This window comes from Phalacrocorax aristotelis, unplaced genomic scaffold, assembly GCF_949628215.1.
Source record: "Phalacrocorax aristotelis unplaced genomic scaffold, bGulAri2.1 scaffold_145, whole genome shotgun sequence".
Classification (NCBI taxonomy): domain Eukaryota; kingdom Metazoa; phylum Chordata; class Aves; order Suliformes; family Phalacrocoracidae; genus Phalacrocorax; species Phalacrocorax aristotelis.
In genome coordinates, this window is record NW_027441256.1 from 1 (window position 1) to 135,613 (window position 135,613).

The 135,613-nt window shown below is 58.6% G+C and overlaps 1 long non-coding RNA gene across 1 annotated transcript; it reads left to right on the forward strand.

Annotated features, from left to right (window-relative positions):
• The first annotated feature begins 55,335 nt into the window (after window positions 1-55,335).
• On the forward strand, window positions 55,336-104,056 carry LOC142051202 (uncharacterized). Its single transcript, XR_012658353.1, has 5 exons — window positions 55,336-55,395; window positions 98,351-98,542; window positions 98,801-98,910; window positions 103,475-103,666; window positions 103,925-104,056. It is a non-coding gene; the product is annotated as an uncharacterized LOC142051202 (long non-coding RNA).
• Window positions 104,057-135,613: the final 31,557 nt, after the last annotated feature.

The following is a 135,613-nucleotide window of genomic DNA, read 5'->3' on the forward strand; positions in this document are numbered from 1 at the left end:
AGGCCGGATCTGGCCCGGTTTTTCCGCGGCACGCCGTTTCGGAGGCCGGATCCGGCCCGGTTTTGCCGCGGCACGCCGTTTCCGGCCCGTTTTTTCCGCGGCACGCCGTTTCGGAGGCCGGATCTGGCCCGGTTTTTCCGCGGCACGCCGTTTCGGAGGCCGGATCCGGCCCGGTTTTTCCGCCGCACGCCGTTTCGGAGGCCGTTTCCGGCCCGGTTTTTCCGCGGCACGCCGTTTCGGAGGCCCGGATCCGGCCCGGTTTTTCTGCGGCACGCCGTTTCCAGCCCGGTTTTTCCGCGGCACGCCATTTCGGAGGCCGGATCCGGCCCGGTTTTTCCACGGCACGCCGTTTCCAGCCCGGTTTTTCCACGGCACGCCGTTTCGGAGGCCGGATCCGGCCCGGTTTTTCCGCGGCACGCCGTTTCGGAGGCCGGATCCGGCCCGGTTTTTTCCGCGGCACGCCGTTTCCGGCCCGGTTTTTCCGCGGCACGCCGTTTCGGAGGCCGGATCCGGCCCGGTTTTTCCGCGGCACGCCGTTTCGGAGGCCGGATCCGGCCCGGTTTTTCCGCGGCACGCCGTTTCGGAGGCCGGATCCGGCCCGGTTTTTCCGCGGCACGCCGTTCCGGCCCGGTTTTTCCGCGGCACGCCGTTTCGGAGGCCGGATCCGGCCCGGTTTTTCCGCGGCACGCCATTTCGGAGGCCGGATCCGGCCCGGTTTTTCCGCGGCACGCCGTTTCCGGCCCGGTTTTTCCGCGGCACGCCGTTTCGGAGGCCGGATCTGGCCCGGTTTTTCCGCGGCACGCCGTTTCCGGCCCGGTTTTTCCGCGGCACGCCGTTTCGGAGGCCGGATCCGGCCCGGTTTTTCCGCGGCACGCCATTTCGGAGGCCGGATCCGGCCCGGTTTTTCCGCGGCACGCCGTTTCTGGCCCGGTTTTTTCCGCGGCACGCCGTTTCCGGCCCGGTTTTTCCGCGGCACGGCATTCCGGAGGCCGGATCTGGCCTGGTTTTTCCGCGGCACGCCGTTTCCGGCCCGGTTTTTCCGCGGCACGCCATTTCGGAGGCCGGATCCGGCCCGGTTTTTCCGCGGCATGCCGTTTCCGGCTTGGTTTTTCCGCGGCACACCGTTTCGGAGGCCGGATCTGGCCCGGTTTTTCCGCGGCACGCCGTTTCGGAGGCCGGATCTGGCCCGGTTTTTCCGCGGCACGCCGTTTCGGAGGCCGGATCCGGCCCGGTTTTTCCGCGGCACGCCGTTTCCGGCCCGGGTTTTTCCGCGGCACGCCGTTTCGGAGGCCGGATCCGGCCCGGTTTTTCCGCGGCACGCCATTTCGGAGGCCGGATCCGGCCCGGTTTTTCCGCGGCACGCCGTTTCCGGCCCGGTTTTTCCGCGGCACGCCGTTTCGGAGGCCGGATCCGGCCCGGTTTTTCCGCGGCACGCCGTTTCCGGCGCGGTTTTTCCGCGGCACGCCGTTTCGGAGGCCGGATCCGGCCTGGTTTTTCCGCGGCACGCCGTTTCGGAGGCCGGATCTGGCCCGGTTTTTCCGCGGCACGCCGTTTCCGGCCCGGTTTTTCTGCGGCACGGCGTTTCGGAGGCCGGATCCGGCCCGGTTTTTCCGCAGCACGCCATTTCGGAGGCCGGATCCGGCCCGGTTTTTCCGCAGCACGCCGGATCCGGCCCGGTTTTTCCGCGGCACGCCGTTTCGGAGGCCGGATCCGGCCCGGTTTTGCCGCGGCACGCCGTTTCCGGCCCGTTTTTTTCCGCGGCACGCCGTTTCGGAGGCCGGATCTGGCCCGGTTTTTCCGCGGCACGCCATTTCGGAGCCCGGATCCGGCCCGGTTTTTCCGCCGCACGCCGTTTCGGAGGCCGTTTCCGGCCCGGTTTTTCCGCGGCACGCCGTTTCGGAGGCCGGATCCGGCCCGGTTTTTCCGCGGCACGCCGTTTCCGGCCCGGTTTTTTCCGCGGCACACCGTTTCCAGCCCGGTTTTTTCCGCGGCACGCCGTTTCGGAGGCCGGATCCGGCCCGGTTTTTCTGCGGCACGCCGTTTCCAGCCCGGTTTTTCCGCGGCACGCCATTTCGGAGGCCGGATCCGGCCCGGTTTTTTCCACGGCACGCCGTTTCCAGCCCGGTTTTTCCACGGCACAGCCGTTTCGGAGGCCGGATCCGGCCCGGTTTTTCCGCGGCACGCCGTTTCGGAGGCCGGATCCGGCCCGGTTTTTCCGCGGCACGCCGTTTCCGGCCCGGTTTTTTCCGCGGCACGCCGTTTCGGAGGCCGGATCCGGCCCGGTTTTTCCGCGGCACGCCGTTTCCGGCCCGGTTTTTCCGCGGCACGCCGTTTCGGAGGCCGGATCCGGCCCGGTTTTTCCGCGGCACGCCGTTTCGGAGGCCGGATCCGGCCTGGTTTTTCCGCGGCACGCCGTTTCCGGCCCGGTTTTTTCCGCGGCACGCCGTTTCGGAGGCCGGATCCGGCCTGGTTTTTTCCGCGGCACGCCGTTTCCGGCCCGGTTTTTCCGCGGCACAGCCGTTTCGGAGGCCGGATCCGGCCCGGTTTTTCCGCAGCACGCCATTTCGGAGGCCGGATCCGGCCCGGTTTTTCCGCAGCACGCCGGATCCGGCCCGGTTTTTCCCGCGGCACGCCGTTTCGGAGGCCGGATCCGGCCCAGTTTTGCCGCGGCACGCCGTACCCGGCCCGTTTTTTTTCCGCGGCACGCCGTTTCGGAGGCCGGATCTGGCCCGGTTTTTCCGCGGCACGCCGTTTCGGAGCCCGGATCCGGCCCGGTTTTTCCGCCGCACGCCGTTTCGGAGGCCGTTTCCGGCCCGGTTTTTCCGCGGCACGCCGTTTCGGAGGCCGGATCCGGCCCGGTTTTTCCGCGGCACGCCGTTTCCGGCCCGGTTTTTCCGCGGCACACCGTTTCCAGCCCGGTTTTTCCGCGGCACGCCGTTTCGGAGGCCGGATCCGGCCCGGTTTTTCTGCGGCACGCCGTTTCCAGCCCGGTATTTCCGCGGCACGCCATTTCGGAGGCCGGATCCGGCCCGGTTTTTTCCACAGCACGCCGTTTCCAGCCCGGTTTTTCCACGGCACGCCGTTTCGGAGGCCGGATCCGGCCCGGTTTTTCCGCGGCACGCCGTTTCGGAGGCCGGATCCGGCCCGGTTTTTCCGCGGCACGCCGTTTCCGGCCCGGTTTTTCCGCGGCACGCCGTTTCGGAGTCCGGATCCGGCCCGGTTTTTCCGCGGCACGCCGTTTCGGAGGCCGGATCCGGCCCGGTTTTTCCGCGGCACGCCGTTTCGGAGGCCGGATCCGGCCCGGTTTTTCCGCGGCACGCCGTTTTCCGGCCCGGTTTTTCCGCGGCACGCCGTTTCGGAGGCCGGATCCGGCCCGGTTTTTCCGCGGCACGCCGTTTTCCGGCCCGGTTTTTCCGCGGCACGCCGTTTCGGAGGCCGGATCCGGCCCGGTTTTTCCGCGGCACGCCGTTTCCGGCCCCGGTTTTTCCGCGGCACACCCGTTTCGGAGGCCGGATCTGGCCCGGTTTTTCCGCGGCACGCCATTTCGGAGGCCGGATCCGGCCCGGTTTTGCCGCGGCACGCCGTTTCGGAGGCCGGATCCGGCCCCGGTTTTTCCGCGGCACGCCGTTTCCGGCCCGGTTTTTCCGCGGCACGCCGTTTCGGAGGCCGGATCCGGCCTGGTTTTTTCCGCGGCACGCCGTTTCGGAGGCCGGATCCAGCCCGATTTTTCCGCGGCACGCCGTTTCTGGCCCGGTTTTTCCGCGGCACGCCATTTCGGAGGCGGATCTGGCCCGGTTTTTCCGCGGCACGCCGTTTCGGAGGCCGGATCCGGCCCGGTTTTTCCGCGGCACGCCGTTTCGGAGGCCGGATCCGGCCCAGTTTTTCCGCGGCACGCCGTTTCGGAGGCCGGATCCGGCCCGGTTTTTCCGCGGCACGCCGTTTCCGGCCCGGTTTTTCCGCGGCACGCCGTTTCGGAGGCCGGATCTGGCCCGGTTTTTTCCGCGGCACGCCATTTCGGAGCCCGGATCCGGCCCGGTTTTTCCGCCGCACGCCGTTTCGGAGGCCGTTCCGGCCCCGGTTTTTCCGCGGCACGCCGTTTCGGAGGCCGGATCCGGCCCGGTTTTTCCGCGGCACGCCGTTTCCGGCCCGGTTTTTCCGCGGCACACCGTTTCCAGCCCGGTTTTTCCGCGGCACGCCGTTTCGGAGGCCGGATCCGGCCCGGTTTTTCTGCGGCACGCCGTTTTCCAGCCCGGTTTTTCCGCGGCACGCCATTTCGGAGGCCGGATCCGGCCCGGTTTTTCCACGGCACGCCGTTTCCAGCCCGGTTTTTCCACGGCACGCCGTTTCGGAGGCCGGATCCGGCCCGGTTTTTCCGCGGCACGCCGTTTCGGAGGCCGGATCCGGCCCGGTTTTTCCGCGGCACGCCGTTTCGGCCCGGTTTTTCCGCGGCACGCCGTTTCGGAGGCCGGATCCGGCCCGGTTTTTTCCGCGGCACGCCGTTTCCGGCCCGGTTTTTCCGCGGCACGCCGTTTCGGAGGCCGGATCCGGCCCGGTTTTTCCGCGGCACGCCGTTTCGGAGGCCGGATCCGGCCTGGTTTTTCCGCGGCACGCCGTTTCCGGCCCGGTTTTTCCGCGGCACGCCGTTTCGGAGGCCGGATCCGGCCTGGTTTTTTCCGCGGCACGCCGTTTCCGGCCCGGTTTTTTCCGCGGCACGCCGTTTCGGAGGCCGGATCCGGCCCGGTTTTTTCCGCAGCACGCCATTTCGGAGGCCGGATCCGGCCCGGTTTTTCCGCAGCACGCCGGATCCGGCCCGGTTTTTTCCGCGGCACGCCGTTTCGGAGGCCGGATCCGGCCCAGTTTTGCCGCGGCACGCCGTACCCGGCCCGTTTTTTCCGCGGCACGCCGTTTCGGAGGCCGGATCTGGCCCGGTTTTTCCGCGGCACGCCGTTTCGGAGCCCGGATCCGGCCCGGTTTTTCCGCCGCACGCCGTTTCGGAGGCCGTTTCCGGCCCGGTTTTTCCGCGGCACGCCGTTTCGGAGGCCGGATCCGGCCCGGTTTTTCCGCGGCACGCCGTTTCCGGCCCGGTTTTTCCGCGGCCACACCGTTTCCAGCCCGGTTTTTCCGCGGCACGACCGTTTCGGAGGCCGGATCCGGCCCGGTTTTTCTGCGGCACGCCGTTTCCAGCCCGGTATTTCCGCGGCACGCCATTTCGGAGGCCGGATCCGGCCCGGTTTTTCCACAGCACGCCGTTTCCAGCCCGGTTTTTCCACGGCACGCCGTTTCGGAGGCCGGATCCGGCCCGGTTTTTCCGCGGCACGCCGTTTCGGAGGCCGGATCCGGCCGGTTTTTCCGCGGCACGCCGTTTCCGGCCCGGTTTTTTCCGCGGCACGCCGTTTCGGAGTCCGGATCCGGCCCGGTTTTTCCGCGGCACGCCGTTTCGGAGGCCGGATCCGGCCCGGTTTTTCCGCGGCACGCCGTTTCGGAGGCCGGATCCGGCCCGGTTTTTCCGCGGCACGCCGTTTCCGGCCCGGTTTTTCCGCGGCACGCCGTTTCGGAGGCCGGATCCGGCCCGGTTTTTCCGCGGCACGCCGTTTCCGGCCCGGTTTTTCCGCGGCACGCCGTTTCGGAGGCCGGATCCGGCCCGGTTTTTCCGCGGCACGCCGTTTCCGGCCCGGTTTTTCCGCGGCACACCGTTTCGGAGGCCGGATCTGGCCCGGTTTTTCCGCGGCACGCCATTTCGGAGGCCGGATCCGGCCCGGTTTTGCCGCGGCACGCCGTTTCGGAGGCCGGATCCGGCCCGGTTTTTCCGCGGCACGCCGTTTCCGGCCCGGTTTTTCCGCGGCACGCCGTTTCGGAGGCCGGATCCGGCCTGGTTTTTCCGCGGCACGCCGTTTCGGAGGCCGGATCCAGCCCGATTTTTCCGCGGCACGCCGTTTCTGGCCCGGTTTTTCCGCGGCACGCCATTTCGGAGGCCGGATCTGGCCCGGTTTTTCCGCGGCACGCCGTTTCGGAGGCCGGATCCGGCCCGGTTTTTCCGCGGCACGCCGTTTCGGAGGCCGGATCCGGCCCAGTTTTTCCGCGGCACGCCGTTTCGGAGGCCGGATCCGGCCCGGTTTTTCCGCGGCACGCCGTTTCCGGCCCGGTTTTTCCGCGGCACGCCGTTTTGGAGGCCGGATCCGGCCCGGTTTTTCCGCGGCACGCCGTTTCCGGCCCGGTTTTTCCGCGGCACGCCGTTTCGGAGGCCGGATCCGGCCCGGTTTTTCCGCGGCACGCCGTTTCCGGCCCGGTTTTTCCGTGGCACGCCGTTTCGGAGGCCGGATCCGGCCCGTTTTTTTCCGTGGCACGCCGTTTCGGAGGCCGGATCCGGCCCGGTTTTTCCGCGGCACGCCATTTCCGGCCCGGTTTTTTCCGCGGCACGCCGTTTCGGAGGCCGGATCCGGCCCGGTTTTTCCGCGGCACGCTGTTTCTGGCCCGGTTTTTCCGCGGCACGCCGTTTCCGGCCCGGTTTTTCCGCGGCACGGCATTCCGGAGGCCGGATCTGGCCTGGTTTTTCCGCGGCACGCCGTTTCCGGCCCGGTTTTTCCGCGGCACGCCATTTCGGAGGCCGGATCCGGCCCGGTTTTTCCGCGGCATGCCGTTTCCGGCCCGGTTTTTCCGCGGCACACCGTTTCGGAGGCCGGATCTGGCCCGGTTTTTCCGCGGCACGCCGTTTCGGAGGCCGGATCCGGCCCGGTTTTTCCGCGGCACGCCGTTTCGGAGGCCGGATCCGGCCCGGTTTTTCCGCGGCACGCCGTTTCCGGCCCGGTTTTTCCGCGGCACGCCGTTTCGGAGGCCGGATCCGGCCCGGTTTTTCCGCGGCACGCCATTTCGGAGGCCGGATCCGGCCCGGTTTTTCCGCGGCACGCCGTTTCCGGCCCGGTTTTTCCGCGGCACGCCGTTTCGGAGGCCGGATCTGGCCCGGTTTTTCCGCGGCACGCCGTTTCCGGCCCGGTTTTTCCGCGGCACGCCGTTTCGGAGGCCGGATCCGGCCCGGTTTTTCCGCGGCACGCCGTTTCGGAGGCCGGATCCGGCCCGGTTTTTCCGCGGCACGCCGTTTCTGGCCCGGTTTTTCCGCGGCACGCCGTTTCCGGCCCGGTTTTTCCGCGGCACGGCATTCCGGAGGCCGGATCTGGCCTGGTTTTTCCGCGGCACGCCGTTTCCGGCCCGGTTTTTCCGCGGCACGCCATTTCGGAGGCCGGATCCGGCCCGGTTTTTCCGCGGCATGCCGTTTCCGGCTTGGTTTTTCCGCGGCACACCGTTTCGGAGGCCGGATCTGGCCCGGTTTTTCCGCGGCACGCCGTTTCGGAGGCCGGATCTGGCCCGGTTTTTCCGCGGCACGCCGTTTCGGAGGCCGGATCCGGCCCGGTTTTTTCCGCGGCACGCCGTTTCCGGCCCGGTTTTTCCGCGGCACGCCGTTTCGGAGGCCGGATCCGGCCCGGTTTTTCCGCGGCACGCCATTTCGGAGGCCGGATCCGGCCCGGTTTTTCCGCGGCACGCCGTTTCCGGCCCGGTTTTTTCCGCGGCACGCCGTTTCGGAGGCCGGATCCGGCCCGGTTTTTCCGCGGCACGCCGTTTCCGGCGCGGTTTTTTCCGCGGCACGCCGTTTCGGAGGCCGGATCCGGCCTGGTTTTTCCGCGGCACGCCGTTTCGGAGGCCGGATCTGGCCCGGTTTTTCCGCGGCACGCCGTTTCCGGCCCGGTTTTTTCCGCGGCACACCGTTTCGGAGGCCGGATCTGGCCCGGTTTTTCCGCGGCACGCCGTTTCCAGCCCGGTTTTTCCGCAGCACGCCATTTCGGAGGCCGGATCTGGCCCGGTTTTTCCGCGGCACGCCGTTTCGGAGGCCGGATCCGGCCCGGTTTTGCCGCGGCACGCCGTTTCCGGCCCGTTTTTTTCCGCGGCACGCCGTTTCGGAGGCCGGATCTGGCCCGGTTTTTCCGCGGCACGCCGTTTCGGAGGCCGGATCCGGCCCGGTTTTTCCGCCGCACGCCGTTTCGGAGGCCGTTTCCGGCCCGGTTTTTCCGCGGCACGCCGTTTCGGAGGCCGGATCCGGCCCGGTTTTTCTGCGGCACGCCGTTTCCAGCCCGGTTTTTCCGCGGCACGCCATTTCGGAGGCCGGATCCGGCCCGGTTTTTCCACGGCACGCCGTTTCCAGCCCGGTTTTTCCACGGCACGCCGTTTCGGAGGCCGGATCCGGCCCGGTTTTTCCGCGGCACGCCGTTTCGGAGGCCGGATCCGGCCCGGTTTTTCCGCGGCACGCCGTTTCCGGCCCGGTTTTTCCGCGGCACGCCGTTTCGGAGGCCGGATCCGGCCCGGTTTTTCCGCGGCACGCCGTTTCGGAGGCCGGATCCGGCCCGGTTTTTCCGCGGCACGCCGTTTCTGGCCCGGTTTTTCCGCGGCACGCCGTTTCCGGCCCGGTTTTTCCGCGGCACGGCATTCCGGAGGCCGGATCTGGCCTGGTTTTTCCGCGGCACGCCGTTTCCGGCCCGGTTTTTCCGCGGCACGCCATTTCGGAGGCCGGATCCGGCCCGGTTTTTCCGCGGCATGCCGTTTCCGGCTTGGTTTTTCCGCGGCACACCGTTTCGGAGGCCGGATCTGGCCCGGTTTTTCCGCGGCACGCCGTTTCGGAGGCCGGATCTGGCCCGGTTTTTCCGCGGCACGCCGTTTCGGAGGCCGGATCCGGCCCGGTTTTTCCGCGGCACGCCGTTTCCGGCCCGGTTTTTCCGCGGCACGCCGTTTCGGAGGCCGGATCCGGCCCGGTTTTTCCGCGGCACGCCATTTCGGAGGCCGGATCCGGCCCGGTTTTTCCGCGGCACGCCGTTTCCGGCCCGGTTTTTTCCGCGGCACGCCGTTTCGGAGGCCGGATCCGGCCCGGTTTTTCCGCGGCACGCCGTTTCCGGCGCGGTTTTTCCGCGGCACGCCGTTTCGGAGGCCGGATCCGGCCTGGTTTTTCCGCGGCACGCCGTTTCGGAGGCCGGATCTGGCCCGGTTTTTCCGCGGCACGCCGTTTCCGGCCCGGTTTTTCTGCGGCACGGCGTTTCGGAGGCCGGATCTGGCCCGGTTTTTCCGCGGCACGCCGTTTCCAGCCCGGTTTTTCCGCAGCACGCCATTTCGGAGGCCGGATCTGGCCCGGTTTTTCCGCGGCACGCCGTTTCGGAGGCCGGATCCGGCCCGGTTTTGCCGCGGCACGCCGTTTCCGGCCCGTTTTTTCCGCGGCACGCCGTTTCGGAGGCCGGATCTGGCCCGGTTTTTCCGCGGCACGCCGTTTCGGAGGCCGGATCCGGCCCGGTTTTTCCGCCGCACGCCGTTTCGGAGGCCGTTTCCGGCCCGGTTTTTCCGCGGCACGCCGTTTCGGAGGCCGGATCCGGCCCGGTTTTTCTGCGGCACGCCGTTTCCAGCCCGGTTTTTCCGCGGCACGCCATTTCGGAGGCCGGATCCGGCCCGGTTTTTCCACGGCACGCCGTTTCCAGCCCGGTTTTTCCACGGCACGCCGTTTCGGAGGCCGGATCCGGCCCGGTTTTTCCGCGGCACGCCGTTTCGGAGGCCGGATCCGGCCCGGTTTTTCCGCGGCACGCCGTTTCCGGCCCGGTTTTTTCCGCGGCACGCCGTTTCGGAGGCCGGATCCGGCCCGGTTTTTCCGCGGCACGCCGTTTCGGAGGCCGGATCCGGCCCGGTTTTTCCGCGGCACGCCGTTTCCGGCCCGGTTTTTCCGCGGCACGCCATTTCGGAGGCCGGATCCGGCCCGGTTTTTCCACAGCACGCCGTTTCCGGCCCGGTTTTTCCGCGGCACGCCGTTTCGGAGGCCGGATCCGGCCCGGTTTTTCCGCGGCACGCCGTTTCCGGCCCGGTTTTTTCCGCGGCACGCCGTTTCGGAGGCCGGATCCGGCCCGGTTTTTCCGCGGCACGCCGTTTCCGGCCCGGTTTTTTCCGCGGCACGCCGTTTCGGAGGCCGGATCCGGCCCGGTTTTTCCGCGGCACGCCGTTTCCGGCCCGGTTTTTTCCGCGGCACGCCGTTTCGGAGGCCGGATCCGGCCCGGTTTTTCCGCGGCACGCCGTTTCGGAGGCCGGATCCGGCCCGGTTTTTTCCGCGGCACGCCGTTTCCGGCCCGGTTTTTTCCGCGGCACGCCGTTTCGGAGGCCGGATCCGGCCTGGTTTTTCCGCGGCACGCCGTTTCGGAGGCCGGATCCAGCCCGGTTTTTCCGCGGCACGCCGTTTCCGGCCCGGTTTTTCCGCGGCACCGCCATTTCGGAGGCCGGATCTGGCCCGGTTTTTCCGCGGCACGCCGTTTCCGGCCCGGTTTTTCCGCGGCACGGCATTCCGGAGGCCGGATCTGGCCTGGTTTTTCCGCGGCACGCCGTTTCCGGCCCGGTTTTTCCGCGGCACGCCGTTTCGGAGGCCGGATCCGGCCCGGTTTTTCCGCGGCACGCCGTTTCCGGCCCGGTTTTTCCGCGGCACACCGTTTCGGAGGCCGGATCCGGCCCGGTTTTTCCGCGGCACGCCGTTTCGGAGGCCGGATCCGGCCCGGTTTTTCCGCGGCACGCCGTTTCTGGCCCGGTTTTTTCCGCGGCACGCCGTTTCGGAGGCCGGATCCGGCCCGGTTTTTCCGCGGCACGCCATTTCGGAGGCCGGATCCGGCCCGGTTTTTCCGCGGCACGCCGTTTCCGGCCCGGTTTTTCCGCGGCACGCCGTTTCGGAGGCCGGATCCGGCCCGGTTTTTCCGCGGCACGCCGTTTCCGGCCCGGTTTTTCCGCGGCACGCCGTTTCGGAGGCCGGATCCGGCCCGGTTTTTCCGCGGCACGCCGTTTCGGAGGCCGGATCCGGCCCGGTTTTTCCGCGGCACGCCATTTCCGGCCCGGTTTTTCCGCGGCACACCGTTTCGGAGGCCGGATCTGGCCCGGTTTTTCCGCGGCACGCCGTTTCGGAGGCCGTTTCCGGCCCGGTTTTTCCGCGGCACGCCGTTTCGGAGGCCGGATCCGGCCCGGTTTTTCCGCGGCACGCCGTTTCCGGCCCGGTTTTTCCGTGGCACGCCGTTTCGGAGGCCGGATCCGGCCCGGTTTTTCCGCGGCACGCCGTTTCCGGCCCGGTTTTTTCCGTGGCACGACCGTTTCGGAGGCCGGATCCGGCCCAGTTTTTCCGTGGCACGCCGTTTCGGAGGCCGGATCCGGCCTGGTTTTTCCGCGGCACGCCATTTCCGGCACGGTTTTTCCGCGGCACGCCGTTTCGGAGGCCGGATCCGGCCCGGTTTTTCCGCGGCACGCCGTTTCCAGCCCGGTTTTTCCGCGGCACGCCATTTCGGAGGCCGGATCCGGCCCGGTTTTTCCGCGGCACGCCGTTTCCGGCCCGGTTTTTCCGCGGCACGCCGTTTCGGAGGCCGGATCTGGCCCGGTTTTTCCGCGGCACGCCGTTTCCGGCCCGGTTTTTTCCGCGGCACGCCGTTTCGGAGGCCGGATCCGGCCCGGTTTTTCCGCGGCACGCCGTTTCGGAGGCCGGATCCGGCCCGGGTTTTTCCGCGGCACGCCGTTTCGGAGGCCGGATCCGGCCCGGTTTTTCCGCGGCACGCCGTTTCCGGCCCGGTTTTTTCCGCGGCACGCCGTTTCGGAGGCCGGATCCGGCCCGGTTTTTCCGCGGCACGCCATTTCCGGCCCGGTTTTTTCCGCGGCACACCGTTTCGGAGGCCGGATCTGGCCCGGTTTTTCCGCGGCACGCCGTTTCGGAGGCCGTTTCCGGCCCGGTTTTTCCGCGGCACGCCGTTTCGGAGGCCGGATCCGGCCCGGTTTTTCCGCGGCACGCCGTTTCCGGCCCGGTTTTTTCCGCGGCACGCCATTTCGGAGGCCGGATCCGGCCCGGTTTTTCCACGGCACGCCGTTTCCAGCCCGGTTTTTCCGCGGCACGCCCGTTTCGGAGGCCGGATCCGGCCCGGTTTTTTCCGCGGCACGCCGTTTCCGGCCCGGTTTTTTCCGCGGCACGCCGTTTCGGAGGCCGGATCCGGCCTGGTTTTTCCGCGGCACGCCGTTTCGGAGGCCGGATCCAGCCCGGTTTTTCCGCGGCACGCCGTTTCCGGCCCGGTTTTTCCGCGGCACGCCATTTCGGAGGCCGGATCTGGCCCGGTTTTTTCCGCGGCACGCCATTTCGGAGGCCGGATCTTGCCCGGTTTTTCCGCGGCACGCCGTTTCGGAGGCCGTTTCCGGCCCGGTTTTTCCGCGGCACGCCGTTTCGGAGGCCGGATCCGGCCCGGTTTTTCTGCGGCACGCCGTTTCCAGCCCGGTTTTTCCGCGGCACGCCATTTCGGAGGCCGGATCCGGCCCGGTTTTTCCACGGCACGCCGTTTCCGGCCCGGTTTTTCCACGGCACGCCGTTTCGGAGGCCGGATCCGGCCCGGTTTTTCCGCGGCACGCCGTTTCGGAGGCCGGATCAGGCCCGGTTTTTCCGCGGCACGCCGTTTCCGGCCCGGTTTTTCCGCGGCACGCCGTTTCGGAGGCCGGATCCGGCCCGGTTTTTCCGCGGCACGCCGTTTCGGAGGCCGGATCCGGCCCGGTTTTTCCGCGGCACGCCGTTTCCGGCCCGGTTTTTTCCGCGGCACGCCATTTCGGAGGCCGGATCCGGCCCGGTTTTTCCACAGCACGCCGTTTCCGGCCCGGTTTTTCCGCGGCACGCCGTTTCGGAGGCCGGATCCGGCCCGGTTTTTCCGCGGCACGCCGTTTCCGGCCCGGTTTTTCCGCGGCACGCCATTTCGGAGGCCGGATCCGGCCCGGTTTTTCCGCGGCACGCCCGTTTCCGGCCCGGTTTTTTCCGCGGCACGCCGTTTCGGAGGCCGGATCCGGCCCGGTTTTTCCGCGGCACGCCCGTTTCCGGCCCGGTTTTTCCGCGGCACGCCGTTTCGGAGGCCGGATCCGGCCCGGTTTTTTCCGCGGCACGCCGTTTCGGAGGCCGGATCCGGCCCGGTTTTTCCGCGGCACGCCGTTTCCGGCCCGTTTTTTTCCGCGGCACGCCGTTTCGGAGGCCGGATCTGGCCTGGTTTTTCCGCGGCACGCCGTTTCGGAGGCCGGATCCAGCCCGGTTTTTCCGCGGCACGCCGTTTCCGGCCCGGTTTTTCCGCGGCACGCCATTTCGGAGGCCGGATCTGGCCCGGTTTTTCCGCGGCACGCCGTTTCCGGCCCGGTTTTTCCGCGGCACGGCATTCCGGAGGCCGGATCTGGCCTGGTTTTTCCGCGGCACGCCGTTTCCGGCCCGGTTTTTTCCGCGGCACGCCGTTTCGGAGGCCGGATCCGGCCCGGTTTTTCCGCGGCACGCCGTTTCCGGCCCGGTTTTTCCGCGGCACACACCGTTTCGGAGGCCGGATCCGGCCCGGTTTTTCCGCGGCACGCCGTTTCGGAGGCCGGATCCGGCCCGGTTTTTCCGCGGCGGCACGCCGTTTCTGGCCCGGTTTTTCCGCGGCACGCCGTTTCGGAGGCCGGATCCGGCCCGGTTTTTCCGCGGCACGCCATTTCGGAGGCCGGATCCGGCCCGGTTTTTCCGCGGCACGCCGTTTCCGGCCCGGTTTTTCCGCGGCACGCCGTTTCGGAGGCCGGATCCGGCCCGGTTTTTCCGCGGCACGCCGTTTCCGGCCCGGTTTTTCCGCGGCACGCCGTTTCGGAGGCCGGATCCGGCCCGGTTTTTCCGCGGCACGCCGTTTCGGAGGCCGGATCCGGCCCGGTTTTTCCGCGGCACGCCATTTCCGGCCCGGTTTTTCCGCGGCACACCGTTTCGGAGGCCGGATCTGGCCCGGTTTTTCCGCGGCACGCCGTTTCGGAGGCCGTTTCCGGCCCGGTTTTTCCGCGGCACGCCGTTTCGGAGGCCGGATCCGGCCCGGTTTTTCCGCGGCACGCCGTTTCCGGCCCAGTTTTTCCGTGGCACGCCGTTTCGGAGGCCGGATCCGGCCCGGTTTTTCCGCGGCACGCCGTTTCCGCCCGGTTTTTCCGTGGCACGCCGTTCGGAGGCCGGATCCGGCCCAGTTTTTCCGTGGCACGCCGTTTCGGAGGCCGGATCCGGCCTGGTTCCGCGGCACGCCATTTCCGGCACGGTTTTTCCGCGGCACGCCGTTTCGGAGGCCGGATCCGGCCCGGTTTTTCCGCGGCACGCCGTTTCCAGCCCGTTTTTCCGCGGCACGCCATTTCGGAGGCCGGATCCGGCCCGGTTTTTCCGCGGCACGCCGTTTCCGGCCCGGTTTTTCCGCGGCACGCCGTTTCGGAGGGCCGGATCCGGCCCGGTTTTTCCGCGGCACGCCGTTTCCAGCCCGTTTTTTCCGCGGCATCGACCGTATTCGGAGGCCGGATCCGGCCCGGTTTTTCCGCGGCACGCCGTTTCCGGCCCGGTTTTTTTCCGCGGCACGCCGTTTCGGAGGCCGGATCCGGCCCGGTTTTTCCGCGGCACGCCGTTTTCGCAGGCCGGAGCCGGCCCGGTTTTTACGCGGCACGCCGTTTCCGGCCCGGTTTTTCCGCGGCACGCCGTTTCGGAGGCCGGATCCGGCCCGGTTTTTACGCGGCACGCCGTTTCCGGCCCGGTTTTTCCGCGGCACGCCGTTTCGGAGGCCGGATCCGGCCCGGTTTTTCCGCGGCACGCCGTTTCCGGCCCGGTTTTTCCGCGGCACGCCGTTTCGGAGGCCGGATCCGGCCCGGTTTTTCCGCGGCACGCCGTTTCGGAGGCCGATCCAGCCCGGTTTTTCCGCGGCACGCCGTTTCGGAGGCCGGATCCGGCCCAGTTTTTCCCGCGGCACGCCATTTCGGAGGCCGGATCCGGCCCGGTTTTTTCCCCGGCACGCCATTTCGGAGGCCGGATCCGGTCCGGTTTTTCCACCGCACGCCGTTTCGGAGGCCGGATCCGGCCCGGTTTTTCCGCGGCACGCCGTTTCGGAGGCCGGATCCGGCCCGGTTTTTTCCGCGGCACGCCGTTTCGGAGGCCGGATCCGGCCCGGTTTTACCGCCGCACGCCGTTTCGGAGGCCGGATCCGGCCCTGTTTTTCCGCGGCACGCCGTTTCGGAGGCCGGATCAGGCCCGGTTTTTCCGCGGCACGCCGTTTTGGAGGCCGGATCCGGCCCCGTTTTTCCATGGCACGCCGTTTCGGAGGCCGGATCCGGCCCCGTTTTTTCCGCGGCACGCCGTTTTGGACGCCGGATCCTGCCCGGTTTTTCTGCCGCACGCCATTTCGGAGGCCGGATCCGGCCCCGTTTTTTCCGCGGCACGCCGTTTTGGACGCCGGATCCGGCCCCGTTTTTCCGCGGCACGCCGTTTCGGAGGCCGGATCCGGCCCCGTTTTTCCATGGCACGCCCTTTCGGAGGCCGGATCCGGCCCGGTTTTTCCGCGGCACGCCGTTTCGGAGGCCGGATCCGGCCCGGTTTTTCCGCGGCACGCCGTTTCGGAGGCCGGATCCGGCCCGGTTTTTCCACGGCACGCCGTTTCCAGCCCGGTTTTTCCACGGCACGCCGTTTCGGAGGCCGGATCCGGCCCGGTTTTTCCGCGGCACGCCGTTTCCGGCCCGGTTTTTCCGCGGCACGCCGTTTCGGAGGCCGGATCCGGCCCGGTTTTTCCGCGGCACGCCGTTTCGCAGGCCGGATCCGGCCCCGCCGTTTCCGGCCAGGTTTTTTCCGCGGCACGCCGTTCGGAGGCCGGATCCGGCCCGGTTTTTCCGCGGCACGCCGTTTCCGGCCCGGTTTTTTCCGCGGCACGCCGTTTCGGAGGCCGGATCCGGCCCGGTTTTTTCCGCGGCACGCCGTTTCGGAGGCCGATCCGGCCCGGTTTTTCCGCGGCACGCCGTTTCCGGCCCGGTTTTTCCGCGGCACGCCATTTCGGAGGCCGGATCCGGCCCGGTTTTTCCACAGCACGCCGTTTCCGGCCCGGTTTTTCCGCGGCACGCCGTTTCGGAGGCCGGATCCGGCCCGGTTTTTCCGCGGCACGCCGTTTCCGCCCGGTTTTTCCGCGCACGCCGTTTCGGAGGCCGGATCCGGCCCGGTTTTTCCGCGGCACGCCGTTTCCGGCCCGGTTTTTCCGCGGCACGCCGTTTCGGAGGCCGGATCCGGCCCGGTTTTTCCGCGGCACGCCGTTTCCGGCCCGGTTTTTTCCGCGGCACGCCGTTTCGGAGGCCGGATCCGGCCCGGTTTTTCCGCGGCACGCCGTTTCGGAGGCCGGATCCGGCCCGGTTTTTCCGCGGCACGCCGTTTCCGGCCCGGTTTTTCCGCGGCACGCCGTTTCGGAGGCCGGATCCGGCCTGGTTTTTCCGCGGCACGCCGTTTCGGAGGCCGGATCCAGCCCGGTTTTTCGCGGCACGCCGTTTCCGGCCCGGTTTTTCCGCGGCACGCCATTTCGGAGGCCGGATCTGGCCCGGTTTTTCGCGGCACGCCGTTTCCGGCCCGGTTTTTCCGCGGCACGGCATTCCGGAGGCCGGATCTGGCCTGGTTTTTCCGCGGCACGCCGTTTCCGGCCCGGTTTTTCCGCGGCACGCCGTTTCGGAGGCCGGATCCGGCCCGGTTTTTCCTCCGCGGCACGCCGTTTCCGGCCCGGTTTTTTCCGCGGCACTACCGTTTCGGAGGCCGGATCCGGCCCGGTTTTTCCGCGGCACGCCGTTTCGGAGGCCGGATCCGGCCCGGTTTTTCCGCGGCACCGCCGTTTCTGGCCCGGTTTTTCCGCGGCACGCCGTTTCGGAGGCCGGATCCGGCCCGGTTTTTCCGCGGCACGCCATTTCGGAGGCCGGATCCGGCCCGGTTTTTTCCGCGGCACGCCGTTTCCGGCCCGGTTTTTTCCGCGGCACGCCGTTTCGGAGGCGGATCCGGCCCGGTTTTTCCGCGGCACGCCGTTTCTCCGGCCCGGTTTTTCCGCGGCACGCCGTTTCGGAGGCCGGATCCGGCCTGGTTTTTTCCGCGGCACGCCGTTTCGGAGGCCGGATCTGGCCCGGTTTTTCCGCGGCACGCCGTTTCCGGCCCGGTTTTTCCGCGGCACGCCATTTCGGAGGCCGGATCTGGCCCGGTTTTTCCGCGGCACGCCGTTTCGGAGGCCGGATCTGGTCCGGTTTTTCCGCGGCACGCCGTTTCGGAGGCCGGATCCGGCCCGGTTTTTCCGCGGCACGCCGTTTCGGAGGCCGGATCCGGCCCGGTTTTTCCGCGGCACGCCGTTTCCGGCCCGGTTTTTCCGCGGCACGCCGTTTCGGAGGCCGGATCCGGCCCGGTTTTTCCGCGGCACGCCGTTTCCGGCCCGGTTTTTCCGTGGCACGCCGTTTCGGAGGCCGGATCCGGCCCGGTTTTTCCGCGGCACGCCGTTTCCGGCCCGGTTTTTCCGTGGCACGCCGTTTCGGAGGCCGGATCCGGCCCAGGTTTTTCCGTGGCACGCCGTTTCGGAGGCCGGATCCGGCCTGGTTTTTCCGCGGCACGCCATTTCCGGCACGGTTTTTTCCGCGGCACGCCGTTTCGGAGGCCGGATCCGGCCCGGTTTTTCCGCGGCACGCCGTTTCCAGCCCGTGTTTTTCCGCGGCACGCCATTTCGGAGGCCGGATCCGGCCCGGTTTTTTCCGCGGCACGCCGTTTCCGGCCCGGGTTTTTCCGCGGCACGCCGTTTCGGAGGCCGGATCTGGCCCGGTTTTTCTGCGGCACGCCGTTTCCGGCCCGGTTTTTTCCGCGGCACGCCGTTTCGGAGGCCGGATCCGGCCCGGTTTTTCCGCGGCACGCCGTTTCGGAGGCCGGATCCGGCCCGGTTTTTCCGCGGCACGCCGTTTCGGAGGCCGGATCCGGCCCGGTTTTTCCGCGGCACGCCGTTTCCGGCCCGGTTTTTCCGCGGCACGCCGTTTCGGAGGCCGGATCCGGCCTGGTTTTTCCGCGGCACGCCATTTCCGGCCCGGTTTTTTCCGCGGCACACCGTTTCGGAGGCCGGATCTGGCCCGGTTTTTCCGCGGCACGCCGTTTCGGAGGCCGTTTCCGGCCCGGTTTTTCCGCGGCACGCCGTTTCGGAGGCCGGATCCGGCCCGGTTTTTTCCGCGGCACGCCGTTTCCGGCCCGGTTTTTCCGTGGCACGCCGTTTCGGAGGCCGGATCCGGCCCGGTTTTTCCGCGGCACGCCGTTTCCGGCCCGGTTTTTTCCGTGGCACGCCGTTTCGGAGGCCGGATCCGGCCCAGTTTTTCCGTGGCACGCCGTTTCGGAGGCCGGATCCGGCCTGGTTTTTCCGCGGCACGCCATTTCCGGCACGGTTTTTCCGCGGCACGCCGTTTCGGAGGCCGGATCCGGCCCGGTTTTTCCGCGGCACGCCGTTTCCAGCCCGGTTTTTTCCGCGGCACGCCATTTCGGAGGCCGGATCCGGCCCGGTTTTTCCGCGGCACGCCGTTTCCGGCCCGGTTTTTTCCGCGGCACGCCGTTTCGGAGGCCGGATCTGGCCCGGTTTTTCCGCGGCACGCCGTTTCCGGCCCGGTTTTTCCGCGGCACGCCGTTTCGGAGGCCGGATCCGGCCCGGTTTTTCCGCGGCACGCCGTTTCGGAGGCCGGATCCGGCCCGGTTTTTCCGCGGCACGCCGTTTCGGAGGCCGGATCCGGCCCGGTTTTTCCGCGGCACGCCGTTTCCGGCCCGGTTTTTTCCGTGGCACGCCGTTTCGGAGGCCGGATCCGGCCCGGTTTTTCCGCGGCACGCCATTTCCGGCCCGGTTTTTCCGCGGCACACCGTTTCGGAGGCCGGATCTGGCCCGGTTTTTCCGCGGCACGCCGTTTCGGAGGCCGTTTCCGGCCCGGTTTTTCCGCGGCACGCCGTTTCGGAGGCCGGATCCGGCCCGGTTTTTCCGCGGCACGCCTTTTCCGGCCCGGTTTTTTCCGCGGCACGCCATTTCGGAGGCCGGATCCGGCCCGGTTTTTCCACGGCACGCCGTTTCCAGCCCGGTTTTTCCGCGGCACGCCGTTTCGGAGGCCGGATCCGGCCCGGTTTTTCCGCGGCACGCCGTTTCCGGCCCGGTTTTTCCGCGGCACGCCGTTTCGGAGGCCGGATCCGGCCTGGTTTTTCCGCGGCACGCCGTTTCGGAGGCCGGATCCAGCCCGGTTTTTCCGCGGCACGCCGTTTCCGGCCCGGTTTTTCCGCGGCACGCCATTTCGGAGGCCGGATCTGGCCCGGTTTTTCCGCGGCACGCCATTTCGGAGGCCGGATCTTGCCCGGTTTTTCCGCGGCACGCCGTTTCGGAGGCCGTTTCCGGCCCGGTTTTTTCCGCGGCACGCCGTTTCGGAGGCCGGATCCGGCCCGGTTTTTCTGCGGCACGCCGTTTCCAGCCCGGTTTTTCCGCGGCACGCCATTTCGGAGGCCGGATCCGGCCCGGTTTTTCCACGGCACGCCGTTTCCAGCCCGGTTTTTCCACGGCACGCCGTTTCGGAGGCCGGATCCGGCCCGGTTTTTCCGCGGCACGCCGTTTCGGAGGCCGGATCCGGCCCGGTTTTTCCGCGGCACGCCGTTTCCGGCCCGGTTTTTCCGCGGCACGCCGTTTCGGAGGCCGGATCCGGCCCGGTTTTTCCGCGGCACGCCGTTTCGGAGGCCGGATCCGGCCCGGTTTTTCCGCGGCACGCCGTTTCCGGCCCGGTTTTTCCGCGGCACGCCATTTCGGAGGCCGGATCCGGCCCGGTTTTTCCACAGCACGCCGTTTCCGGCCCGGTTTTTCCGCGGCACGCCGTTTCGGAGGCCGGATCTGGCCCGGTTTTTCCGCGGCACGCCGTTTCCGGCCCGGTTTTTCCGCGGCACGCCATTTCGGAGGCCGGATCCGGCCCGGTTTTTTCCGCGGCACGCCGTTTCCAGCCCGGTTTTTCCGCGGCACGCCGTTTCGGAGGCCGGATCCGGCCCGGTTTTTCCGCGGCACGCCGTTTCCGGCCCGGTTTTTCCGCGGCACGCCGTTTCGGAGGCCGGATCCGGCCCGGTTTTTCCGCGGCACGCCGTTTCGGAGGCCGGATCCGGCCCGGTTTTTCCGCGGCACGCCGTTTCCGGCCCGTTTTTTTCCGCGGCACGCCGTTTCGGAGGCCGGATCTGGCCTGGTTTTTCCGCGGCACGCCGTTTCGGAGGCCGGATCCAGCCCGGTTTTTCCGCGGCACGCCGTTTCCGGCCCGGTTTTTCCGCGGCACGCCATTTCGGAGGCCGGATCTGGCCCGGTTTTTCCGCGGCACGCCGTTTCCGGCCCGGTTTTTCCGCGGCACGGCATTCCGGAGGCCGGATCCGGCCCGGTTTTTCCGCGGCACGCCGTTTCCGGCCCGGTTTTTTCCGCGGCACGCCATTTCGGAGGCCGGATCCGGCCCGGTTTTTCCGCGGCACGCCGTTTCCGGCCCGGTTTTTTCCGCGGCACGCCGTTTCGGAGGCCGGATCCGGCCCGGTTTTGCCGCGGCACGCCGTTTCCGGCCCGGTTTTTTTCGCGGCACGCCGTTTCGGAGGCCGGATCCGGCCCGGTTTTTCCGCGGCACGCCGTTTCCAGCCCGTTTTTTCCGCGGCACGCCGTTTCGGAGGCCGGATCCGGCCCGGTTTTTCCGCGGCACGCCGTTTCGGAGGCCGGATCCGGCCCGGTTTTTCCGCCGCACGCCGTTTCTGGCCAGGTTTTTCCGCGGCACGCCGTTTCGGAGGCCGGATCCGGCCCGGTTTTTCCGCAGCACGCCGTTTCCGGCCCGGTTTTTCCGCGGCACGCCGTTTCGGAGGCCGGATCCGGCCCGGTTTTTCCACGGCACGCCGTTTCCAGCCCGGTTTTTCCACGGCACGCCGTTTCGGAGGCCGGATCCGGCCCGGTTTTTCCGCGGCACGCCGTTTCCGGCCCGGTTTTTCCGCGGCACGCCGTTTCGGAGGCCGGATCCGGCCCGGTTTTTCCGCGGCACGCCGTTTCGCAGGCCGGATCCGGCCCGGTTTTTACGCGGCACGCCGTTTCCGGCCCGGTTTTTCCGCGGCACGCCGTTTCGGAGGCCGGATCCGGCCCGGTTTTTCCGCGGCACGCCGTTTCCGGCCCGGTTTTTCCGCGGCACGCCGTTTCGGAGGCCGGATCCGGCCCGGTTTTTCCGCGGCACGCCGTTTCGGAGGCCGGATCCAGCCCGGTTTTTCCGCGGCACGCCGTTTCGGAGGCCGGATCCGGCCTGGTTTTTCCGCGGCACGCCATTTCGGAGGCCGGATCCGGCCCGGTTTTTCCCCGGCACGCCATTTCGGAGGCCGGATCCGGCACCGTTTTTCCGCGGCACGCCATTTCGGAGGCCGGATCCGGCACCGTTTTTCCGCCGCACGCCGTTTCGGAGGCCGGATCCGGTCCGGTTTTTCCGCGGCACGCCGTTTCGGAGGCCGGATCCGGCCCGGTTTTTCCGCCGCACGCCGTTTCGGAGGCCGGATCCAGCCCCGTTTTTCCATGGCACGCCGTTTCGGAGGCTGGATCCGGCCCGGTTTTTCCGCCGCACGCCGTTTCGGAGGCCGGATCCTGCCCCCTTTTTCCGCGGCACGCCGTTTCGGAGGCCGGATCCGGCCCGGTTTTTCCGCGGCACGCCGTTTCCGGCCCGGTTTTTTCCGCGGCACGCCGTTTCGCAGGCCGGATCCGGCCCGGTTTTGCCGCGGCACGCCGTTTCCGGCCCGGTTTTTCCGCGGCACACCGTTTCGGAGGCCGGATCCGGCCCGGTTTTTCCGCGGCACGCCGTTTCCAGCCCGTTTTTTTCCGCGGCACGCCGTTTCGGAGGCCGGATCCGGCCCGGTTTTTCCGCGGCACGCCGTTTCCGGCCCGGTTTTTTCCGCGGCACGCCGTTTCGGAGGCCGGATCCGGCCCGGTTTTTCCGCGGCACGCCGTTTCGCAGGCCGGAGCCGGCCCGGTTTTTACGCGGCACGCCGTTTCCGGCCCGGTTTTTCCGCGGCACGCCGTTTCGGAGGCCGGATCCGGCCCGGTTTTTACGCGGCACGCCGTTTCCGGCCCGGTTTTTCCGCGGCACGCCGTTTCGGAGGCCGGATCCGGCCCGGTTTTTCCGCGGCACGCCGTTTCCGGCCCGGTTTTTCCGCGGCACGCCGTTTCGGAGGCCGGATCCGGCCCGGTTTTTCCGCGGCACGCCGTTTCGGAGGCCGGATCCAGCCCGGTTTTTCCGCGGCACGCCGTTTCGGAGGCCGGATCCGGCCTGGTTTTTCCGCGGCACGCCATTTCGGAGGCCGGATCCGGCCCGGTTTTTCCCCGGCACGCCATTTCGGAGGCCGGATCCGGCACCGTTTTTCCGCGGCACGCCATTTCGGAGGCCGGATCCGGCACCGTTTTTCTGCCGCACGCCGTTTCGGAGGCCGGATCCGGCCCCGTTTTTTCGCGGCACGCCGTTTCGGAGGCCGGATCCGGCCCCGTTTTTCCATGGCACGCCGTTTCGGAGGCCGGATCCGGTCCGGTTTTTCCACCGCACGCCGTTTCGGAGGCCGGATCCGGCCCGGTTTTTCCGCGGCACGCCGTTTCGGAGGCCGGATCCGGCCCGGTTTTTCCGCGGCACGCCGTTTCGGAGGCCGGATCCGGCCCGGTTTTACCGCCGCACGCCGTTTCGGAGGCCGGATCCGGCCCTGTTTTTCCGCGGCACGCCGTTTCGGAGGCCGGATCAGGCCCGGTTTTTCCGCGGCACGCCGTTTTGGAGGCCGGATCCGGCCCCGTTTTTCCATGGCACGCCGTTTCGGAGGCCGGATCCGGCCCCGTTTTTCCGCGGCACGCCGTTTTGGACGCCGGATCCTGCCCGGTTTTTCTGCCGCACGCCATTTCGGAGGCCGGATCCGGCCCCGTTTTTCCGCGGCACGCCGTTTTGGACGCCGGATCCGGCCCCGTTTTTCCGCGGCACGCCGTTTCGGAGGCCGGATCCGGCCCCGTTTTTCCATGGCACGCCATTTCGGAGGCCGGATCCGGCCCGGTTTTTCCGCGGCACGCCGTTTCGGAGGCCGGATCCGGCCCGGTTTTTCCGCGGCACGCCGTTTCGGAGGCCGGATCCGGCCCGGTTTTTCCACGGCACGCCGTTTCCAGCCCGGTTTTTCCACGGCACGCCGTTTCGGAGGCCGGATCCGGCCCGGTTTTTCCGCGGCACGCCGTTTCCGGCCCGGTTTTTCCGCGGCACGCCGTTTCGGAGGCCGGATCCGGCCCGGTTTTTCCGCGGCACGCCGTTTCGCAGGCCGGATCCGGCCCGGTTTTTACGCGGCACGCCGTTTCCGGCCAGGTTTTTCCGCGGCACGCCGTTTCGGAGGCCGGATCCGGCCCGGTTTTTTCCGCGGCACGCCGTTTCCGGCCCGGTTTTTCCGCGGCACGCCGTTTCGGAGGCCGGATCCGGCCAGGTTTTTCCGCGGCACGCCGTTTCGGAGGCCGGATCCAGCCCGGTTTTTCCGCGGCACGCCGTTTCGGAGGCCGGATCCGGCCTGGTTTTTCCGCGGCACGCCATTTCGGAGGCCGGATCCGGCCCGGTTTTTCCCCGGCACGCCATTTCGGAGGCCGGATCCGGCCCGGTTTTTCCGCGGCACGCCATTTCGGAGGCCGGATCCGGCACCGTTTTTCCGCCGCACGCCGTTTCGGAGGCCGGATCCGGTCCGGTTTTTCCGCGGCACGCCGTTTCGGAGGCCGGATCCGGCCCGGTTTTTCCGCCGCACGCCGTTTCGGAGGCCGGATCCAGCCCCGTTTTTCCATGGCACGCCGTTTCGGAGGCTGGATCCGGCCCGGTTTTTCCGCCGCACGCCGTTTCGGAGGCCGGATCCTGCCCCCTTTTTCCGCGGCACGCCGTTTTGGAGGCCGGATCCGGCCCCGTTTTTTCGCGGCACGCCGTTTCGGAGGCCGGATCCGGCCCCGTTTTTCCGCGGCACGCCGTTTCGGAGGCCGGATGCGGTCCGGTTTTTCCACCGCACGCCGTTTCGGAGGCCGGATCCGGCCCGGTTTTTCCGCGGCACGCCGTTTCGGAGGCCGGATCCGGCCCGGTTTTTCCGCGGCACGCCGTTTCGGAGGCCGGATCCGGCCCGGTTTTTCTGCCGCACGCCGTTTTGGAGGCCGGATCCGGCCCGGTTTTTCCGCGGCACGCCGTTTCCGGCCCGGTTTTTCCGCCGCACGCCGTTTCGGAGGCCGGATCCGGCCCGGTTTTTCCGCGGCACGCCGTTTCCGGCCCGGTTTTTCCGTGGCACGCCGTTTCGGAGGCCGGATCCGGCCCAGTTTTTCCGTGGCACGCCGTTTCAGAGGCCGGATCCGGCCCGGTTTAACAGCGGCACGCCATTTCCGGCCTGGTTTTTCCGCGGCACGCCATTTCGGAGGCCGGATCCGGCCTGGTTTTTCCGCGGCACGCCGTTTCCGGCCCGGTTTTTTCCGTGGCACGCCGTTTCGGAGGCCGGATCCGGCCCAGTTTTTCCGTGGCACGCCGTTTCGGAGGCAAGATCCGGCCCGGTTTTTCTGCGGCACGCCGTTTCCGGCCCGGTTTTTCCGCGGCACGCCATTTCGGAGGCCGGATCCGGCCCGGTTTTTCCGCGGCACGCCGTTTCCGGCCCGGTTTTTCCGCGGCACGCCGTTTCGGAGGCCGGATCCGGCCCGGTTTTGCCGCGGCACGCCGTTTCCGGCCCGGTTTTTCCGCGGCACGCCGTTTCGGAGGCCGGATCCGGCCCGGTTTTTCCGCGGCACGCCATTTCGGAGGCCGGATCCGGCCCGGTTTTTCCCCGGCACGCCATTTCGGAGGCCGGATCCGGCACCGTTTTTCCGCGGCACGCCATTTCGGAGGCCGGATCCGGCACCGTTTTTCCGCCGCACGCCGTTTCGGAGGCCGGATCCGGTCCGGTTTTTCCGCGGCACGCCGTTTCGGAGGCCGGATCCGGCCCGGTTTTTCCGCCGCACGCCGTTTCGGAGGCCGGATCCAGCCCCGTTTTTCCATGGCACGCCGTTTCGGAGGCTGGATCCGGCCCGGTTTTTCCGCCGCACGCCGTTTCGGAGGCCGGATCCTGCCCCCTTTTTCCGCGGCACGCCGTTTCGGAGGCCGGATGCGGCCCCGTTTTTTCGCGGCACGCCGTTTCGGAGGCCGGATCCGGCCCCGTTTTTCCATGGCACGCCGTTTCGGAGGCCGGATCCGGGTCCGGTTTTTCCACCGCACGCCGTTTCGGAGGCCGGATCCGGCCCGGTTTTTCCGCGGCACGCCGTTTCGGAGGCCGGATCCGGCCCGGTTTTTCCGCGGCACGCCGTTTCGGAGGCCGGATCCGGCCCGGTTTTACCGCCGCACGCCGTTTCGGAGGCCGGATCCGGCCCTGTTTTTCCGCGGCACGCCGTTTCGGAGGCCGGATCAGGCCCGGTTTTTCCGCGGCACGCCGTTTTGGAGGCCGGATCCGGCCCCGTTTTTCCATGGCACGCCGTTTCGGAGGCCGGATCCGGCCCGGTTTTTCTGCCGCACGCCATTTCGGAGGCCGTATCCGGCCCCGTTTTTCCGCGGCACGCCGTTTTGGACGCCGGATCCGGCCCCGTTTTTCCGAGGCACGCCGTTTCGGAGGCCGGATCCGGCCCCGTTTTTCCATGGCACGCCATTTCGGAGGCCGGATCCGGCCCGGTTTTTCCGCGGCACGCCGTTTCGGAGGCCGGATCCAGCCCCGTTTTTCCATGGCACGCCGTTTCGGAGGCTGGATCCGGCCCGGTTTTTCCGCCGCACGCCGTTTCGGAGGCCGGATCCTGCCCCCTTTTTCCGCGGCACGCCGTTTCGGAGGCCGGATCCGGCCCCGTTTTTTCGCGGCACGCCGTTTCGGAGGCCGGATCCGGCCCCGTTTTTCCATGGCACGCCGTTTCGGAGGCCGGATCCGGTCCGGTTTTTCCACCGCACGCCGTTTCGGAGGCCGGATCCGGCCCGGTTTTTCCGCGGCACGCCGTTTCGGAGGCCGGATCCGGCCCGGTTTTTCCGCGGCACGCCGTTTCGGAGGCCGGATCCGGCCCGGTTTTACCGCCGCACGCCGTTTCGGAGGCCGGATCCGGCCCTGTTTTTCCGCGGCACGCCGTTTCGGAGGCCGGATCAGGCCCGGTTTTTCCGCGGCACGCCGTTTTGGAGGCCGGATCCGGCCCCGTTTTTCCATGGCACGCCGTTTCGGAGGCCGGATCCGGCCCGTTTTTTCTGCCGCACGCCATTTCGGAGGCCGGATCCGGCCCCGTTTTTCCGCGGCACGCCGTTTCCGGCCCGGTTTTTCCGTGGCACGCCGTTTCGGAGGCCGGATCCGGCCCAGTTTTTCCGCGGCACGCCGTTTCAGAGGCCGGATCCGGCCCCGTTTTTCCATGGCACGCCGTTTCGGAGGCCGGATCCGGCCCGGTTTTTCTGCCGCACGCCATTTCGGAGGCCGGATCCGGCCCCGTTTTTCCGCGGCACGCCGTTTTGGACGCCGGATCCGGCCCCGTTTTTCCGAGCCACGCCGTTTCGGAGGCCGGATCCGGCCCCGTTTTTCCGCGGCATGCCGTTTCCAGCCCGGTTTTTCCATGGCACGCCGTTTCGGAGGCCGGATCCGGCCCGGTTTTTCCGCGGCACACCGTTTTGGAGGCCGGATCTGGCCCGGTTTTTCCGCGGCACGCCGTTTCGGAGGCCGGATCCGGCCCGGTTTCTCCGCGGCACGCCGTTTCCGGCCCGGTTTTTCCGCGGTACGCCGTTTCGGAGGCCGGATCCGGCCCGGTTTTTCCGCGGCACGCCGTTTCCGGCCCGGTTTTTCCGCGGCACGCCGTTTCGGAGGCCGGATCCGGCCCGGTTTTTCCGCGGCACGCCGTTTCGGAGGCCGGATCCGGCCCGGTTTTTCCGCGGCACGCCGTTTCGGAGGCCGGATCCGGCCCGGTTTTTCCGCGGCATGCCGTTTCGGAGGCCGGATCCGGCCCGGTTTTTCCGCGGCACGCCGTTTCCGGCCCGGTTTTTCCGCGGCACACCGTTTCGGAGGCCGGATCCGGCCCGGTTTTTCCGCGGCACGCCGTTTCGGAGGCCGGATCCGGCCCGGTTTTTCCGCGGCACGCCATTTCGGAGGCCGGATCCGGCCCGGTTTTTCCACGGCACGCCGTTTCCAGCCCGGTTTTTCCGCGGCACGCCGTTTCGGAGGCCGGATCCGGCCCGGTTTTTCCGCGGCACGCCGTTTCGGAGGCCGGATCCGGCCTGGTTTTTCCGCGGCATGCCGTTTCGCAGGCCGGATCCAGCCCGGTTTTTCCGCGGCACGCCGTTTCCGGCCCGGTTTTTCCGCGGCACGCCGTTTCGGAGGCCGGATCCGGCCTGGTTTTTCCGCGGCACGCCGTTTCGCAGGCCGGATCCAGCCCGGTTTTTCCGCGGCACGCCGTTTCCGGCCCGGTTTTTCCGCGGCACGCCGTTTCGGAGGCCGGGTCCGGCCCGGTTTTTCCGCGGCACGCCGTTTCGCAGGCCGGATCCGGCCCAGTTTTTACGCGGCACGCCGTTTCCGGCCAGGTTTTTCCGCGGCACGCCGTTTCGGAGGCCGGATCCGGCCCGGTTTTTCCGCGGCACGCCGTTTCCGGCCCGGTTTTTTCCGCGGCACGCCGTTTCGGAGGCCGGATCCGGCCCGGTTTTTCCGCGGCACGCCGTTTCGGAGGCCGGATCCAGCCCGGTTTTTCCGCGGCACGCCGTTTCGGAGGCCGGATCCGGCCTGGTTTTTCCGCGGCACGCCATTTCGGAGGCCGGATCCGGCACCGTTTCTCCGCGGCACGCCATTTCGGAGGCCGGATCCGGCACCGTTTTTCCGCCGCACGCCGTTTCGGAGGCCGGATCCGGTCCGGTTTTTCCGCGGCACGCCGTTTCGGAGGCCGGATCCGGCCCGGTTTTTCCGCCGCACGCCGTTTCGGAGGCCGGATCCAGCCCCCTTTTTCCGCGGCACGCCGTTTCGGAGGCCGGATCCGGTCCGGTTTTTCCGCGGCACGCCGTTTCGGAGGCTGGATCCGGCCCGGTTTTTCCGCCGCACGCCGTTTCGGAGGCCGGATCCTGCCCCCTTTTTCCGCGGCACGCCGTTTCGCAGGCCGGATCCGGCCCCGTTTTTTCGCGGCACGCCGTTTCGGAGGCCGGATCCGGCCCCGTTTTTCCATGGCACGCCGTTTCGGAGGCCGGATCCGGTCCGGTTTTTCCACCGCACGCCGTTTCGGAGGCCGGATCCGGCCCGGTTTTTCCGCGGCACGCCGTTTCGGAGGCCGGATCCGGCCCGGTTTTTCCGCGGCACGCCATTTCGGAGGCCGGATCCGGCCCCGTTTTTTCGCGGCACGCCGTTTCGGAGGCCGGATCCGGCCCCGTTTTTCCATGGCACGCCGTTTCGGAGGCCGGATCCGGCCCGGTTTTTCTGCCGCACGCCATTTCGGAGGCCGGATCCGGCCCCGTTTTTCCGCGGCACGCCGTTTTGGACGCCGGATCCGGCCCCGTTTTTCCGCGGCACGCCGTTTCGGAGGCCGGATCCGGCCCCGTTTTTCCATGGCACGCCATTTCGGAGGCCGGATCCGGCCCGGTTTTTCCGCGGCACGCCGTTTCGGAGGCCGGATCCGGCCCGGTTTTTCCGCGGCACGCCGTTTCGGAGGCCGGATCCGGCCCGGTTTTTCCGCGGCACGCCGTTTCCGGCCTGGTTTTTCCGCGGCACGCCGTTTTGGAGGCCGGATCCGGCCCGGTTTTTCCGCGGCACGCCGTTTCGGAGGCCGGATCCGGCCCGGTTTTTCCGCGGCACGCCGTTTCTGGCCCGGTTTTTCCGCGGCACGCCGTTTCCGGCCCGGTTTTTCCGCGGCACGGCATTCCGGAGGCCGGATCTGGCCCGGTTTTTCCGCGGCATGCCGTTTCCAGCCCGGTTTTTCCATGGCACGCCGTTTCGGAGGCCGGATCCGGCCCGGTTTTTCCGCGGCACACCGTTTTGGAGGCCGGATCTGGCCCGGTTTTTCCGCGGCACGCCGTTTCGGAGGCCGGATCCGGCCCGGTTTTTCCGCGGCACGCCGTTTCCGGCCCGGTTTTTCCGCGGTACGCCGTTTCGGAGGCCGGATCCGGCCCGGTTTTTCCGCGGCACGCCGTTTCCGGCCCGGTTTTTCCGCGGCACGCCGTTTCGGAGGCCGGATCCGGCCCGGTTTTTCCGCGGCACGCCGTTTCGGAGGCCGGATCCGGCCTGGTTTTTCCGCGGCACGCCGTTTCGGAGGCCGGATCTGGCCCGGTTTTTCCGCGGCACGCCGTTTCCGGCCCGGTTTTTCCGCGGCACGCCATTTCGGAGGCCGGATCCGGCCTGGTTTTTCCGCGGCACGCCGTTTCGGAGGCCGGATCTGGCCCGGTTTTTCCGCGGCACGCCGTTTCCGGCCCGGTTTTTCCGCGGCACGCCATTTCGGAGGCCGGATCCGGCCCGGTTTTTCCGCGGCACGCCGTTTCCGGCCCAGTTTTTCCGCGGCACGCCGTTTCGGAGGCCGGATCGGCCCGGTTTTTCCGCGGCACGCTGTTTCCGGCCCGGTTTTTCCGCGGCACGCCATTCCGGAGGCCGGATCTGGCCCGGTTTTTCCGCGGCACGCCGTTTCGGAGGCCGGATCGGCCCGGTTTTTCCGCGGCACGCCGTTTCGGAGGCCGGATCCGGCCTGGTTTTTCCGCGGCACGCCGTTTCGGAGGCCGGATCTGGCCCGGTTTTTCCGCGGCACGCCGTTTCCGGCCCGGTTTTTCCGTGGCACGCCGTTTCCGGCCCGGTTTTTCCGCGGCACGCCGTTTTGGAGGCCGGATCTGGCCCGGTTTTTCCGCGGCACGCCGTTTCCGGCCCGGTTTTTCCGCGGCACGCCGTTTCGGAGGCCGGATCCGGCCCGGTTTTTCCGCGGCATGCCGTTTCGGAGGCCGGATCCGGCCCGGTTTTTCCGCGGCACGCCGTTTCCGGCCCGGTTTTTCCGCGGCACACCGTTTCGGAGGCCGGATCCGGCCCGGTTTTTCCGCGGCACGCCGTTTCGGAGGCCGGATCCGGCCCGGTTTTTCCGCGGCACGCCATTTCGGAGGCCGGATCCGGCCCGGTTTTTCCACGGCACGCCGTTTCCAGCCCGGTTTTTCCGCGGCACGCCGTTTCGGAGGCCGGATCCGGCCCGGTTTTTCCGCGGCACGCCGTTTCGGAGGCCGGATCCGGCCTGGTTTTTCCGCGGCACGCCGTTTCGCAGGCCGGATCCAGCCCGGTTTTTCCGCGGCACGCCGTTTCCGGCCCGGTTTTTTCCGCGGCACGCCATTTCGGAGGCCGGATCCGGCCCGGTTTTTCCGCGGCACGCCATTTCGGAGGCCGGATCTGGCCCGGTTTTTCCGCGGCACGCCGTTTCGGAGGCCGGATCCGGCCCGGTTTTTCCGCGGCACGCCGTTTCCGGCCCGGTTTTTCCGCGGCACGCCGTTTCGGAGGCCGGGTCCGGCCCGGTTTTTCCGCGGCACGCCGTTTCGCAGGCCGGATCCGGCCCAGTTTTTACGCGGCACGCCGTTTCCGGCCAGGTTTTTCCGCGGCACGCCGTTTCGGAGGCCGGATCCGGCCCGGTTTTTCCGCGGCACGCCGTTTCCGGCCCGGTTTTTCCGCGGCACGCCGTTTCGGAGGCCGGATCCGGCCCGGTTTTTTCCGCGGCACGCCGTTTCGGAGGCCGGATCCAGCCCGGTTTTTCCGCGGCACGCCGTTTCGGAGGCCGGATCCGGCCTGGTTTTTCCGCGGCACGCCATTTCGGAGGCCGGATCCGGCCCGGTTTTTCCGCGGCACGCCATTTCGGAGGCCGGATCCGGCACCGTTTTTCCGCCGCACGCCGTTTCGGAGGCCGGATCCGGCCCGGTTTTTCCGCGGCACGCCGTTTCGGAGGCCGGATCCGGCCTGGTTTTTCCGCGGCACGCCGTTTCGCAGGCCGGATCCAGCCCGGTTTTTCCGCGGCACGCCGTTTCCGGCCCGGTTTTTCCGCGGCACGCCATTTCGGAGGCCGGATCCGGCCCGGTTTTTCCGCGGCACGCCATTTCGGAGGCCGGATCTGGCCCGGTTTTTCCGCGGCACGCCATTTCGGAGGCCGGATCTGGCCCGGTTTTTCCGCGGCACGCCGTTTCGGAGGCCGGATCCGGCCCGGTTTTTCCGCGGCACGCCGTTTCCGGCCCGGTTTTTCCGCGGCACGCCGTTTCGGAGGCCGGGTCCGGCCCGGTTTTTCCGCGGCACGCCGTTTCGCAGGCCGGATCCGGCCCAGTTTTTACGCGGCACGCCGTTTCCGGCCAGGTTTTTCCGCGGCACGCCGTTTCGGAGGCCGGATCCGGCCCGGTTTTTCCGCGGCACGCCGTTTCCGGCCCGGTTTTTCCGCGGCACGCCGTTTCGGAGGCCGGATCCGGCCCGGTTTTTCCGCGGCACGCCGTTTCGGAGGCCGGATCCAGCCCGGTTTTTCCGCGGCACGCCGTTTCGGAGGCCGGATCCGGCCTGGTTTTTCCGCGGCACGCCATTTCGGAGGCCGGATCCGGCACCGTTTCTCCGCGGCACGCCATTTCGGAGGCCGGATCCGGCACCGTTTTTCCGCCGCACGCCGTTTCGGAGGCCGGATCCGGTCCGGTTTTTCCGCGGCACGCCGTTTCGGAGGCCGGATCCGGCCCGGTTTTTCCGCCGCACGCCGTTTCGGAGGCCGGATCCAGCCCCCTTTTTCCGCGGCACGCCGTTTCGGAGGCCGGATCCGGTCCGGTTTTTCCGCGGCACGCCGTTTCGGAGGCTGGATCCGGCCCGGTTTTTCCGCCGCACGCCGTTTCGGAGGCCGGATCCTGCCCCCTTTTTCCGCGGCACGCCGTTTCGGAGGCCGGATCCGGCCCCGTTTTTTCGCGGCACGCCGTTTCGGAGGCCGGATCCGGCCCCGTTTTTCCATGGCACGCCGTTTCGGAGGCCGGATCCGGTCCGGTTTTTCCACCGCACGCCGTTTCGGAGGCCGGATCCGGCCCGGTTTTTCCGCGGCACGCCGTTTCGGAGGCCGGATCCGGCCCGGTTTTTCCGCGGCACGCCATTTCGGAGGCCGGATCCGGCCCGGTTTTTTCGCGGCACGCCGTTTCGGAGGCCGGATCCGGCCCCGTTTTTCCATGGCACGCCGTTTCGGAGGCCGGATCCGGCCCGGTTTTTCTGCCGCACGCCATTTCGGAGGCCGGATCCGGCCCCGTTTTTCCGCGGCACGCCGTTTTGGACGCCGGATCCGGCCCCGTTTTTCCGCGGCACGCCGTTTCGGAGGCCGGATCCGGCCCCGTTTTTCCATGGCACGCCATTTCGTAGGCCGAATCCGGCCCGGTTTTTCCGCGGCACGCCGTTTCGGAGGCCGGATCCGGCCCGGTTTTTCCGCGGCACGCCGTTTCGGAGGCCGGATCCGGCCCGGTTTTTCCGCGGCACGCCGTTTCCGGCCTGGTTTTTCCGCGGCACGCCGTTTTGCAGGCCGGATCCGGCCCGGTTTTTCCGCGGCACGCCGTTTCGGAGGCCGGATCCGGCCCGGTTTTTCCGCGGCACGCCGTTTCTGGCCCGGTTTTTCCGCGGCACGCCGTTTCCGGCCCGGTTTTTCCGCGGCACGGCATTCCGGAGGCCGGATCTGGCCCGTTTTTTTCCGCGGCATGCCGTTTCCAGCCCGGTTTTTCCATGGCACGCCGTTTCGGAGGCCGGATCCGGCCCGGTTTTTCCGCGGCACACCGTTTTGGAGGCCGGATCTGGCCCGGTTTTTCCGCGGCACGCCGTTTCGGAGGCCGGATCCGGCCCGGTTTTTCCGCGGCACGCCGTTTCCGGCCCGGTTTTTCCGCGGTACGCCGTTTCGGAGGCCGGATCCGGCCCGGTTTTTCCGCGGCACGCCGTTTCCGGCCCGGTTTTTCCGCGGCACGCCGTTTCGGAGGCCGGATCCGGCCCGGTTTTTCCGCGGCACGCCGTTTCGGAGGCCGGATCCGGCCTGGTTTTTCCGCGGCACGCCGTTTCGGAGGCCGGATCTGGCCCGGTTTTTCCGCGGCACGCCGTTTCCGGCCCATTTTTCCGCGGCACGCCATTTCGGAGGCCGGATCCGGCCCGGTTTTTCCGCGGCACGCCGTTTCCGGCCCAGTTTTTCCGCGGCACGCCGTTTCGGAGGCCGGATCGGCCCGGTTTTTCCGCGGCACGCTGTTTCCGGCCCGGTTTTTCCGCGGCACGCCATTCCGGAGGCCGGATCTGGCCCGGTTTTTCCGCGGCACGCCGTTTCGGAGGCCGGATCGGCCCGGTTTTTCCACGGCACGCCGTTTCGGAGGCCGGATCCGGCCTGGTTTTTCAGCGGCACGCCGTTTCGGAGGCCGGATCTGGCCCGGTTTTTCCGCGGCACGCCGTTTCCGGCCCGGTTTTTCCGCGGCACGCCGTTTCCGGCCCGGTTTTTCCGCGGCACGCCGTTTTGGAGGCCGGATCTGGCCCGGTTTTTCCGCGGCACGCCGTTTCCGGCCCGGTTTTTCCGCGGCACGCCGTTTCGGAGGCCGGATCCGGCCCGGTTTTTCCGCGGCATGCCGTTTCGGAGGCCGGATCCGGCCCGGTTTTTCCGCGGCACGCCGTTTCCGGCCCGGTTTTTCCGCGGCACACCGTTTCGGAGGCCGGATCCGGCCCGGTTTTTCCGCGGCACGCCGTTTCGGAGGCCGGATCCGGCCCGGTTTTTCCGCGGCACGCCATTTCGGAGGCCGGATCCGGCCCGGTTTTTCCACGGCACGCCGTTTCCAGCCCGGTTTTTCCGCGGCACGCCGTTTCGGAGGCCGGATCCGGCCCGGTTTTTCCGCGGCACGCCGTTTCGGAGGCCGGATCCGGCCTGGTTTTTCCGCGGCACGCCGTTTCGCAGGCCGGATCCAGCCCGGTTTTTCCGCGGCACGCCGTTTCCGGCCCGGTTTTTCCGCGGCACGCCATTTCGGAGGCCGGATCCGGCCCGGTTTTTCCGCGGCACGCCATTTCGGAGGCCGGATCTGGCCCGGTTTTTCCGCGGCACGCCGTTTCGGAGGCCGGATCCGGCCCGGTTTTTCCGCGGCACGCCGTTTCCGGCCCGGTTTTTCCGCGGCACGCCGTTTCGGAGGCCGGGTCCGGCCCGGTTTTTCCGCGGCACGCCGTTTCGCAGGCCGGATCCGGCCCGGTTTTTAAGCGGCACGCCGTTTCCGGCCAGGTTTTTCCGCGGCACGCCGTTTCGGAGGCCGGATCCGGCCCGGTTTTTCCGCGGCACGCCGTTTCCGGCCCGGTTTTTCCGCGGCACGCCGTTTCGGAGGCCGGATCCGGCCCGGTTTTTCCGCGGCACGCCGTTTCGGAGGCCGGATCCAGCCCGGTTTTTCCGCGGCACGCCGTTTCGGAGGCCGGATCCGGCCTGGTTTTTCCGCGGCACGCCATTTCGGAGGCCGGATCCGGCACCGTTTTTCCGCGGCACGCCATTTCGGAGGCCGGATCCGGCCCGGTTTTCCGCCGCACGCCGTTTCGGAGGCCGCCGGTCCGGTTTTTCCGCGGCACGCCGTTTCGGAGGCCGGATCCGGCCCGGTTTTTCCGCCGCACGCCGTTTCGGAGGCCGGATCCAGCCCCCTTTTTCCGCGGCACGCCGTTTCGGAGGCCGGATCCGGTCCGGTTTTTCCGCGGCACGCCGTTTCGGAGGCTGGATCCGGCCCGGTTTTTCCGCCGCACGCCGTTTCGGAGGCCGGATCCTGCCCCCTTTTTCCGCGGCACGCCGTTTCGGAGGCCGGATCCGGCCCCGTTTTTTCGCGGCACGCCGTTTCGGAGGCCGGATCCGGCCCCGTTTTTCCATGGCACGCCGTTTCGGAGGCCGGATCCGGTCCGGTTTTTCCACCGCACGCCGTTTCGGAGGCCGGATCCGGCCCGGTTTTTCCGCGGCACGCCGTTTCGGAGGCCGGATCCGGCCCGGTTTTACCGCCGCACGCCGTTTCGGAGGCCGGATCCGGCCCTGTTTTTCCGCGGCACGCCGTTTCGGAGGCCGGATCAGGCCCGGTTTTTCCGCGGCACGCCGTTTTGGAGGCCAGATCCGGCCCGGTTTTTCCGCGGCACGCCGTTTCTGGCCCGGTTTTTCCGCGGCACGCCGTTTCCGGCCCGGTTTTTCCGCGGCACGCCGTTTTGGAGGCCGGATCCGGCCCGGTTTTTCCGCGGCACGCCGTTTCTGGCCCGGTTTTTCCGCGGCACGACCGTTTCCGGCCCGGTTTTTCCGCGGCACGCCGTTTCGGAGGCCGGATCCGGCCCGGTTTTTCCGCGGCACGCCATTTCGGAGGCCGGATCCGGCCCGGTTTTTCCACGGCACGCCGTTTCGGAGGCCGGATCTGGCCCGGTTTTTCCGCGGCACGCCGTTTCCGGCCCGGTTTTTCCGCGGCACGCCATTTCGGAGGCCGGATCTGGCCCGGTTTTTCCGCGGCACGCCGTTTCGGAGGCCGGATCCGGCCTGGTTTTTCCGCGGCACGCCGTTTCGGAGGCCGGATCCGGCCTGGTTTTTCCGCGGCACGCCGTTTCCGGCCCGGTTTTTCCGCGGCACGCCGTTTCGGAGGCCGGATCCGGCCCGGTTTTTCCGCGGCACGCCGTTTCCGGCCCGGTTTTTCCGTGGCACGCCGTTTCGGAGGCCGGATCCGGCCCGGTTTTTCCGCGGCACGCCGTTTCCGGCCCGGTTTTTCCGTGGCACGCCGTTTCGGAGGCCGGATCCGGCCCAGTTTTTCCGCGGCACGCCATTTCGGAGGCCGGATCCGGCCCGGTTTTTCCGCGGCACGCCATTTCCGGCCCAGTTTTTCCGCGGCACGCCGTTTCGGAGGCCGGATCGGCCCGGTTTTTCCGCGGCACGCTGTTTCCGGCCCGGTTTTTCCGCGGCACGCCATTCCGGAGGCCGGATCTGGCCCGGTTTTTCCGCGGCACGCCGTTTCGGAGGCCGGATCGGCCCGGTTTTTCCGCGGCACGCCGTTTCGGAGGCCGGATCCGGCCTGGTTTTTCCGCGGCACGCCGTTTCGGAGGCCGGATCTGGCCCGGTTTTTCCGTGGCACGCCGTTTCCGGCCCGGTTTTTCCGCGGCACGCCGTTTCCGGCCCGGTTTTTCCGCGGCACACCGTTTCGGAGGCCGGATCCGGCCCGGTTTTTCCGCGGCACGACCGTTTCGGAGGCCGGATCCGGCCCGGTTTTTCCGCGGCACGCCATTTCGGAGGCCGGATCCGGCCCGGTTTTTCCACGGCACGCCGTTTCCAGCCCGGTTTTTCCGCGGCACGCCGTTTCGGAGGCCGGATCCGGCCCGGTTTTTCCGCGGCACGCCGTTTCGGAGGCCGGATCCGTCCTGGTTTTTCCGCGGCACGCCGTTTCGCAGGCCGGATCCAGCCCGGTTTTTCCGCGGCACGCCGTTTCCGGCCCGGTTTTTCCGCGGCACGCCATTTCGGAGGCCGGATCCGGCCCGGTTTTTCCGCGGCACGCCATTTCGGAGGCCGGATCTGGCCCGGTTTTTCCGCGGCACGCCGTTTCGGAGGCCGGATCCGGCCCGGTTTTTCCGCGGCACGCCGTTTCCGGCCCAGTTTTTCCGCGGCACGCCGTTTCGGAGGCCGGATCGGCCCGGTTTTTCCGCGGCACGCTGTTTCCGGCCCGGTTTTTCCGCGGCACGCCATTCCGGAGGCCGGATCTGGCCCGGTTTTTCCGCGGCACGCCGTTTCGGAGGCCGGATCGGCCCGGTTTTTCCGCGGCACGCCATTTCGGAGGCCGGATCCGGCCCGGTTTTTCCGCGGCACGCCGTTTCCGGCCCGGTTTTTCCGCGGCACGCCGTTTCGGAGGCCGATCCGGCCTGGTTTTTCCGCGGCACGCCGTTTCGGAGGCCGGATCCGGCCTGGTTTTTCCGCGGCACGCCGTTTCCGGCCCTGTTTTTCCGCGGCACGCCGTTTCGGAGGCCGGATCCGGCCCGGTTTTTCCGCGGCACGCCGTTTCCGGCCCGGTTTTTCCGTGGCACGCCGTTTCGGAGGCCAGATCCGGCCCGGTTTTTCCGCGGCACGCCGTTTCCGGCCCGGTTTTTCCGTGGCACGCCGTTTCGGAGGCCGGATCCGGCCCGGTTTTTCCGTGGCACGCCGTTTCGGAGGCAAGATCCGGCCCGGTTTTTCTGCGGCACGCCGTTTCCGGCCCGGTTTTTCCGCGGCACGCCATTTCGGAGGCCGGATCCGGCCCGGTTTTTCCGCGGCACGCCGTTTCCGGCCCGGTTTTTCCGCGGCACGCCGTTTCGGAGGCCGGATCCGGCCCGGTTTTGCCGCGGCACGCCGTTTCCGGCCCGGTTTTTCCGCGGCACGCCGTTTCGGAGGCCGGATCCGGCCCGGTTTTTCCGCGGCACGCCGTTTCCAGCCCGTTTTTTTCCGCGGCACGTCGTTTCGGAGGCCGTTTCCGGCCCGGTTTTTCCGCGGCACGCCGTTTCGGAGGCCGGATCCGGCCCGGTTTTTCCGCCGCACGCTGTTTCTGGCCCGGTTTTTCCGCGGCACGCCGTTTCGGAGGCCGGATCCGGCCCGGTTTTTCCACAGCACGCCGTTTCTGGCCCGGTTTTTCCGCGGCACGCCGTTTCGGAGGCCAGATCCGGCCCGGTTTTTCCGCGGCACGCCGTTTCCGGCCCGGTTTTTCCGCGGCACGCCCGTTTCGGAGGCCGGATCCGGCCCGGTTTTTCCGCGGCACGCCGTTTCCGGCCCGGTTTTTCCGCGGCACGCCGTTTCGGAGGCCGGATCCGGCCCGGTTTTGCCGCGGCACGCCGTTTCCGGCCCGGTTTTTTCGCGGCACGCCGTTTCGGAGGCCGGATCCGGCCCGGTTTTTCCGCGGCACGCCGTTTCCAGCCCGTTTTTTCCGCGGCACGCCGTTTCGGAGGCCGGATCCGGCCCGGTTTTTCCGCGGCACGCCGTTTCGGAGGCCGGATCCGGCCCGGTTTTTCCGCCGCACGCCGTTTCTGGCCAGGTTTTTCCGCGGCACGCCGTTTCGGAGGCCGGATCCGGCCCGGTTTTTCCGCAGCACGCCGTTTCCGGCCCGGTTTTTCCGCGGCACGCCGTTTCGGAGGCCGGATCCGGCCCGGTTTTTCCACGGCACGCCGTTTCCAGCCCGGTTTTTCCACGGCACGCCGTTTCGGAGGCCGGATCCGGCCCGGTTTTTCCGCGGCACGCCGTTTCCGGCCCGGTTTTTCCGCGGCACGCCGTTTCGGAGGCCGGATCCGGCCCGGTTTTTCCGCGGCACGCCGTTTCGCAGGCCGGATCCGGCCCGGTTTTTACGCGGCACGCCGTTTCCGGCCCGGTTTTTCCGCGGCACGCCGTTTCGGAGGCCGGATCCGGCCCCGTTTTTCCGCGGCACGCCGTTTCCGGCCCGGTTTTTCCGCGGCACGCCGTTTCGGAGGCCGGATCCGGCCCGGTTTTTCCGCGGCACGCCGTTTCGGAGGCCGGATCCAGCCCGGTTTTTCCGCGGCACGCCGTTTCGGAGGCCGGATCCGGCCTGGTTTTTCCGCGGCACGCCATTTCGGAGGCCGGATCCGGCCCGGTTTTTCCCCGGCACGCCATTTCGGAGGCCGGATCCGGCCCGGTTTTTCCGCGGCACGCCATTTCGGAGGCCGGATCCGGCACCGTTTTTCCGCCGCACGCCGTTTCGGAGGCCGGATCCGGTCCGGTTTTTCCGCGGCACGCCGTTTCGGAGGCCGGATCCGGCCCGGTTTTTCCGCCGCACGCCGTTTCGGAGGCCGGATCCAGCCCCGTTTTTCCATGGCACGCCGTTTCGGAGGCTGGATCCGGCCCGGTTTTTCCGCCGCACGCCGTTTCGGAGGCCGGATCCTGCCCCCTTTTTCCGCGGCACGCCGTTTCGGAGGCCGGATCCGGCCCCGTTTTTTCGCGGCACGCCGTTTCGGAGGCCGGATCCGGCCCCGTTTTTCCATGGCACGCCGTTTCGGAGGCCGGATCCGGTCCGGTTTTTCCGCCGCACGCCGTTTCGGAGGCCGGATCCGGCCCGGTTTTTCCGCGGCACGCCGTTTCGGAGGCCGGATCCGGCCCGGTTTTTCCCCGGCACGCCATTTCGGAGGCCGGATCCGGCACCGTTTTTCCGCGGCACGCCATTTCGGAGGCCGGATCCAGCACCGTTTTTCCGCCGCACGCCGTTTCGGAGGCCGGATCCGGTCCGGTTTTTCCGCGGCACGCCGTTTCGGAGGCCGGATCCGGCCCGGTTTTTCCGCCGCACGCCGTTTCGGAGGCCGGATCCAGCCCCGTTTTTCCATGGCACGCCGTTTCGGAGGCTGGATCCGGCCCGGTTTTTCCGCCGCACGCCGTTTCGGAGGCCGGATCCTGCCCCCTTTTTCCGCGGCACGCCGTTTCGGAGGCCGGATGCGGCCCCGTTTTTTCGCGGCACGCCGTTTCGGAGGCCGGATCCGGCCCCGTTTTTCCATGGCACGCCGTTTCGGAGGCCGGATCCGGGTCCGGTTTTTCCACCGCACGCCGTTTCGGAGGCCGGATCCGGCCCGGTTTTTCCGCGGCACGCCGTTTCGGAGGCCGGATCCGGCCCGGTTTTTCCGCGGCACGCCGTTTCGGAGGCCGGATCCGGCCCGGTTTTACCGCCGCACGCCATTTCGGAGGCCGGATCCGGCCCTGTTTTTCCGCGGCACGCCGTTTCGGAGGCCGGATCAGGCCCGGTTTTTCCGCGGCACGCCGTTTTGGAGGCCGGATCCGGCCCCGTTTTTCCATGGCACGCCGTTTCGGAGGCCGGATCCGGCCCGGTTTTTCTGCCGCACGCCATTTCGGAGGTCGGATCCGGCCCCGTTTTTCCGCGGCACGCCGTTTTGGACGCCGGATCCGGCCCCGTTTTTCCGAGGCACGCCGTTTCGGAGGCCGGATCCGGCCCCGTTTTTCCATGGCACGCCATTTCGGAGGCCGGATCCGGCCCGGTTTTTCCGCGGCACGCCGTTTCGGAGGCCGGATCCAGCCCCGTTTTTCCATGGCACGCCGTTTCGGAGGCTGGATCCGGCCCGGTTTTTCCGCCGCACGCCGTTTCGGAGGCCGGATCCTGCCCCCTTTTTCCGCGGCACGCCGTTTCGGAGGCCGGATCCGGCCCCGTTTTTTCGCGGAACGCCGTTTCGGAGGCCGGATCCGGCCCCGTTTTTCCATGGCACGCCGTTTTGGAGGCCGGATCCGGTCCGGTTTTTCCACCGCACGCCGTTTCGGAGGCCGGATCCGGCCCGGTTTTTCCGCGGCACGCCGTTTCGGAGGCCGGATCCGGCCCGGTTTTTCCGCGGCACGCCGTTTCGGAGGCCGGATCCGGCCCGGTTTTTCCGCGGCACGCCGTTTCGGAGGCCGGATCGGCCCGGTTTTTCCGCGGCACGCCGTTTCGGAGGCCGGATCAGGCCCGGTTTTTCCGCGGCACGCCGTTTTGGAGGCCGGATCCGGCCCCGTTTTTCCATGGCACGCCGTTTCGGAGGCCGGATCCGGCCCGGTTTTTCTGCCGCACGCCATTTCGGAGGCCGGATCCGGCCCCGTTTTTCCGCGGCACGCCGTTTTGGAGGCCGGATCCGGCCCGGTTTTTCCGCGGCACGCCGTTTCCGGCCCGGTTTTTCCGCGGCACGCCGTTTCGGAGGCCGGATCCGGCCCGGTTTTTCCGCGGCACGCCGTTTCCGGCCCGGTTTTTTCCGTGGCACGCCGTTTCGGAGGCCGGATCCGGCCCAGTTTTTCCGCGGCACGCCGTTTCAGAGGCCGGATCCGGCCCCGTTTTTCCATGGCACGCCGTTTCGGAGGCCGGATCCGGCCCCGTTTTTCCATGGCACGCCGTTTCGGAGGCCGGATCCGGTCCGGTTTTTCCACCGCACGCCGTTTCGGAGGCCGGATCCGGCCCGGTTTTTCCGCGGCACGCCGTTTCGGAGGCCGGATCCGGCCCGGTTTTACCGCCGCACGCCGTTTCGGAGGCCGGATCCGGCCCTGTTTTTCCGCGGCACGCCGTTTCGGAGGCCGGATCAGGCCCGGTTTTTCCGCGGCACGCCGTTTTGGAGGCCGGATCCGGCCCCGTTTTTCCATGGCACGCCGTTTCGGAGGCCGGATCCGGCCCGGTTTTTCTGCCGCACGCCATTTCGGAGGCCGGATCCGGCCCCGTTTTTCCGCGGCACGCCGTTTTGGACGCCGGATCCGGCCCCGTTTTTCCGAGGCACGCCGTTTCGGAGGCCGGATCCGGCCCCGTTTTTCCATGGCACGCCATTTCGGAGGCCGGATCCGGACCGGTTTTTCCGCGGCACGCCGTTTCGGAGGCCGGATCCGGCCCGGTTTTTCCGCGGCACGCCGTTTCGGAGGCCGGATCCGGCCCGGTTTTTCCACGGCACGCCGTTTCCAGCCCGGTTTTTCCACGGCACGCCGTTTCGGAGGCCGGATCCGGCCCGGTTTTTCCGCGGCACGCCGTTTCCGGCCCGGTTTTTTCCGCGGCACGCCGTTTCGGAGGCCGGATCCGGCCCGGTTTTTCCGCGGCACGCCGTTTCGCAGGCCGGATCCGGCCCGGTTTTTACGCGGCACGCCGTTTCCGGCCAGGTTTTTCCGCGGCACGCCGTTTCGGAGGCCGGATCCGGCCCGGTTTTTCCGCGGCACGCCGTTTCCGGCCCGGTTTTTCCGCGGCACGCCGTTTCGGAGGCCGGATCCGGCCAGGTTTTTCCGCGGCACGCCGTTTCGGAGGCCGGATCCCGCCCGGTTTTTCCGCGGCACGCCGTTTCGGAGGCCGGATCCGGCCTGGTTTTTCCGCGGCACGCCATTTCGGAGGCCGGATCCGGCCCGGTTTTTCCCCGGCACGCCATTTCGGAGGCCGGATCCGGCCCGGTTTTTCCGCGGCACGCCATTTCGGAGGCCGGATCCGGCACCGTTTTTCCGCCGCACGCCGTTTCGGAGGCCGGATCCGGTCCGGTTTTTCCGCGGCACGCCGTTTCGGAGGCCGGATCCGGCCCGGTTTTTCCGCCGCACGCCGTTTCGGAGGCCGGATCCAGCCCCGTTTTTCCATGGCACGCCGTTTCGGAGGCTGGATCCGGCCCGGTTTTTCCGCCGCACGCCGTTTCGGAGGCCGGATCCTGCCCCCTTTTTCCGCGGCACGCCGTTTCGGAGGCCGGATCCGGCCCCGTTTTTTCGCGGCACGCCGTTTCGGAGGCCGGATCCGGCCCCGTTTTTCCATGGCACGCCGTTTCGGAGGCCGGATCCGGTCCGGTTTTTCCACCGCACGCCGTTTCGGAGGCCGGATCCGGCCCGGTTTTTCCGCGGCACGCCGTTTCGGAGGCCGGATCCGGCCCGGTTTTTCCGCGGCACGCCGTTTCGGAGGCCGGATCCGGCCCGGTTTTTCCCCGGCACGCCATTTCGGAGGCCGGATCCGGCACCGTTTTTCCGCGGCACGCCATTTCGGAGGCCGGATCCAGCACCGTTTTTCCGCCGCACGCCGTTTCGGAGGCCGGATCCGGTCCGGTTTTTCCGCGGCACGCCGTTTCGGAGGCCGGATCCGGCCCGGTTTTTCCGCCGCACGCCGTTTCGGAGGCCGGATCCAGCCCCGTTTTTCCATGGCACGCCGTTTCGGAGGCTGGATCCGGCCCGGTTTTTCCGCCGCACGCCGTTTCGGAGGCCGGATCCTGCCCCCTTTTTCCGCGGCACGCCGTTTCGGAGGCCGGATGCGGCCCCGTTTTTTCGCGGCACGCCGTTTCGGAGGCCGGATCCGGCCCCGTTTTTCCATGGCACGCCGTTTCGGAGGCCGGATCCGGGTCCGGTTTTTCCACCGCACGCCGTTTCGGAGGCCGGATCCGGCCCGGTTTTTCCGCGGCACGCCGTTTCGGAGGCCGGATCCGGCCCGGTTTTTCCGCGGCACGCCGTTTCGGAGGCCGGATCCGGCCCGGTTTTACCGCCGCACGCCGTTTCGGAGGCCGGATCCGGCCCTGTTTTTCCGCGGCACGCCGTTTCGGAGGCCGGATCAGGCCCGGTTTTTCCGCGGCACGCCGTTTTGGAGGCCGGATCCGGCCCCGTTTTTCCATGGCACGCCGTTTCGGAGGCCGGATCCGGCCCGGTTTTTCTGCCGCACGCCATTTCGGAGGCCGGATCCGGCCCCGTTTTTCCGCGGCACGCCGTTTTGGACGCCGGATCCGGCCCCGTTTTTCCGAGGCACGCCGTTTCGGAGGCCGGATCCGGCCCCGTTTTTCCATGGCACGCCATTTCGGAGGCCGGATCCGGCCCGGTTTTTCCGCCGCACGCCGTTTCGGAGGCCGGATCCAGCCCCGTTTTTCCATGGCACGCCGTTTCGGAGGCTGGATCCGGCCCGGTTTTTCCGCCGCACGCCGTTTCGGAGGCCGGATCCTGCCCCCTTTTTCCGCGGCACGCCGTTTCGGAGGCCGGATCCGGCCCCGTTTTTTCGCGGAACGCCGTTTCGGAGGCCGGATCCGGCCCCGTTTTTCCATGGCACGCCGTTTTGGAGGCCGGATCCGGTCCGGTTTTTCCACCGCACGCCGTTTCGGAGGCCGGATCCGGCCCGGTTTTTCCGCGGCACGCCGTTTCGGAGGCCGGATCCGGCCTGGTTTTTCCGCGGCACGCCGTTTCGGAGGCCGGATCCGGCCCGGTTTTTCCGCGGCACGCCGTTTCGGAGGCCGGATCGGCCCGGTTTTTCCGCGGCACGCCGTTTCGGAGGCCGGATCAGGCCCGGTTTTTCCGCGGCACGCCGTTTTGGAGGCCGGATCCGGCCCCGTTTTTCCATGGCACGCCGTTTCGGAGGCCGGATCCGGCCCGGTTTTTCTGCCGCACGCCATTTCGGAGGCCGGATCCGGCACCGTTTTTCCGCGGCACGCCGTTTTGGAGGCCGGATCCGGCCCGGTTTTTCCGCGGCACGCCGTTTCCGGCCCGGTTTTTCCGCGGCACGCCGTTTCGGAGGCCGGATCCGGCCCGGTTTTTCCGCGGCACGCCGTTTCCGGCCCGGTTTTTCCGTGGCACGCCGTTTCGGAGGCCGGATCCGGCCCAGTTTTTCCGCGGCACGCCGTTTCAGAGGCCGGATCCGGCCCCGTTTTTCCATGGCACGCCGTTTCGGAGGCCGGATCCGGCCCGGTTTTTCTGCCGCACGCCATTTCGGAGGCCGGATCCGGCCCCGTTTTTCCGCGGCACGCCGTTTTGGACGCCGTATCCGGCCCCGTTTTTCCGAGGCACGCCGTTTCGGAGGCCGGATCCGGCCCGTTTTTCCATGGCACGCCATTTCGGAGGCCGGATCCGGCCCGGTTTTTCCGCGGCACGCCGTTTCGGAGGCCGGATCCGGCCCGGTTTTTCCGCGGCACGCCGTTTCGGAGGCCGGATCCGGCCCGGTTTTTCCGCGGCACGCCGTTTCCGGCCCGGTTTTTCCGCGGCACGCCGTTTTGGAGGCCGGATCCGGCCCGGTTTTTCCGCGGCACGCCGTTTCGGAGGCCGGATCCGGCCCGGTTTTTCCGCGGCACGCCGTTTCTGGCCCGGTTTTTCCGCGGCACGGCATTCCGGAGGCCGGATCTGGCCCGGTTTTTCCGCGGCACGCCGTTTCGGAGGCCGGATCCGGCCCGGTTTTTCCGCGGCACGCCGTTTCTGGCCCGGTTTTCCCGCGGCACGCCGTTTCCGGCCCGGTTTTTCCGCGGCACGGCATTCCGGAGGCCGGATCTGGCCCGGTTTTTCCGCGGCATGCCGTTTCCAGCCCGGTTTTTCCATGGCACGCCGTTTTGGAGGCCGGATCCGGCCCGGTTTTTCTGCGGCACACCGTTTTGGAGGCCGGATCTGGCCCGGTTTTTCCGCGGCACGCCGTTTCGGAGGCCGGATCCGGCCCGGTTTTTCCGCGGCACGCCGTTTCCGGCCCGGTTTTTCCGCGGCACGCCGTTTCGGAGGCCGGATCCGGCCCGGTTTTTCCGCGGCACGCCGTTTCGGAGGCCGGATCCGGCCTGGTTTTTCCGCGGCACGCCGTTTCGGAGGCCGGATCTGGCCCGGTTTTTCCGCGGCACGCCGTTTCGGAGGCCGGATCCGGCCCGGTTTTTCCGCGGCACGCCGTTTCTGGCCCGGTTTTCCCGCGGCACGCCGTTTCCGGCCCGGTTTTTCCGCGGCACGGCATTCCGGAGGCCGGATCTGGCCCGGTTTTTCCGCGGCATGCCGTTTCCAGCCCGGTTTTTCCATGGCACGCCGTTTTGGAGGCCGGATCCGGCCCGGTTTTTCTGCGGCACACCGTTTTGGAGGCCGGATCTGGCCCGGTTTTTCCGCGGCACGCCGTTTCGGAGGCCGGATCCGGCCCGGTTTTTCCGCGGCACGCCGTTTCCGGCCCGGTTTTTCCGCGGTACGCCGTTTCGGAGGCCGGATCCGGCCCGGTTTTTCCGCGGCACGCCGTTTCCGGCCCGGTTTTTCCGCGGCACGCCGTTTCGGAGGCCGGATCCGGCCCGGTTTTTCCGCGGCACGCCGTTTCGGAGGCCGGATCTGGCCCGGTTTTTCCGCGGCACGCCGTTTCCGGCCCGGTTTTTCCGCGGCACGCCATTTCGGAGGCCGGATCCGGCCCGGTTTTTCCGCGGCACGCCGTTTCCGGCCCAGTTTTTCCGCGGCACGCCGTTTCGGAGGCTGGATCGGCCCGGTTTTTCCGCGGCACGCTGTTTCCGGCCCGGTTTTTCCGCGGCACGCCATTCCGGAGGCCGGATCTGGCCCGGTTTTTCCGCGGCACGCCGTTTCGGAGGCCGGATCGGCCCGGTTTTTCCGCGGCACGCCGTTTCGGAGGCCGGATCCGGCCTGGTTTTTCCGCGGCACGCCGTTTCGGAGGCCGGATCTGGCCCGGTTTTTCGCGGCACGCCGTTTCCGGCCCGGTTTTTCCGCGGCACGCCGTTTCCGGCCCGGTTTTTTCCGCGGCACGCCGTTTTGGAGGCCGGATCTGGCCCGGTTTTTCCGCGGCACGCCGTTTCCGGCCCGGTTTTTCCGCGGCACGCCGTTTCGGAGGCCGGATCCGGCCCGGTTTTTCCGCGGCATGCCGTTTCGGAGGCCGGATCCGGCCCGGTTTTTCCGCGGCACGCCGTTTCCGGCCCGGTTTTTCCGCGGCACTACCGTTTCGGAGGCCGGATCCGGCCCGGTTTTTCCGCGGCACGCCGTTTCGGAGGCCGGATCCGGCCCGGTTTTTCCACGGCACGCCATTTCGGAGGCCGGATCCGGCCCGGTTTTTCCGCGGCACGCCGTTTCCAGCCCGGTTTTTCCGCGGCACGCCGTTTCGGAGGCCTGATCCGGCCCGGTTTTTCCACGGCACGCCATTTCGGAGGCCGGATCCGGCCCGGTTTTTCCACGGCACGCCATTTCGGAGGCCGGATCCGGCCCGGTTTTTCCGCGGCACGCCGTTTCCAGCCCGGTTTTTCCGTGGCACGCCGTTTCGGAGGCCGGATCCGGCCTGGTTTTTCCGCGGCACGCCGTTTCGCAGGCCGGATCCAGCCCGGTTTTTCCGCGGCACGCCGTTTCCGGCCCGGTTTTTCCGCGGCACGCCATTTCGGAGGCCGGATCCGGCCCGGTTTTTCCGCGGCACGCCATTTCGGAGGCCGGATCTGGCCTGGTTTTTCCGCGGCACGGCATTCCGGAGGCCGGATCTGGCCCGGTTTTTCCGCGGCATGCCGTTTCCAGCCCGGTTTTTCTGCGGCACACCGTTTTGGAGGCCGGATCTGGCCCGGTTTTTCCGCGGCACGCCGTTTCGGAGGCCGGATCCGGCCCGGTTTTTCCGCGGCACGCCGTTTCCGGCCCGGTTTTTCCGCGGCACGCCGTTTCGGAGGCCGGATCCGGCCCGGTTTTTCCGCGGCACGCCGTTTCGGAGGCCGGATCCGGCCTGGTTTTTCCGCGGCACGCCGTTTCGGAGGCCGGATCTGGCCCGGTTTTTCCGCGGCACGCCGTTTCGGAGGCCGGATCCGGCCCGGTTTTTCCGCGGCACGCCGTTTCTGGCCCGGTTTTCCCGCGGCACGCCGTTTCCGGCCCGGTTTTTCCGCGGCACGGCATTCCGGAGGCCGGATCTGGCCCGGTTTTTCCGCGGCATGCCGTTTCCAGCCCGGTTTTTCCATGGCACGCCGTTTTGGAGGCCGGATCCGGCCCGGTTTTTCTGCGGCACACCGTTTTGGAGGCCGGATCTGGCCCAGTTTTTCCGCGGCACGCCGTTTCGGAGGCCGGATCCGGCCCGGTTTTTCCGCGGCACGCCGTTTCCGGCCCGGTTTTTCCGCGGTACGCCGTTTCGGAGGCCGGATCCGACCCGGTTTTTCCGCGGCACGCCGTTTCCGGCCCGGTTTTTCCGCGGCACGCCGTTTCGGAGGCCGGATCCGGCCCGGTTTTTCCGCGGCACGCCGTTTCGGAGGCCGGATCCGGCCTGGTTTTTCCGCGGCACGCCGTTTCGGAGGCCGGATCTGGCCCGGTTTTTCCGCGGCACGCCGTTTCCGGCCCGGTTTTTCCGCGGCACGCCATTTCGGAGGCCGGATCCGGCCCGGTTTTTCCGCGGCACGCCGTTTCCGGCCCAGTTTTTCCGCGGCACGCCGTTTCGGAGGCTGGATCGGCCCGGTTTTTCCGCGGCACGCTGTTTCCGGCCCGGTTTTTCCGCGGCACGCCATTCCGGAGGCCGGATCTGGCCCGGTTTTTCCGCGGCACGCCGTTTCGGAGGCCGGATCGGCCCGGTTTTTCCGCGGCACGCCGTTTCGGAGGCCGGATCCGGCCTGGTTTTTCCGCGGCACGCCGTTTCGGAGGCCGGATCTGGCCGGGTTTTTCCGCGGCACGCCGTTTCCGGCCCGGTTTTTCCGCGGCACGCCGTTTCGGAGGCCGGATCCGGCCCGGTTTTTCCGCGGCACGCCGTTTCCGGCCCGGTTTTTCCGTGGCACGCCGTTTCGGAGGCCGGATCCGGCCCAGTTTTTCCGCGGCACGCCGTTTCAGAGGCCGGATCCGGCCCCGTTTTTCCATGGCACGCCGTTTCGGAGGCCGGATCCGGCCCGGTTTTTCTGCCGCACGCCATTTCGGAGGCCGGATCCGGCCCCGTTTTTCCGCGGCACGCCGTTTTGGACGCCGTATCCGGCCCCGTTTTTCCGAGGCACGCCGTTTCGGAGGCCGGATCCGGCCCGTTTTTCCATGGCACGCCATTTCGGAGGCCGGATCCGGCCCGGTTTTTCCGCGGCACGCCGTTTCGGAGGCCGGATCCGGCCCGGTTTTTCCGCGGCACGCCGTTTCGGAGGCCGGATCCGGCCCGGTTTTTCCGCGGCACGCCGTTTCCGGCCCGGTTTTTCCGCGGCACGCCGTTTTGGAGGCCGGATCCGGCCCGGTTTTTCCGCGGCACGCCGTTTCGGAGGCCGGATCCGGCCCGGTTTTTCCGCGGCACGCCGTTTCTGGCCCGGTTTTTCCGCGGCACGGCATTCCGGAGGCCGGATCTGGCCCGGTTTTTCCGCGGCACGCCGTTTCGGAGGCCGGATCCGGCCCGGTTTTTCCGCGGCACGCCGTTTCTGGCCCGGTTTTCCCGCGGCACGCCGTTTCCGGCCCGGTTTTTTCCGCGGCACGGCATTCCGGAGGCCGGATCTGGCCCGGTTTTTCCGCGGCATGCCGTTTCCAGCCCGGTTTTTCCATGGCACGCCCGTTTTGGAGGCCGGATCCGGCCCGGTTTTTCTGCGGCACACCGTTTTGGAGGCCGGATCTGGCCCGGTTTTTCCGCGGCACGCCGTTTCGGAGGCCGGATCCGGCCCGGTTTTTCCGCGGCACGCCGTTTCCGGCCCGGTTTTTCCGCGGCACGCCGTTTCGGAGGCCGGATCCGGCCCGGTTTTTCCGCGGCACGCCGTTTCGGAGGCCGGATCCGGCCTGGTTTTTCCGCGGCACGCCGTTTCGGAGGCCGGATCTGGCCCGGTTTTTCCGCGGCACGCCGTTTCGGAGGCCGGATCCGGCCCGGTTTTTCCGCGGCACGCCGTTTCTGGCCCGGTTTTCCCGCGGCACGCCGTTTCCGGCCCGGTTTTTCCGCGGCACGGCATTCCGGAGGCCGGATCTGGCCCGGTTTTTCCGCGGCATGCCGTTTCCAGCCCGGTTTTTCCATGGCACGCCGTTTTGGAGGCCGGATCCGGCCCGGTTTTTCTGCGGCACACCGTTTTGGAGGCCGGATCTGGCCCGGTTTTTCCGCGGCACGCCGTTTCGGAGGCCGGATCCGGCCCGGTTTTTCCGCGGCACGCCGTTTCCGGCCCGGTTTTTCCGCGGTACGCCGTTTCGGAGGCCGGATCCGGCCCGGTTTTTCCGCGGCACGCCGTTTCCGGCCCGGTTTTTCCGCGGCACGCCGTTTCGGAGGCCGGATCCGGCCCGGTTTTTCCGCGGCACGCCGTTTCGGAGGCCGGATCTGGCCCGGTTTTTCCGCGGCACGCCGTTTCCGGCCCGGTTTTTCCGCGGCACGCCATTTCGGAGGCCGGATCCGGCCCGGTTTTTCCGCGGCACGCCGTTTCCGGCCCAGTTTTTCCGCGGCACGCCGTTTCGGAGGCTGGATCGGCCCGGTTTTTCCGCGGCACGCTGTTTCCGGCCCGGTTTTTCCGCGGCACGCCATTCCGGAGGCCGGATCTGGCCCGGTTTTTCCGCGGCACGCCGTTTCGGAGGCCGGATCGGCCCGGTTTTTCCGCGGCACGCCGTTTCGGAGGCCGGATCCGGCCTGGTTTTTCCGCGGCACGCCGTTTCGGAGGCCGGATCTGGCCCGGTTTTTCGCGGCACGCCGTTTCCGGCCCGGTTTTTCCGCGGCACGCCGTTTCCGGCCCGGTTTTTCCGCGGCACGCCGTTTTGGAGGCCGGATCTGGCCCGGTTTTTCCGCGGCACGCCGTTTCCGGCCCGGTTTTTCCGCGGCACGCCGTTTCGGAGGCCGGATCCGGCCCGGTTTTTCCGCGGCATGCCGTTTCGGAGGCCGGATCCGGCCCGGTTTTTCCGCGGCACGCCGTTTCCGGCCCGGTTTTTCCGCGGCACTACCGTTTCGGAGGCCGGATCCGGCCCGGTTTTTCCGCGGCACGCCGTTTCGGAGGCCGGATCCGGCCCGGTTTTTCCACGGCACGCCATTTCGGAGGCCGGATCCGGCCCGGTTTTTCCGCGGCACGCCGTTTCCAGCCCGGTTTTTCCGCGGCACGCCGTTTCGGAGGCCTGATCCGGCCCGGTTTTTCCACGGCACGCCATTTCGGAGGCCGGATCCGGCCCGGTTTTTCCACGGCACGCCATTTCGGAGGCCGGATCCGGCCCGGTTTTTCCGCGGCACGCCGTTTCCAGCCCGGTTTTTCCGTGGCACGCCGTTTCGGAGGCCGGATCCGGCCTGGTTTTTCCGCGGCACGCCGTTTCGCAGGCCGGATCCAGCCCGGTTTTTCCGCGGCACGCCGTTTCCGGCCCGGTTTTTCCGCGGCACGCCATTTCGGAGGCCGGATCCGGCCCGGTTTTTCCGCGGCACGCCATTTCGGAGGCCGGATCTGGCCTGGTTTTTCCGCGGCACGGCATTCCGGAGGCCGGATCTGGCCCGGTTTTTCCGCGGCATGCCGTTTCCAGCCCGGTTTTTCTGCGGCACACCGTTTTGGAGGCCGGATCTGGCCCGGTTTTTCCGCGGCACGCCGTTTCGGAGGCCGGATCCGGCCCGGTTTTTCCGCGGCACGCCGTTTCCGGCCCGGTTTTTCCGCGGCACGCCGTTTCGGAGGCCGGATCCGGCCCGGTTTTTCCGCGGCACGCCGTTTCGGAGGCCGGATCCGGCCTGGTTTTTCCGCGGCACGCCGTTTCGGAGGCCGGATCTGGCCCGGTTTTTCCGCGGCACGCCGTTTCGGAGGCCGGATCCGGCCCGGTTTTTCCGCGGCACGCCGTTTCTGGCCCGGTTTTCCCGCGGCACGCCGTTTCCGGCCCGGTTTTTCCGCGGCACGGCATTCCGGAGGCCGGATCTGGCCCGGTTTTTCCGCGGCATGCCGTTTCCAGCCCGGTTTTTCCATGGCACGCCGTTTTGGAGGCCGGATCCGGCCCGGTTTTTCTGCGGCACACCGTTTTGGAGGCCGGATCTGGCCCAGTTTTTCCGCGGCACGCCGTTTCGGAGGCCGGATCCGGCCCGGTTTTTCCGCGGCACGCCGTTTCCGGCCCGGTTTTTCCGCGGTACGCCGTTTCGGAGGCCGGATCCGACCCGGTTTTTCCGCGGCACGCCGTTTCCGGCCCGGTTTTTCCGCGGCACGCCGTTTCGGAGGCCGGATCCGGCCCGGTTTTTCCGCGGCACGCCGTTTCGGAGGCCGGATCCGGCCTGGTTTTTCCGCGGCACGCCGTTTCGGAGGCCGGATCTGGCCCGGTTTTTCCGCGGCACGCCGTTTCCGGCCCGGTTTTTCCGCGGCACGCCATTTCGGAGGCCGGATCCGGCCCGGTTTTTCCGCGGCACGCCGTTTCCGGCCCAGTTTTTCCGCGGCACGCCGTTTCGGAGGCTGGATCGGCCCGGTTTTTCCGCGGCACGCTGTTTCCGGCCCGGTTTTTCCGCGGCACGCCATTCCGGAGGCCGGATCTGGCCCGGTTTTTCCGCGGCACGCCGTTTCGGAGGCCGGATCGGCCCGGTTTTTCCGCGGCACGCCGTTTCGGAGGCCGGATCCGGCCTGGTTTTTCCGCGGCACGCCGTTTCGGAGGCCGGATCTGGCCGGGTTTTTCCGCGGCACGCCGTTTCCGGCCCGGTTTTTCCGCGGTACGCCGTTTCGGAGGCCGGATCCGGCCCGGTTTTTCCGCGGCACGCCGTTTCCGGCCCGGTTTTTCCGCGGCACGCCGTTTCGGAGGCCGGATCCGGCCCGGTTTTTCCGCGGCACGCCGTTTCGGAGGCCGGATCCGGCCTGGTTTTTCCGCGGCACGCCGTTTCGGAGGCCGGATCTGGCCCGGTTTTTCCGCGGCACGCCGTTTCCGGCCCGGTTTTTCCGCGGCACGCCATTTCGGAGGCCGGATCCGGCCCGGTTTTTCCGCGGCACGCCGTTTCCGGCCCAGTTTTTCCGCGGCACGCCGTTTCGGAGGCTGGATCGGCCCGGTTTTTCCGCGGCACGCTGTTTCCGGCCCGGTTTTTCCGCGGCACGCCATTCCGGAGGCCGGATCTGGCCCGGTTTTTCCGCGGCACGCCGTTTCGGAGGCCGGATCGGCCCGGTTTTTCCGCGGCACGCCGTTTCGGAGGCCGGATCCGGCCTGGTTTTTCCGCGGCACGCCGTTTCGGAGGCCGGATCTGGCCCGGTTTTTCGCGGCACGCCGTTTCCGGCCCGGTTTTTCCACGGCACGCCGTTTCCGGCCCGGTTTTTCCGCGGCACGCCGTTTTGGAGGCCGGATCTGGCCCGGTTTTTCCGCGGCACGCCGTTTCCGGCCCGGTTTTTCCGCGGCACGCCGTTTCGGAGGCCGGATCCGGCCCGGTTTTTCCGCGGCATGCCGTTTCGGAGGCCGGATCCGGCCCGGTTTTTCCGCGGCACGCCGTTTCCGGCCCGGTTTTTCCGCGGCACTACCGTTTCGGAGGCCGGATCCGGCCCGGTTTTTCCGCGGCACGCCGTTTCGGAGGCCGGATCCGGCCCGGTTTTTCCACGGCACGCCATTTCGGAGGCCGGATCCGGCCCGGTTTTTCCGCGGCACGCCGTTTCCAGCCCGGTTTTTCCGCGGCACGCCGTTTCGGAGGCCGGATCCGGCCCGGTTTTTCCGCGGCACGCCGTTTCGGAGGCCAGATCCGGCCTGGTTTTTCCGCGGCACGCCGTTTCGCAGGCCGGATCCAGCCCGGTTTTTCCGCGGCACGCCGTTTCCGGCCCGGTTTTTCCGCGGCACGCCATTTCGGAGGCCGGATCCGGCCCGGTTTTTCCGCGGCACGCCATTTCGGAGGCCGGATCTGGCCCGGTTTTTCCGCGGCACGCCGTTTCGGAGGCCGGATCCGGCCCGGTTTTTCCGCGGCACGCCGTTTCCGGCCCGGTTTTTCCGCGGCACGCCGTTTCGGAGGCCGGGTCCGGCCCGGTTTTTCCGCGGCACGCCGTTTCGCAGGCCGGATCCGGCCCGGTTTTTACGCGGCACGCCGTTTCCGGCCAGGTTTTTCCGCGGCACGCCGTTTCGGAGGCCGGATCCGGCCCGGTTTTTCCGCGGCACGCCGTTTCCCGCCCGGTTTTTCCGCGGCACGCCGTTTCGGAGGCCGGATCCGGCCCGGTTTTTCCGCGGCACGCCGTTTCGGAGGCCGGATCCAGCCCGGTTTTTCCGCGGCACGCCGTTTCGGAGGCCGGATCCGGCCTGGTTTTTCCGCGGCACGCCATTTCGGAGGCCGGATCCGGCACCGTTTCTCCGCGGCACGCCATTTCGGAGGCCGGATCCGGCACCGTTTTTCCGCCGCACGCCGTTTCGGAGGCCGGATCCGGTCCGGTTTTTCCGCGGCACGCCGTTTCGGAGGCCGGATCCGGCCCGGTTTTTCCGCCGCACGCCGTTTCGGAGGCCGGATCCAGCCCCCTTTTTCCGCGGCACGCCGTTTCGGAGGCCGGATCCGGTCCGGTTTTTCCGCGGCACGCCGTTTCGGAGGCTGGATCCGGCCCTGTTTTTCCGCCGCACGCCGTTTCGGAGGCCGGATCCTGCCCCCTTTTTCCGCGGCACGCCGTTTCGGAGGCCGGATCCGGCCCCGTTTTTTCGCGGCACGCCGTTTCGGAGGCCGGATCCGGCCCCGTTTTTCCATGGCACGCCGTTTCGGAGGCCGGATCCGGTCCGCTTTTTCCACCGCACGCCGTTTCGGAGGCCGGATCCGGCCCGGTTTTTCCACGGCACGCCGTTTCGGAGGCCGGATCTGGCCCGGTTTTTCCGCGGCACGCCGTTTCCGGCCCGGTTTTTCCGCGGCATGCCATTTCGGAGGCCGGATCTGGCCAGGTATTTCCGCGGCACGCCGTTTCGGAGGCCGGATCCGGCCTGGTTTTTCCGCGGCACGCCGTTTTGGAGGCCGGATCCGGCCTGGTTTTTCCGCGGCACGCCATTTCGGAGGCCGGATCTGGCCCGGTTTTTCCGCGGCACGCCGTTTCGGAGGCCGGATCCGGCCCGGTTTTTCCGCGGCACGCCGTTTCCGGCCCAGTTTTTCCGCGGCACGCCGTTTCGGAGGCCGGATCGGCCCGGTTTTTCCGCGGCACGCTGTTTCCGGCCCGGTTTTTCCGCGGCACGCCATTCCGGAGGCCGGATCTGGCCCAGTTTTTCCGCGGCACGCCGTTTCGGAGGCCGGATCCGGCCCGGTTTTTACGCGGCACGCCGTTTCCGGCCAGGTTTTTCCGCAGCACGCCGTTTCGGAGGCCGGATCCGGCCCGGTTTTTCCGCGGCACGCCGTTTCCGGCCCGGTTTTTCCACGGCACGCCGTTTCGGAGGCCGGATCCGGCCCGGTTTTTCCGCGGCACGCCGTTTCGGAGGCCGGATCTGGCCCAGTTTTTCCGCGGCACGCCGTTTCGGAGGCCGGATCCGGCCCGGTTTTTCCGCGGCACGCCGTTTCCGGCCCGGTTTTTCCGCGGCACGCCGTTTCGGAGGCCAGATCCGGCCCAGTTTTTCCGCGGCACGCCGTTTCGGAGGCCGGATCCGGCCCGATTTTTCCGCGGCACGCCGTTTCCGGCCCGGTTTTTCCGCGGCACGCCGTTTCGGAGGCCAGATCCGGCCCAGTTTTTCCGCGGCACGCCGTTTCCGGCCCGGTTTTTCCGCGGCACGCCATTTCGGAGGCCGGATCCGGCCCGGTTTTTCCGCGGCACGCCGTTTCCGGCCCGGTTTTTCCGCGGCACGCCGTTTCGGAGGCCGGATCCGGCCCCGTTTTTCTGCGGCACGCCGTTTCGGAGGCCGGATCCGGCCCCGTTTTTCCGCGGCACGCCATTGTGGGTGGTTGGATCCTTAACTGCTGGGCAATTGACTTCAGATTCTCTGCCAGAAGGTATTAAGTGTTGCAGCGCTTAGTGGAAAGCAACATCCAAACGACTTTAAGTCTTGCTCTTACAAAGGGTAATTCCCGCCCGAATGACATAAACTGAACACGTGATTACTGAAATTCCTGGCAGGACCCTTTGACCTCTTTTGCCGCCTACCACACGTGTCCAACGGGAACCCGTTAAATGTTTCTGCGGTGAGTAGGAGTGGCTGGCTGAACACCAATAAGTGTCGCACCGACACTGTCGTCTTAACCCAATGTGCCCGTGTTTGCTCCCACACCTAAGGGGTCTCTGCCAGAATACATCCTTTCAGTCCTTCAGCAGCACACGAGCAGACTCAGTCAGTGTATATGGCCTGCATAGCCTCCCACTAAGCAAAAGCTTCCTATTCGCGCCTAAAGCATTTCCGATAGCATTGCTGCTGAAAGCCTCATGAACCAGAATTTCTCCCACACCAAAGGGGAAAGACGAAAGGTACATCCTGGACTCTGCTATTTCTGGTAGAGCAAGCTCATGAACAAGAAAACTTGTGCTCTATTGCTGGCAGTAAACCAAAATGTCCTCTTTGGGGGTAAAAGCATTTTTCCCCAGAAGGCCTCAGAATACGGAGCTGCAGAAGAGGCAGGGAGGAGGGAAGGGGAAAGAGGCATCTGAACGGCTAAATTGTGCCAGCAGCGCTGAGAGCGAGAGCTGCGGTGAGTCCTGGGCCACTGGGGCCCCGTTGCCTCTCTTGTGCGTCCTGGGCCCTCCCTGTCTCTCCCCGGCCCCCTCTCTTTCCTTACCTGCTGCAAAATTTTTTTTTTTTGCGCTCCCCCCGCACCTTCTTTCTCCATCTCGCTCTGAGTGGCTCCCTGCCTCCCTGTCTTTTCAGTCCTCCCTCTCTCTGTCCTGTAGCCTGTGGCTACTTTTTCTTTCTCTGCCTCTCTCTGCCTGGCTCTGGCTCCGTTTTTTTGTATTCCTCCTGCTCTGTCCTGTAGCCTGTCGGTATTTTGTCTTTCTCTGGCTCTCTTGTCTGACTCCCTGTGTTACCAAAAATCGTGGTAAAATTGGAAACAACTCTGTAACACCAATTTAGTATTAAAGGGCAGGCATTCTTTATTCACGGCGCCGGATGCACGGGGGATCGCTCCTCCTAACGTGCGTACCTCACACACCTTTCCCCTAAAATTTATACCTCAAATTTTACGTACTCAGACGTAGTCGTTATTGTCCTCCTGTCTACTGATTGGTACAAACTTGCTCGTTCCTTATGTAAATTACTGCGCAGGCTCGGTTGTCCTCTTCTGAGTAGGTGGTGTTACTTGGGTCATTGGAGGTCCGTGAGTCGGTGGTCGCGATCGTCCCCCTGCCGGAATTACCCTTTGTGGTGTTCCCTCCCCGGCCCCTTCCCTCTGTCGTTGGCTGTCTCGGATCCCTGTCCCCGTGGCTTCATTCTCTCAACTCTGCCCTGTTCTTGTTGCTTTTCTTGTCTTTCTCCATCTCGCTCGCTCAGCTTTCTGCCCCTATTCTTCTTTCCTCCCTCGCTGTCGTGCTGCCTGCCCCAGGTTCTTTTTGCGTTTCCAGCCTGCTCCTCATCGTTCTTTCTTGGTCTCTGTCCTGCTCTTCCCCTCTCTGCTGCTTTTATCTCCACCTCTGACAGGCTCCCTCTCTGTGTTCTAATTCCAAGTTCTCTTTCACGTAGACCCGTGCTGTTTGTTTGTCCTCATCTCTCTCTGTCCCGCTCCTTGCTGCTATGTTTTATTGCCCAATTTCCTCCCTCTCTGTCTTGGTAGCCCATTGCTGTTGGTTTTTTCACTTGTTTCTTCGTTTGTCTCTGTCTGCCCCCAGTGCCTGATCTTTAATTCCTCCTTCCCCGTAGGCCGCTGTTCCTTTTTTCCATACTACATTGTGTTCTCTTTGGCCTCCTTTTCTTATTCATCGGTTCCCTCCTCGCTGCCCCGTGGCCCGTCCCCATTTTATTGTTGCCTCTCTCTCCCTCTCTCTGGCTTCTTGCCCCTGTTTTTAAACTTCCTGCCTCTCTTCCCTGTTGGCGGTGTGAGCTTTAGCCTTTCTCCATCTCTTTCCGCCCAGCTCTCCGTGTCTATCGTTAATTCTTCCCTCTCTGCCCTGTAGCCTGTAGCTTTTGTCCTTTCTGGCTTCCCCATGTCCCTGTTTTAGAATTGTTTCGCTCTTCTTTCTGTACGCATTGCGATTCCTTTTGCTCTCCATCTCCCTTTTGGTGTCTTTTCTTTTTCCTCTGGCTCCCTGTCCCTAATGGTTAATTCTCTCCCTGCTCATGCTCTGTACCACGTAGCCCCATGGTTTGTTTTGAGGTCTTCCCTACCCCGGCCCCTTCCCTCCGTCCTTGGCTCTCTCGGCTCCCTGTCCCCGTGGCTTCATTCTTCCCTCTCTGCCCTGTTCTTGTCGCTTTTCTTGTCTTTCTCCATCTCGCTCGGTTCAGCTTTCTGCCCCTATTCTTCTTTCCTCCCTCGCTGTTGTGCTGCCTGCCCCAGGTTCTTTGTGCGTTTCCAGCCTGCTCCTCATCGTTCTTTCTTGGTCTCTGTCCTGCTCTTCCCCTCTCTGCTGCTTTTATCTCCACCTCTGACAGGCTCCCTCTCTGTGTTCTAATTCCAAGTTCTCTTTCACGTAGACCCGTGCTGTTTGTTTGTCCTCAACTCTCTCTGTCCCGTTCCTTGCTGCTATGTTTTTTTGCCCAATTTCCTCCCTCTCTGTCTTGGTAGCCCATTGCTGTTGGTTTTTCACTTGTTTCTTCGTTTGTCTCTGTCTGCCTCCCAGTGCCTGATCTTTAATTCCTCCTTCCCCGTAGGCCGCTGTTCCTTTTTTCCATACTACATTGTGTTCTCTTTGGCCTCCTTTTCTTATTCATCGGTTCCCTCCTCGCTGCCCCGTGGCCCGTCCCCATTTTATTGTTGCCTCTCTCCCTCTCTCTGGCTTCTTGCCCCTGTTTTTAAACTTCCTGCCTCTCTTCCCTGTTGGCGGTGTGAGCTTTAGCCTTTCTCCATCTCTTTCCGCCCAGCTCTCCGTGTCTATCGTTAATTCTTCCCTCTCTGCCCTGTAGCCTGTAGCTTTTGTCCTTTCTGGCTTCCCCATGTCCCTGTTTTAGAATTGTTTCGCTCTTCTTTCTGTACGCATTGCGATTCCTTTTGCTCTCCATCTCCCTTTTGGTGTCTTTTCTTTTTCCTCTGGCTCCCTGTCCCTAATGGTTAATTCTCTCCCTGCTCATGCTCTGTACCACGTAGCCCCATGGTTTGTTTTGAGGTCTTCCCTACCCCGGCCCCTTCCCTCCGTCCTTGGCTCTCTCGGCTCCCTGTCCCCGTGGCTTCATTCTTCCCTCTCTGCCCTGTTCTTGTCGCTTTTCTTGTCTTTCTCCATCTCGCTCGGTTCAGCTTTCTGCCCCTATTCTTCTTTCCTCCCTCGCTGTTGTGCTGCCTGCCCCAGGTTCTTTGTGCGTTTCCAGCCTGCTCCTCATCGTTCTTTCTTGGTCTCTGTCCTGCTCTTCCCCTCTCTGCTGCTTTTATCTCCACCTCTGACAGGCTCCCTCTCTGTGTTCTAATTCCAAGTTCTCTTTCACGTAGAACCGTGCTGTTTGTTTGTCCTCAACTCTCTGTCCCGTTCCTTGCTGCTATGTTTTTTTGCCCAATTTCCTCCCTCTCTGTCTTGGTAGCCCATTGCTGTTGGTTTTTCACTTGTTTCTTCGTTTGTCTCTGTCTGCCTCCCAGTGCCTGATCTTTAATTCCTCCTTCCCCGTAGGCCGCTGTTCCTTTTTTCCATACTACATTGTGTTCTCTTTGGCCTCCTTTTCTTATTCATCGGTTCCCTCCTCGCTGCCCCGTGGCCCGTCCCCATTTTATTGTTGCCTCTCTCCCTCTCTCTGGCTTCTTGCCCCTGTTTTTAAACTTCCTGCCTCTCTTCCCTGTTGGCGGTGTGAGCTTTAGCCTTTCTCCATCTCTTTCCGCCCAGCTCTCCGTGTCTATCGTTAATTCTTCCCTCTCTGCCCTGTAGCCTGTAGCTTTTGTCCTTTCTGGCTTCCCCATGTCCCTGTTTTAGAATTGTTTCGCTCTTCTTTCTGTACGCATTGCGATTCCTTTTGCTCTCCATCTCCCTTTTGGTGTCTTTTCTTTTTCCTCTGGCTCCCTGTCCCTAATGGTTAATTCTCTCCCTGCTCATGCTCTGTACCACGTAGCCCCATGGTTTGTTTTGTGGTGTTCCCTACCCCGGCCCCTTCCCTCCGTCCTTGGCTCTCTCGGCTCCCTGTCCCCGTGGCTTCATTCTTCCCTCTCTGCCCTGTTCTTGTCGCTTTTCTTGTCTTTCTCCATCTCGCTCGGTTCAGCTTTCTGCCCCTATTCTTCTTTCCTCCCTCGCTGTTGTGCTGCCTGCCCCAGGTTCTTTGTGCGTTTCCAGCCTGTTCCTCATCGTTCTTTCTTGGTCTCTGTCCTGCTCTTCCCCTCTCTGCTGCTTTTATCTCCACCTCTGACAGGCTCCCTCTCTGTGTTCTAATTCCAAGTTCTCTTTCACGTAGACCCGTGCTGTTTGTTTGTCCTCAACTCTCTCTGTCCCGTTCCTTGCTGCTATGTTTTATTGCCCAATTTCCTCCCTCTCTGTCTTGGTAGCCCATTGCTGTTGGTTTTTCACTTGTTTCTTCGTTTGTCTCTGTCTGCCTCCCAGTGCCTGATCTTTAATTCCTCCTTCCCCGTAGGCCGCTGTTCCTTTTTTCCATACTACATTGTGTTCTCTTTGGCCTCCTTTTCTTATTCATCGGTTCCCTCCTCGCTGCCCCGTGACCCGTCCCCATTTTATTGTTGCCTCTCTCCCCCTCTCTCTGGCTTCTTGCCCCTGTTTTTAAACTTCCTGCCTCTCTTCCCTGTTGGCGGTGTGAGCTTTAGCCTTTCTCCATCTCTTTCCGCCCAGCTCTCCGTGTCTATCGTTAATTCTTCCCTCTCTGCCCTGTAGCCTGTAGCTTTTGTCCTTTCTGGCTTCCCCATGTCCCTGTTTTAGAATTGTTTCGCTCTTCTTTCTGTACGCATTGCGATTCCTTTTGCTCTCCATCTCCCTTTTGGTGTCTTTTCTTTTTCCTCTGGCTCCCTGTCCCTAATGGTTAATTCTCTCCCTGCTCATGCTCTGTACCACGTAGCCCCATGGTTTGTTTTGTGGTGTTCCCTACCCCGGCCCCTTCCCTCTGTCGTTGGCTCTCTCAGATCCCTGTCCCCGGGCCTTCATTCTTCCCTCCCTGCCCTGTTCTTGTCGCTTTTCTTGTCTTCCTCCATCTCGCTCGGTTCAGCTTTCTGCCCCTATTCTTCTTTCCTCCCTCGCTGTTGTGCTGCCTGCCCCAGGTTCTTTGTGCGTTTCCAGTCTGCTCCTCATCGTTCTTTCTTGGTCTCTGTCCTGCTCTTCCCCTCTCTGCTGCTTTTATCTCCACCTCTGACAGGCTCCCTCTCTGTGTTCTAATTCCAAGTTCTCTTTCACGTAGACCCGTGCTGTTTGTTTGTCCTCATCTCTCTGTCCCGCTCCTTGCTGCTATGTTTTATTGCCCAATTTCCTCCCTCTCTGTCTTGGTAGCCCATTGCTGTTGGTTTTTTCACTTGTTTCTTCGTTTGTCTCTGTCTGCCTCCCAGTGCCTGATCTTTAATTCCTCCTTCCCCGTAGGCCGCTGTTCCTTTTTTCCATACTACATTGTGTTCTCTTTGGCCTCCTTTTCTTATTCATCGGTTCCCTCCTCGCTGCCCCGTGGCCCGTCCCCATTTTATTGTTGCCTCTCTCTCCCTCTCTCTGGCTTCTTGCCCCTGTTTTTAAACTTCCTCCCTCTCTTCCCTGTTGGCCGTGTGATCTTTAGCCTTTCTCCATCTCTTTCCGCCCAGCTCTCCGTGTCTATCGTTAATTCTTCCCTCTCTGCCCTGTAGCCTGTAGCTTTTGTCCTTTCTGGCTTCCCCATGTCCCTATTTTAGAATTGTTTCGCTCTTCTTTCTGTACGCATTGCGATTCCTTTTGCTCTCCATCTCCCTTTTGGTGTCTTTTCTTTTTCCTCTGGCTCCCTGTCCCTAATGGTTAATTCTCTCCCTGCTCATGCTCTGTACCACGTAGCCCCATGGTTTGTTTTGAGGTCTACCCTACCCCGGCCCCTTCCCTCCGTCCCTGGCTCTCTCGGCTCCCTGTCCCCGTGGCTTCATTCTTCCCTCTCTGCCCTGTTCTTGTCGCTTTTCTTGTCTTTCTCCATCTCGCTCGGTTCAGCTTTCTTCCCCTATTCTTCTTTCCTCCCTCGCTGTTGTGCTGCCTGCCCCAGGTTCTTTGTGCGTTTCCAGCCTGCTCCTCATCGTTCTTTCTTGGTCTCTGTCCTGCTCTTCCCCTCTCTGCTGCTTTTATCTCCACCTCTGACAGGCTCCCTCTCTGTGTTCTAATTCCAAGTTCTCTTTCACGTAGACCCGTGCTGTTTGTTTGTCCTCAACTCTCTCTGTCCCGTTCCTTGCTGCTATGTTTTATTGCCCAATTTCCTCCCTCTCTGTCTTGGTAGCCCATTGCTGTTGGTTTTTCACTTGTTTCTTCGTTTGTCTCTGTCTGCCTCCCAGTGCCTGATCTTTAATTCCTCCTTCCCCGTAGGCCGCTGTTCCTTTTTTCCATACTACATTGTGTTCTCTTTGGCCTCCTTTTCTTATTCATCGGTTCCCTCCTCGCTGCCCCGTGGCCCGTCCCCATTTTATTGTTGCCTCTCTCCCCCTCTCTCTGGCTTCTTGCCCCTGTTTTTAAACTTCCTGCCTCTCTTCCCTGTTGGCGGTGTGAGCTTTAGCCTTTCTCCATCTCTTTCCGCCCAGCTCTCCGTGTCTATCGTTAATTCTTCCCTCTCTGCCCTGTAGCCTATAGCTTTTGTCCTTTCTGGCTTCCCCATGTCCCTGTTTTAGAATTGTTTCGCTCTTCTTTCTGTACGCATTGCGATTCCTTTTGCTCTCCATCTCCCTTTTGGTGTCTTTTCTTTTTCCTCTGGCTCCCTGTCCCTAATGGTTAATTCTCTCCCTGCTCATGCTCTGTACCACGTAGCCCCATGGTTTGTTTTGTGGTGTTCCCTACCCCGGCCCCTTCCCTCTGTCGTTGGCTCTCTCAGATCCCTGTCCCCGGGCCTTCATTCTTCCCTCCCTGCCCTGTTCTTGTCGCTTTTCTTGTCTTCCTCCATCTCGCTCGGTTCAGCTTTCTGCCCCTATTCTTCTTTCCTCCCTCGCTGTTGTGCTGCCTGCCCCAGGTTCTTTGTGCGTTTCCAGTCTGCTCCTCATCGTTCTTTCTTGGTCTCTGTCCTGCTCTTCCCCTCTCTGCTGCTTTTATCTCCACCTCTGACAGGCTCCCTCTCTGTGTTCTAATTCCAAGTTCTCTTTCACGTAGACCCGTGCTGTTTGTTTGTCCTCATCTCTCTGTCCCGCTCCTTGCTGCTATGTTTTATTGCCCAATTTCCTCCCTCTCTGTCTTGGTAGCCCATTGCTGTTGGTTTTTTCACTTGTTTCTTCGTTTGTCTCTGTCTGCCTCCCAGTGCCTGATCTTTAATTCCTCCTTCCCCGTAGGCCGCTGTTCCTTTTTTCCATACTACATTGTGTTCTCTTTGGCCTCCTTTTCTTATTCATCGGTTCCCTCCTCGCTGCCCCGTGGCCCGTCCCCATTTTATTGTTGCCTCTCTCCCTCTCTCTGGCTTCTTGCCCCTGTTTTTAAACTTCCTCCCTCTCTTCCCTGTTGGCCGTGTGATCTTTAGCCTTTCTCCATCTCTTTCCGCCCAGCTCTCCGTGTCTATCGTTAATTCTTCCCTCTCTGCCCTGTAGCCTGTAGCTTTTGTCCTTTCTGGCTTCCCCATGTCCCTATTTTAGAATTGTTTCGCTCTTCTTTCTGTACGCATTGCGATTCCTTTTGCTCTCCATCTCCCTTTTGGTGTATTTTCTTTTTCCTCTGGCTCCCTGTCCCTAATGGTTAATTCTCTCCCTGCTCATGCGCTGTACCACGTAGCCCCATGGTTTGTTTTGAGGTCTTCCCTACCCCGGCCCCTTCCCTCCGTCCTTGGCTCTCTCGGCTCCCTGTCCCCGTGGCTTCATTCTTCCCTCCCTGCCCTGTTCTTGTCGCTTTTCTTGTCTTTCTCCATCTCGCTCGGTTCAGCTTTCTGCCCCTATTCTTCTTTCCTCCCTCGCTGTTGTGCTGCCTGCCCCAGGTTCTTTGTGCGTTTCCAGCCTGCTCCTCATCGTTCTTTCTTGGTCTCTGTCCTGCTCTTCCCCTCTCTGCTGCTTTTATCTCCACCTCTGACAGGCTCCCTCTCTGTGTTCTAATTCCAAGTTCTCTTTCACGTAGACCCGTGCTGTTTGTTTGTCCTCAACTCTCTCTGTCCCGTTCCTTGCTGCTATGGTTTATTGCCCAATTTCCTCCCTCTCTGTCTTGGTAGCCCATTGCTGTTGGTTTTTCACTTGTTTCTTCGTTTGTCTCTGTCTGCCTCCCAGTGCCTGATCTTTAATTCCTCCTTCCCCGTAGGCCGCTGTTCCTTTTTTCCATACTACATTGTGTTCTCTTTGGCCTCCTTTTCTTATTCATCGGTTCCCTCCTCGCTGCCCCGTGGCCCGTCCCCATTTTATTGTTGCCTCTCTCTCCCTCTCTCTGGCTTCTTGCCCCTGTTTTTAAACTTCCTGCCTCTCTTCCCTGTTGGCGGTGTGAGCTTTAGCCTTTCTCCATCTCTTTCCGCCCAGCTCTCCGTGTCTATCGTTAATTCTTCCCTCTCTGCCCTGTAGCCTGTAGCTTTTGTCCTTTCTGGCTTCCCCATGTCCCTATTTTAGAATTGTTTCGCTCTTCTTTCTGTACGCATTGCGATTCCTTTTGCTCTCCATCTCCCTTTTGGTGTCTTTTCTTTTTCCTCTGGCTCCCTGTCCCTAATGGTTAATTCTCTCCCTGCTCATGCTCTGTACCACGTAGCCCCATGGTTTGTTTTGAGGTCTTCCCTACCCCGGCCCCTTCCCTCCGTCCTTGGCTCTCTCGGCTCCCTGTCCCCGTGGCTTCATTCTTCCCGCTCTGCCCTGTTCTTGTCGCTTTTCTTGTCTTTCTCCATCTCGCTCGGTTCAGCTTTCTGCCCCTATTCTTCTTTCCTCCCTCGCTGTTGTGCTGCCTGCCCCAGGTTCTTTGTGCGTTTCCAGCCTGCTCCTCATCGTTCTTTCTTGGTCTCTGTCCTGCTCTTCCCCTCTCTGCTGCTTTTATCTCCACCTCTGACAGGCTCCTTCTCTGTGTTCTAATTCCAAGTTCTCTTTCACGTAGACCCGTGCTGTTTGTTTGTCCTCATCTCTCTGTCCCGCTCCTTGCTGCTATGTTTTATTGCCCAATTTCCTCCCTCTCTGTCTTGGTAGCCCATTGCTGTTGGTTTTTTCACTTGTTTCTTCGTTTGTCTCTGTCTGCCTCCCAGTGCCTGATCTTTAATTCCTCCTTCCCCGTAGGCCGCTGTTCCTTTTTTCCATACTACATTGTGTTCTCTTTGGCCTCCTTTTCTTATTCATCGGTTCCCTCCTCGCTGCCCCGTGGCCCGTCCCCATTTTATTGTTGCCTCTCTCCCTCTCTCTGGCTTCTTGCCCCTGTTTTTAAACTTCCTCCCTCTCTTCCCTGTTGGCCGTGTGATCTTTAGCCTTTCTCCATCTCTTTCCGCCCAGCTCTCCGTGTCTATCGTTAATTCTTCCCTCTCTGCCCTGTAGCCTGTAGCTTTTGTCCTTTCTGGCTTCCCCATGTCCCTATTTTAGAATTGTTTCGCTCTTCTTTCTGTACGCATTGCGATTCCTTTTGCTCTCCATCTCCCTTTTGGTGTCTTTTCTTTTTCCTCTGGCTCCCTGTCCCTAATGGTTAATTCTCTCCCTGCTCATGCGCTGTACCACGTAGCCCCATGGTTTGTTTTGAGGTCTTCCCTACCCCGGCCCCTTCCCTCCGTCCTTGGCTCTCTCGGCTCCCTGTCCCCGTGGCTTCATTCTTCCCTCCCTGCCCTGTTCTTGTCGCTTTTCTTGTCTTTCTCCATCTCGCTCGGTTCAGCTTTCTGCCCCTATTCTTCTTTCCTCCCTCGCTGTTGTGCTGCCTGCCCCAGGTTCTTTGTGCGTTTCCAGCCTGCTCCTCATCGTTCTTTCTTGGTCTCTGTCCTGCTCTTCCCCTCTCTGCTGCTTTTATCTCCACCTCTGACAGGCTCCCTCTCTGTGTTCTAATTCCAAGTTCTCTTTCACGTAGACCCGTGCTGTTTGTTTGTCCTCAACTCTCTCTGTCCCGTTCCTTGCTGCTATGGTTTATTGCCCAATTTCCTCCCTCTCTGTCTTGGTAGCCCATTGCTGTTGGTTTTTCACTTGTTTCTTCGTTTGTCTCTGTCTGCCTCCCAGTGCCTGATCTTTAATTCCTCCTTCCCCGTAGGCCGCTGTTCCTTTTTTCCATACTACATTGTGTTCTCTTTGGCCTCCTTTTCTTATTCATCGGTTCCCTCCTCGCTGCCCCGTGGCCCGTCCCCATTTTATTGTTGCCTCTCTCTCCCTCTCTCTGGCTTCTTGCCCCTGTTTTTAAACTTCCTGCCTCTCTTCCCTGTTGGCGGTGTGAGCTTTAGCCTTTCTCCATCTCTTTCCGCCCAGCTCTCCGTGTCTATCGTTAATTCTTCCCTCTCTGCCCTGTAGCCTGTAGCTTTTGTCCTTTCTGGCTTCCCCATGTCCCTATTTTAGAATTGTTTCGCTCTTCTTTCTGTACGCATTGCGATTCCTTTTGCTCTCCATCTCCCTTTTGGTGTCTTTTCTTTTTCCTCTGGCTCCCTGTCCCTAATGGTTAATTCTCTCCCTGCTCATGCTCTGTACCACGTAGCCCCATGGTTTGTTTTGAGGTCTTCCCTACCCCGGCCCCTTCCCTCCGTCCTTGGCTCTCTCGGCTCCCTGTCCCCGTGGCTTCATTCTTCCCGCTCTGCCCTGTTCTTGTCGCTTTTCTTGTCTTTCTCCATCTCGCTCGGTTCAGCTTTCTGCCCCTATTCTTCTTTCCTCCCTCGCTGTTGTGCTGCCTGCCCCAGGTTCTTTGTGCGTTTCCAGCCTGCTCCTCATCGTTCTTTCTTGGTCTCTGTCCTGCTCTTCCCCTCTCTGCTGCTTTTATCTCCACCTCTGACAGGCTCCCTCTCTGTGTTCTAATTCCAAGTTCTCTTTCACGTAGACCCGTGCTGTTTGTTTTTCCTCAACTCTCTCTGTCCCGTTCCTTGCTGCTATGTTTTATTGCCCAATTTCCTCCCTCTCTGTCTTGGTAGCCCATTGCTGTTGGTTTTTCACTTGTTTCTTCGTTTGTCTCTGTCTGCCTCCCAGTGCCTGATCTTTAATTCCTCCTTCCCCGTAGGCCGCTGTTCCTTTTTTCCATACTACATTGTGTTCTCTTTGGCCTCCTTTTCTTATTCATCGGTTCCCTCCTCGCTGCCCCGTGGCCCGTCCCCATTTTATTGTTGCCTCTCTCTCCCTCTCTCTGGCTTCTTGCCCCTGTTTTTAAACTTCCTGCCTCTCTTCCCTGTTGGCGGTGTGAGCTTTAGCCTTTCTCCATCTCTTTCCGCCCAGCTCTCCGTGTCTATCGTTAATTCTTCCCTCTCTGCCCTGTAGCCTGTAGCTTTTGTCCTTTCTGGCTTCCCCATGTCCCTGTTTTAGAATTGTTTCGCTCTTCTTTCTGTACGCATTGCGATTCCTTTTGCTCTCCATCTCCCTTTTGGTGTCTTTTCTTTTTCCTCTGGCTCCCTGTCCCTAATGGTTAATTCTCTCCCTGCTCATGCTCTGTACCACGTAGCCCCATGGTTTGTTTTGTGGTGTTCCCTACCCCGGCCCCTTCCCTCTGTCGTTGGCTCTCTCAGATCCCTGTCCCCGGGCCTTCATTCTTCCCTCCCTGCCCTGTTCTTGTCGCTTTTCTTGTCTTCCTCCATCTCGCTCGGTTCAGCTTTCTGCCCCTATTCTTCTTTCCTCCCTCGCTGTTGTGCTGCCTGCCCCAGGTTCTTTGTGCGTTTCCAGTCTGCTCCTCATCGTTCTTTCTTGGTCTCTGTCCTGCTCTTCCCCTCTCTGCTGCTTTTATCTCCACCTCTGACAGGCTCCCTCTCTGTGTTCTAATTCCAAGTTCTCTTTCACGTAGACCCGTGCTGTTTGTTTGTCCTCATCTCTCTGTCCCGCTCCTTGCTGCTATGTTTTATTGCCCAATTTCCTCCCTCTCTGTCTTGGTAGCCCATTGCTGTTGGTTTTTCCACTTGTTTCTTCGTTTGTCTCTGTCTGCCTCCCAGTGCCTGATCTTTAATTCCTCCTTCCCCGTAGGCCGCTGTTCCTTTTTTCCATACTACATTGTGTTCTCTTTGGCCTCCTTTTCTTATTCATCGGTTCCCTCCTCGCTGCCCCGTGGCCCGTCCCCATTTTATTGTTGCCTCTCTCCCCCTCTCTCTGGCTTCTTGCCCCTGTTTTTAAACTTCCTGCCTCTCTTCCCTGTTGGCGGTGTGAGCTTTAGCCTTTCTCCATCTCTTTCCGCCCAGCTCTCCGTGTCTATCGTTAATTCTTCCCTCTCTGCCCTGTAGCCTATAGCTTTTGTCCTTTCTGGCTTCCCCATGTCCCTGTTTTAGAATTGTTTCGCTCTTCTTTCTGTACGCATTGCGATTCCTTTTGCTCTCCATCTCCCTTTTGGTGTCTTTTCTTTTTCCTCTGGCTCCCTGTCCCTAATGGTTAATTCTCTCCCTGCTCATGCTCTGTACCACGTAGCCCCATGGTTTGTTTTGTGGTGTTCCCTACCCCGGCCCCTTCCCTCTGTCGTTGGCTCTCTCAGATCCCTGTCCCCGGGCCTTCATTCTTCCCTCCCTGCCCTGTTCTTGTCGCTTTTCTTGTCTTCCTCCATCTCGCTCGGTTCAGCTTTCTGCCCCATTCTTCTTTCCTCCCTCGCTGTTGTGCTGCCTGCCCCAGGTTCTTTGTGCGTTTCCAGTCTGCTCCTCATCGTTCTTTCTTGGTCTCTGTCCTGCTCTTCCCCTCTCTGCTGCTTTTATCTCCACCTCTGACAGGCTCCTTCTCTGTGTTCTAATTCCAAGTTCTCTTTCACGTAGACCCGTGCTGTTTGTTTGTCCTCATCTCTCTGTCCCGCTCCTTGCTGCTATGTTTTATTGCCCAATTTCCTCCCTCTCTGTCTTGGTAGCCCATTGCTGTTGGTTTTTTCACTTGTTTCTTCGTTTGTCTCTGTCTGCCTCCCAGTGCCTGATCTTTAATTCCTCCTTCCCCGTAGGCCGCTGTTCCTTTTTTCCATACTACATTGTGTTCTCTTTGGCCTCCTTTTCTTATTCATCGGTTCCCTCCTCGCTGCCCCGTGGCCCGTCCCCATTTTATTGTTGCCTCTCTCCCCCTCTCTCTGGCTTCTTGCCCCTGTTTTTAAACTTCCTGCCTCTCTTCCCTGTTGGCGGTGTGAGCTTTAGCCTTTCTCCATCTCTTTCCGCCCAGCTCTCCGTGTCTATCGTTAATTCTTCCCTCTCTGCCCTGTAGCCTATAGCTTTTGTCCTTTCTGGCTTCCCCATGTCCCTGTTTTAGAATTGTTTCGCTCTTCTTTCTGTACGCATTGCGATTCCTTTTGCTCTCCATCTCCCTTTTGGTGTCTTTTCTTTTTCCTCTGGCTCCCTGTCCCTAATGGTTAATTCTCTCCCTGCTCATGCTCTGTACCACGTAGCCCCATGGTTTGTTTTGTGGTGTTCCCTACCCCGGCCCCTTCCCTCTGTCGTTGGCTCTCTCAGATCCCTGTCCCCGGGCCTTCATTCTTCCCTCCCTGCCCTGTTCTTGTCGCTTTTCTTGTCTTCCTCCATCTCGCTCGGTTCAGCTTTCTGCCCCTATTCTTCTTTCCTCCCTCGCTGTTGTGCTGCCTGCCCCAGGTTCTTTGTGCGTTTCCAGTCTGCTCCTCATCGTTCTTTCTTGGTCTCTGTCCTGCTCTTCCCCTCTCTGCTGCTTTTATCTCCACCTCTGACAGGCTCCCTCTCTGTGTTCTAATTCCAAGTTCTCTTTCACGTAGACCCGTGCTGTTTGTTTGTCCTCATCTCTCTGTCCCGCTCCTTGCTGCTATGTTTTATTGCCCAATTTCCTCCCTCTCTGTCTTGGTAGCCCATTGCTGTTGGTTTTTTCACTTGTTTCTTCGTTTGTCTCTGTCTGCCTCCCAGTGCCTGATCTTTAATTCCTCCTTCCCCGTAGGCCGCTGTTCCTTTTTTCCATACTACATTGTGTTCTCTTTGGCCTCCTTTTCTTATTCATCGGTTCCCTCCTCGCTGCCCCGTGGCCCGTCCCCATTTTATTGTTGCCTCTCTCTCCCTCTCTCTGGCTTCTTGCCCCTGTTTTTAAACTTCCTCCCTCTCTTCCCTGTTGGCCGTGTGATCTTTAGCCTTTCTCCATCTCTTTCCGCCCAGCTCTCCGTGTCTATCGTTAATTCTTCCCTCTCTGCCCTGTAGCCTGTAGCTTTTGTCCTTTCTGGCTTCCCCATGTCCCTATTTTAGAATTGTTTCGCTCTTCTTTCTGTACGCATTGCGATTCCTTTTGCTCTCCATCTCCCTTTTGGTGTCTTTTCTTTTTCCTCTGGCTCCCTGTCCGTAATGGTTAATTCTCTCCCTGCTCATGCTCTGTACCACGTAGCCCCATGGTTTGTTTTGAGGTCTACCCTACCCCGGCCCCTTCCCTCCGTCCCTGGCTCTCTCGGCTCCCTGTCCCCGTGGCTTCATTCTTCCCTCTCTGCCCTGTTCTTGTCGCTTTTCTTGTCTTTCTCCATCTCGCTCGGTTCAGCTTTCTTCCCCTATTCTTCTTTCCTCCCTCGCTGTTGTGCTGCCTGCCCCAGGTTCTTTGTGCGTTTCCAGCCTGCTCCTCATCGTTCTTTCTTGGTCTCTGTCCTGCTCTTCCCCTCTCTGCTGCTTTTATCTCCACCTCTGACAGGCTCCCTCTCTGTGTTCTAATTCCAAGTTCTCTTTCACGTAGACCCGTGCTGTTTGTTTGTCCTCAACTCTCTCTGTCCCGTTCCTTGCTGCTATGTTTTATTGCCCAATTTCCTCCCTCTCTGTCTTGGTAGCCCATTGCTGTTGGTTTTTCACTTGTTTCTTCGTTTGTCTCTGTCTGCCTCCCAGTGCCTGATCTTTAATTCCTCCTTCCCCGTAGGCCGCTGTTCCTTTTTTCCATACTACATTGTGTTCTCTTTGGCCTCCTTTTCTTATTCATCGGTTCCCTCCTCGCTGCCCCGTGGCCCGTCCCCATTTTATTGTTGCCTCTCTCCCCCTCTCTCTGGCTTCTTGCCCCTGTTTTTAAACTTCCTGCCTCTCTTCCCTGTTGGCGGTGTGAGCTTTAGCCTTTCTCCATCTCTTTCCGCCCAGCTCTCCGTGTCTATCGTTAATTCTTCCCTCTCTGCCCTGTAGCCTACAGCTTTTGTCCTTTCTGGCTTCCCCATGTCCCTGTTTTAGAATTGTTTCGCTCTTCTTTCTGTACGCATTGCGATTCCTTTTGCTCTCCATCTCCCTTTTGGTGTCTTTTCTTTTTCCTCTGGCTCCCTGTCCCTAATGGTTAATTCTCTCCCTGCTCATGCTCTGTACCACGTAGCCCCATGGTTTGTTTTGTGGTGTTCCCTACCCCGGCCCCTTCCCTCTGTCGTTGGCTCTCTCAGATCCCTGTCCCCGGGCCTTCATTCTTCCCTCCCTGCCCTGTTCTTGTCGCTTTTCTTGTCTTCCTCCATCTCGCTCGGTTCAGCTTTCTGCCCCTATTCTTCTTTCCTCCCTCGCTGTTGTGCTGCCTGCCCCAGGTTCTTTTTGCGTTTCCAGCCTGCTCCTCATCGTTCTTTCTTGGTCTCTGTCCTGCTCTTCCCCTCTCTGCTGCTTTTATCTCCACCTCTGACAGGCTCCCTCTCTGTGTTCTAATTCCAAGTTCTCTTTCACGTAGACCCGTGCTGTTTGTTTGTCCTCAACTCTCTCTGTCCCGTTCCTTGCTGCTATGGTTTATTGCCCAATTTCCTCCCTCTCTGTCTTGGTAGCCCATTGCTGTTGGTTTTTCACTTGTTTCTTCGTTTGTCTCTGTCTGCCTCCCAGTGCCTGATCTTTAATTCCTCCTTCCCCGTAGGCCGCTGTTCCTTTTTTCCATACTACATTGTGTTCTCTTTGGCCTCCTTTTCTTATTCATCGGTTCCCTCCTCGCTGCCCCGTGGCCCGTCCCCATTTTATTGTTGCCTCTCTCTCCCTCTCTCTGGCTTCTTGCCCCTGTTTTTAAACTTCCTGCCTCTCTTCCCTGTTGGCCGTGTGATCTTTAGCCTTTCTCCATCTCTTTCCGCCCAGCTCTCCGTGTCTATCGTTAATTCTTCCCTCTCTGCCCTGTAGCCTGTAGCTTTTGTCCTTTCTGGCTTCCCCATGTCCCTATTTTAGAATTGTTTCGCTCTTCTTTCTGTACGCATTGCGATTCCTTTTGCTCTCCATCTCCCTTTTGGTGTCTTTTCTTTTTCCTCTGGCTCCCTGTCCCTAATGGTTAATTCTCTCCCTGCTCATGCGCTGTACCACGTAGCCCCATGGTTTGTTTTGAGGTCTTCCCTACCCCGGCCCCTTCCCTCCGTCCTTGGCTCTCTCGGCTCCCTGTCCCCGTGGCTTCATTCTTCCCTCCCTGCCCTGTTCTTGTCGCTTTTCTTGTCTTTCTCCATCTCGCTCGGTTCAGCTTTCTGCCCCTATTCTTCTTTCCTCCCTCGCTGTTGTGCTGCCTGCCCCAGGTTCTTTGTGCGTTTCCAGCCTGCTCCTCATCGTTCTTTCTTGGTCTCTGTCCTGCTCTTCCCCTCTCTGCTGCTTTTATCTCCACCTCTGACAGGCTCCCTCTCTGTGTTCTAATTCCAAGTTCTCTTTCACGTAGACCCGTGCTGTTTGTTTGTCCTCAACTCTCTCTGTCCCGTTCCTTGCTGCTATGGTTTATTGCCCAATTTCCTCCCTCTCTGTCTTGGTAGCCCATTGCTGTTGGTTTTTCACTTGTTTCTTCGTTTGTCTCTGTCTGCCTCCCAGTGCCTGATCTTTAATTCCTCCTTCCCCGTAGGCCGCTGTTCCTTTTTTCCATACTACATTGTGTTCTCTTTGGCCTCCTTTTCTTATTCATCGGTTCCCTCCTCGCTGCCCCGTGGCCCGTCCCCATTTTATTGTTGCCTCTCTCTCCCTCTCTCTGGCTTCTTGCCCCTGTTTTTAAACTTCCTGCCTCTCTTCCCTGTTGGCGGTGTGAGCTTTAGCCTTTCTCCATCTCTTTCCGCCCAGCTCTCCGTGTCTATCGTTAATTCTTCCCTCTCTGCCCTGTAGCCTGTAGCTTTTGTCCTTTCTGGCTTCCCCATGTCCCTATTTTAGAATTGTTTCGCTCTTCTTTCTGTACGCATTGCGATTCCTTTTGCTCTCCATCTCCCTTTTGGTGTCTTTTCTTTTTCCTCTGGCTCCCTGTCCCTAATGGTTAATTCTCTCCCTGCTCATGCTCTGTACCACGTAGCCCCATGGTTTGTTTTGAGGTCTTCCCTACCCCGGCCCCTTCCCTCCGTCCTTGGCTCTCTCGGCTCCCTGTCCCCGTGGCTTCATTCTTCCCGCTCTGCCCTGTTCTTGTCGCTTTTCTTGTCTTTCTCCATCTCGCTCGGTTCAGCTTTCTGCCCCTATTCTTCTTTCCTCCCTCGCTGTTGTGCTGCCTGCCCCAGGTTCTTTGTGCGTTTCCAGCCTGCTCCTCATCGTTCTTTCTTGGTCTCTGTCCTGCTCTTCCCCTCTCTGCTGCTTTTATCTCCACCTCTGACAGGCTCCCTCTCTGTGTTCTAATTCCAAGTTCTCTTTCACGTAGACCCGTGCTGTTTGTTTGTCCTCAACTCTCTCTGTCCCGTTCCTTGCTGCTATGGTTTATTGCCCAATTTCCTCCCTCTCTGTCTTGGTAGCCCATTGCTGTTGGTTTTTCACTTGTTTCTTCGTTTGTCTCTGTCTGCCTCCCACTGCCTGATCTTTAATTCCTCCTTCCCCGTAGGCCGCTGTTCCTTTTTTCCATACTACATTGTGTTCTCTTTGGCCTCCTTTTCTTATTCATCGGTTCCCTCCTCGCTGCCCCGTGGCCCGTCCCCATTTTATTGTTGCCTCTCTCCCTCTCTCTGGCTTCTTGCCCCTGTTTTTAAACTTCCTGCCTCTCTTCCCTGTTGGCGGTGTGAGCTTTAGCCTTTCTCCATCTCTTTCCGCCCAGCTCTCCGTGTCTATCGTTAATTCTTCCCTCTCTGCCCTGTAGCCTGTAGCTTTTGTCCTTTCTGGCTTCCCCATGTCCCTGTTTTAGAATTGTTTCGCTCTTCTTTCTGTACGCATTGCGATTCCTTTTGCTCTCCATCTCCCTTTTGGTGTCTTTTCTTTTTCCTCTGGCTCCCTGTCCCTAATGGTTAATTCTCTCCCTGCTCATGCTCTGTACCACGTAGCCCCATGGTTTGTTTTGTGGTGTTCCCTACCCCGGCCCCTTCCCTCTGTCGTTGGCTCTCTCAGATCCCTGTCCCCGGGCCTTCATTCTTCCCTCCCTGCCCTGTTCTTGTCGCTTTTCTTGTCTTCCTCCATCTCGCTCGGTTCAGCTTTCTGCCCCTATTCTTCTTTCCTCCCTCGCTGTTGTGCTGCCTGCCCCAGGTTCTTTGTGCGTTTCCAGTCTGCTCCTCATCGTTCTTTCTTGGTCTCTGTCCTGCTCTTCCCCTCTCTGCTGCTTTTATCTCCACCTCTGACAGGCTCCTTCTCTGTGTTCTAATTCCAAGTTCTCTTTCACGTAGACCCGTGCTGTTTGTTTGTCCTCATCTCTCTGTCCCGCTCCTTGCTGCTATGTTTTATTGCCCAATTTCCTCCCTCTCTGTCTTGGTAGCCCATTGCTGTTGGTTTTTTCACTTGTTTCTTCGTTTGTCTCTGTCTGCCTCCCAGTGCCTGATCTTTAATTCCTCCTTCCCCGTAGGCCGCTGTTCCTTTTTTCCATACTACATTGTGTTCTCTTTGGCCTCCTTTTCTTATTCATCGGTTCCCTCCTCGCTGCCCCGTGGCCCGTCCCCATTTTATTGTTGCCTCTCTCCCCCTCTCTCTGGCTTCTTGCCCCTGTTTTTAAACTTCCTGCCTCTCTTCCCTGTTGGCGGTGTGAGCTTTAGCCTTTCTCCATCTCTTTCCGCCCAGCTCTCCGTGTCTATCGTTAATTCTTCCCTCTCTGCCCTGTAGCCTATAGCTTTTGTCCTTTCTGGCTTCCCCATGTCCCTGTTTTAGAATTGTTTCGCTCTTCTTTCTGTACGCATTGCGATTCCTTTTGCTCTCCATCTCCCTTTTGGTGTCTTTTCTTTTTCCTCTGGCTCCCTGTCCCTAATGGTTAATTCTCTCCCTGCTCATGCTCTGTACCACGTAGCCCCATGGTTTGTTTTGTGGTGTTCCCTACCCCGGCCCCTTCCCTCTGTCGTTGGCTCTCTCAGATCCCTGTCCCCGGGCCTTCATTCTTCCCTCCCTGCCCTGTTCTTGTCGCTTTTCTTGTCTTCCTCCATCTCGCTCGGTTCAGCTTTCTGCCCCTATTCTTCTTTCCTCCCTCGCTGTTGTGCTGCCTGCCCCAGGTTCTTTGTGCGTTTCCAGTCTGCTCCTCATCGTTCTTTCTTGGTCTCTGTCCTGCTCTTCCCCTCTCTGCTGCTTTTATCTCCACCTCTGACAGGCTCCCTCTCTGTGTTCTAATTCCAAGTTCTCTTTCACGTAGACCCGTGCTGTTTGTTTGTCCTCATCTCTCTGTCCCGCTCCTTGCTGCTATGTTTTATTGCCCAATTTCCTCCCTCTCTGTCTTGGTAGCCCATTGCTGTTGGTTTTTTCACTTGTTTCTTCGTTTGTCTCTGTCTGCCTCCCAGTGCCTGATCTTTAATTCCTCCTTCCCCGTAGGCCGCTGTTCCTTTTTTCCATACTACATTGTGTTCTCTTTGGCCTCCTTTTCTTATTCATCGGTTCCCTCCTCGCTGCCCCGTGGCCCGTCCCCATTTTATTGTTGCCTCTCTCCCCCTCTCTCTGGCTTCTTGCCCCTGTTTTTAAACTTCCTGCCTCTCTTCCCTGTTGGCGGTGTGAGCTTTAGCCTTTCTCCATCTCTTTCCGCCCAGCTCTCCGTGTCTATCGTTAATTCTTCCCTCTCTGCCCTGTAGCCTATAGCTTTTGTCCTTTCTGGCTTCCCCATGTCCCTGTTTTAGAATTGTTTCGCTCTTCTTTCTGTACGCATTGCGATTCCTTTTGCTCTCCATCTCCCTTTTGGTGTCTTTTCTTTTTCCTCTGGCTCCCTGTCCCTAATGGTTAATTCTCTCCCTGCTCATGCTCTGTACCACGTAGCCCCATGGTTTGTTTTGTGGTGTTCCCTACCCCGGCCCCTTCCCTCTGTCGTTGGCTCTCTCAGATCCCTGTCCCCGGGCCTTCATTCTTCCCTCCCTGCCCTGTTCTTGTCGCTTTTCTTGTCTTCCTCCATCTCGCTCGGTTCAGCTTTCTGCCCCTATTCTTCTTTCCTCCCTCGCTGTTGTGCTGCCTGCCCCAGGTTCTTTGTGCGTTTCCAGCCTGCTCCTCATCGTTCTTTCTTGGTCTCTGTCCTGCTCTTCCCCTCTCTGCTGCTTTTATCTCCACCTCTGACAGGCTCCCTCTCTGTGTTCTAATTCCAAGTTCTCTTTCACGTAGACCCGTGCTGTTTGTTTGTCCTCAACTCTCTCTGTCCCGTTCCTTGCTGCTATGGTTTATTGCCCAATTTCCTCCCTCTCTGTCTTGGTAGCCCATTGCTGTTGGTTTTTCACTTGTTTCTTCGTTTGTCTCTGTCTGCCTCCCAGTGCCTGATCTTTAATTCCTCCTTCCCCGTAGGCCGCTGTTCCTTTTTTCCATACTACATTGTGTTCTCTTTGGCCTCCTTTTCTTATTCATCGGTTCCCTCCTCGCTGCCCCGTGGCCCGTCCCCATTTTATTGTTGCCTCTCTCTCCCTCTCTCTGGCTTCTTGCCCCTGTTTTTAAACTTCCTGCCTCTCTTCCCTGTTGGCGGTGTGAGCTTTAGCCTTTCTCCATCTCTTTCCGCCCAGCTCTCCGTGTCTATCGTTAATTCTTCCCTCTCTGCCCTGTAGCCTGTAGCTTTTGTCCTTTCTGGCTTCCCCATGTCCCTATTTTAGAATTGTTTCGCTCTTCTTTCTGTACGCATTGCGATTCCTTTTGCTCTCCATCTCCCTTTTGGTGTCTTTTCTTTTTCCTCTGGCTCCCTGTCCCTAATGGTTAATTCTCTCCCTGCTCATGCTCTGTACCACGTAGCCCCATGGTTTGTTTTGAGGTCTTCCCTACCCCGGCCCCTTCCCTCCGTCCTTGGCTCTCTCGGCTCCCTGTCCCCGTGGCTTCATTCTTCCCGCTCTGCCCTGTTCTTGTCGCTTTTCTTGTCTTTCTCCATCTCGCTCGGTTCAGCTTTCTGCCCCTATTCTTCTTTCCTCCCTCGCTGTTGTGCTGCCTGCCCCAGGTTCTTTGTGCGTTTCCAGCCTGCTCCTCATCGTTCTTTCTTGGTCTCTGTCCTGCTCTTCCCCTCTCTGCTGCTTTTATCTCCACCTCTGACAGGCTCCCTCTCTGTGTTCTAATTCCAAGTTCTCTTTCACGTAGACCCGTGCTGTTTGTTTGTCCTCAACTCTCTCTGTCCCGTTCCTTGCTGCTATGGTTTATTGCCCAATTTCCTCCCTCTCTGTCTTGGTAGCCCATTGCTGTTGGTTTTTCACTTGTTTCTTCGTTTGTCTCTGTCTGCCTCCCACTGCCTGATCTTTAATTCCTCCTTCCCCGTAGGCCGCTGTTCCTTTTTTCCATACTACATTGTGTTCTCTTTGGCCTCCTTTTCTTATTCATCGGTTCCCTCCTCGCTGCCCCGTGGCCCGTCCCCATTTTATTGTTGCCTCTCTCTCCCTCTCTCTGGCTTCTTGCCCCTGTTTTTAAACTTCCTGCCTCTCTTCCCTGTTGGCGGTGTGAGCTTTAGCCTTTCTCCATCTCTTTCCGCCCAGCTCTCCGTGTCTATCGTTAATTCTTCCCTCTCTGCCCTGTAGCCTGTAGCTTTTGTCCTTTCTGGCTTCCCCATGTCCCTGTTTTAGAATTGTTTCGCTCTTCTTTCTGTACGCATTGCGATTCCTTTTGCTCTCCATCTCCCTTTTGGTGTCTTTTCTTTTTCCTCTGGCTCCCTGTCCCTAATGGTTAATTCTCTCCCTGCTCATGCTCTGTACCACGTAGCCCCATGGTTTGTTTTGTGGTGTTCCCTACCCCGGCCCCTTCCCTCTGTCGTTGGCTCTCTCAGATCCCTGTCCCCGGGCCTTCATTCTTCCCTCCCTGCCCTGTTCTTGTCGCTTTTCTTGTCTTCCTCCATCTCGCTCGGTTCAGCTTTCTGCCCCTATTCTTCTTTCCTCCCTCGCTGTTGTGCTGCCTGCCCCAGGTTCTTTGTGCGTTTCCAGTCTGCTCCTCATCGTTCTTTCTTGGTCTCTGTCCTGCTCTTCCCCTCTCTGCTGCTTTTATCTCCACCTCTGACAGGCTCCTTCTCTGTGTTCTAATTCCAAGTTCTCTTTCACGTAGACCCGTGCTGTTTGTTTGTCCTCATCTCTCTGTCCCGCTCCTTGCTGCTATGTTTTATTGCCCAATTTCCTCCCTCTCTGTCTTGGTAGCCCATTGCTGTTGGTTTTTTCACTTGTTTCTTCGTTTGTCTCTGTCTGCCTCCCAGTGCCTGATCTTTAATTCCTCCTTCCCCGTAGGCCGCTGTTCCTTTTTTCCATACTACATTGTGTTCTCTTTGGCCTCCTTTTCTTATTCATCGGTTCCCTCCTCGCTGCCCCGTGGCCCGTCCCCATTTTATTGTTGCCTCTCTCCCCCTCTCTCTGGCTTCTTGCCCCTGTTTTTAAACTTCCTGCCTCTCTTCCCTGTTGGCGGTGTGAGCTTTAGCCTTTCTCCATCTCTTTCCGCCCAGCTCTCCGTGTCTATCGTTAATTCTTCCCTCTCTGCCCTGTAGCCTATAGCTTTTGTCCTTTCTGGCTTCCCCATGTCCCTGTTTTAGAATTGTTTCGCTCTTCTTTCTGTACGCATTGCGATTCCTTTTGCTCTCCATCTCCCTTTTGGTGTCTTTTCTTTTTCCTCTGGCTCCCTGTCCCTAATGGTTAATTCTCTCCCTGCTCATGCTCTGTACCACGTAGCCCCATGGTTTGTTTTGTGGTGTTCCCTACCCCGGCCCCTTCCCTCTGTCGTTGGCTCTCTCAGATCCCTGTCCCCGGGCCTTCATTCTTCCCTCCCTGCCCTGTTCTTGTCGCTTTTCTTGTCTTCCTCCATCTCGCTCGGTTCAGCTTTCTGCCCCTATTCTTCTTTCCTCCCTCGCTGTTGTGCTGCCTGCCCCAGGTTCTTTGTGCGTTTCCAGTCTGCTCCTCATCGTTCTTTCTTGGTCTCTGTCCTGCTCTTCCCCTCTCTGCTGCTTTTATCTCCACCTCTGACAGGCTCCCTCTCTGTGTTCTAATTCCAAGTTCTCTTTCACGTAGACCCGTGCTGTTTGTTTGTCCTCATCTCTCTGTCCCGCTCCTTGCTGCTATGTTTTATTGCCCAATTTCCTCCCTCTCTGTCTTGGTAGCCCATTGCTGTTGGTTTTTTCACTTGTTTCTTCGTTTGTCTCTGTCTGCCTCCCAGTGCCTGATCTTTAATTCCTCCTTCCCCGTAGGCCGCTGTTCCTTTTTTCCATACTACATTGTGTTCTCTTTGGCCTCCTTTTCTTATTCATCGGTTCCCTCCTCGCTGCCCCGTGGCCCGTCCCCATTTTATTGTTGCCTCTCTCTCCCTCTCTCTGGCTTCTTGCCCCTGTTTTTAAACTTCCTCCCTCTCTTCCCTGTTGGCCGTGTGATCTTTAGCCTTTCTCCATCTCTTTCCGCCCAGCTCTCCGTGTCTATCGTTAATTCTTCCCTCTCTGCCCTGTAGCCTGTAGCTTTTGTCCTTTCTGGCTTCCCCATGTCCCTATTTTAGAATTGTTTCGCTCTTCTTTCTGTACGCATTGCGATTCCTTTTGCTCTCCATCTCCCTTTTGGTGTCTTTTCTTTTTCCTCTGGCTCCCTGTCCCTAATGGTTAATTCTCTCCCTGCTCATGCTCTGTACCACGTAGCCCCATGGTTTGTTTTGAGGTCTACCCTACCCCGGCCCCTTCCCTCCGTCCCTGGCTCTCTCGGCTCCCTGTCCCCGTGGCTTCATTCTTCCCTCTCTGCCCTGTTCTTGTCGCTTTTCTTGTCTTTCTCCATCTCGCTCGGTTCAGCTTTCTTCCCCTATTCTTCTTTCCTCCCTCGCTGTTGTGCTGCCTGCCCCAGGTTCTTTGTGCGTTTCCAGCCTGCTCCTCATCGTTCTTTCTTGGTCTCTGTCCTGCTCTTCCCCTCTCTGCTGCTTTTATCTCCACCTCTGACAGGCTCCCTCTCTGTGTTCTAATTCCAAGTTCTCTTTCACGTAGACCCGTGCTGTTTGTTTGTCCTCAACTCTCTCTGTCCCGTTCCTTGCTGCTATGTTTTATTGCCCAATTTCCTCCCTCTCTGTCTTGGTAGCCCATTGCTGTTGGTTTTTCACTTGTTTCTTCGTTTGTCTCTGTCTGCCTCCCAGTGCCTGATCTTTAATTCCTCCTTCCCCGTAGGCCGCTGTTCCTTTTTTCCATACTACATTGTGTTCTCTTTGGCCTCCTTTTCTTATTCATCGGTTCCCTCCTCGCTGCCCCGTGGCCCGTCCCCATTTTATTGTTGCCTCTCTCCCCCTCTCTCTGGCTTCTTGCCCCTGTTTTTAAACTTCCTGCCTCTCTTCCCTGTTGGCGGTGTGAGCTTTAGCCTTTCTCCATCTCTTTCCGCCCAGCTCTCCGTGTCTATCGTTAATTCTTCCCTCTCTGCCCTGTAGCCTATAGCTTTTGTCCTTTCTGGCTTCCCCATGTCCCTGTTTTAGAATTGTTTCGCTCTTCTTTCTGTACGCATTGCGATTCCTTTTGCTCTCCATCTCCCTTTTGGTGTCTTTTCTTTTTCCTCTGGCTCCCTGTCCCTAATGGTTAATTCTCTCCCTGCTCATGCTCTGTACCACGTAGCCCCATGGTTTGTTTTGTGGTGTTCCCTACCCCGGCCCCTTCCCTCTGTCGTTGGCTCTCTCAGATCCCTGTCCCCGGGCCTTCATTCTTCCCTCCCTGCCCTGTTCTTGTCGCTTTTCTTGTCTTCCTCCATCTCGCTCGGTTCAGCTTTCTGCCCCTATTCTTCTTTCCTCCCTCGCTGTTGTGCTGCCTGCCCCAGGTTCTTTGTGCGTTTCCAGCCTGCTCCTCATCGTTCTTTCTTGGTCTCTGTCCTGCTCTTCCCCTCTCTGCTGCTTTTATCTCCACCTCTGACAGGCTCCCTCTCTGTGTTCTAATTCCAAGTTCTCTTTCACGTAGACCCGTGCTGTTTGTTTGTCCTCAACTCTCTCTGTCCCGTTCCTTGCTGCTATGTTTTATTGCCCAATTTCCTCCCTCTCTGTCTTGGTAGCCCATTGCTGTTGGTTTTTCACTTGTTTCTTCGTTTGTCTCTGTCTGCCTCCCAGTGCCTGATCTTTAATTCCTCCTTCCCCGTAGGCCGCTGTTCCTTTTTTCCATACTACATTGTGTTCTCTTTGGCCTCCTTTTCTTATTCATCGGTTCCCTCCTCGCTGCCCCGTGGCCCGTCCCCATTTTATTGTTGCCTCTCTCCCCCTCTCTCTGGCTTCTTGCCCCTGTTTTTAAACTTCCTGCCTCTCTTCCCTGTTGGCGGTGTGAGCTTTAGCCTTTCTCCATCTCTTTCCGCCCAGCTCTCCGTGTCTATCGTTAATTCTTCCCTCTCTGCCCTGTAGCCTATAGCTTTTGTCCTTTCTGGCTTCCCCATGTCCCTGTTTTAGAATTGTTTCGCTCTTCTTTCTGTACGCATTGCGATTCCTTTTGCTCTCCATCTCCCTTTTGGTGTCTTTTCTTTTTCCTCTGGCTCCCTGTCCCTAATGGTTAATTCTCTCCCTGCTCATGCTCTGTACCACGTAGCCCCATGGTTTGTTTTGTGGTGTTCCCTAACCCGGCCCCTTCCCTCTGTCGTTGGCTCTCTCAGATCCCTGTCCCCGGGCCTTCATTCTTCCCTCCCTGCCCTGTTCTTGTCGCTTTTCTTGTCTTCCTCCATCTCGCTCGGTTCAGCTTTCTGCCCCTATTCTTCTTTCCTCCCTCGCTGTTGTGCTGCCTGCCCCAGGTTCTTTGTGCGTTTCCAGCCTGCTCCTCATCGTTCTTTCTTGGTCTCTGTCCTGCTCTTCCCCTCTCTGCTGCTTTTATCTCCACCTCTGACAGGCTCCCTCTCTGTGTTCTAATTCCAAGTTCTCTTTCACGTAGACCCGTGCTGTTTGTTTGTCCTCAACTCTCTCTGTCCCGTTCCTTGCTGCTATGGTTTATTGCCCAATTTCCTCCCTCTCTGTCTTGGTAGCCCATTGCTGTTGGTTTTTCACTTGTTTCTTCGTTTGTCTCTGTCTGCCTCCCAGTGCCTGATCTTTAATTCCTCCTTCCCCGTAGGCCGCTGTTCCTTTTTTCCATACTACATTGTGTTCTCTTTGGCCTCCTTTTCTTATTCATCGGTTCCCTCCTCGCTGCCCCGTGGCCCGTCCCCATTTTATTGTTGCCTCTCTCTCCCTCTCTCTGGCTTCTTGCCCCTGTTTTTAAACTTCCTGCCTCTCTTCCCTGTTGGCGGTGTGAGCTTTAGCCTTTCTCCATCTCTTTCCGCCCAGCTCTCCGTGTCTATCGTTAATTCTTCCCTCTCTGCCCTGTAGCCTGTAGCTTTTGTCCTTTCTGGCTTCCCCATGTCCCTATTTTAGAATTGTTTCGCTCTTCTTTCTGTACGCATTGCGATTCCTTTTGCTCTCCATCTCCCTTTTGGTGTCTTTTCTTTTTCCTCTGGCTCCCTGTCCCTAATGGTTAATTCTCTCCCTGCTCATGCTCTGTACCACGTAGCCCCATGGTTTGTTTTGAGGTCTTCCCTACCCCGGCCCCTTCCCTCCGTCCTTGGCTCTCTCGGCTCCCTGTCCCCGTGGCTTCATTCTTCCCGCTCTGCCCTGTTCTTGTCGCTTTTCTTGTCTTTCTCCATCTCGCTCGGTTCAGCTTTCTGCCCCTATTCTTCTTTCTTCCCTCGCTGTTGTGCTGCCTGCCCCAGGTTCTTTGTGCGTTTCCAGCCTGCTCCTCATCGTTCTTTCTTGGTCTCTGTCCTGCTCTTCCCCTCTCTGCTGCTTTTATCTCCACCTCTGACAGGCTCCCTCTCTGTGTTCTAATTCCAAGTTCTCTTTCACGTAGACCCGTGCTGTTTGTTTGTCCTCAACTCTCTCTGTCCCGTTCCTTGCTGCTATGGTTTATTGCCCAATTTCCTCCCTCTCTGTCTTGGTAGCCCATTGCTGTTGGTTTTTCACTTGTTTCTTCGTTTGTCTCTGTCTGCCTCCCACTGCCTGATCTTTAATTCCTCCTTCCCCGTAGGCCGCTGTTCCTTTTTTCCATACTACATTGTGTTCTCTTTGGCCTCCTTTTCTTATTCATCGGTTCCCTCCTCGCTGCCCCGTGGCCCGTCCCCATTTTATTGTTGCCTCTCTCTCCCTCTCTCTGGCTTCTTGCCCCTGTTTTTAAACTTCCTGCCTCTCTTCCCTGTTGGCGGTGTGAGCTTTAGCCTTTCTCCATCTCTTTCCGCCCAGCTCTCCGTGTCTATCGTTAATTCTTCCCTCTCTGCCCTGTAGCCTGTAGCTTTTGTCCTTTCTGGCTTCCCCATGTCCCTGTTTTAGAATTGTTTCGCTCTTCTTTCTGTACGCATTGCGATTCCTTTTGCTCTCCATCTCCCTTTTGGTGTCTTTTCTTTTTCCTCTGGCTCCCTGTCCCTAATGGTTAATTCTCTCCCTGCTCATGCTCTGTACCACGTAGCCCCATGGTTTGTTTTGTGGTGTTCCCTACCCCGGCCCCTTCCCTCTGTCGTTGGCTCTCTCAGATCCCTGTCCCCGGGCCTTCATTCTTCCCTCCCTGCCCTGTTCTTGTCGCTTTTCTTGTCTTCCTCCATCTCGCTCGGTTCAGCTTTCTGCCCCTATTCTTCTTTCCTCCCTCGCTGTTGTGCTGCCTGCCCCAGGTTCTTTGTGCGTTTCCAGTCTGCTCCTCATCGTTCTTTCTTGGTCTCTGTCCTGCTCTTCCCCTCTCTGCTGCTTTTATCTCCACCTCTGACAGGCTCCTTCTCTGTGTTCTAATTCCAAGTTCTCTTTCACGTAGACCCGTGCTGTTTGTTTGTCCTCATCTCTCTGTCCCGCTCCTTGCTGCTATGTTTTATTGCCCAATTTCCTCCCTCTCTGTCTTGGTAGCCCATTGCTGTTGGTTTTTTCACTTGTTTCTTCGTTTGTCTCTGTCTGCCTCCCAGTGCCTGATCTTTAATTCCTCCTTCCCCGTAGGCCGCTGTTCCTTTTTTCCATACTACATTGTGTTCTCTTTGGCCTCCTTTTCTTATTCATCGGTTCCCTCCTCGCTGCCCCGTGGCCCGTCCCCATTTTATTGTTGCCTCTCTCCCCCTCTCTCTGGCTTCTTGCCCCTGTTTTTAAACTTCCTGCCTCTCTTCCCTGTTGGCGGTGTGAGCTTTAGCCTTTCTCCATCTCTTTCCGCCCAGCTCTCCGTGTCTATCGTTAATTCTTCCCTCTCTGCCCTGTAGCCTATAGCTTTTGTCCTTTCTGGCTTCCCCATGTCCCTGTTTTAGAATTGTTTCGCTCTTCTTTCTGTACGCATTGCGATTCCTTTTGCTCTCCATCTCCCTTTTGGTGTCTTTTCTTTTTCCTCTGGCTCCCTGTCCCTAATGGTTAATTCTCTCCCTGCTCATGCTCTGTACCACGTAGCCCCATGGTTTGTTTTGTGGTGTTCCCTACCCCGGCCCCTTCCCTCTGTCGTTGGCTCTCTCAGATCCCTGTCCCCGGGCCTTCATTCTTCCCTCCCTGCCCTGTTCTTGTCGCTTTTCTTGTCTTCCTCCATCTCGCTCGGTTCAGCTTTCTGCCCCTATTCTTCTTTCCTCCCTCGCTGTTGTGCTGCCTGCCCCAGGTTCTTTGTGCGTTTCCAGTCTGCTCCTCATCGTTCTTTCTTGGTCTCTGTCCTGCTCTTCCCCTCTCTGCTGCTTTTATCTCCACCTCTGACAGGCTCCCTCTCTGTGTTCTAATTCCAAGTTCTCTTTCACGTAGACCCGTGCTGTTTGTTTGTCCTCATCTCTCTGTCCCGCTCCTTGCTGCTATGTTTTATTGCCCAATTTCCTCCCTCTCTGTCTTGGTAGCCCATTGCTGTTGGTTTTTTCACTTGTTTCTTCGTTTGTCTCTGTCTGCCTCCCAGTGCCTGATCTTTAATTCCTCCTTCCCCGTAGGCCGCTGTTCCTTTTTTCCATACTACATTGTGTTCTCTTTGGCCTCCTTTTCTTATTCATCGGTTCCCTCCTCGCTGCCCCGTGGCCCGTCCCCATTTTATTGTTGCCTCTCTCTCCCTCTCTCTGGCTTCTTGCCCCTGTTTTTAAACTTCCTCCCTCTCTTCCCTGTTGGCCGTGTGATCTTTAGCCTTTCTCCATCTCTTTCCGCCCAGCTCTCCGTGTCTATCGTTAATTCTTCCCTCTCTGCCCTGTAGCCTGTAGCTTTTGTCCTTTCTGGCTTCCCCATGTCCCTATTTTAGAATTGTTTCGCTCTTCTTTCTGTACGCATTGCGATTCCTTTTGCTCTCCATCTCCCTTTTGGTGTCTTTTCTTTTTCCTCTGGCTCCCTGTCCCTAATGGTTAATTCTCTCCCTGCTCATGCTCTGTACCACGTAGCCCCATGGTTTGTTTTGAGGTCTACCCTACCCCGGCCCCTTCCCTCCGTCCCTGGCTCTCTCGGCTCCCTGTCCCCGTGGCTTCATTCTTCCCTCTCTGCCCTGTTCTTGTCGCTTTTCTTGTCTTTCTCCATCTCGCTCGGTTCAGCTTTCTTCCCCTATTCTTCTTTCCTCCCTCGCTGTTGTGCTGCCTGCCCCAGGTTCTTTGTGCGTTTCCAGCCTGCTCCTCATCGTTCTTTCTTGGTCTCTGTCCTGCTCTTCCCCTCTCTGCTGCTTTTATCTCCACCTCTGACAGGCTCCCTCTCTGTGTTCTAATTCCAAGTTCTCTTTCACGTAGACCCGTGCTGTTTGTTTGTCCTCAACTCTCTCTGTCCCGTTCCTTGCTGCTATGTTTTATTGCCCAATTTCCTCCCTCTCTGTCTTGGTAGCCCATTGCTGTTGGTTTTTCACTTGTTTCTTCGTTTGTCTCTGTCTGCCTCCCAGTGCCTGATCTTTAATTCCTCCTTCCCCGTAGGCCGCTGTTCCTTTTTTCCATACTACATTGTGTTCTCTTTGGCCTCCTTTTCTTATTCATCGGTTCCCTCCTCGCTGCCCCGTGGCCCGTCCCCATTTTATTGTTGCCTCTCTCCCCCTCTCTCTGGCTTCTTGCCCCTGTTTTTAAACTTCCTGCCTCTCTTCCCTGTTGGCGGTGTGAGCTTTAGCCTTTCTCCATCTCTTTCCGCCCAGCTCTCCGTGTCTATCGTTAATTCTTCCCTCTCTGCCCTGTAGCCTATAGCTTTTGTCCTTTCTGGCTTCCCCATGTCCCTGTTTTAGAATTGTTTCGCTCTTCTTTCTGTACGCATTGCGATTCCTTTTGCTCTCCATCTCCCTTTTGGTGTCTTTTCTTTTTCCTCTGGCTCCCTGTCCCTAATGGTTAATTCTCTCCCTGCTCATGCTCTGTACCACGTAGCCCCATGGTTTGTTTTGTGGTGTTCCCTACCCCGGCCCCTTCCCTCTGTCGTTGGCTCTCTCAGATCCCTGTCCCCGGGCCTTCATTCTTCCCTCCCTGCCCTGTTCTTGTCGCTTTTCTTGTCTTTCTCCATCTCGCTCGGTTCAGCTTTCTTCCCCTATTCTTCTTTCCTCCCTCGCTGTTGTGCTGCCTGCCCCAGGTTCTTTGTGCGTTTCCAGCCTGCTCCTCATCGTTCTTTCTTGGTCTCTGTCCTGCTCTTCCCCTCTCTGCTGCTTTTATCTCCACCTCTGACAGGCTCCCTCTCTGTGTTCTAATTCCAAGTTCTCTTTCACGTAGACCCGTGCTGTTTGTTTGTCCTCAACTCTCTCTGTCCCGTTCCTTGCTGCTATGTTTTATTGCCCAATTTCCTCCCTCTCTGTCTTGGTAGCCCATTGCTGTTGGTTTTTCACTTGTTTCTTCGTTTGTCTCTGTCTGCCTCCCAGTGCCTGATCTTTAATTCCTCCTTCCCCGTAGGCCGCTGTTCCTTTTTTCCATACTACATTGTGTTCTCTTTGGCCTCCTTTTCTTATTCATCGGTTCCCTCCTCGCTGCCCCGTGGCCCGTCCCCATTTTATTGTTGCCTCTCTCCCCCTCTCTCTGGCTTCTTGCCCCTGTTTTTAAACTTCCTGCCTCTCTTCCCTGTTGGCGGTGTGAGCTTTAGCCTTTCTCCATCTCTTTCCGCCCAGCTCTCCGTGTCTATCGTTAATTCTTCCCTCTCTGCCCTGTAGCCTGTAGCTTTTGTCCTTTCTGGCTTCCCCATGTCCCTATTTTAGAATTGTTTCGCTCTTCTTTCTGTACGCATTGCGATTCCTTTTGCTCTCCATCTCCCTTTTGGTGTCTTTTCTTTTTCCTCTGGCTCCCTGTCCCTAATGGTTAATTCTCTCCCTGCTCATGCTCTGTACCACGTAGCCCCATGGTTTGTTTTGAGGTCTTCCCTACCCCGGCCCCTTCCCTCCGTCCTTGGCTCTCTCGGCTCCCTGTCCCCGTGGCTTCATTCTTCCCGCTCTGCCCTGTTCTTGTCGCTTTTCTTGTCTTTCTCCATCTCGCTCGGTTCAGCTTTCTGCCCCTATTCTTCTTTCCTCCCTCGCTGTTGTGCTGCCTGCCCCAGGTTCTTTGTGCGTTTCCAGCCTGCTCCTCATCGTTCTTTCTTGGTCTCTGTCCTGCTCTTCCCCTCTCTGCTGCTTTTATCTCCACCTCTGACAGGCTCCTTCTCTGTGTTCTAATTCCAAGTTCTCTTTCACGTAGACCCGTGCTGTTTGTTTGTCCTCAACTCTCTCTGTCCCGTTCCTTGCTGCTATGGTTTATTGCCCAATTTCCTCCCTCTCTGTCTTGGTAGCCCATTGCTGTTGGTTTTTCACTTGTTTCTTCGTTTGTCTCTGTCTGCCTCCCACTGCCTGATCTTTAATTCCTCCTTCCCCGTAGGCCGCTGTTCCTTTTTTCCATACTACATTGTGTTCTCTTTGGCCTCCTTTTCTTATTCATCGGTTCCCTCCTCGCTGCCCCGTGGCCCGTCCCCATTTTATTGTTGCCTCTCTCTCCCTCTCTCTGGCTTCTTGCCCCTGTTTTTAAACTTCCTCCCTCTCTTCCCTGTTGGCCGTGTGATCTTTAGCCTTTCTCCATCTCTTTCCGCCCAGCTCTCCGTGTCTATCGTTAATTCTTCCCTCTCTGCCCTGTAGCCTGTAGCTTTTGTCCTTTCTGGCTTCCCCATGTCCCTATTTTAGAATTGTTTCGCTCTTCTTTCTGTACGCATTGCGATTCCTTTTGCTCTCCATCTCCCTTTTGGTGTCTTTTCTTTTTCCTCTGGCTCCCTGTCCCTAATGGTTAATTCTCTCCCTGCTCATGCTCTGTACCACGTAGCCCCATGGTTTGTTTTGAGGTCTACCCTACCCCGGCCCCTTCCCTCCGTCCCTGGCTCTCTCGGCTCCCTGTCCCCGTGGCTTCATTCTTCCCTCTCTGCCCTGTTCTTGTCGCTTTTCTTGTCTTTCTCCATCTCGCTCGGTTCAGCTTTCTTCCCCTATTCTTCTTTCCTCCCTCGCTGTTGTGCTGCCTGCCCCAGGTTCTTTGTGCGTTTCCAGCCTGCTCCTCATCGTTCTTTCTTGGTCTCTGTCCTGCTCTTCCCCTCTCTGCTGCTTTTATCTCCACCTCTGACAGGCTCCCTCTCTGTGTTCTAATTCCAAGTTCTCTTTCACGTAGACCCGTGCTGTTTGTTTGTCCTCAACTCTCTCTGTCCCGTTCCTTGCTGCTATGTTTTATTGCCCAATTTCCTCCCTCTCTGTCTTGGTAGCCCATTGCTGTTGGTTTTTCACTTGTTTCTTCGTTTGTCTCTGTCTGCCTCCCAGTGCCTGATCTTTAATTCCTCCTTCCCCGTAGGCCGCTGTTCCTTTTTTCCATACTACATTGTGTTCTCTTTGGCCTCCTTTTCTTATTCATCGGTTCCCTCCTCGCTGCCCCGTGGCCCGTCCCCATTTTATTGTTGCCTCTCTCCCCCTCTCTCTGGCTTCTTGCCCCTGTTTTTAAACTTCCTGCCTCTCTTCCCTGTTGGCGGTGTGAGCTTTAGCCTTTCTCCATCTCTTTCCGCCCAGCTCTCCGTGTCTATCGTTAATTCTTCCCTCTCTGCCCTGTAGCCTATAGCTTTTGTCCTTTCTGGCTTCCCCATGTCCCTGTTTTAGAATTGTTTCGCTCTTCTTTCTGTACGCATTGCGATTCCTTTTGCTCTCCATCTCCCTTTTGGTGTCTTTTCTTTTTCCTCTGGCTCCCTGTCCCTAATGGTTAATTCTCTCCCTGCTCATGCTCTGTACCACGTAGCCCCATGGTTTGTTTTGAGGTCTTCCCTACCCCGGCCCCTTCCCTCCGTCCTTGGCTCTCTCGGCTCCCTGTCCCCGTGGCTTCATTCTTCCCTCTCTGCCCTGTTCTTGTCGCTTTTCTTGTCTTTCTCCATCTCGCTCGGTTCAGCTTTCTGCCCCTATTCTTCTTTCCTCCCTCGCTGTTGTGCTGCCTGCCCCAGGTTCTTTGTGCGTTTCCAGCCTGCTCCTCATCGTTCTTTCTTGGTCTCTGTCCTGCTCTTCCCCTCTCTGCTGCTTTTATCTCCACCTCTGACAGGCTCCCTCTCTGTGTTCTAATTCCAAGTTCTCTTTCACGTAGACCCGTGCTGTTTGTTTGTCCTCAACTCTCTCTGTCCAGCTCCTGGCTGCTATGTTTTATTGCCCAATTTCCTCCCTCTCTGTCTTGGTAGCCCATTGCTGTTGGTTTTCCACTTGTTTCTTCGTTTGTCTCTGTCTGCCTCCCAGTGCCTGATCTTTAATTCCTCCTTCCCCGTAGGCCGCTGTTCCTTTTTTCCATACTACATTGTGTTCTCTTTGGCCTCCTTTTCTTATTCATCGGTTCCCTCCTCGCTGCCCCGTGGCCCGTCCCCATTTTATTGTTGCCTCTCTCTCCCTCTCTCTGGCTTCTTGCCCCTGTTTTTAAACTTCCTGCCTCTCTTCCCTGTTGGCGGTGTGATCTTTAGCCTTTCTCCATCTCTTTCCGCCCAGCTCTCTGTGTGTATTCGTTAAGTCTTCCCTCTCTGCCCTGTAGCCTGTAGCTTTTGTCCTTTCTGGCTTCCCCATGTCCCTGTTTTAGAATTGTTTCGCTCTTCTTTCTGTACGCATTGCGATTCCTTTTGCTCTCCATCTCCCTTTTGATGTCTTTTCTTTTTCCTCTGGCTCCCTGTCCCTAATGGTTAATTCTCTCCCTGCTCATGCTCTGTACCACGTAGCCCCATGGTTTGTTTTGTGGTGTTTCCTACCCCGGCCCCTTCCCTCTGTCGTTGGCTCTCTCAGATCCCTGTCCCCGGGCCTTCATTCTTCCCTCCCTGCCCTGTTCTTGTCGCTTTTCTTGTCTTCCTCCATCTCGCTCGGTTCAGCTTTCTGCCCCTATTCTTCTTTCCTCCCTCGCTGTTGTGCTGCCTGCCCCAGGTTCTTTGTGCGTTTCCAGCCTGCTCCTCATCGTTCTTTCTTGGTCTCTGTCCTGCTCTTCCCCTCTCTGCTGCTTTTATCTCCACCTCTGACAGGCTCCCTCTCTGTGTTCTAATTCCAAGTTCTCTTTCACGTAGACCCGTGCTGTTTGTTTGTCCTCAACTCTCTCTGTCCCGTTCCTTGCTGCTATGTTTTATTGCCCAATTTCCTCCCTCTCTGTCTTGGTAGCCCATTGCTGTTGGTTTTTCACTTGTTTCTTCGTTTGTCTCTGTCTGCCTCCCAGTGCCTGATCTTTAATTCCTCCTTCCCCGTAGGCCGCTGTTCCTTTTTTCCATACTACATTGTGTTCTCTTTGGCCTCCTTTTCTTATTCATCGGTTCCCTCCTCGCTGCCCCGTGGCCCGTCCCCATTTTATTGTTGCCTCTCTCTCCCTCTCTCTGGCTTCTTGCCCCTGTTTTTAAACTTCCTGCCTCTCTTCCCTGTTGGCGGTGTGAGCTTTAGCCTTTCTCCATCTCTTTCCGCCCAGCTCTCCGTGTCTATCGTTAATTCTTCCCTCTCTGCCCTGTAGCATGTAGCTTTTGTCCTTTCTGGCTTCCCCATGTCCCTGTTTTAGAATTGTTTCGCTCTTCTTTCTGTACGCATTGCGATTCCTTTTGCTCTCCATCTCCCTTTTGGTGTCTTTTCTTTTTCCTCTGGCTCCCTGTCCCTAATGGTTAATTCTCTCCCTGCTCATGCTCTGTACCACGTAGCCCCATGGTTTGTTTTGTGGTGTTCCCTACCCCGGCCCCTTCCCTCTGTCGTTGGCTCTCTCGGCTCCCTGTCCCCGTGGCTTCATTCTTCCCTCCCTGCCCTGTTCTTGTCGCTTTTCTTGTCTTTCTCCATCTCGCTCGGTTCAGCTTTCTGCCCCTATTCTTCTTTCCTCCCTCGCTGTTGTGCTGCCTGCCCCAGGTTCTTTGTGCGTTTCCAGCCTGCTCCTCATCGTTCTTTCTTGGTCTCTGTCCTGCTCTTCCCCTCTCTGCTGCTTTTATCTCCACCTCTGACAGGCTCCCTCTCTGTGTTCTAATTCCAAGTTCTCTTTCACGTAGACCCGTGCTGTTTGTTTGTCCTCATCTCTCTCTGTCCCGCTCCTTGCTGCTATGTTTTATTGCCCAATTTCCTCCCTCTCTGTCTTGGTAGCCCATTGCTGTTGGTTTTTCACTTGTTTCTTCGTTTGTCTCTGTCTGCCTCCCAGTGCCTGATCTTTAATTCCTCCTTCCCCGTAGGCCGCTGTTCCTTTTTTCCATACTACATTGTGTTCTCTTTGGCCTCCTTTTCTTATTCATCGGTTCCCTCCTCGCTGCCCCGTGGCCCGTCCCCATTTTATTGTTGCCTCTCTCCCTCTCTCTGGCTTCTTGCCCCTGTTTTTAAACTTCCTCCCTCTCTTCCCTGTTGGCCGTGTGATCTTTAGCCTTTCTCCATCTCTTTCCGCCCAGCTCTCCGTGTCTATCGTTAATTCTTCCCTCTCTGCCCTGTAGCCTGTAGCTTTTGTCCTTTCTGGCTTCCCCATGTCCCTATTTTAGAATTGTTTCGCTCTTCTTTCTGTACGCATTGCGATTCCTTTTGCTCTCCATCTCCCTTTTGGTGTCTTTTCTTTTTCCTCTGGCTCCCTGTCCCTAATGGTTAATTCTCTCCCTGCTCATGCTCTGTACCACGTAGCCCCATGGTTTGTTTTGAGGTCTTCCCTACCCCGGCCCCTTCCCTCCGTCCTTGGCTCTCTCGGCTCCCTGTCCCCGTGGCTTCATTCTTCCCTCTCTGCCCTGTTCTTGTCGCTTTTCTTGTCTTTCTCCATCTCGCTCGGTTCAGCTTTCTGCCCCTATTCTTCTTTCCTCCCTCGCTGTTGTGCTGCCTGCCCCAGGTTCTTTGTGCGTTTCCAGCCTGCTCCTCATCGTTCTTTCTTGGTCTCTGTCCTGCTCTTCCCCTCTCTGCTGCTTTTATCTCCACCTCTGACAGGCTCCCTCTCTGTGTTCTAATTCCAAGTTCTCTTTCACGTAGACCCGTGCTGTTTGTTTGTCCTCAACTCTCTCTGTCCAGCTCCTGGCTGCTATGTTTTATTGCCCAATTTCCTCCCTCTCTGTCTTGGTAGCCCATTGCTGTTGGTTTTCCACTTGTTTCTTCGTTTGTCTCTGTCTGCCTCCCAGTGCCTGATCTTTAATTCCTCCTTCCCCGTAGGCCGCTGTTCCTTTTTTCCATACTACATTGTGTTCTCTTTGGCCTCCTTTTCTTATTCATCGGTTCCCTCCTCGCTGCCCCGTGGCCCGTCCCCATTTTATTGTTGCCTCTCTCTCCCTCTCTCTGGCTTCTTGCCCCTGTTTTTAAACTTCCTGCCTCTCTTCCCTGTTGGCGGTGTGATCTTTAGCCTTTCTCCATCTCTTTCCGCCCAGCTCTCTGTGTGTATTCGTTAAGTCTTCCCTCTCTGCCCTGTAGCCTGTAGCTTTTGTCCTTTCTGGCTTCCCCATGTCCCTGTTTTAGAATTGTTTCGCTCTTCTTTCTGTACGCATTGCGATTCCTTTTGCTCTCCATCTCCCTTTTGGTGTCTTTTCTTTTTCCTCTGGCTCCCTGTCCCTAATGGTTAATTCTCTCCCTGCTCATGCTCTGTACCACGTAGCCCCATGGTTTGTTTTGTGGTGTTCCCTACCCCGGCCCCTTCCCTCTGTCGTTGGCTCTCTCGGCTCCCTGTCCCCGTGGCTTCATTCTTCCCTCCCTGCCCTGTTCTTGTCGCTTTTCTTGTCTTTCTCCATCTCGCTCGGTTCAGCTTTCTGCCCCTATTCTTCTTTCCTCCCTCGCTGTTGTGCTGCCTGCCCCAGGTTCTTTGTGCGTTTCCAGCCTGCTCCTCATCGTTCTTTCTTGGTCTCTGTCCTGCTCTTCCCCTCTCTGCTGCTTTTATCTCCACCTCTGACAGGCTCCCTCTCTGTGTTCTAATTCCAAGTTCTCTTTCACGTAGACCCGTGCTGTTTGTTTGTCCTCAACTCTCTCTGTCCCGCTCCTTGCTGCTATGTTTTATTGCCCAATTTCCTCCCTCTCTGTCTTGGTAGCCCATTGCTGTTGGTTTTTTCACTTGTTTCTTCGTTTGTCTCTGTCTGCCTCCCAGTGCCTGATCTTTAATTCCTCCTTCCCCGTAGGCCGCTGTTCCTTTTTTCCATACTACATTGTGTTCTCTTTGGCCTCCTTTTCTTATTCATCGGTTCCCTCCTCGCTGCCCCGTGGCCCGTCCCCATTTTATTGTTGCCTCTCTCCCTCTCTCTGGCTTCTTGCCCCTGTTTTTAAACTTCCTGCCTCTCTTCCCTGTTGGCCGTGTGATCTTTAGCCTTTCTCCATCTCTTTCCGCCCAGCTCTCCGTGTCTATCGTTAATTCTTCCCTCTCTGCCCTGTAGCCTGTAGCTTTTGTCCTTTCTGGCTTCCCCATGTCCCTGTTTTAGAATTGTTTCGCTCTTCTTTCTGTACGCATTGCGATTCCTTTTGCTCTCCATCTCCCTTTTGGTGTCTTTTCTTTTTCCTCTGGCTCCCTGTCCCTAATGGTTAATTCTCTCCCTGCTCATGCTCTGTACCACGTAGCCCCATGGTTTGTTTTGAGGTCTTCCCTACCCCGGCCCCTTCCCTCCGTCGTTGGCTCTCTCAGATCCCTGTCCCCGGGCCTTCATTCTTCCCCCTCTGCCCTGTTCTTGTCGCTTTTCTTGTCTTCCTCATCTCGCTCGGTTCAGCTTTCTGCCCCTATTCTTCTTTCCTCCCTCGCTGTTGTGCTGCCTGCCCCAGGTTCTTTTTGCGTTTCCAGCCTGCTCCTCATCGTTCTTTCTTGGTCTCTGTCCTGCTCTTCCCCTCTCTGCTGCTTTTATCTCCACCTCTGACAGGCTCCCTCTCTGTGTTCTAATTCCAAGTTCTCTTTCACGTAGACCCGTGCTGTTTGTTTGTCCTCATCTCTCTCTCTGTCCCGCTCCTTGCTGCTATGTTTTATTGCCCAATTTCCTCCCTCTCTGTCTTGGTAGCCCATTGCTGTTGGTTTTTTCACTTGTTTCTTCGTTTGTCTCTGTCTGCCCCCCAGTGCCTGATCTTTAATTCCTCCTTCCCCGTAGGCCGCTGTTCCTTTTCTCCATACTACATTGTGTTCTGTTTGGCCTCCTTTTCTTATTCATCGGTTCCCTCCTCGCTGCCCCGTGGCCCGTCCCCATTTTATTGTTGCCTCTCTCTCCCTCTCTCTGGCTTCTTGCCCCTGTTTTTAAACTTCCTGCCTCTCTTCCCTGTTGGCGGTGTGAGCTTTAGCCTTTCTCCATCTCTTTCCGCCCAGCTCTCCGTGTCTATCGTTAATTCTTCCCTCTCTGCCCTGTAGCCTGTAGCTTTTGTCCTTTCTGGCTTCCCCATGTCCCTGTTTTAGAATTGTTTCGCTCTTCTTTCTGTACGCATTGCGATTCCTTTTGCTCTCCATCTCCCTTTTGGTGTCTTTTCTTTTTCCTCTGGCTCCCTGTCCCTAATGGTTAATTCTCTCCCTGCTCATGCTCTGTACCACGTAGCCCCATGGTTTGTTTTGAGGTCTTCCCTACCCCGGCCCCTTCCCTCCGTCCTTGGCTCTCTCGGCTCCCTGTCCCCGTGGCTTCATTCTTCCCTCTCTGCCCTGTTCTTGTCGCTTTTCTTGTCTTTCTCCATCTCGCTCGGTTCAGCTTTCTGCCCCTATTCTTCTTTCCTCCCTCGCTGTTGTGCTGCCTGCCCCAGGTTCTTTGTGCGTTTCCAGCCTGCTCCTCATCGTTCTTTCTTGGTCTCTGTCCTGCTCTTCCCCTCTCTGCTGCTTTTATCTCCACCTCTGACAGGCTCCCTCTCTGTGTTCTAATTCCAAGTTCTCTTTCACGTAGACCCGTGCTGTTTGTTTGTCCTCAACTCTCTCTGTCCAGCTCCTGGCTGCTATGTTTTATTGCCCAATTTCCTCCCTCTCTGTCTTGGTAGCCCATTGCTGTTGGTTTTTTCACTTGTTTCTTCGTTTGTCTCTGTCTGCCTCCCAGTGCCTGATCTTTAATTCCTCCTTCCCCGTAGGCCGCTGTTCCTTTTTTCCATACTACATTGTGTTCTCTTTGGCCTCCTTTTCTTATTCATCGGTTCCCTCCTCGCTGCCCCGTGGCCCGTCCCCATTTTATTGTTGCCTCTCTCCCTCTCTCTGGCTTCTTGCCCCTGTTTTTAAACTTCCTCCCTCTCTTCCCTGTTGGCCGTGTGATCTTTAGCCTTTCTCCATCTCTTTCCGCCCAGCTCTCCGTGTCTATCGTTAATTCTTCCCTCTCTGCCCTGTAGCCTGTAGCTTTTGTCCTTTCTGGCTTCCCCATGTCCCTATTTTAGAATTGTTTCGCTCTTCTTTCTGTACGCATTGCGATTCCTTTTGGTCTCCATCTCCCTTTTGGTGTCTTTTCTTTTTCCTCTGGCTCCCTGTCCCTAATGGTTAATTCTCTCCCTGCTCATGCTCTGTACCACGTAGCCCCATGGTTTGTTTTGAGGTGTTCCCTACCCCGGCCCCTTCCCTCTGTCGTTGGCTCTCTCAGATCCCGGTCCCCGGGCCTTCATTCTTCCCCCTCTGCCCTGTTCTTGTCGCTTTTCTTGTCTTCCTCCATCTCGCTCGGTTCAGCTTTCTGCCCCTATTCTTCTTTCCTCCCTCGCTGTTGTGCTGCCTGCCCCAGGTTCTTTGTGCGTTTCCAGCCTGCTCCTCATCGTTCTTTCTTGGTCTCTGTCCTGCTCTTCCCCTCTCTGCTGCTTTTATCTCCACCTCTGACAGGCTCCCTCTCTGTGTTCTAATTCCAAGTTCTCTTTCACGTAGACCCGTGCTGTTTGTTTGTCCTCATCTCTCTCTGTCCCGCTCTTTGCTGCTATGTTTTATTGCCCAATTTCCTCCCTCTCTGTCTTGGTAGCCCATTGCTGTTGGTTTTTTCACTTGTTTCTTCGTTTGTCTCTATCTGCCTCCCACTGCCTGATCTTTAATTCCTCCTTCCCCGTAGGCCGCTGTTCCTTTTTTCCATACTACATTGTGTTCTCTTTGGCCTCCTTTTCTTATTCATCGGTTCCCTCCTCGCTGCCCCGTGGCCCGTCCCCATTTTATTGTTGCCTCTCTCTCCCTCTCTCTGGCTTCTTGCCCCTGTTTTTAAACTTCCTGCCTCTCTTCCCTGTTGGCCGTGTGATCTTTAGCCTTTCTCCATCTCTTTCTGCCCAGCTCTCCGTGTCTAGTCGTTATTTCCTCCCTCTCTCTGCCCTGTAGCCTGTAGCGTTTGTCCTTTCTGGCTTCCCCATGTCCCTATTTTAGAATTGTTTCGCTCTTCTTTCTGTACGCATTGCGATTCCTTTTGCTCTCCATCTCCCTTTTGGTGTATTTTCTTTTTCCTCTGGCTCCCTGTCCCTGATAGCTAATTTTCTCCCTTCTCATGCTCTGTACCACGTAGCCCCATGGTTTGTTTTGAGGTGTTCCCTACCCCGGCCCCTTCCTTCTGTCGTTGGCTGTCTCGAAACCCTGTCGCCCCCGTGACTTCATTCTCTCCTCTTTGCCCTGTTCTTGTCGCTTTCCTTGTCTTTCTCCGTCTTGCTCGGTTCAGCTTTCTGCCCCTATTCTTCTTTCCTCCCTCGCTGTCGTGCTGCCTGCCCCCGGTTCTTTGTGCGTTTCCAGCCTGCTCCTCATCGTTCTTTCTTGGTCTCTGTCCTGCTCTTCCCTCTTTCTGCTGCCTCTCTTCCCCTCTCTGCTGCTTTTATCTCCACCTCAGTCAGGCTCCCTGTCCTTCTCTGGCCATCCTGTTCCCTGCCTCGTGCCTTCTCACTACAGGCACACACGCCCCCCCAACCCGTCCAGCCACATGCCGCTTTTCTCTTCTCTCCTCCTACTGTCCTGTGCCCTGCTCCTCACCTTTGGTGGCCTCCCTCTCTGCCCAGCAGCCCGTCGCTCCAGAAGCCAGGCGACCGACCGTCCGCTCCCTGCCAAACCAGGACAAGCGCGTGCCGTGGTTTAGCCCCAGCTGGCAACTCTGCACCAGGGAGCTGCTTGCTCGCTCCACCCTCAGTGGGCTGGGGGAGAGAGCTGGAAGGGTAAAAGTGAGAAAACTCATGGGTGTTTAATAGGTAGAGCAACAGCTGTGCGTGGAAGCAAATCAAGGAATTAATTCACACTCCTTTTCGGTGGGCAGGTGTTGAGCCTTCTCTGGGAAAGCAGGGCTCTATCATGTGTAATGGTTACTTAGGGAGTGAAATGCCGTAGCCCCTAAGGCCTCCCCCTTCTTCCCCAGCTGCATGTACTCAGCGTGATGTCAAATGGTATGGAATATCCCTTTGGTCAGTTAGCTGAGAAAGCTTTCCCAGCTGTGTCCTCTCCCAGCCTACTTGCTGGTGGGGCACTGAGAGAACCAGAAGAGGCTCTGACTGTGGAAGCAGTGCTCAGCACATCTCTACATTGTTAACGCTGTTTTGAACATAAATCCAAAACTTATCCTTTCCTAGCTACTATGGAGAAAATGCGCACTATCCTAGCCAAAACCAGCTCCGTGCGGCTCCAGCAACGGCGGCCGAGGTGGCCTGGGGGCAGGGGGAGCGTTGGGGACCCTGAGCCACGAATCGCTCCTGGGACTTGTTACATGCACGCTGCCTGCGCAAACACTTGCCCTCTCCTTTGCCCTCGGGGCTGCGTTTGCGCTCCCTTTGCGTGGGGCAGGGGGCTGTGATGGAGCCCTGGGGAGAAGGTGGTGCACTGTGGGGGTGGGGGAGGGGCCCCCCGTTGCTGCTGTGCCTCAGCTGCGGGCGGGGGCTGGATGGAGGAGCCCCAGGTGCGGGCAGTGGGGCTGCCGGTGCCGGCTCCTACCTGGAAAAGGGGTGGTGCCCTGCTCCGGGGGGCCAGTGTGAGCCGAGGGCGGGACGGGGCGGAGCTGTGGCCGAGCGTCAGCGGGCTGCGACTGAAGCGAGGGAGGAGGTGAGCGGGGGCTAGGTGGTGGACGGCTGCGTCCCGGGTAAAACCCCGAGGAGGGCTGCGGCGGGGCAGCGCCGGGTCGGAGCGGGCTGTGGGGAGAGCGAGGCTGTGCTGAGGGCTCGGTGGGGCTTCCGGGTGCATCGGCGGGAAGAACGGTGCCCCGAAGGGTCAGAGAGCGGGGAGGGCGGGCTCGCGGCGTGCCGGGAGCTGTAGTCCCTGTGGCGCGCGGCTGCCGGCCCTGTCACGTGGTTCGCCGGGGCGCGGCGGGAGGCGCGGTGTTCCGGCGCTCGGGTGCCGGGCGGCCGTGCCGCGTGCGGTACGCGAGGTGTATTTTTGGGGTTGGATTCGTGTTGATTTCTGGGGGCTTCCAGGTGCGGCCGCTCCCCGAGAAGCGGTGAGTTACCCGGGAGCTGACAGAAGGGAGGAGGAGGATGCTCTTTTCCCCTGCCCAGGGCGCAGAAGATGGCCGCCTCCCCGGCTCACCAGAGCTCCCCCTCAGCCTCCCCTGGCCCGCCTTGCCCGCGCGCCTGCCCTCCCCTCCCGCCCCGCGCGCCTGCCCCCCCCCGCGCGCCTGCTCCCCCCCGCCCGCCTGCCCCCCCCGCGCGCCTGCTCCCCCTGCCCGCCTGCCCCCCCCCCCGCGCGCCTGCTCCCCCCGCCCAGCCTGCTCCCCCCGCGCCTGCTCCCCCCGCCCACTTGCCCCCCCCCCGCCCCGCGCCTGCCCCCTCCCCCCCGCCCCGCGCGCCTGCCCCCCCCCCGCCCCGCGCACCTGCCCCCAGCTCCGGCACCTCCCCTGAAGCGTGCTGCGTAGCCCTTGGCCGCCCCCAGGCCCTGTCGTGATGGCAGCGAGCTGGCCCTCTAGCGCACGGGATTCCCCCTCGGCGCAGGGGCCCTTAGCAGTAGCGCGGGGAAGGAGCGGTGTGTCCAGAAGCCCCTGCGGAAGGAGAGGCTTTGGTCAGGGTCGATCGACGGTAATGACGGTCGCTGTTTCTTCTTTCCCTCTCCCAGAGACCTTGCTGCGGACGTGGTTGTCTGTCCTTCCCCCGGGGATGCCATTGACTGTGGCCGTCTCAGGCTTGCGTGGCTTCTCTCTGCCCGGCCTCGCCGTCCTTGCAGCGCGGGGCCGAAAAGGGATAGACAAAGCCCTTCCCAGCTGTGGACAGGAGCTGCCTCGGCTGAAGCTGGCAATGCCAACGAAAGGTAAAGAAGAAGAAATTGAAGGTGCTCTGGCTGCCACCTACCTTCCTGCCGCAGGCAAGAGAGAGCCTGTCCCTGCAGGTGAGGGAGGAAGGATCCCCCTTCATAGTCCGCAGCGGGCCAGGCCACCAACGTGCACCGCAGGGTCTGTACGCATAACCCGGAGTTCGGTACGGGCGTGTAGTGCACGAGCGAGCTAGGCTACGTGCCTAGGAAGCCTCATCTGGTAAGAGCTGTAAGACACCCATGTATTCTCTTTAGGTGGAGGTCGGCCTAGAGTCTGGAGCTGCAGAAGAGGCAGGGAGGAGGGAAGGGGAAAGAAGCATCTGAACGGCTAAATTGTGCCAGCAGCGCTGAGAGCGAGAGTTGCGGTGAGTCCTGGGCCACTGGGGCCCCGTTGCCTCTCTTGTGCGTCCTGGGCCCTCCCTGTCTCTCCCCTGGCCCCCTCTCTTTCCTTACCTGCTGCAAAATTTTTTTTTTTTGCGCTCCCCCCGCACCTTCTTTCTCCATCTCGCTCTGAGTGGCTCCCTGCCTCCCTGTCTTTTCAGTCCTCCCTCTCTCTGTCCTGTAGCCTGTGGCTACTTTTTCTTTCTCTGCCTCTCTCTGCCTGGCTCTGGCTCCGTTTTTTTGTATTCCTCCTGCTCTGTCCTGTAGCCTGTCGGTATTTTGTCTTTCTCTGGCTCTCTTGGTCTGACTCCCTGTGTTACCAAAAATCGTGGTAAAATTGGAAACAACTCTGTAACACCAATTTAGTATTAAAGAGCAGACATTCTTTATTCACGGCGCCGGATGCACGGGGGATCGCTCCTCCTAACGTGCGTACCTCACACACCTTTCCCCTACAAATTATAGCTCAAAATTTTACGTAGTCAGACGTATTCATTATTGTCCTCCTGTCTACTGATTGGTACAAACTTGCTCGTTCCTTATGTAAATTACTGCGCAGGCTCGGTTGTCCTCTTCTGAGTAGGTGGTGTTACTTGGGTCGGTGGTGGTCCGTGAGTCGGTGGTCGCGATCTTCCCCCTGCCGGAATTACCTTTTATCTTCTTGGCAGTCCTGGCTAGTTCTCTCAGTCTGCTACACGAAACCGCGTTTTGTCATCCTTTTCTGACAGAAGCACATTGCCTGTTGTTCTGTTCACATTAATGATTACCTAGGGACTAAAATGCAGATCAACAGATACACTGATTCGTACACTCCATGTTCCCATAATGTAACAATGTCTCTGGTTGATTGATTTCATCGCTTTGGTTACACCTGTTCCTGTTGTTCTGTTTCTTCTTTTTTGGCTTCCTGTGATTCTGTTTTTCTCTGCCTCTCGCTTTTCCCAGCTCCCCGTCCCTCACTTTTAATGCCCGTTATCCTTCACCAACTCACTCTTCCTTGGTTCCCATCCCCGTTTCTGAATTCCTCCTGCTTTGCCACGTAGCCCGTGACATTTTCTTAATCTCTCTGTCTGCCTCAACGCTCCCCCCGTGCTTTTTAATTCATATTCTCTGCTCTGTAGCCTGCTACTGTTCTTGCCTTTCTGAGTTCTTCTCTGTCCAACTCCCTTTCCCTATTCTTGAATTCCTGCTCTTCCTGCAACCACCGCTGTTCCCTGTGATCTCCATCCCTCTGTCCAGCTCCCTGTCCCTAGGTTTTAAATCCTGCCTCTGCCCACTGTAGCCTGTCTAGATTTTTCTCTCGGCCCCTCCCTGTCCGGCTACCTCTCTCTGTGTTCTAATTCCACGTTCTCTGTCACGTAGACCCGTGCTGTTTGTTTGTCCTCATCTCTCTCTGTCCAGCTCCTTGCTGCTATGTTTTATTGCCCAATTTCCTCCCTCTCTGTCTTGGTAGCCCGTTGCTGTAGGTTTTTTCACTTGTTTCTTCGTTTGTCTCTGTCTGCCTCCCAGTGCCTGATCTTTAATTCCTCCTTCCCCGTAGGCCGCTGTTCCTTTTTTCCATACTACATTGTGTTCTCTTTGGCCTCCTTTTCTTATTCATCGGTTCCCTCCTCGCTGCCCCGTGGCCCGTCCCCATTTTATTGTTGCCTCTCTCTCCCTCTCTCTGGCTTCTTGCCCCTGTTTTTAAACTTCCTCCCTCTCTTCCCTGTTGGCCGTGTGATCTTTAGCCTTTCTCCATCTCTTTCTGCCCAGCTCTCTGTGTCTATTCGTTAATTCTTCCCTCTCTGCCCTGTAGCGTTTGTCCTTTCTGGCTTCCCCATGTCCCTATTTTAGAATTGTTTCGCTCTTCTTTCTGTACGCATTGCGATTCCTTTTGCTCTCTATCTCCCTTTTGGTGTATTTTCTTTTTCCTCTGGTTCCCTGTCCCTAATGGTTAATTCTCTCCCTGCTCATGCTCTGTACCACGTAGCCCCATGGTTTGTTTTGTGGTGTTCCCTCCCCAGCCCCTTCCCTCTGTCGTTGGCTGTCTCGAATCCCTGTCCCCGTGGCTTCATTCTTCCCTCTCTGCCCTGTTCTTGTCGCTTTTCTTGTCTTTCTCCATCTCGCTCGCTCAGCGTTCTGCCCCTATTCTTCTTTCCTCCCTCGCTGTTGTGCTGCCTGCCCCAGGTTCTTTGTGCGTTTCCAGCCTGCTCCTCATCGTTCTTTGTTGGTCTCTGTCCTGCTCTTCCCTCTTTCTGCTGCCTCTCTTCCGCTCTCTCTGCTGCTTTTATCTCCACCTCAGTCAGGCTCCCTGTCCTTCTCTGGCCGTCCTGTTCCCTGCCTCGTGCCTTCTCACTACACGCACACACGCCCCCCAACCCGTCCAGCCGCATGCCGCTTTTCTCTTCTCTCCTCCTACTGTCCTGTGCCCTGCTCCTCACCTTTGGTGGCCTCCCTCTCTGCCCAGCAGCCCGTCGCTCCAGGAGCCAGGCGACCGACCGTCCGCTCCCTGCCAAACCAGGACAAGCGCGTGCCGTGGTTTAGCCCCAGCTGGCGACTCTGCACCAGGGAGCTGCTTGCTCGCTCCACCCTCAGTGGGCTGGGGGAGAGAGCTGGAAGGGTAAAAGTGAGAAAACTCATGGGTGTTTAATAGGTAGAGCAACAGCTGTGCGTGGAAGCAAATCAAGGAATTAATTCACACTCCTTTTCGGTGGGCAGGTGTTGAGCCTACTCTGGGAAAGCAGGGCTCTATCATGTGTAATGGTTACTTAGGGAGTGAAATGCCGTAGCCCCTAAGGCCTCCCCCTTCTTCCCCAGCTGCATGTACTCAGCATGATGTCAAATGGTATGGAATATCCCTTTGGTTAGTTAGCTGGGAAAGCTTTCCCAGCTGTGTCCTCTCCCAGCCTACTTGCTGGTGGGGCACTGAGAGAACCAGAAGAGGCTCTGACTGTGGAAGCAGTGCTCAGCACATCTCTACATTGTTAACGCTGTTTTGAACATAAATCCAAAACTTATCCTTTCCTAGCTACTATGGAGAAAATGCGCACTATCCTAGCCAAAACCAGCTCCGTGCGGCTCCAGCAACGGCGGCCGAGGTGGCCTGGGGGCAGGGGGAGCGTTGGGGACCCTGAGCCACGAATCGCTCCTGGGACTTGTTACATGCACGCTGCCTGCGCAAACACTTGCCCTCTCCTTTGCCCTCGGGGCTGCGTTTGCGCTCCCTTTGCGTGGGGCAGGGGGCTGTGATGGAGCCCTGGGGAGAAGGTGGTGCACTGTGGGGGTGGGGGAGGGGCCCCCCGTTGCTGCTGTGCCTCAGCTGCGGGCGGGGGCTGGATGGAAGAGCCCCAGGTGCGGGCAGTGGGGCTGCCGGTGCCGGCTCCTACCTGGAAAAGGGGTGGTGCCCTGCTCCGGGGGGCCAGTGTGAGCCGAGGGCGAGACGGGGCGGAGCTGTGGCCGAGCGTCAGCGGGCTGCGACTGTAGCGAGGGAGGAGGTGAGCGGGGGCTGGGTGGTGGACGGCTGCGTCCCGGGTAAAGCCCCGAGGAGGGCTGCGGCGGGGCAGCGCCGGGTCGGAGCGGGCTGTGGGGAGAGCGAGGCTGTGCTGAGGGCTCGGTGGGGCTTCCGGGTGCATCGGCGGGAAGAACGGTGCCCCGAAGGGTCAGAGAGCGGGGAGGGCGGGCTCGCGGCGTGCCGGGAGCTGTAGTCCCTGTGGCGCGTGGCTGCCGGCCCTGTCACGTGGTTCGCCGGGGCGCGGCGGGAGGCGCGGTGTTCCGGCGCTCGGGTGCCGGGCGGCCGTGCCGCGTGCGGTACGCGAGGTGTATTTTTGGGGTTGGATTCGTGTTGATTTCTGGGGGCTTCCAGGTGCGGCCGCTCCCCGAGAAGCGGTGAGTTACCCGGGAGCTGACAGAAGGGAGGAGGAGGATGCTCTTTTCCCCTGCCCAGGGCGCAGAAGATGGCCGCCTCCCCGGCTCACCAGAGCTCCCCCTCAGCCTCCCCTGGCCCGCCTTGCCCGCGCGCCTGCCCTCCCCTCCCGCCCCGCGCGCCTGCTCCCCCCGCCCGCCTGCCCCACCCCGCCCCGCGCGCCTGCTCCCCCCGCCCGCCTGCCCCCCCCCCGCCCCGCGCGCCTGCTCCCCCCGCCCGCCTGCCCCCCCCGCCCCGCGCGCCTGCTCCCCCCGCCCGCCTGCCCCCCCCCGCCCCGCGCGCCTGCTCCCCCCGCCCGCCTGCCCCCCCCGCGCCTGCTCCCCCCGCCCGCCTGCCCCCCCCCGCGCCTGCTCCCCCCGCCCGCCTGCCCCCCCGCGCGCCTGCCCCCCCCCCCCCCGCCCCGCGCGCCTGCCCCCAGCTCCGGCACCTCCCCTGAAGCGTGCTGCGTAGCCCTAGGCCGCCCCCAGGCCCTGTCGTGAAGGCAGCGAGCCGGCCCTCAAGCGCACGGGATTCCCCCTCGGCGCAGGGGCCCTTAGCAGTAGCGCGGGGAAGGAGCGGTGTGTCCAGAAGCCCCTGCAGAAGGAGAGGCTTTGGTCAGGGTCGATCGACGGTAATGACGGTCGCTGTTTCTTCTTTCCCTCTCCCAGAGACCTTGCTGCGGACGTGGTTGTCTGTCCTTCCCCCGGGGATGCCGTTGACTGTGGCCGTCTCAGGCTTGCGTGGCTTCTCTCTGCCCGGCCTCGCCGTCCTTGCAGCGCGGGGCCGAAAAGGGATAGACAAAGCCCTTCCCAGCTGTGGACAGGAGCTGCCTCGGCTGAAGCTGGCAATGCCAACGAAAGGTAAAGAAGAAGAAATTGAAGGCGCTCTGGCTGCCACCTGCCTTCCTGCCGCAGGCAAGAGAGAGCCTGTCCCTGCAGGTGAGGAAGGAAGGATCCCCCTTCATAGTCCGCAGTGGGCCAGGCCACCAACGTGCACCGCAGGGTCTGTACGCATAACCCGGAGTCCGGTACGGGCGTGTAGTGCACGAGCGAGCTAGGCTACGTGCCTAGGAAGCCTCATCTGGTAAGAGCTGTAAGACACCCATGTATTCTCTTTAGGTGGAGGTCGGCCTAGAGTCTGGAGCTGCAGAAGAGGCAGGGAGGAGGGAAGGGGAAAGAAGCATCTGAACGGCTAAATTGTGCCAGCAGCGCTGAGAGCGAGAGCTGCGGTGAGTCCTGGGCCACTGGGGCCCCGTTGCCTCTCTTGTGCGTCCTGGGCCCTCCCTGTCTCTCCCCTGGCCCCCTCTCTTTCCTTACCTGCTGCAAAATTATTTTTTTTTTGCGCTCCCCCCGCACCTTCTTTCTCCATCTCGCTCTGAGTGGCTCCCTGCCTCCCTGTCTTTTCAGTCCTCCCTCTCTCTGTCCTGTAGCCTGTGGCTACTTTTTCTTTCTCTGCCTCTCTCTGCCTGGCTCTGGCTCCGTTTTTTTTTTATTCCTCCTGCTCTGTCCTGTAGCCTGTCGGTATTTTGTCTTTCTCTGGCTCTCTTGGTCTGACTCCCTGTGTTACCAAAAATCGTGGTAAAATTGGAAACAACTCTGTAACACCAATTTAGTATTAAAGAGCAGGCATTCTTTATTCACGGCGCCGGATGCACGGGGGATTGCTCCTCCTAACGTGCGTACCTCACACACCTTTCCCCTACAAATTATAGCTCAAAATTTTACGTAGTCAGACGTATTCATTATTGTCTACTGATTGGTACAAACTTGCTCGTTCCTTATGTAAATTACTGCGCAGGCTCGGTTGTCCTCTTCTGAGTAGGTGGTGTTACTTGGGTCGGTGGTGGTCCGTGAGTCGGTGCTCGCGATCGTCCCCCTGCCGGAATTACCCTTTGTGGTGTTCCCTCCCCGGCCCCTTCCCTCTGTCGTTGGCTGTCTCGGATCCCTGTCCCCGTGGCTTCATTCTTCCCTCTCTTCCTTTTGCTCTCCATCTCCCTTTTGGTGTATTTTCTTTTTCCTCTGGCTCCCTGTCCCTAATGGTTAATTCTCTCCCTGCTCATGCTCTGTACCACGTAGCCCCATGGTTTGTTTTGAGGTCTTCCCTACCCCGGCCCGTTCCCTCTGTCGTTGGCTCTCTCGGCTCCCTGTCCCCGTGGCTTCATTCTTCCCTCTCTGCCCTGTTCTTGTCGCTTTTCTTGTCTTCCTCCATCTCGCTCGGTTCAGCTTTCTGCCCCTATTCTTCTTTCCTCACGTGCTGTTGTGCTGCCTGCCCCAGGTTCTTTTTGCGTTTCCAGCCTGCTCCTCATCGTTCTTTCTTGGTCTCTGTCCTGCTCTTCCCTCTTTCTGCTGCCTCTCTTCCCCTCTCTGCTGCTTTTATCTCCACCTCTGACAGGCTCCCTCTCTGTGTTCTAATTCCAAGTTCTCTTTCACGTAGACCCGTGCTGTTTGTTTGTCCTCATCTCTCTCTGTCCAGCTCCTTGCTGCTATGTTTTATTGCTCAATTTCCTCCCTGTCTGTCTTGGTAGCCCATTGCTGTTGGTTTTTTCACTTGTTTCTTCGTTTGTTTCTGTCTGCCTCCCAGTGCCTGATCTTTAATTCCTCCTTCCCCGTAGCCCGCTGTTCCTTTTTTCCATACTACATTGTGTTCTCTGTGGCCTCCTTTTCTTATTCATCGGTTCCCTCCTCGCTGCCCCGTGGCCCGTCCCCATTTTATTGTTGCCTCTCTCTCCCTCTCTCTGGCTTCTTGCCCCTGTTTTTAAACTTCCTGCCTCTCTTCCCTGTTGGCCGTGTGATCTTTAGCCTTTCTCCATCTCTTTCCGCCCAGCTCTCCGTGTCTAGTCGTTATTTCCTCCCTCTCTCTGCCCTGTAGCCTGTAGCGTTTGTCCTTTCTGGCTTCCCCATGTCCCTATTTTAGAATTGTTTCGCTCTTCTTTCTGTACGCATTGCGATTCCTTTTGCTCTCCATCTCCCTTTTGGTGTCTTTTCTTTTTCCTCTGGCTCCCTGTCCCTAATGGTTAATTCTCTCCCTGCTCATGCTCTGTACCACGTAGCCCCATGGTTTGTTTTGAGGTCTTCCCTACCCCGGCCCCTTCCTTCTGTCGTTGGCTGTCTCGAAACCCTGTCGTCCCCGTGGCTTCATTCTCTCCTCTTTGCCCTGTTCTTGTCGCTTTTCTTGTCTTTCTCCGTCTTGCTCGGTTCAGCTTTCTGCCCCTATTCTTCTTTCCTCCCTCGCTGTCGTGCTGCCTGCCCTAGGTTCTTTGTGCATTTCCAGCCTGCTCCTCATCGTTCTTTCTTGGTCTCTGTCCTGCTCTTCCCTCTTTCTGCTGCCTCTCTTCCCCTCTCTGCTGCTTTTATCTCCACCTCTGACAGGCTCCCTCTCTGTGTTCTAATTCCACGTTCTCTTCCACATAGACCCGTGCTGTTTGTTTGTCCTCATCTCTCTGTCCAGCTCCTTGCTGCTATGTTTAATTTCCTCACCTCGTCCCTCTCTGTCTTGGTAGCCAATTGCTGTTGGTTTTTTCACTTGTTTCTTCGTTTGTCTCTATCTGCCTCCCAGTGCCTGACCTTAATTCCTCCTTCCCCGTAGGCCGCTGTTCTTTTTTTCATACTACATTGTGTTCTCTTTGGCCTCCTTTTCTTATTCATCGGTTCCCTCCTCGCTGCCCCGTGGCCCGTCCCCATTTTATTGTTGCCTCTCTCTCCCTCTCTCTGGCTTCTTGCCCCTGTTTTTAAACTTCCTCCCTCTCTTCCCTGTTGGCCGTGTGATCTTTAGCCTTTCTCCATCTCTTTCCGCCCAGCTCTCCGTGTCTAGTCGTTAATTCCTCCCTCTCTGCCCTGTAGCCTGTAGCGTTTGTCCTTTCTGGCTTCCCCATGTCCCTATTTTAGAATTGTTTCGCTCTTCTTTCTGTACGCATTGCGATTCCTTTTGCTCTCCATCTCCCTTTTGGTGTATTTTCTTTTTCCTCTGGCTCCCTGTCCCTGATAGCTAATTTTCTCCCTTCTCATGCTCTGTACCACGTAGCCTCATGGTTTGTTTTGAGGTGTTCCCTACCCCGGCCCCTTCCCTCTGTCGTTGGCTGTCTCGAAACCCTGTCGCCCCCATGACTTCATTCTCTCCTCTTCGCCCTGTTCTTGTCGCTTTTCTTCTCTTTCTCCGTCTTGCTCGGTTCAGCTTTCTGCCCCTATTCTTCTTTCCTCCCACGCTGTCGTGCTGCCTGCCCAGGTTCTTTGTGCATTTCCAGCCTGCTCCTCATCGTTCTTTCTTGGTCTCTGTCCTGCTCTTCCCTCTTTCTGCTGCCTCTCTTCCCCTCTCTGCTGCTTTTATCTCCACCTCTGACAGGCTCCCTCTCTGTGTTCTAATTCCACGTTCTCTTCCACATAGACCCGTGCTGTTTGTTTGTCCTCATCTCTCTGTCCAGCTCCTTGCTGCTATGTTTAATTTCCTCACCTCGTCCCTCTCTGTCTTGGTAGCCCATTGCTGTTGGTTTTTTCACTTGTTTCTTCGTTTGTCTCTGTCTGCCTCCCAGTGCCTGATCTTTAATTCCTCCTTCCCCGTAGGCCGCTGTTCCTTTTTTCCATACTACATTGTGTTCTCTTTGGCCTCCTTTTCTTATTCATCGGTTCCCTCCTCGCTGCCCCGTGGCCCGTCCCCATTTTATTGTTGCCTCTCTCTCCCTCTCTCTGGCTTCTTGCCCCTGTTTTTAAACTTCCTGCCTCTCTTCCCTGTTGGCCGTGTGATCTTTAGCCTTTCTCCATCTCTTTCTGCCCAGCTCTCCGTGTCTAGTCGTTATTTCCTCCCTCTCTGCCCTGTAGCCTGTAGCGTTTGTCCTTTCTGGCTTCCCCATGTCCCTATTTTAGAATTGTTTCGCTCTTCTTTCTGTACGCATTGCGATTCCTTTTGCTCTCCATCTCCCTTTTGGTGTATTTTCTTTTTCCTCTGGCTCCCTGTCCCTGATAGCTAATTTTCTCCCTTCTCATGCTCTGTACCACGTAGCCCCATGGTTTGTTTTGAGGTGTTCCCTACCCCGGCCCCTTCCCTCTGTCGTTGGCTGTCTCGAAACCCTGTCGCCCCCGTGACTTCATTCTCTCCTCTTCGCCCTGTTCTTGTCGCTTTTCTTCTCTTTCTCCGTCTTGCTCGGTTCAGCTTTCTGCCCCTATTCTTCTTTCCTCCCACGCTGTCGTGCTGCCTGCCCAGGTTCTTTTTGCGTTTCCAGCCTGCTCCTCATCGTTCTTTCTTGGTCTCTGTCCTGCTCTTCCCTCTTTCTGCTGCCTCTCTTCCCCTCTCTGCTGCTTTTATCTCCACCTCTGACAGGCTCCCTCTCTGTGTTCTAATTCCACGTTCTCTTCCACATAGACCCGTGCTGTTTGTTTGTCCTCATCTCTCTGTCCAGCTCCTTGCTGCTATGTTTAATTTCCTCACCTCGTCCCTCTCTGTCTTGGTAGCCCATTGCTGTTGGTTTTTTCACTTGTTTCTTCGTTTGTCTCTATCTGCCTCCCACTGCCTGATCTTTAATTCCTCCTTCCCCGTAGGCCGCTGTTCCTTTTTTCCATACTACATTGTGTTCTCTTTGGCCTCCTTTTCTTATTCATCGGTTCCCTCCTCGCTGCCCCGTGGCCCGTCCCCATTTTATTGTTGCATCTCTCCCGCTCTCTGGCTTCTTGCCCCTGTTTTTAAACTTCCTGCCTCTCTTCCCTGTTGGCCGTGTGATCTTTAGCCTTTCTCCATCTCTTTCTGCCCAGCTCTCTGTGTCTAGTCGTTAATTCCTCTCTGCCCTGTAGCCTGTAGCGTTTGTCCTTTCTGGCTTCCCCATGTCCCTATTTTAGAATTGTTTCGCTCTTCTTTCTGTACGCATTGCGATTCCTTTTGCTCTCCATCTCCCTTTTGGTGTATTTTCTTTTTCCTCTGGCTCCCTGTCCCTGATAGCTAATTTTCTCCCTTCTCATGCTCTGTACCACGTAGCCCCATGGTTTGTTTTGAGGTGTTCCCTACCCCGGCCCCTTCCCTCTGTCGTTGGCTCTCTCTGCTCCCTGTCCCCGTGGCTTCATTCTCTCCTCTCTCCCCTGTTCTTGTCGCTTTCCTTGTCTTTCTCCATCTCGCTCGCTCAGCTTTCTGCCCCTATTCTTCTTTCCTCACACGCTGGTGTGCTGCCTGCCCTAGGTTCTCTGTGCATTTCCAGCCTGCTCCTCATCGTTCTTTCTTGGTCTCTGTCATGCTCTTCCCTCTTTCTGCTGCCTCTCTTCCCCTCTCTGCTGCTTTTATCTCCACCTCTGACAGGCTCCCTCTCTGTGTTCTAATTCCACGTTCTCTTCCACGTAGACCCGTGCTGTTTGTTTGTCCTCATCTCTCTGTCCAGCTCCTTGCTGCTATGTTTAATTTCCTCACCTCGTCCCTCTCTGTCTTGGTAGCCCATTGCTGTTGGGTTTTTCACTTGTTTCTTCATTTGTCTCTATCTGCCTCCCAGTGCCTGACCTTAATTCCTCCTTCCCCGTAGGCCGCTGTTCTTTTTTTCATACTACATTGTGTTCTCTTTGGCCTCCTTTTCTTATTCATCGGTTCCCTCCTCGCTGCCCCGTGGCCCGTCCCCATTTTATTGTTGCCTCTCTCTCCCTCTCTCTGGCTTCTTGCCCCTGTTTTTAAACTTCCTCCCTCTCTTCCCTGTTGGCCGTGTGATCTTTAGCCTTTCTCCATCTCTTTCCACCCAGCTCTCCGTGTCTAGTCGTTAATTCCTCTCTGCCCTGTAGCCTGTAGCGTTTGTCCTTTCTGGCTTCCCCATGTCCCTATTTTAGAATTGTTTCGCTCTTCTTTCTGTACGCATTGCGATTCCTTTTGCTCTCCATCTCCCTTTTGGTGTATTTTCTTTTTCCTCTGGCTCCCTGTCCCTGATAGCTAATTTTCTCCCTTCTCATGCTCTGTACCACGTAGCCCCATGGTTTGTTTTGAGGTGTTCCCTACCCCGGCCCCTTCCCTCTGTCGTTGGCTCTCTCGAAACCCTGTCGTCCCCGTGACTTCATTCTCTCCTCTTTGCCCTGTTCTTGTCGCTTTTCTTGTCTTTCTCCGTCTTGCTCGGTTCAGCTTTCTGCCCCTATTCTTCTTTCCTCCCTCGCTGTCGTGCTGCCTGCCCCAGGTTCTTTTTGCGTTTCCAGCCTGCTCCTCATCGTTCTTTCTTGGTCTCTGTCCTGCTCTTCCCTCTTTCTGCTGCCTCTCTTCCCCTCTCTGCTGCTTTTATCTCCACCTCTGACAGGCTCCCTCTCTGTGTTCTAATTCCACGTTCTCTTCCACATAGACCCGTGCTGTTTGTTTGTCCTCATCTCTCTGTCCAGCTCCTTGCTGCTATGTTTAATTTCCTCACCTCGTCCCTCTCTGTCTTGGTAGCCCATTGCTGTTGGTTTTTTCACTTGTTTCTTCGTTTGTCTCTGTCTGCCTCCCAGTGCCTGATCTTTAATTCCTCCTTCCCCGTAGGCCGCTGTTCCTTTTTTCCATACTACATTGTGTTCTCTTTGGCCTCCTTTTCTTATTCATCGGTTCCCTCCTCGCTGCCCCGTGGCCCGTCCCCATTTTATTGTTGCCTCTCTCTCCCTCTCTCTGGCTTCTTGCCCCTGTTTTTAAACTTCCTCCCTCTCTTCCCTGTTGGCCGTGTGATCTTTAGCCTTTCTCCATCTCTTTCTGCCCAGCTCTCCGTGTCTAGTCGTTAATTCCTCCCTCTCTGCCCTGTAGCCTGTAGCGTTTGTCCTTTCTGGCTTCCCCATGTCCCTATTTTAGAATTGTTTCGCTCTTCTTTCTGTACGCATTGCGATTCCTTTTGCTCTCCATCTCCCTTTTGGTGTATTTTCTTTTTCCTCTGGCTCCCTGTCCCTGATAGCTAATTTTCTCCCTTCTCATGCTCTGTACCACGTAGCCTCATGGTTTGTTTTGAGGTGTTCCCTACCCCGGCCCATTCCCTCTGTCGTTGGCTGTCTCGAAACCCTGTCGTCCCCGTGACTTCATTCTCTCCTCTTTGCCCTGTTCTTGTCGCTTTCCTTGTCTTTCTCCGTCTTGCTCGGTTCAGCTTTCTGCCCCTATTCTTCTTTCCTCCCTCGCTGTCGTGCTGCCTGCCCCAGGTTCTTTTTGCGTTTCCAGCCTGCTCCTCATCGTTCTTTCTTGGTCTCTGTCCTGCTCTTCCCTCTTTCTGCTGCCTCTCTTCCCCTCTCTGCTGCTTTTATCTCCACCTCTGACAGGCTCCCTCTCTGTGTTCTAATTCCACGTTCTCTTCCACATAGACCCGTGCTGTTTGTTTGTCCTCATCTCTCTGTCCAGCTCCTTGCTGCTATGTTTTATTGCTCAATTTCCTCCCTCTCTGTCTTGGTAGCCCATTGCTGTTGGTTTTTTCACTTGTTTCTTCGTTTGTCTCTGTCTGCCTCCCAGTGCCTGATCTTTAATTCCTCCTTCCCCGTAGGCCGCTGTTCCTTTTTTCCATACTACATTGTGTTCTCTTTGGCCTCCTTTTCTTATTCATCGGTTCCCTCCTCGCTGCCCCGTGGCCCGTCCCCATTTTATTGTTGCCTCTCTCTCCCTCTCTCTGGCTTCTTGCCCCTGTTTTTAAACTTCCTCCCTCTCTTCCCTGTTGGCCGTGTGATCTTTAGCCTTTCTCCATCTCTTTCTGCCCAGCTCTCCGTGTCTAGTCGTTAATTCTTCCCTCTCTGCCCTGTAGCCTGTAGCGTTTGTCCTTTCTGGCTTCCCCATGTCCCTATTTTAGAATTGTTTCGCTCTTCTTTCTGTACGCATTGCGATTCCTTTTGCTCTCCATCTCCCTTTTGGTGTATTTTCTTTTTCCTCTGGCTCCCTGTCCCTGATAGCTAATTTTCTCCCTTCTCATGCTCTGTACCACGTAGCCCCATGGTTTGTTTTGAGGTGTTCCCTACCCCGGCCCCTTCCCTCTGTCGTTGGCTGTCTCGAAACCCTGTCGTCCCCGTGGCTTCATTCTCTCCTCTTTGCCCTGTTCTTGTCGCTTTTCTTCTCTTTCTCCGTCTTGCTCGGTTCAGCTTTCTGCCCCTATTCTTCTTTCCTCCCTCGCTGTCGTGCTGCCTGCCCCAGGTTCTTTTTGCGTTTCCAGCCTGCTCCTCATCGTTCTTTCTTGGTCTCTGTCCTGCTCTTCCCTCTTTCTGCTGCCTCTCTTCCCCTCTCTGCTGCTTTTATCTCCACCTCTGACAGGCTCCCTCTCTGTGTTCTAATTCCACGTTCTCTTCCACATAGACCCGTGCTGTTTGTTTGTCCTCATCTCTCTGTCCAGCTCCTTGCTGCTATGTTTAATTTCCTCACCTCGTCCCTCTCTGTCTTGGTAGCCCATTGCTGTTGGTTTTTTCACTTGTTTCTTCGTTTGTCTCTATCTGCCTCCCAGTGCCTGATCTTTAATGCCTCCTTCCCCGTAGGCCGCTGTTCCTTTTTTCCATACTACATTGTGTTCTCTTTGGCCTCCTTTTCTTATTCATCGGTTCCCTCCTCGCTGCCCCGTGGCCCGTCCCCATTTTATTGTTGCCTCTCTCTCCCTCTCTCTGGCTTCTTGCCCCTGTTTTTAAACTTCCTGCCTCTCTTCCCTGTTGGCCGTGTGATCTTTAGCCTTTCTCCATCTCTTTCTGCCCAGCTCTCCGTGTCTAGTCGTTATTTCCTCCCTCTCTCTGCCCTGTAGCCTGTAGCGTTTGTCCTTTCTGGCTTCCCCATGTCCCTATTTTAGAATTGTTTCGCTCTTCTTTCTGTACGCATTGCGATTCCTTTTGCTCTCCATCTCCCTTTTGGTGTATTTTCTTTTTCCTCTGGCTCCCTGTCCCTGATAGCTAATTTTCTCCCTTCTCATGCTCTGTACCACGTAGCCCCATGGTTTGTTTTGAGGTGTTCCCTACCCCGGCCCCTTCCTTCTGTCGTTGGCTGTCTCGAAACCCTGTCGTCCCCGTGGCTTCATTCTCTCCTCTTTGCCCTGTTCTTGTCGCTTTTCTTGTCTTTCTCCGTCTTGCTCGGTTCAGCTTTCTGCCCCTATTCTTCTTTCCTCCCTCGCTGTCGTGCTGCCTGCCCTAGGTTCTTTGTGCATTTCCAGCCTGCTCCTCATCGTTCTTTCTTGGTCTCTGTCCTGCTCTTCCCTCTTTCTGCTGCCTCTCTTCCCCTCTCTGCTGCTTTTATCTCCACCTCTGACAGGCTCCCTCTCTGTGTTCTAATTCCACGTTCTCTTCCACATAGACCCGTGCTGTTTGTTTGTCCTCATCTCTCTGTCCAGCTCCTTGCTGCTATGTTTAATTTCCTCACCTCGTCCCTCTCTGTCTTGGTAGCCAATTGCTGTTGGTTTTTTCACTTGTTTCTTCGTTTGTCTCTATCTGCCTCCCAGTGCCTGACCTTAATTCCTCCTTCCCCGTAGGCCGCTGTTCTTTTTTTCATACTACATTGTGTTCTCTTTGGCCTCCTTTTCTTATTCATCGGTTCCCTCCTCGCTGCCCCGTGGCCCGTCCCCATTTTATTGTTGCCTCTCTCTCCCTCTCTCTGGCTTCTTGCCCCTGTTTTTAAACTTCCTCCCTCTCTTCCCTGTTGGCCGTGTGATCTTTAGCCTTTCTCCATCTCTTTCCGCCCAGCTCTCCGTGTCTAGTCGTTAATTCCTCCCTCTCTGCCCTGTAGCCTGTAGCGTTTGTCCTTTCTGGCTTCCCCATGTCCCTATTTTAGAATTGTTTCGCTCTTCTTTCTGTACGCATTGCGATTCCTTTTGCTCTCCATCTCCCTTTTGGTGTATTTTCTTTTTCCTCTGGCTCCCTGTCCCTGATAGCTAATTTTCTCCCTTCTCATGCTCTGTACCACGTAGCCTCATGGTTTGTTTTGAGGTGTTCCCTACCCCGGCCCCTTCCCTCTGTCGTTGGCTGTCTCGAAACCCTGTCGCCCCCGTGACTTCATTCTCTCCTCTTCGCCCTGTTCTTGTCGCTTTTCTTGTCTTTCTCCGTCTTGCTCGGTTCAGCTTTCTGCCCCTATTCTTCTTTCCTCCCACGCTGTCGTGCTGCCTGCCCAGGTTCTTTGTGCATTTCCAGCCTGCTCCTCATCGTTCTTTCTTGGTCTCTGTCCTGCTCTTCCCTCTTTCTGCTGCCTCTCTTCCCCTCTCTGCTGCTTTTATCTCCACCTCTGACAGGCTCCCTCTCTGTGTTCTAATTCCACGTTCTCTTCCACATAGACCCGTGCTGTTTGTTTGTCCTCATCTCTCTGTCCAGCTCCTTGCTGCTATGTTTAATTTCCTCACCTCGTCCCTCTCTGTCTTGGTAGCCCATTGCTGTTGGTTTTTTCACTTGTTTCTTCGTTTGTCTCTATCTGCCTCCCACTGCCTGATCTTTAATTCCTCCTTCCCCGTAGGCCGCTGTTCCTTTTTTCCATACTACATTGTGTTCTCTTTGGCCTCCTTTTCTTATTCATCGGTTCCCTCCTCGCTGCCCCGTGGCCCGTCCCCATTTTATTGTTGCATCTCTCCCGCTCTCTGGCTTCTTGCCCCTGTTTTTAAACTTCCTGCCTCTCTTCCCTGTTGGCCGTGTGATCTTTAGCCTTTCTCCATCTCTTTCTGCCCAGCTCTCTGTGTCTAGTCGTTAATTCCTCTCTGCCCTGTAGCCTGTAGCGTTTGTCCTTTCTGGCTTCCCCATGTCCCTATTTTAGAATTGTTTCGCTCTTCTTTCTGTACGCATTGCGATTCCTTTTGCTCTCCATCTCCCTTTTGGTGTATTTTCTTTTTCCTCTGGCTCCCTGTCCCTGATAGCTAATTTTCTCCCTTCTCATGCTCTGTACCACGTAGCCCCATGGTTTGTTTTGAGGTGTTCCCTACCCCGGCCCCTTCCCTCTGTCGTTGGCTCTCTCTGCTCCCTTTCCCCGTGGCTTCATTCTCTCCTCTCTCCCCTGTTCTTGTCGCTTTCCTTGTCTTTCTCCATCTCGCTCGCTCAGCTTTCTGCCCCTATTCTTCTTTCCTCACACGCTGGTGTGCTGCCTGCCCTAGGTTCTCTGTGCATTTCCAGCCTGCTCCTCATCGTTCTTTCTTGGTCTCTGTCATGCTCTTCCCTCTTTCTGCTGCCTCTCTTCCCCTCTCTGCTGCTTTTATCTCCACCTCTGACAGGCTCCCTCTCTGTGTTCTAATTCCACGTTCTCTTCCACATAGACCCGTGCTGTTTGTTTGTCCTCATCTCTCTGTCCAGCTCCTTGCTGCTATGTTTAATTTCCTCACCTCGTCCCTCTCTGTCTTGGTAGCCCATTGCTGTTGGGTTTTTCACTTGTTTCTTCATTTGTCTCTATCTGCCTCCCAGTGCCTGACCTTAATTCCTCCTTCCCCGTAGGCCGCTGTTCTTTTTTTCATACTACATTGTGTTCTCTTTGGCCTCCTTTTCTTATTCATCGGTTCCCTCCTCGCTGCCCCGTGGCCCGTCCCCATTTTATTGTTGCCTCTCTCTCCCTCTCTCTGGCTTCTTGCCCCTGTTTTTAAACTTCCTCCCTCTCTTCCCTGTTGGCCGTGTGATCTTTAGCCTTTCTCCATCTCTTTCCGCCCAGCTCTCCGTGTCTAGTCGTTAATTCCTCTCTGCCCTGTAGCCTGTAGCGTTTGTCCTTTCTGGCTTCCCCATGTCCCTATTTTAGAATTGTTTCGCTCTTCTTTCTGTACGCATTGCGATTCCTTTTGCTCTCCATCTCCCTTTTGGTGTATTTTCTTTTTCCTCTGGCTCCCTGTCCCTGATAGCTAATTTTCTCCCTTCTCATGCTCTGTACCACGTAGCCCCATGGTTTGTTTTGAGGTGTTCCCTACCCCGGCCCCTTCCCTCTGTCGTTGGCTCTCTCGAAACCCTGTCGTCCCCGTGGCTTCATTCTCTCCTCTTTGCCCTGTTCTTGTCGCTTTTCTTGTCTTTCTCCGTCTTGCTCGGTTCAGCTTTCTGCCCCTATTCTTCTTTCCTCCCTCGCTGTCGTGCTGCCTGCCCCAGGTTCTTTTTGCGTTTCCAGCCTGCTCCTCATCGTTCTTTCTTGGTCTCTGTCCTGCTCTTCCCTCTTTCTGCTGCCTCTCTTCCCCTCTCTGCTGCTTTTATCTCCACCTCTGACAGGCTCCCTCTCTGTGTTCTAATTCCACGTTCTCTTCCACATAGACCCGTGCTGTTTGTTTGTCCTCATCTCTCTGTCCAGCTCCTTGCTGCTGTGTTTAATTTCCTCACCTCGTCCCTCTCTGTCTTGGTAGCCCATTGCTGTTGGTTTTTTCACTTGTTTCTTCGTTTGTCTCTGTCTGCCTCCCAGTGCCTGATCTTTAATTCCTCCTTCCCCGTAGGCCGCTGTTCCTTTTTTCCATACTACATTGTGTTCTCTTTGGCCTCCTTTTCTTATTCATCGGTTCCCTCCTCGCTGCCCCGTGGCCCGTCCCCATTTTATTGTTGCCTCTCTCTCCCTCTCTCTGGCTTCTTGCCCCTGTTTTTAAACTTCCTCCCTCTCTTCCCTGTTGGCCGTGTGATCTTTAGCCTTTCTCCATCTCTTTCCGCCCAGCTCTCCGTGTCTAGTCGTTAATTCCTCCCTCTCTGCCCTGTAGCCTGTAGCGTTTGTCCTTTCTGGCTTCCCCATGTCCCTATTTTAGAATTGTTTCGCTCTTCTTTCTGTACGCATTGCGATTCCTTTTGCTCTCCATCTCCCTTTTGGTGTATTTTCTTTTTCCTCTGGCTCCCTGTCCCTGATAGCTAATTTTCTCCCTTCTCATGCTCTGTACCACGTAGCCTCATGGTTTGTTTTGAGGTGTTCCCTACCCCGGCCCATTCCCTCTGTCGTTGGCTGTCTCGAAACCCTGTCGTCCCCGTGACTTCATTCTCTCCTCTTTGCCCTGTTCTTGTCGCTTTCCTTGTCTTTCTCCGTCTTGCTCGGTTCAGCTTTCTGCCCCTATTCTTCTTTCCTCCCTCGCTGTCGTGCTGCCTGCCCCAGGTTCTTTTTGCGTTTCCAGCCTGCTCCTCATCGTTCTTTCTTGGTCTCTGTCCTGCTCTTCCCTCTTTCTGCTGCCTCTCTTCCCCTCTCTGCTGCTTTTATCTCCACCTCTGACAGGCTCCCTCTCTGTGTTCTAATTCCACGTTCTCTTCCACATAGACCCGTGCTGTTTGTTTGTCCTCATCTCTCTGTCCAGCTCCTTGCTGCTATGTTTTATTGCTCAATTTCCTCCCGCTCTGTCTTAGTAGCCCATTGCTGTTGGTTTTTTCACTTGTTTCTTCGTTTGTCTCTGTCTGCCTCCCAGTGCCTGATCTTTAATTCCTCCTTCCCCGTAGGCCGCTGTTCCTTTTTTCCATACTACATTGTGTTCTCTTTGGCCTCCTTTTCTTATTCATCGGTTCCCTCCTCGCTGCCCCGTGGCCCGTCCCCATTTTATTGTTGCCTCTCTCTCCCTCTCTCTGGCTTCTTGCCCCTGTTTTTAAACTTCCTGCCTCTCTTCCCTGTTGGCCGTGTGATCTTTAGCCTTTCTCCATCTCTTTCTGCCCAGCTCTCTGTGTCTAGTCGTTAATTCCTCTCTGCCCTGTAGCCTGTAGCGTTTGTCCTTTCTGGCTTCCCCATGTCCCTATTTTAGAATTGTTTCGCTCTTCTTTCTGTACGCATTGCGATTCCTTTTGCTCTCCATCTCCCTTTTGGTGTATTTTCTTTTTCCTCTGGCTCCCTGTCCCTGATAGCTAATTTTCTCCCTTCTCATGCTCTGTACCACGTAGCCCCATGGTTTGTTTTGAGGTGTTCCCTACCCCGGCCCCTTCCCTCTGTCGTTGGCTCTCTCTGCTCCCTGTCCCCGTGGCTTCATTCTCTCCTCTCTCCCCTGTTCTTGTCGCTTTCCTTGTCTTTCTCCATCTCGCTCGCTCAGCTTTCTGCCCCTATTCTTCTTTCCTCACACGCTGGTGTGCTGCCTGCCCTAGGTTCTCTGTGCATTTCCAGCCTGCTCCTCATCGTTCTTTCTTGGTCTCTGTCATGCTCTTCCCTCTTTCTGCTGCCTCTCTTCCCCTCTCTGCTGCTTTTATCTCCACCTCTGACAGGCTCCCTCTCTGTGTTCTAAATCCACGTTCTCTTCCACATAGACCCGTGCTGTTTGTTTGTCCTCATCTCTCTGTCCAGCTCCTTGCTGCTATGTTTAATTTCCTCACCTCGTCCCTCTCTGTCTTGGTAGCCCATTGCTGTTGGGTTTTTCACTTGTTTCTTCATTTGTCTCTATCTGCCTCCCAGTGCCTGACCTTAATTCCTCCTTCCCCGTAGGCCGCTGTTCTTTTTTTCATACTACATTGTGTTCTCTTTGGCCTCCTTTTCTTATTCATCGGTTCCCTCCTCGCTGCCCCGTGGCCCGTCCCCATTTTATTGTTGCCTCTCTCTCCCTCTCTCTGGCTTCTTGCCCCTGTTTTTAAACTTCCTCCCTCTCTTCCCTGTTGGCCGTGTGATCTTTAGCCTTTCTCCATCTCTTTCCGCCCAGCTCTCCGTGTCTAGTCGTTAATTCCTCTCTGCCCTGTAGCCTGTAGCGTTTGTCCTTTCTGGCTTCCCCATGTCCCTATTTTAGAATTGTTTCGCTCTTCTTTCTGTACGCATTGCGATTCCTTTTGCTCTCCATCTCCCTTTTGGTGTATTTTCTTTTTCCTCTGGCTCCCTGTCCCTGATAGCTAATTTTCTCCCTTCTCATGCTCTGTACCACGTAGCCCCATGGTTTGTTTTGAGGTGTTCCCTACCCCGGCCCCTTCCCTCTGTCGTTGGCTCTCTCGAAACCCTGTCGTCCCCGTGACTTCATTCTCTCCTCTTTGCCCTGTTCTTGTCGCTTTTCTTGTCTTTCTCCGTCTTGCTCGGTTCAGCTTTCTGCCCCTATTCTTCTTTCCTCCCTCGCTGTCGTGCTGCCTGCCCCAGGTTCTTTTTGCGTTTCCAGCCTGCTCCTCATCGTTCTTTCTTGGTCTCTGTCCTGCTCTTCCCTCTTTCTGCTGCCTCTCTTCCCCTCTCTGCTGCTTTTATCTCCACCTCTGACAGGCTCCCTCTCTGTGTTCTAATTCCACGTTCTCTTCCACATAGACCCGTGCTGTTTGTTTGTCCTCATCTCTCTGTCCAGCTCCTTGCTGCTGTGTTTAATTTCCTCACCTCGTCCCTCTCTGTCTTGGTAGCCCATTGCTGTTGGTTTTTTCACTTGTTTCTTCGTTTGTCTCTGTCTGCCTCCCAGTGCCTGATCTTTAATTCCTCCTTCCCCGTAGGCCGCTGTTCCTTTTTTCCATACTACATTGTGTTCTCTTTGGCCTCCTTTTCTTATTCATCGGTTCCCTCCTCGCTGCCCCGTGGCCCGTCCCCTTTTTATTGTTGCCTCTCTCTCCCTCTCTCTGGCTTCTTGCCCCTGTTTTTAAACTTCCTCCCTCTCTTCCCTGTTGGCCGTGTGATCTTTAGCCTTTCTCCATCTCTTTCCGCCCAGCTCTCCGTGTCTAGTCGTTAATTCCTCTCTGCCCTGTAGCCTGTAGCGTTTGTCCTTTCTGGCTTCCCCATGTCCCTATTTTAGAATTGTTTCGCTCTTCTTTCTGTACGCATTGCGATTCCTTTTGCTCTCCATCTCCCTTTTGGTGTATTTTCTTTTTCCTCTGGCTCCCTGTCCCTGATAGCTAATTTTCTCCCTTCTCATGCTCTGTACCACGTAGCCCCATGGTTTGTTTTGAGGTGTTCCCTACCCCGGCCCCTTCCCTCTGTCGTTGGCTCTCTCGAAACCCTGTCGTCCCCGTGACTTCATTCTCTCCTCTTTGCCCTGTTCTTGTCGCTTTTCTTGTCTTTCTCCGTCTTGCTCGGTTCAGCTTTCTGCCCCTATTCTTCTTTCCTCCCTCGCTGTCGTGCTGCCTGCCCCAGGTTCTTTTTGCGTTTCCAGCCTGCTCCTCATCGTTCTTTCTTGGTCTCTGTCCTGCTCTTCCCTCTTTCTGCTGCCTCTCTTCCCCTCTCTGCTGCTTTTATCTCCACCTCTGACAGGCTCCCTCTCTGTGTTCTAATTCCACGTTCTCTTCCACATAGACCCGTGCTGTTTGTTTGTCCTCATCTCTCTGTCCAGCTCCTTGCTGCTGTGTTTTATTTCCTCACCTCGTCCCTCTCTGTCTTGGTAGCCCATTGCTGTTGGTTTTTTCACTTGTTTCTTCGTTTGTCTCTGTCTGCCTCCCAGTGCCTGATCTTTAATTCCTCCTTCCCCGTAGGCCGCTGTTCCTTTTTTCCATACTACATTGTGTTCTCTTTGGCCTCCTTTTCTTATTCATCGGTTCCCTCCTCGCTGCCCCGTGGCCCGTCCCCTTTTTATTGTTGCCTCTCTCCCTCTCTCTGGCTTCTTGCCCCTGTTTTTAAACTTCCTGCCTCTCTTCCCTGTTGGCCGTGTGATCTTTAGCCTTTCTCCATCTCTTTCTGCCCAGCTCTCCGTGTCTAGTCGTTAATTCTTCCCTCTCTGCCCTGTAGCCTGTAGCGTTTGTCCTTTCTGGCTTCCCCATGTCCCTATTTTAGAATTGTTTCGCTCTTCTTTCTGTACGCATTGCGATTCCTTTTGCTCTCCATCTCCCTTTTGGTGTATTTTCTTTTTCCTCTGGCTCCCTGTCCCTGATAGCTAATTTTCTCCCTTCTCATGCTCTGTACCACGTAGCCCCATGGTTTGTTTTGAGGTGTTCCCTACCCCGGCCCCTTCCCTCTGTCGTTGGCTGTCTCGAAACCCTGTCGTCCCCGTGGCTTCATTCTCTCCTCTTTGCCCTGTTCTTGTCGCTTTTCTTGTCTTTCTCCGTCTTGCTCGGTTCAGCTTTCTGCCCCTATTCTTCTTTCCTCCCTCGCTGTCGTGCTGCCTGCCCCAGGTTCTTTTTGCGTTTCCAGCCTGCTCCTCATCGTTCTTTCTTGGTCTCTGTCCTGCTCTTCCCTCTTTCTGCTGCCTCTCTTCCCCTCTCTGCTGCTTTTATCTCCACCTCTGACAGGCTCCCTCTCTGTGTTCTAATTCCACGTTCTCTTCCACATAGACCCGTGCTGTTTGTTTGTCCTCATCTCTCTGTCCAGCTCCTTGCTGCTATGTTTAATTTCCTCACCTCGTCCCTCTCTGTCTTGGTAGCCCATTGCTGTTGGTTTTTTCACTTGTTTCTTCGTTTGTCTCTGTCTGCCTCCCAGTGCCTGATCTTTAATGCCTCCTTCCCCGTAGGCCGCTGTTCCTTTTTTCCATACTACATTGTGTTCTCTTTGGCCTCCTTTTCTTATTCATCGGTTCCCTCCTCGCTGCCCCGTGGCCCGTCCCCATTTTATTGTTGCCTCTCTCTCCCTCTCTCTGGCTTCTTGCCCCTGTTTTTAAACTTCCTGCCTCTCTTCCCTGTTGGCCGTGTGATCTTTAGCCTTTCTCCATCTCTTTCCGCCCAGCTCTCCGTGTCTAGTCGTTATTTCCTCCCTCTCTCTGCCCTGTAGCCTGTAGCGTTTGTCCTTTCTGGCTTCCCCATGTCCCTATTTTAGAATTGTTTCGCTCTTCTTTCTGTACGCATTGCGATTCCTTTTGCTCTCCATCTCCCTTTTGGTGTATTTTCTTTTTCCTCTGGCTCCCTGTCCCTGATAGCTAATTTTCTCCCTTCTCATGCTCTGTACCACGTAGCCCCATGGTTTGTTTTGAGGTGTTCCCTACCCCGGCCCCTTCCCTCTGTCGTTGGCTGTCTCGAAACCCTGTCGCCCCCGTGACTTCATTCTCTCCTCTTTGCCCTGTTCTTGTCGCTTTTCTTGTCTTTCTCCGTCTTGCTCGGTTCAGCTTTCTGCCCCTATTCTTCTTTCCTCCCTCGCTGTCGTGCTGCCTGCCCTAGGTTCTTTGTGCATTTCCAGCCTGCTCCTCATCGTTCTTTCTTGGTCTCTGTCCTGCTCTTCCCTCTTTCTGCTGCCTCTCTTCCCCTCTCTGCTGCTTTTATCTCCACCTCTGACAGGCTCCCTCTCTGTGTTCTAATTCCACGTTCTCTTCCACATAGACCCGTGCTGTTTGTTTGTCCTCATCTCTCTGTCCAGCTCCTTGCTGCTATGTTTAATTTCCTCACCTCGTCCCTCTCTGTCTTGGTAGCCAATTGCTGTTGGTTTTTTCACTTGTTTCTTCGTTTGTCTCTATCTGCCTCCCAGTGCCTGATCTTTAATTCCTCCTTCCCCATAGGCCGCTGTTCTTTTTTTCATACTACATTGTGTTCTCTTTGGCCTCCTTTTCTTATTCATCGGTTCCCTCCTCGCTGCCCCGTGGCCCGTCCCCTTTTTATTGTTGCCTCTCTCCCTCTCTCTGGCTTCTTGCCCCTGTTTTTAAACTTCCTGCCTCTCTTCCCTGTTGGCCGTGTGATCTTTAGCCTTTCTCCATCTCTTTCTGCCCAGCTCTCCGTGTCTAGTCGTTAATTCTTCCCTCTCTGCCCTGTAGCCTGTAGCGTTTGTCCTTTCTGGCTTCCCCATGTCCCTATTTTAGAATTGTTTCGCTCTTCTTTCTGTACGCATTGCGATTCCTTTTGCTCTCCATCTCCCTTTTGGTGTATTTTCTTTTTCCTCTGGCTCCCTGTCCCTGATAGCTAATTTTCTCCCTTCTCATGCTCTGTACCACGTAGCCCCATGGTTTGTTTTGAGGTGTTCCCTACCCCGGCCCCTTCCCTCTGTCGTTGGCTGTCTCGAAACCCTGTCGTCCCCGTGGCTTCATTCTCTCCTCTTTGCCCTGTTCTTGTCGCTTTTCTTGTCTTTCTCCGTCTTGCTCGGTTCAGCTTTCTGCCCCTATTCTTCTTTCCTCCCTCGCTGTCGTGCTGCCTGCCCCAGGTTCTTTTTGCGTTTCCAGCCTGCTCCTCATCGTTCTTTCTTGGTCTCTGTCCTGCTCTTCCCTCTTTCTGCTGCCTCTCTTCCCCTCTCTGCTGCTTTTATCTCCACCTCTGACAGGCTCCCTCTCTGTGTTCTAATTCCACGTTCTCTTCCACATAGACCCGTGCTGTTTGTTTGTCCTCATCTCTCTGTCCAGCTCCTTGCTGCTATGTTTAATTTCCTCACCTCGTCCCTCTCTGTCTTGGTAGCCCATTGCTGTTGGTTTTTTCACTTGTTTCTTCGTTTGTCTCTGTCTGCCTCCCAGTGCCTGATCTTTAATTCCTCCTTCCCCGTAGGCCGCTGTTCCTTTTTTCCATACTACATTGTGTTCTCTTTGGCCTCCTTTTCTTATTCATCGGTTCCCTCCTCGCTGCCCCGTGGCCCGTCCCCATTTTATTGTTGCCTCTCTCTCCCTCTCTCTGGCTTCTTGCCCCTGTTTTTAAACTTCCTGCCTCTCTTCCCTGTTGGCCGTGTGATCTTTAGCCTTTCTCCATCTCTTTCTGCCCAGCTCTCCGTGTCTAGTCGTTATTTCCTCCCTCTCTCTGCCCTGTAGCCTGTAGCGTTTGTCCTTTCTGGCTTCCCCATGTCCCTATTTTAGAATTGTTTCGCTCTTCTTTCTGTACGCATTGCGATTCCTTTTGCTCTCCATCTCCCTTTTGGTGTATTTTCTTTTTCCTCTGGCTCCCTGTCCCTGATAGCTAATTTTCTCCCTTCTCATGCTCTGTACCACGTAGCCCCATGGTTTGTTTTGAGGTGTTCCCTACCCCGGCCCCTTCCTTCTGTCGTTGGCTGTCTCGAAACCCTGTCGCCCCCGTGACTTCATTCTCTCCTCTTTGCCCTGTTCTTGTCGCTTTTCTTCTCTTTCTCCGTCTTGCTCGGTTCAGCTTTCTGCCCCTATTCTTCTTTCCTCCCTCGCTGTCGTGCTGCCTGCCCTAGGTTCTTTGTGCATTTCCAGCCTGCTCCTCATCGTTCTTTCTTGGTCTCTGTCCTGCTCTTCCCTCTTTCTGCTGCCTCTCTTCCCCTCTCTGCTGCTTTTATCTCCACCTCTGACAGGCTCCCTCTCTGTGTTCTAATTCCACGTTCTCTTCCACATAGACCCGTGCTGTTTGTTTGTCCTCATCTCTCTGTCCAGCTCCTTGCTGCTATGTTTAATTTCCTCACCTCGTCCCTCTCTGTCTTGGTAGCCAATTGCTGTTGGTTTTTTCACTTGTTTCTTCGTTTGTCTCTATCTGCCTCCCAGTGCCTGATCTTTAATTCCTCCTTCCCCGTAGGCCGCTGTTCTTTTTTTCATACTACATTGTGTTCTCTTTGGCCTCCTTTTCTTATTCATCGGTTCCCTCCTCGCTGCCCCGTGGCCCGTCCCCATTTTATTGTTGCCTCTCTCTCCCTCTCTCTGGCTTCTTGCCCCTGTTTTTAAACTTCCTGCCTCTCTTCCCTGTTGGCCGTGTGATCTTTAGCCTTTCTCCATCTCTTTCCGCCCAGCTCTCCGTGTCTAGTCGTTAATTCCTCCCTCTCTGCCCTGTAGCCTGTAGCGTTTGTCCTTTCTGGCTTCCCCATGTCCCTATTTTAGAATTGTTTCGCTCTTCTTTCTGTACGCATTGCGATTCCTTTTGCTCTCCATCTCCCTTTTGGTGTATTTTCTTTTTCCTCTGGCTCCCTGTCCCTGATAGCTAATTTTCTCCCTTCTCATGCTCTGTACCACGTAGCCTCATGGTTTGTTTTGAGGTGTTCCCTACCCCGGCCCCTTCCCTCTGTCGTTGGCTGTCTCGAAACCCTGTCGCCCCCGTGACTTCATTCTCTCCTCTTCGCCCTGTTCTTGTCGCTTTTCTTGTCTTTCTCCGTCTTGCTCGGTTCAGCTTTCTGCCCCTATTCTTCTTTCCTCCCACGCTGTCGTGCTGCCTGCCCAGGTTCTTTTTGCGTTTCCAGCCTGCTCCTCATCGTTCTTTCTTGGTCTCTGTCCTGCTCTTACCTCTTTCTGCTGCCTCTCTTCCCCTCTCTGCTGCTTTTATCTCCACCTCTGACAGGCTCCCTCTCTGTGTTCTAATTCCACGTTCTCTTCCACATAGACCCGTGCTGTTTGTTTGTCCTCATCTCTCTGTCCAGCTCCTTGCTGCTATGTTTAATTTCCTCACCTCGTCCCTCTCTGTCTTGGTAGCCCATTGCTGTTGGGTTTTTCACTTGTTTCTTCATTTGTCTCTATCTGCCTCCCAGTGCCTGACCTTAATTCCTCCTTCCCCGTAGGCCGCTGTTCTTTTTTTCATACTACATTGTGTTCTCTTTGGCCTCCTTTTCTTATTCATCGGTTCCCTCCTCGCTGCCCCGTGGCCCGTCCCCATTTTATTGTTGCCTCTCTCTCCCTCTCTCTGGCTTCTTGCCCCTGTTTTTAAACTTCCTCCCTCTCTTCCCTGTTGGCCGTGTGATCTTTAGCCTTTCTCCATCTCTTTCGGCCCAGCTCTCCGTGTCTAGTCGTTAATTCCTCTCTGCCCTGTAGCCTGTAGCGTTTGTCCTTTCTGGCTTCCCCATGTCCCTATTTTAGAATTGTTTCGCTCTTCTTTCTGTACGCATTGCGATTCCTTTTGCTCTCCATCTCCCTTTTGGTGTATTTTCTTTTTCCTCTGGCTCCCTGTCCCTGATAGCTAATTTTCTCCCTTCTCATGCTCTGTACCACGTAGCCCCATGGTTTGTTTTGAGGTGTTCCCTACCCCGGCCCCTTCCCTCTGTCGTTGGCTCTCTCGAAACCCTGTCGTCCCCGTGGCTTCATTCTCTCCTCTTTGCCCTGTTCTTGTCGCTTTTCTTGTCTTTCTCCGTCTTGCTCGGTTCAGCTTTCTGCCCCTATTCTTCTTTACTCCCTCGCTGTCGTGCTGCCTGCCCCAGGTTCTTTTTGCGTTTCCAGCCTGCTCCTCATCGTTCTTTCTTGGTCTCTGTCCTGCTCTTCCCTCTTTCTGCTGCCTCTCTTCCCCTCTCTGCTGCTTTTATCTCCACCTCTGACAGGCTCCCTCTCTGTGTTCTAATTCCACGTTCTCTTCCACATAGACCCGTGCTGTTTGTTTGTCCTCATCTCTCTGTCCAGCTCCTTGCTGCTGTGTTTAATTTCCTCACCTCGTCCCTCTCTGTCTTGGTAGCCCATTGCTGTTGGTTTTTTCACTTGTTTCTTCGTTTGTCTCTGTCTGCCTCCCAGTGCCTGATCTTTAATTCCTCCTTCCCCGTAGGCCGCTGTTCCTTTTTTCCATACTACATTGTGTTCTCTTTGGCCTCCTTTTCTTATTCATCGGTTCCCTCCTCGCTGCCCCGTGGCCCGTCCCCATTTTATTGTTGCCTCTCTCTCCCTCTCTCTGGCTTCTTGCCCCTGTTTTTAAACTTCCTCCCTCTCTTCCCTGTTGGCCGTGTGATCTTTAGCCTTTCTCCATCTCTTTCCGCCCAGCTCTCCGTGTCTAGTCGTTAATTCCTCCCTCTCTGCCCTGTAGCCTGTAGCGTTTGTCCTTTCTGGCTTCCCCATGTCCCTATTTTAGAATTGTTTCGCTCTTCTTTCTGTACGCATTGCGATTCCTTTTGCTCTCCATCTCCCTTTTGGTGTATTTTCTTTTTCCTCTGGCTCCCTGTCGCTAATGGTTATTTCTCTCCCTTCTCATGCTCTGTACCACGTAGCCCCATGGTTTGTTTTGAGGTGTTCCCTACCCCGGCCCCTTCCCTCTGTCGTTGGCTCTCTCGGCTCCCTGTCCCCGTGGCTTCATTCTCTCCTCTTTGCCCTGTTCTTGTCGCTTTCCTTGTCTTTCTCCGTCTTGCTCGGTTCAGCTTTCTGCCCCTATTCTTCTTTCCTCCCTCGCTGTCGTGCTGCCTGCCCCAGGTTCTTTTTGCGTTTCCAGCCTGCTCCTCATCGTTCTTTCTTGGTCTCTGTCCTGCTCTTACCTCTTTCTGCTGCCTCTCTTCCCCTCTCTGCTGCTTTTATCTCCACCTCTGACAGGCTCCCTCTCTGTGTTCTAATTCCACGTTCTCTTCCACATAGACCCGTGCTGTTTGTTTGTCCTCATCTCTCTGTCCAGCTCCTTGCTGCTATGTTTTATTGCTCAATTTCCTCCCACTCTGTCTTAGTAGCCCATTGCTGTTGGTTTTTTCACTTGTTTCTTCGTTTGTCTCTGTCTGCCTCCCAGTGCCTGATCTTTAATTCCTCCTTCCCCATAGGCCGCTGTTCCTTTTTTCCATACTACATTGTGTTCTCTTTGGCCTCCTTTTCTTATTCATCGGTTCCCTCCTCGCTGCCCCGTGGCCCGTCCCCATTTTATTGTTGCCTCTCTCTCCCTCTCTCTGGCTTCTTGCCCCTGTTTTTAAACTTCCTGCCTCTCTTCCCTGTTGGCCGTGTGATCTTTAGCCTTTCTCCATCTCTTTCTGCCCAGCTCTCCGTGTCTAGTCGTTAATTCTTCCCTCTCTGCCCTGTAGCCTGTAGCGTTTGTCCTTTCTGGCTTCCCCATGTCCCTATTTTAGAATTGTTTCGCTCTTCTTTCTGTACGCATTGCGATTCCTTTTGCTCTCCATCTCCCTTTTGGTGTATTTTCTTTTTCCTCTGGCTCCCTGTCCCTGATAGCTAATTTTCTCCCTTCTCATGCTCTGTACCACGTAGCCCCATGGTTTGTTTTGAGGTGTTCCCTACCCCGGCCCCTTCCCTCTGTCGTTGGCTCTCTCGAAACCCTGTCGTCCCCGTGACTTCATTCTCTCCTCTTTGCCCTGTTCTTGTCGCTTTTCTTGTCTTTCTCCGTCTTGCTCGGTTCAGCTTTCTGCCCCTATTCTTCTTTCCTCCCTCGCTGTCGTGCTGCCTGCCCCAGGTTCTTTTTGCGTTTCCAGCCTGCTCCTCATCGTTCTTTCTTGGTCTCTGTCCTGCTCTTCCCTCTTTCTGCTGCCTCTCTTCCCCTCTCTGCTGCTTTTATCTCCACCTCTGACAGGCTCCCTCTCTGTGTTCTAATTCCACGTTCTCTTCCACATAGACCCGTGCTGTTTGTTTGTCCTCATCTCTCTGTCCAGCTCCTTGCTGCTGTGTTTAATTTCCTCACCTCGTCCCTCTCTGTCTTGGTAGCCCATTGCTGTTGGTTTTTTCACTTGTTTCTTCGTTTGTCTCTGTCTGCCTCCCAGTGCCTGATCTTTAATTCCTCCTTCCCCGTAGGCCGCTGTTCCTTTTTTCCATACTACATTGTGTTCTCTTTGGCCTCCTTTTCTTATTCATCGGTTCCCTCCTCGCTGCCCCGTGGCCCGTCCCCATTTTATTGTTGCCTCTCTCTCCCTCTCTCTGGCTTCTTGCCCCTGTTTTTAAACTTCCTCCCTCTCTTCCCTGTTGGCCGTGTGATCTTTAGCCTTTCTCCATCTCTTTCCGCCCAGCTCTCCGTGTCTAGTCGTTAATTCCTCCCTCTCTGCCCTGTAGCCTGTAGCGTTTGTCCTTTCTGGCTTCCCCATGTCCCTATTTTAGAATTGTTTCGCTCTTCTTTCTGTACGCATTGCGATTCCTTTTGCTCTCCATCTCCCTTTTGGTGTATTTTCTTTTTCCTCTGGCTCCCTGTCCCTGATAGCTAATTTTCTCCCTTCTCATGCTCTGTACCACGTAGCCTCATGGTTTGTTTTGAGGTGTTCCCTACCCCGGCCCATTCCCTCTGTCGTTGGCTGTCTCGAAACCCTGTCGTCCCCGTGACTTCATTCTCTCCTCTTTGCCCTGTTCTTGTCGCTTTCCTTGTCTTTCTCCGTCTTGCTCGGTTCAGCTTTCTGCCCCTATTCTTCTTTCCTCCCTCGCTGTCGTGCTGCCTGCCCCAGGTTCTTTTTGCGTTTCCAGCCTGCTCCTCATCGTTCTTTCTTGGTCTCTGTCCTGCTCTTCCCTCCTGCCTCTCTTCCCCTCTCTGCTGCTTTTATCTCCACCTCTGACAGGCTCCCTCTCTGTGTTCTAATTCCACGTTCTCTTCCACATAGACCCGTGCTGTTTGTTTGTCCTCATCTCTCTGTCCAGCTCCTTGCTGCTGTGTTTAATTTCCTCACCTCGTCCCTCTCTGTCTTGGTAGCCCATTGCTGTTGGTTTTTTCACTTGTTTCTTCGTTTGTCTCTGTCTGCCTCCCAGTGCCTGATCTTTAATTCCTCCTTCCCCGTAGGCCGCTGTTCCTTTTTTCCATACTACATTGTGTTCTCTTTGGCCTCCTTTTCTTATTCATCGGTTCCCTCCTCGCTGCCCCGTGGCCCGTCCCCATTTTATTGTTGCCTCTCTCTCCCTCTCTCTGGCTTCTTTTCTTGCCCCTGTTTTTACACTTCCTGCCTCTCTTCCCTGTTGGCCGTGTGATCTTTAGCCTTTCTCCATCTCTTTCTGCCCAGCTCTCCGTGTCTAGTCGTTAATTCTTCCCTCTCTGCCCTGTAGCCTGTAGCGTTTGTCCTTTCTGGCTTCCCCATGTCCCTATTTTAGAATTGTTTCGCTCTTCTTTCTGTACGCATTGCGATTCCTTTTGCTCTCCATCTCCCTTTTGATGTATTTTCTTTTTCCTCTGGCTCCCTGTCCCTAATGGTTATTTCTCTCCCTTCTCATGCTCTGTACCACGTAGCCCCATGGTTTGTTTTGAGGTGTTCCCTACCCCGGCCCCTTCCCTCTGTCGTTGGCTCTCTCGAAACCCTGTCGTCCCCGTGGCTTCATTCTCTCCTCTCTGCCCTGTTCTTGTCGCTTTCCTTGTCTTTCTCCATCTCGCTCGCTCAGCTTTCTGCCCCTATTCTTCTTTCCTCACACGCTGGTGTGCTGCCTGCCCTAGGTTCTTTGTGCATTTCCAGCCTGCTCCTCATCGTTCTTTCTTGGTCTCTGTCCTGCTCTTCCCTCTTTCTGCTGCCTCTCTTCCCCTCTCTGCTGCTTTTATCTCCACCTCTGACAGGCTCCCTCTCTGTGTTCTAATTCCACGTTCTCTTCCACATAGACCCGTGCTGTTTGTTTGTCCTCATCTCTCTGTCCAGCTCCTTGCTGCTATGTTTAATTTCCTCACCTCGTCCCTCTCTGTCTTGTTAGCCCATTGCTGTTGGTTTTTTCACTTGTTTCTTCGTTTGTCTCTGCCTGCCTCCCAGTGCCTGATCTTTAATTCCTCCTTCCCCGTAGGCCGCTGTTCCTTTTTTCCATACTACATTGTGTTCTCTTTGGCCTCCTTTTCTTATTCATCGGTTCCCTCCTCGCTGCCCCGTGGCCCGTCCCCATTTTACTGTTGCCTCTCTCTCCCGCTCTCTGGCTTCTTGCCCCTGTTTTTACACTTCCTGCCTCTCTTCCCTGTTGGCCGTGTGATCTTTAGCCTTTCTCCATCTCTTTCTGCCCAGCTCTCCGTGTCTAGTCGTTAATTCCTCCCTCTCTGCCCTGTAGCCTGTAGCGTTTGTCCTTTCTGGCTTCCCCATGTCCCTATTTTAGAATTGTTTCGCTCTTCTTTCTGTACGCATTGCGATTCCTTTTGCTCTCCATCTCCCTTTTGATGTATTTTCTTTTTCCTCTGGCTCCCTGTCTCTGATAGCTAATTTTCTCCCTTCTCATGCTCTGTACCACGTAGCCCCATGGTTTGTTTTGAGGTGTTCCCTACCCCGGCCCCTTCCCTCTGTCGTTGGGTCTCTCGGCTCCCTGTCCCCGTGGCTTCATTCTCTCCTCTTTGCCCTGTTCTTGTCGCTTTCCTTGTCTTTCTCCATCTCGCTCGCTCAGCTTTCTGCCCCTATTCTTCTTTCCTCACACGCTGGTGTGCTGCCTGCCCTAGGTTCTTTGTGCATTTCCAGCCTGCTCCTCATCGTTCTTTCTTGGTCTCTGTCCTGCTCTTCCCTCTTTCTGCTGCCTCTCTTCCCCTCTCTGCTGCTTTTATCTCCACCTCTGACAGGCTCCCTCTCTGTGTTCTAATTCCACGTTCTCTTCCACATAGACCCGTGCTGTTTGTTTGTCCTCATCTCTCTGTCCAGCTCCTTGCTGCTATGTTTAATTTCCTCACCTCGTCCCTCTCTGTCTTAGTAGCCCATTGCTGTTGGTTTTTTCACTTGTTTCTTCATTTGTCTCTGTCTGCCTCCCAGTGCCTGATCTTCAATTCCTCCTTCCCCGTAGGCCGCTGTTCCTTTTTTCCATACTACATTGTGTTCTCTTTGGCCTCCTTTTCTTATTCATCGGTTCCCTCCTCGCTGCCCCGTGGCCCGTCCCCATTTTATTGTTGCCTCTCTCCCTCTCTCTGGCTTCTTGCCCCTGTTTTTAAACTTCCTGCCTCTCTTCCCTGTTGGCCGTGTGATCTTTAGCCTTTCTCCATCTCTTTCTGCCCAGCTCTCTGTGTCTAGTCGTTAATTCCTCCCTCTCTGCCCTGTAGCCTGTAGCGTTTGTCCTTTCTGGCTTCCCCATGTCCCTATTTTAGAATTGTTTCGCTCTTCTTTCTGTACGCATTGCGATTCCTTTGCTCTCCATCTCCCTTTTGGTGTATTTTCTTTTTCCTCTGGCTCGCTGTCTCTGATAGCTAATTTTCTCCCTTCTCATGCTCTGTACCACGTAGCCCCATGGTTTGTTTTGAGGTGTTCCCTACCCCGGCCCCTTCCCTCTGTCGTTGGCTCTCTCGAAACCCTGTCGTCCCCGTGACTTCATTCTCTCCTCTTTGCCCTGTTCTTGTCGCTTTTCTTGTCTTTCTCCGTCTTGCTCGGTTCAGCTTTCTGCCCCTATTCTTCTTTCCTCACACGCTGGTGTGCTGCATGCCCTAGGTTCTTTTTGCGTTTCCAGCCTGCTCCTCATCGTTCTTTCTTGGTCTCTGTCATGCTCTTCCCTCTTTCTGCTGCCTCTCTTCCCCTCTCTGCTGCTTTTATCTCCACCTCTGACAGGCTCCCTCTCTGTGTTCTAATTCCACGTTCTCTTCCACATAGACCCGTGCTGTTTGTTTGTCCTCATCTCTCTGTCCAGCTCCTTGCTGCTATGTTTAATTTCCTCACCTCGTCCCTCTCTGTCTTGGTAGCCCATTGCTGTTGGTTTTTTCACGTGTTTCTTCGTTTGTCTCTGCCTGCCTCCCAGTGCCTGATCTTTAATTCCTCCTTCCCCGTAGGCCGCTGTTCCTTTTTTCCATACTACATTGTGTTCTCTTTGGCCTCCTTTTCTTATTCATCGGTTCCCTCCTCGCTGCCCCGTGGCCCGTCCCCATTTTACTGTTGCCTCTCTCTCCCGCTCTCTGGCTTCTTGCCCCTGTTTTTACACTTCCTGCCTCTCTTCCCTGTTGGCCGTGTGATCTTTAGCCTTTCTCCATCTCTTTCTGCCCAGCTCTCCGTGTCTAGTCGTTAATTCCTCCCTCTCTGCCCTGTAGCCTGTAGCGTTTGTCCTTTCTGGCTTCCCCATGTCCCTATTTTAGAATTGTTTCGCTCTTCTTTCTGTACGCATTGCGATTCCTTTTGCTCTCCATCTCCCTTTTGATGTATTTTCTTTTTCCTCTGGCTCCCTGTCTCTGATAGCTAATTTTCTCCCTTCTCATGCTCTGTACCACGTAGCCCCATGGTTTGTTTTGAGGTGTTCCCTACCCCGGCCCCTTCCCTCTGTCGTTGGCTCTCTCGAAACCCTGTCGTCCCCGTGACTTCATTCTCTCCTCTTTGCCCTGTTCTTGTCGCTTTTCTTGTCTTTCTCCGTCTTGCTCGGTTCAGCTTTCTGCCCCTATTCTTCTTTCCTCACACGCTGGTGTGCTGCATGCCCTAGGTTCTTTTTGCGTTTCCAGCCTGCTCCTCATCGTTCTTTCTTGGTCTCTGTCCTGCTCTTCCCTCTTTCTGCTGCCTCTCTTCCCCTCTCTGCTGCTTTTATCTCCACCTCTGACAGGCTCCCTCTCTGTGTTCTAATTCCACGTTCTCTTCCACATAGACCCGTGCTGTTTGTTTGTCCTCATCTCTCTGTCCAGCTCCTTGCTGCTATGTTTAATTTCCTCACCTCGTCCCTCTCTGTCTTGTTAGCCCATTGCTGTTGGTTTTTTCACTTGTTTCTTCGTTTGTCTCTGCCTGCCTCCCAGTGCCTGATCTTTAATTCCTCCTTCCCCGTAGGCCGCTGTTCCTTTTTTCCATACTACATTGTGTTCTCTTTGGCCTCCTTTTCTTATTCATCGGTTCCCTCCTCGCTGCCCCGTGGCCCGTCCCCATTTTACTGTTGCCTCTCTCTCCCGCTCTCTGGCTTCTTGCCCCTGTTTTTACACTTCCTGCCTCTCTTCCCTGTTGGCCGTGTGATCTTTAGCCTTTCTCCATCTCTTTCTGCCCAGCTCTCTGTGTCTAGTCGTTAATTCCTCCCTCTCTGCCCTGTAGCCTGTAGCGTTTGTCCTTTCTGGCTTCCCCATGTCCCTATTTTAGAATTGTTTCGCTCTTCTTTCTGTACGCATTGCGATTCCTTTTGCTCTCCATCTCCCTTTTGATGTATTTTCTTTTTCCTCTGGCTCCCTGTCCCTAATGGTTATTTCTCTCCCTTCTCATGCTCTGTACCACGTAGCCACATGGTTTGTTTTGAGGTGTTCCCTACCCCGGCCCCTTCCCTCTGTCGTTGGCTCTCTCGAAACCCTGTCGTCCCCGTGGCTTCATTCTCTCCTCTCTGCCCTGTTCTTGTCGCTTTCCTTGTCTTTCTCCATCTCGCTCGCTCAGCTTTCTGCCCCTATTCTTCTTTCCTCACACGCTGGTGTGCTGCCTGCCCTAGGTTCTTTGTGCATTTCCAGCCTGCTCCTCATCGTTCTTTCTTGGTCTCTGTCCTGCTCTTCCCTCTTTCTGCTGCCTCTCTTCCCCTCTCTGCTGCTTTTATCTCCACCTCTGACAGGCTCCCTCTCTGTGTTCTAATTCCACGTTCTCTTCCACATAGACCCGTGCTGTTTGTTTGTCCTCATCTCTCTGTCCAGCTCCTTGCTGCTATGTTTTATTGCTCAATTTCCTCCCTCTCTGTCTTGGTAGCCCATTGCTGTTGGTTTTTTCACTTGTTTCTTCGTTTGTCTCTGCCTGCCTCCCAGTGCCTGATCTTTAATTCCTCCTTCCCCGTAGGCCGCTGTTCCTTTTTTCCATACTACATTGTGTTCTCTTTGGCCTCCTTTTCTTATTCATCGGTTCCCTCCTCGCTGCCCCGTGGCCCGTCCCCATTTTACTGTTGCCTCTCTCTCCCGCTCTCTGGCTTCTTGCCCCTGTTTTTACACTTCCTGCCTCTCTTCCCTGTTGGCCGTGTGATCTTTAGCCTTTCTCCATCTCTTTCTGCCCAGCTCTCCGTGTCTAGTCGTTAATTCTTCCCTCTCTGCCCTGTAGCCTGTAGCGTTTGTCCTTTCTGGCTTCCCCATGTCCCTATTTTAGAATTGTTTCGCTCTTCTTTCTGTACGCATTGCGATTCCTTTTGCTCTCCATCTCCCTTTTGATGTATTTTCTTTTTCCTCTGGCTCCCTGTCCCTAATGGTTATTTCTCTCCCTTCTCATGCTCTGTACCACGTAGCCCCATGGTTTGTTTTGAGGTGTTCCCTACCCCGGCCCCTTCCCTCTGTCGTTGGCTCTCTCGAAACCCTGTCGTCCCCGTGGCTTCATTCTCTCCTCTCTGCCCTGTTCTTGTCGCTTTCCTTGTCTTTCTCCATCTCGCTCGCTCAGCTTTCTGCCCCTATTCTTCTTTCCTCACACGCTGGTGTGCTGCCTGCCCTAGGTTCTTTGTGCATTTCCAGCCTGCTCCTCATCGTTCTTTCTTGGTCTCTGTCCTGCTCTTCCCTCTTTCTGCTGCCTCTCTTCCCCTCTCTGCTGCTTTTATCTCCACCTCTGACAGGCTCCCTCTCTGTGTTCTAATTCCACGTTCTCTTCCACATAGACCCGTGCTGTTTGTTTGTCCTCATCTCTCTGTCCAGCTCCTTGCTGCTATGTTTAATTTCCTCACCTCGTCCCTCTCTGTCTTGTTAGCCCATTGCTGTTGGTTTTTTCACTTGTTTCTTCGTTTGTCTCTGCCTGCCTCCCAGTGCCTGATCTTTAATTCCTCCTTCCCCGTAGGCCGCTGTTCCTTTTTTCCATACTACATTGTGTTCTCTTTGGCCTCCTTTTCTTATTCATCGGTTCCCTCCTCGCTGCCCCGTGGCCCGTCCCCATTTTACTGTTGCCTCTCTCTCCCGCTCTCTGGCTTCTTGCCCCTGTTTTTACACTTCCTGCCTCTCTTCCCTGTTGGCCGTGTGATCTTTAGCCTTTCTCCATCTCTTTCTGCCCAGCTCTCCGTGTCTAGTCGTTAATTCCTCCCTCTCTGCCCTGTAGCCTGTAGCGTTTGTCCTTTCTGGCTTCCCCATGTCCCTATTTTAGAATTGTTTCGCTCTTCTTTCTGTACGCATTGCGATTCCTTTTGCTCTCCATCTCCCTTTTGATGTATTTTCTTTTTCCTCTGGCTCCCTGTCTCTGATAGCTAATTTTCTCCCTTCTCATGCTCTGTACCACGTAGCCCCATGGTTTGTTTTGAGGTGTTCCCTACCCCGGCCCCTTCCCTCTGTCGTTGGGTCTCTCGGCTCCCTGTCCCCGTGGCTTCATTCTCTCCTCTTTGCCCTGTTCTTGTCGCTTTCCTTGTCTTTCTCCATCTCGCTCGCTCAGCTTTCTGCCCCTATTCTTCTTTCCTCACACGCTGGTGTGCTGCCTGCCCTAGGTTCTTTGTGCATTTCCAGCCTGCTCCTCATCGTTCTTTCTTGGTCTCTGTCCTGCTCTTCCCTCTTTCTGCTGCCTCTCTTCCCCTCTCTGCTGCTTTTATCTCCACCTCTGACAGGCTCCCTCTCTGTGTTCTAATTCCACGTTCTCTTCCACATAGACCCGTGCTGTTTGTTTGTCCTCATCTCTCTGTCCAGCTCCTTGCTGCTATGTTTAATTTCCTCACCTCGTCCCTCTCTGTCTTAGTAGCCCATTGCTGTTGGTTTTTTCACTTGTTTCTTCATTTGTCTCTGTCTGCCTCCCAGTGCCTGATCTTCAATTCCTCCTTCCCCGTAGGCCGCTGTTCCTTTTTTCCATACTACATTGTGTTCTCTTTGGCCTCCTTTTCTTATTCATCGGTTCCCTCCTCGCTGCCCCGTGGCCCGTCCCCATTTTATTGTTGCCTCTCT